Source organism: Macaca fascicularis, chromosome 7 (assembly GCF_037993035.2).
Source record: "Macaca fascicularis isolate 582-1 chromosome 7, T2T-MFA8v1.1".
In the NCBI taxonomy this organism is placed as follows: domain Eukaryota; kingdom Metazoa; phylum Chordata; class Mammalia; order Primates; family Cercopithecidae; genus Macaca; species Macaca fascicularis.
Genome location: NC_088381.1, coordinates 14,479,961 through 14,624,139, shown reverse-complemented (window position 1 = coordinate 14,624,139; position 144,179 = coordinate 14,479,961). Strand labels below are relative to the sequence as shown.

The following is a 144,179-nucleotide window of genomic DNA, read 5'->3' as shown; positions in this document are numbered from 1 at the left end:
TTTTAGTTTTCTTGCAGTGTACAGTGAGGCTTGTTGTTTGAGCAGATATATCAAATTCTGATGCTTCCTTTTAAATGGAGAATAATAATAATATAATTTTAAAAGAAACCTTCTACTTAGAATGATGTGACCTTGGGTTTCAAGGAAAAATGGAGAAAAAGCATATGCTACTTTTACATTTCTGAAATTAATTTGTATTCATGGCCTATGTATACCCATTTTTCCAAATATAAGGTGAATTTTTTTGTCTCTAAAATTACTTCCCAGAAAAAAAGGAAGTCACCTTTTGTAACACATCCTTATTTATTCATCTTTTGGTGCTCTCTTGATACCAAACTTGGAATAAAAAACTACTGTTACTGGAAGATGAATTGGGGGTGAAATGATCTAAGTTAATGTCTGTTGTGGATGCTTATGAAGATCATCTATTAGAACTAGTTAAAAAAAGAAGAAAAGAAATTTATCACTGATTTAGTAGTTATTCTTGAAGTTTTTAGCCCTGAAATGCAAGTGTTAGATATTTTTAAAAATAGTCCTTTTAGAGATCAAGTAAAACTGCAATTCAGTAAGTGATACAATATGGGGATTACAAATACAGTCGTACAGGAAATGAAAAAATGACTGCATGTGATGCAAATGGGTGTTGGTGACTTGGGATAACATTTCTAGTGACAGCATTGTGCTTGGACTCAGTGTTAAATCTCAAATAACTTGGAAGTGACGATGATGTGCCGGGAAAACTGTTGGATTAGTCACAAAATGACAGTGGTGAGGAATAACATTGTTTTACAAAATGAAAGCAGAAAAATATGGTATTTTAAAAATCAACAGATTATTTTTAAATATGATTTTAAATATGTATGCATAACTAGTTAACTAAACATTTTGAGTAGATACAATGTATGTGCCCATATCCCTACATGTGTATATTTTTGTGGCCAAATGGGAGACTTCCTAGGGTTGTCATGTATTTAGTCATATGAAGCGGGTAGATCAATCATAGAACTACAGATTCTTAGGAGATCATGTATTCAAGAGGCATCATGTGGCCAAAACGATACTTTCCCATTTTACAGATGAAGAACTAAATTATTAACTTAAGTTCACAAGGTTACTTGCCGTTTCCCCTATGCTCCCCCTCTCAGTGGAGTCTTTCTTTCAAGAAATGATCAAACCCTGGCAAACAGAGAAGAAAAATGAAGAAAAATGGTCTTAAGGTCCTAGTTTGTGGTAGAAGCTTTTACCTGTGAGAAGCTGCTGTAGTTCTCTACACACACACACACACACACACACTCTCTCTCTCACACACACTCACACTCACACACACACTCTCTCACACACACACATACATATGAGTGAATCCCTTCATTCAAGCCAGGTGCTACCAATTACTGACCTCCCTCTGCGAGACTCAATTTCACAAACTGGAATTGGCTCTAACACAACAGGAAATTTATAAAAGCTCCATGCCCGAGGCAGCTGCCTGCTCCAGTGGAATGTAGGGGTTATTCCCTTAAGAATTGCAGGTATTATGAAATGCATTCGCCCTCCCCGACTCCGCAGGCCGAAGACTCGTGTTTCCTAAAATCGCTCGTGGGACAGTTCTACAATGAATAAAGGATAGTCTCAAAACCATGGCATTGGCCCTTGGGTTATAAAGTCTCTACAAGATTTAACTCACAAAACAGGCGGGTGCTAAAAAGCAATGGGGGAGCCCAAATGAATATGAGAAAGAATCATCCCAAAAGGAAATGAGCCATTCCCTGGAGCTTTGGGTATGGTTGGATACTAATCAGTTGAATAATTGATATGGAAGTTCCAGAGTCCCACTCACACAGAGTGCTCCTAGTTTAGAGTGACTACAAAGGTCAAAGGATTCCTTACTGAAAGTTTTTCTCCTGCCAATAACATCCTGTTGCTACGAATCAAGGAGGTGAGAGTGGGAAATGGTTCAGGGATTCAAGGTAAGGACCTCGTGCTGGATGAATGGGAACAGGTCTGATAAGCTGGCGAGAAAACACACACGCACACACAGATGAACAGGCACAAGCTAGGTCATTGAGGGGGCCCAAATGCTGAAAGAAGGTGGGAGATGTAAGTGGCGATGGTTATTGTTGACTTCAGACAGAAGAAAGGGCTTCACAGTCAGCCAGGGTTTCAAAAAGCAGGGGGTGGTCAAATGGAGATTGTATTTAGCCAAAAATGCTTTTTCTGCAATTAGCTGGACTCTAAAGGCAATTTTACCTCTCCAGTACTTTTTTGGCATGTTCCTGTTACGTAGCCCACTTTTATGTGTCAGGAAAAATTTCTCTCTCAAATAAATTACACATCTCATCGTGCCAGTTTCTGTAACAATTCTCTTTCCTCAATGTTGGTTACTTCAATGTACTACCTCTCATGATTGATAACCATTGTTGAAGTAAGCATTTCTAAAACCTGTGTGTATCTGATAATTTGATACTTTTATCAACCAAAAGAGGCATTTTGAGGCAATATAAATTTGGAATGGAGCATCTGGAGAAAGCTACCCCAGTCAGTATTTCCCTCTTCCCTTTTCCATTTTGTCTTCTGTGACTCTTGACATTGACAAAAGCAAATCTCATTCAACCAACCAACTAGATTAAAAAGAAATCTTACCCCTCCCCTCGGGGGGAAAAACACTCACAAAAAAGTTAAGTTTAAGCGAAAACTATGTTAAGTATTCATTGTGGCTGAATATATTTCTAGTGTTTCTTATTCTGGGTTTGTTTCATGTGAAAAGCACTATTTGCCTACGTAGATAGAGTGTACCTTCTGGGAATTCCAGACACCTGCATTCTTAGTCTGTTCTTGATTTACCGAATTTCTAGGTAAATCGCCAAACTTCTTATTCTCCACTTTTTTGTACAAAAAAGAACCTGGGAAATTGTTATTCTCTTCTATCACTGGGTGAGAAATATGGGTGATTATAAAATGCTTCTCCAGTAGTTTCTTTGGGGAAGGAAAAATGCAATGATAACCAGTGGAAAGTCTTACTAGCATTGCTAAGAGCATTGAATTTGCAGAGGTACTGGCATTAGCATTCCTGGTAAAGCTTGTTTGCACTCATAAGTATGGAAATCAGGTGATTTCTGTTCTGTTCATTTACTTTCTTTTCATCTGCTGGCTAATGTGAAAGTAAGCTGCTGTGGTCTCTGGTTATCTTTGGACTTTTTATCTGTATAGGATTGCCAAAAAGTTCAAAGCAGGTGTTATGGAGCATGGCCAGGGACTAGATGGGGAAATAGTCTCAGGGACCCATGCATGGCCCTTGATTTTCAGGGGTCAGAACTCATATATGAGGGATGACTGAATAACAGGTGAGATGTTGACCCGATGTATCCCGGAGTTAATTGTTCCTTATATGCTTCCTGTGCTGGCCTTGAAACTAGCACCAGATGTTCCTCAAAAAGAACTTGTACACACATGTTCATAGCAACTTTATTCATAATAGCTCCAAACTGGAAACAACCCAAATGCTCCTCAACAGCTGACTGGGTAAATACATGGTGGTACATTTATGCAATAGAATACTATAGCAACAATACAAAGGAATGAACAACTTTTCTTAAAGCAAATCAGAGACCTTTGAAAATAGGACTCTGTGTTAGTTTTCTACCGTTGTATAACAAAATACCACAAATAGCAGCTTAAAACAACACTCATATATAACTCATGGTTCTGTAGGTCAAAAGCCCAAACATGGAATGGCTGTGTTCTTCACTCAGGCTTTTAGAAGGCTGAAATAAAGGTGTTGGGCTTTCCGAAGGACACAGAGAAGAATGTGCCTTCAGGCTCATACAGGTTGTAGGCAAATTCAGTTCCTGGCAATTATAGGTCCAAGGTACCTGTTTATTTGCTGTCAGCTGGAGGCCTATTCTCAGCTTCTAGAGCTGCCCACATCCACGGCCATGTGTCCCCCTCTATCTTCCAAGCCAGCAATGGAGCATCTCTCTTTCATCAAATCTGTCTCATGCTTCAAGTCTCTTTCTTCAGAATAGCCCTGTCTTTTTTTTTTTTTTTTTTTTTTTTGAGATGGAGTTTCACCCTTGTCACCCAGGCTGTAGTACAGTGGTTCGATCTCCACTCACTGCAACATCCGCCTTCCTGGTTCAAGTGATTCTCCTGGCTCAGCCTCCCGAGTAGCTGAGATTACAGGCACCTGCCATCACGCCTGGCTAATTTTTGTATTTTTCAGTAGAAACGGGGTTTCATCATGTTGGCCAGGCTGCTCTCGAACCCCTGGCCTAAGATGATCTGCCCACCTCAGCCTCCTAAAGTGCTGGGACTACAAGTGTGAGCCACCACGCCCGGCCAGCCCTGTCTTTTTTAATGGGTTCATTTGGTCAGGCCAGGCCTATTGAGGAAAATCTCCTTATCTTAAAGTCAACCGATTTGAGACCTTAATTATATCTGCAAAATTCTTTTACAGGAGCACCTGGATTTGCGTTTGATTGAATACCTGGGAGATGTGCGTACATCAGGGGCTGGGTATCCTGAGAACCATCTTAGAATTCTGCCTACCACACCTTAACTTCACTACTTTCTCTGCTCTGTTAAAACATAGACCATACAAAAAAAAAAAAAACTACTATCAAGGAATAGATCTCACCCACTGGGTCTAGTACCATCACTTTAATTATGGAACCAGAAGATGGCATAGAGGTGGATACAATTGTCAATATAATCTCATCTTTGGTGAAGGGGAGAAAATTTTATAAGGAACAATATATACATAAGTTGACTAGGGGAAAAAAAGGAATCATAATACTTAAAAATATTAATGTTGTTTAAAAAATATTTTCCAAATATTCTCCAATAAGCATGAGCTACTCTGGCAATCAGATACCAAATGTTATTTTTAAAGTACTCTTATAACTCTGTATCACAATTTTCATAGCTACCGATCATGGAATTATTAAGCTTGATTGTATCTAAACCATTGGTAAAATTACCCTTGAGTCTATCTAAGACATTGGTCTAAGAACCTTTTTTCCATAAAGGTGATTCAGAAAATAATGTTTATAAGCTGCATTTTAAAAACTTAACATAATATATTTTTATTACATGAAATGTATAACTGTATTGCCTTATACCTATAATTACCTTTTTTATTGACTACAAAAATATCAATGAGAAAATTTTGTACTTCCTTTTAGACGGAGTCTCTCTCTGTCACCTAGGCTGGAGTGCAGTGGGGCAATTCTCCTGCCTCAGCCTCCAGAAATAGAAATACAGAGCTAAGTTTCTTGTCATTCAACCTTCATTTGTAGAGCACGTTAAAGTTTCTATAATTCATGTCTATGTAACAATTCAACTTTACCTTTGAGGCTTGGTGTTGTGTTACCTGGCCAAAGACACAAAGTGACTTAGAGGCAGAAATGAGGTTAGAAACAATTCTGGTGCTGTGACATGATCCTCCCTCCCTACCTATTTTTAGGGTAGAGGACAAGTATAGTAGAGGCGGAGTATATCTATCTTGAATTGGGAAACCCAGGCAAGAACTTTAGGTCCTACCCATTCTTACTGTGGAAACCAAGCCTTGATAGAGCTATATACGAGATAAGTCAAAAACTTTCCTCTTTTTCTTATTTGATCTCGTATTGGAGACCCTCTATCAAAAAGGTGCTAGAATACACTGGAGTATATTTGACACTGAGTCTCACTCTGTCACCCAGGCTGGAGTGCAGCGGCATGATCTCAGCTCACTGCAAACTCTGCCTCCCAGGTTCAAGTGATTCTCCAGACTCAGCCTCCCAAGTAGCTGGGATTACAGGCGTTCGCCACCACGCCTGCCTAATTTTTGTATTTTTAGTAGAGACAGGGTTTCACCATGTTGGCCAGGCTGGTCTCAAACTCCTGACCTCAAATGATCTGCTCACCTCGGCCTCCCGAAGTGCTGGCATTACAGGCATGAGGCACCACACCTGGGCTTTTTTTTTTTCCCCCCAAAAAAGGAGGCGCTGAAAAAGAAGCTATTTCATGAGTGTTCAATGAATATGTTTGTTTTCACATACATACAAGGCAATACTGGTGAAGAATCACAAATCCCACTCTTCTCGTCTTCAGGTGCACCTCATTCTTTGATTCTGGGTGCAGGGGTTAATGTATGCTGCTGCCATTTTAATCCAATAATCCATGGTCAACCAAGCTAACCACATCTGCTTTGTCTATTTTGGCCATGATGTCAAGACCCTTGAAATTGCATGTCTTGATTTGGGACTGTGCCTGGTGGTGAAATCCTATACAGCTTTATTTCTTTTGTTTGCAGTTTATGATCTTTTCTAGGAGAGGCACTGGAACTGAGTGGGGGGAAGTTACATCAGATCCATGGTTTTCTTGATTAGATTATAGGTTCCAAAATAAACTGCCCCTTATGAAATATAGCTAAATACTGGCAGATAGTAGGTAGTCTTTCTTCTCCAATCTCTTGAAAAAGAAGAACTGAAATCTTTAGCAACCTTTATTTCCAGAGAGCACACATGGTACAAATTAAATTAAGCCATCCTTTAATTTATGTGAATAATCAAGAAATGGCAACTGACAGTGTTCATAGATCAATTTAAATCTGTTAACATATGTAAACTTTGGGCAACAAAAGTACATCTGCTTCATGAACATACTGTCATCCTCTTTCTGATTTCAAACCCTTCCAGGATTTTGCTCCCTATGTTGTAGTCAAACACGATCAAAAGTACATGGCCTGGAAGGCTTAGGATAATGGGGCAGGTAATGAAGTTTTCCTGAAAATACTCCATTCAACACAGTTAAGTTCAAGGAGGTGGAAATTACTTTAACTTGTAATAGCTCATTAAATTAACTCTCCAATTATAGCGGCCTCTGCAATGTGATTCTTAATTAAAGCTAGTGATTAATTCATGGTACTGATAGCAGAATGATGGCCCTTGTTTTCCTTTTCAATGAAGTAACAGATATATGTAATGGTACTTGTTTATAACCATCTTGGGGAGGATTTCTGGGCAAGGTGGTCACTATATTTGGCAACAAATGAAGTGACTTCGGATCTTGATACTCTGTAAAATCTCAAAGTAACTTTCCTTTTAGAAGTCTAGTAGTATAACACTGATGGAAAATCAAAAGCAGCCATTCTTATATCCTGTGGGAAAAAAATATATCTGCAGTAAGTCCCTCCTGAAAATAAAGATAACAATGATATTTACATCATAGAATTTGTGTGAAGATTAAGTGAGATAATTTTAAATGAGTTTAAATGATGAATTGAGATAAATGAGTTCCTATAAAGCAAGTTCTCCATTCATATTAGCTAATAAAAACAATCATAATAATAATATAAATATTAGCTAATGATTAATTATTCTTCTGAAGGAAGCTTAATCCAGAAGAGGAACTTAAATTCGGTCTTCAAGACTGGGTAGCTGAAAAGTATGTTAGCAAGCTCAGATGGTTCAAGTTCCAGATGTTCCTCTTATAAACTGTGTGTCCTTGATCAAGATGCTCAAACTTTCAGAGGCTCAGTTGTTTAAACTCAAACTAACCTCTTTCTGACTTCAAAGCTGGAATGTTTTCACTTGCTATATTAATAATATTTTAACCTTTTTTCAAGTTTAAGCTTTTTAGATAAAATCTTTTATTAAGAATAGATTTGTGGCTGGGCGAGGTGACTCACACCTGTAATTCCAGCACTTTGGGAGGCCAAGGCAGGCAGATCACGAAGTCAGGAGACAGAGACCATCCTTGCTAATACGGTGAAACCCCGTCTCTAGTAAAAATACAAAAAAAAAAAAAAAAAAAAAAAAAATTATTCGGGCGTGGTGGCGGCGCCTGTGGTCCCAGCTACTCGGGAGGCTAAGGCAGGAGAACGGCGTGAACCCGGGAGGCGGAGCTTGCAGTGAGCCGAGATCGCACCACCGCACTCCAGCCTGGGCGACAGAGCGAGACGCTGTCTCAGAAAAAAAAAAAAAAAAAGAATAGATTTGTTTCTTGAGTGATTAGCTCTGTCAGTTTCTAGCAGAAAACAGATGGCAGACGCAAAGTAAGATTCCAGGAGAGTTTGTTTACAAAAAGACTGTAAAGGTGTGTGTGCGGTGGGGGATACAGCATAATGGAATCACAAGATACCACGCAGCCACCTGAGGCTACGGGCTGTGGATGAAGTGTCCCTACACCTAGATCTGTAAGGATCAGAAGAGGGAGCAGTTCCTGGGCCTGAACAAAAAATTGTGTGGAGAAGGTCACCGGGAGAGGCACGTTGACCCTAGATGAAAGGATCTGTCCAACCCAGGGCCACCTCACAGGGAGGAGGCCAGAAGAGTGCACACCTTATCTCTCTCTCGTCCCACCCTCTGATCTCCCGCCAAGGCTCTCACTGGCTAAAACCCAGTGGGCGGCCAGAGGGCGGGGTAGTCTTGTTTGTGTGGTCCTCCTAGGTCAGCCCAGCAAGGCACAGAGAACCATGGAGACTGGATCTGGAAGGCCAAGTAGAAGGCATCCAGCACAACACACATGAAAAATGCACTGACGGTAATTACAGACAGTCGGCTTTTTCTGCAAATAGAGATGTAATTTAGGAACACAGTTTCTCTTCAGATGTGAAGAAAGTGACTTCAAATTTGGCTTTCTTGGACCTCTCTGTGACCACTGTGTGGCATTGAGCCTGCCTTTGGCAACTGCATCTGTTGCTGCTAGTGGAAGAGCTGTGCTCCTGCAGCAAGTCTTAGCAGGGATCCGGCAGTCGGTCGCCTCTTAGAAGCAAGGTCCTTCTTACACCCTGATGAAAAAGGCAGCTTCCTTGCAAGGTCACTGGGGAAACACTTACCTATTCTCAGCTTTTCCAGGGAAAAGGCAGGTATCCATACCTTTGGAGAGGTGCCATGGGAGTTTGCTATAAAGGATTTCTTGGTATCTTTCAAAACAAAATAAACAAGAAAACTAAAAGAAAGTGAAAGGAGGAATATCAACCTGTGAATATTGAAGGGTCCTGGAAGGGTGTGGGGTAGGAGAAAGAAGAAGAAAGAAAAGAAAAGGAAAGGAACAAAACTCAAAACTTGCTAGTGTTCAGATTGATTATCCAGATTTTAGTACATTTTGGAAGATATTGGCATACCATATACAGTATTTATAATTTCATATATTTACAAATATTTTTCTCCCACTAAATAGCTATAAACCATTCCTGATAATAAATCAATTATATTTTAGTTTCTTATAAATGTACAGTGTTCCAGATTGAATTGTTTCTTCCTGTCTCTTTTTCTTCTTTTGATAGTATGCATTAATACTGTGTTAAGTTATATTCTGAACTCTTCTTTATTGATACATGATAATTGTACAAATTTCTGGGGTTATATGTGATACTTTGATACATGCATACAATGTGCAACAATCAAATCAAGGTAATTGGGATATCTATTACCTCGAACATTTATTATTTATTTGCATTGGGAGCTTTCCAAATCCTAGCTATTTTGAAATACACAATAAATTATTGTTGACTATAGACATCTTTCTGTGCTGTCAAACACTAGAACTTATTTCTTCTAACTGTATTTTTGAAATCTATTAACCAACTTCTTTTCATTCCACTACGCCCCCAACCATTTCCACACCATTTTACCCTCCCCCTCCATGAGATCAACATTTTTTTCAGTCCCACAATGAATGAGAGCATGTGATATTTATCTCTCTATGCCTGGCTTATTTCACTTAACATAATGTCCTCCAGTTCCATCGACGTTGCTGCAAATGACAGGATTTCATTATTTTATATGGATGAATAATATTTCATTGTGTATATATATATTTTTTTCTTTCTATGTTTTCTTTATCCATTCATGTGTTGATAGATACTTAAGTTGATTCCATATCCTGGCTATTGTGAATAGTGCTGCAATAGACATAGGAGTGCAAATACTCTACTCTGAACTCTTACGTAGGTACAAACTTCAGCATATTTGCTGTCCCAGAGAATCTTTGATACTGCGTTCACTTTCTCTCTTTCTAAAAGTTCATTATCATGGTCTTTGTAGTTATAGTCCACCTACCTGCTTTTAGTTTCAGTTGTTTTTTTTTTTTAATTTTTAGTCAGGTTGATACACAAATCTTCTGTATACAGTATTCAGAAACCAGGTATTGTAGAATCTGCTAATTCCTTGAGCTGAGGCTAATTGTTGTGCCTGGGAGTTCCACTATAAAGAAGAAAGGGCAGTCCTGTTATATTGAATTCACAAACTATGGGTAGGAACTTGAATGTGAGGCAGTATAAGTGACTCATCCTAATTATAGATCAAGTTCAAGGTCCAGCGAGGACCACAACCTGGAGTCTCAGCACAATGCTTTTTAAAAATTATTCTTTATATTTTTCTTAGCATATTTTTCACCTAAGTGGTGAAATTGATGATAACCAAGTTATAGTTTCCTTGCATGAGTCTTCTGTTCTTGCCAAATTCATTTCTCATTCCCCATGCCTTCTCTATGTTTTCTATATTCTCACCTGGAATTCCCTTCTCTCAAAAGTTTTGCAAATTCTGTGAAATTTAAGTCCTACGTGTTTAGTGAAACCTGCCTTCACTTTCTTGGTGAAGGAGATTTTTCTCAATTTTGAATACTTGCAGTGGTTAGCTATATATCACTTCCTTTCACTTAATCATATATAGTACCAAATTAGGACTTCATGATATTTTTAAAATTTGTACTAAGTTGTTTAAGGATTTTCTAATGCACATGTATAGGGGAACTATATATATTATGCCTTCTTGCATTTCTTATTATCCCCTGGCATATACTCATACTGAGGGAATATTGGTCAAGTACATTAACAAAGCATGGCGGAAAGAGGACTAAGGGATCTGCAGTCAACATGGTGGATGAAACACATGAGTCATCTCATGCAAGTCAACTAAATTGACAGTAAAGAAGTGACAAAGATTTAAACTCATTCAACGACAAACAAGATTTGAAGTGTAAAAGAGAGATTTCATCGAAATTTAAAAGACATTATGACTTAGTAAAGGAGGGAAGGCCAAAAATGAAAGTGCACCTGTAGGACGTGGGATGAAAGGAAACAAGTGGATTCTTGCTGATGTACTTAAGAAAAACTCAGGAATTGGAGGCAAGATACTCCGGAAGTGGGTATGAGTGGAGCTGAAAATTGGGTTCTATAAAGGAAGAATTAGATCTCCTGATTCCTCCTCAAATCAGTTCAGCTGTGACTCCTCCATCTCCTCTGGCAGAAGGTTGAAATAAAGCATATCTTTTAAAGAGGTTTAACCAGCAGGGTTTTGGATTAAAGAACACAAGAAGCATATGAGAATATGTGTGAGAAACAGTATTGAAAATTGAGGGATTAGGCCGGGCATGGTGGCTCATGCCTGTAATCCTAGCACTTTGGGAGGCAGAGGTGGGCGGATCACGAGGTCAGGAGATCAAGACCATCCTGGCTAACACGTGAAACCCCGTCTCTACTAAAAATACAAAAATATTTAGCTGGTTGTGGTAGTGGGCACCTGTGGTCCCAGCAACTCGGGAGGCTGAGGCAGGAGAATGGCGTGAACCCGGGAGGCGGAGCTTGCAGTGAGCTGCGATCGCACCACTGCACTCCAGCCTGGCTTACAGAGTCAGACTCTGTCTCAAAAAAAAAAAAAAAATAGAGGTATTAATGACAATCTGCTGCCTGAGGAATGTGAACCTCGGCTTCCTTTCCTTACATGGCATATAGAACACTTGCAGCCAGGCAGGCGATAGAGGGATTTATCTGGAAAATCTGACTGGCTTAGGAAAAAAAAAAACCTACAGTCACTAACAGTTGGTATACCCAGTAAATATTCCTGGTCATACTACAGTAAGGCCAACCAGTTATCAAACTCTAACCAAACATATGAATTACCCCAAATGCTTTTTATCAGCTCTTGGGTGCTTTGTTTAAATACAAACAGACAATAAAGGCTTACCAGATTCTTCTAATATAAAAAAGAGACTAAATCGAACAAATATTTTTTAAAAAGATAATTTAGCAAGTAGAAAATTTCAGGAAAAAAATATCGTCAGAAAAATAAAGAAGAAATTGCATTATGAGACCTGTAAGGCACAAGGAAACTTGTTTGTAAGTTAAAATATTAGAGCAGAAGTAAAAGCATTCAGCATAAGGATTGGAAGATACCTAAAGGTGAAGAAACCTAAAAGAAGTGAAGAAAAATGAGAAGGAAAAGAGAAAATGATTAGAGTATTCATCCACAAGATCTAGCCTCAACCAAAATAAATGTCACAAGAAGAGAACAGAAAATGAAGAAGGGATTATCAAAGAAATAATAAGAGAACTTTCCAAAACTGAAAGATACAAATCTCTAGTTTGAAAGGGTCTAACAAGTTCCCAGAACAGTAAATTTTTTCCAACGTTTTTATTTTTAAAATTTATTATTTTTATTATTTTATTTTACTTTAAGTTCTGGGATACAAGTGCAGAATATGTAGGTTTGTTACATAGATATATGTGTGCCATGGTGGTTTGCTGCACCTATCAACCAGTCATCTAGGTTTTAAGCCCCGTATGCATTAGGTATTTGTCGTAATGCTCTTCCTCCCCTCGCCCCTGACCCACCGACTGGCCCTGGTGTGTGATCTGCCCCGTGTTCACGTGTTCCCATTGTTCAGTTCCCACTTATGAGTGAGAACACGTGGTGTTTGGTTTTCTGTTCCTGTGTTAGTTTGCTGAGGATGATGGCTTCCAGCTTCATCCATGTCCCTGCAAAGGAAATGATCTCATTCCTTTTTATGGCTGCATAGTATTCCATGGGGTATATGTACTACATTTTCTTAATCCAGTCTGTCATTGATGGGCATTTGGGTTGGTTCCATGTCTTTGCTATTGTAAATAGTGCTGCAATAAACATGCATGTGCATGTGTCTTTATAGTAGAATGATTTATATTCCTTTGGGTACATAACTAGTAAGGAGTTTGTTGCATCAAATGGTATTTCTGGTTCTAGATCCTTGAGGAATTGCTGCACTGTCTTCCACAGTGGTTGAACTAATTTACATCCCCACCAACCATGTAAAAGCGTTCCTGTTTCTCCACAGCCTTGCCAGTATCTATTGTTTTCTGCCTTTTTAATAATTGTCACTCTGACTGGGGTGAGATGGTATCTCATTGTGGTTTTGATTCGCATTTCTCTAATGATCAGTGGTGGTGAGCTTTTTTTCTTGTTTGTTGGCCTAATAAATGTCTTAGTTTTAGAACTGTCCATATCCTTTGCCCACTTTTTGATGGTGCTTTTTTTCTTGTAAATTTATTTAAGTTCCTTGTAAATTCCGGATATTAGACCTTTGTCAGATGTGTAAATTGCAAAAAATTTTCTCCCATTCTGTAGGTTGCCTGTTCACTCTGATGATAGTTTCTTTTGTTGTGCAAAAGCTCTTCAGTTTAATTAGGTCCCATTTGTCAATTTGACTTTTGTTGCAATTGCTTTTGACATTTTCATCATGAAGTCTTTGTCCATGCCTATGTCCTGCACGGTATTGCCTAGGTTTTCTTCTAGAGTTTTTATGGTTTAAAGTCTTATGTTTAAGTCTTTAATCCATGTTGAGTTAATTTTTGTATGTGATGTAAGGAAGGGGTCCAGTTTCAGTTTTCTGCATATAGCTAGCCAGTTTTCCCAGCACCGTTTATTAATAGGGAATCCTTTCCCCATTGCTTGTTTTTGTCCAGCTTGTCAAAGATCACATTATTGTAGATGTGTGGTATTAGTTCTGAGGTCTTTGTTCTGTGCCATTGGTCTCTATGTCTGTTTTGATACCAGTACTATGCTGTTTTGGTTACTCTGGCCTTGTAGTATACTTTGAAGTCAGGTAGCATGACGCCTCCAGCTTTGTTCTTTTTGCTTAGGATTGTCTTGGCTGTAGGGGCTCTTTTTTGGTTCCCTGTGAAATTTAAAGTAGGTTTTTCTAATTCTGTGAATAATATCTTGATGAGAATAGCATTGAATCTATAAATTACTTTGGGCAGTATGGCCATTTTCAAGATATTGATTCTTCTTATTCATGAGGATGGAATGTTTAACATTTGTTTGTGTTTTCTTTCATTTCCTTGAGCAGTGGTTTGTAGTTCTCCTTGAAGAGGTCCTTAACATCCCTTGTTAGCTGTATTCCTAGGTGTTTTATTCTCTTTGTAGCAACTGTGAATGAGAGTTCATTCATGATTTGACTCTCTGTTTGTCTACTACTGGTGTAGGGAAATACTTGTGATTTTTGCACATTGATTTTGTATATTGAGACTTTGTTGAAGTTGTTTATCAGCTTAAGGAGTTCTGGGGCTGAGATGATGGGGTTTTCTAAGTATACAATCATGTCGTCTGCAATCAGAGACAATTTGGCTTGCTCTCTTCCTATTTGAATACGCTTTATTTCCTTCTCTTGCCTGATTGCCCTGGCCAGAACTTCCAGTACTATGTTGAATAGGAGTGGTGAGAGAGAGCATCCTTGTCTTGCACCAGTTTTCAAAGGGAATGCTTCCAGTTTTTCCCCATTTAGTATGCTATTGGCTGTGGGTGTGTCATAAATAGCTCTTATTATTTTGAGATATGTTCCATGAGTACCTACTTTATTGAGAATTTTTAACATAAAGGGATGTTGATTTATCAGAGGCCTTTTCAACATCTATTGAGATGATCATGTGGTTTTTGTCATTGGTTCTGTTATGTGATGGATTACATTTATTGATTTGTATATGTTGAACCAGCCTTGCATCCCAGGGGTGATGCTGACTTAATCATGGTGGATAAGCTTTTTGATGTGTTACTGAATTTGGTTTGCCAGTATTTTATTGAGGATGTTTGCATAGATGTTCATCAGGGATATTGGCCTGAAGTTTTCTTTTTTTGTGTGTCTCTGCCAGGTTTTGGTGTCAGGATGATGCTGGTCTCATAAAATGAGTTAGGAAGGAGTCCCTCCTTTTCAATTGTTTGGAATAATTTCACAAGGAATGGTACCAGCGACTCTTTGTATCTTTGGTAGAATTCAGCAGTGAATCTGTTTGGTCCTGGGCTCTTTTTGTTGGTAGACTATTACTGCCTCAATTTCAGAACTTGTTATTGGTCTATTCAGGGATTCAACTTCTTCCTGGTTCAGTCTTGGGAGGGTGTATGTGTCCAGGAATTTATGCATTTCTTCTAGGTTTTCTAGTTTATTTGTGTAGAGGTGTTTATGGTATTCTCTGATGGTAGTTGGTATTTCTGTGGGGTCAGTAGTGACCCCTTTATTATTTTTTACTGTGTCTATTTGATTCTTCTCTCTTTTCTTCTTTATTAATCTAACTAGCACAGTCTATCTATTTTGTTAACCTTTTCAAAAAACCAGCTCCTGGATTCATTGATTTTTTGTTTGTTTGTTTTTTAGATGGAGTCTCACTCTGTCACCAGGCTGGAGTGCAGTGGCACGATCTCAGCTCACTGCAACCTCCAACTCCCTGGTTTAAGCAATTCTCCTGTTTCAATCTCCCAAGTAGCTGGGATTACAGGCGTGCACCACCACGCCCAGCTAATTTTTGTATTTTTAGTAGAGATGGGGTTTTACCATGTTGGCCAGGATTGTCTCGATCTCCTGACCTCATGATCTGCCTGCTTCTGCCTCCCAAAGTGCTGGGATTACAGGTGTGAGCCACAGCACCCGGCCCCAAACTCTTCTTACACATCAGAATCAGGCCAGATTCATTGATTTCTTGCATGCTTTTTCATGTCTCTATCTCCTTCAGTTATGCTCTGATATTAGTTATTTCTTGTCTTCTCCTAGCTTTTGGATTTGTTTGCACTTTCTTCTCTAGGTCTTTTAATTGTGCTGTTAGGGTGTCAGTTTGAAATCTTTCTAGCTTTATTTAGTGCTATAAATTTCCCTCTGAACACTGCTGTAGCTGTGTCCTGGAGATTCTGGTACATTGCCTCTCTGTTCTCACTGGTTTCAAAAAACTTCTTGATTTCTGCCTTAATTTCATTATTTACCCAGAAGTCATTGCAGGTTGTTCAATTTCCATGTAGTTGTGTGGTTTTGAGTGAGTTTCTTAATCCTGAGTTCTAATTTGATTGCACTGTTGTCTGAGAGACTGTTTGTTATGATTTCTGTTCTTTTGCATTGGCTGAGGAGTGTTTTTCTTTCAATTATGTGGTCAATTTTAGAATAAGTGCCATGTAGCTACTGAGAAGAATGTATATTCTGTTGAAGGTATATTCTATTGTGGAGAGTTCTATAGATGTCTGTTAGATCCACTTGATCCAGAGGTGAGTTTAAGTCCTAAATATCCTTGTTAATTTTCTGTCTCGTTGATCTGTCTAATATTGACAGTGGGGTGGTAAAGTCTCCCACTATTATTGTGTGGGATTCTAAACCTTTTTGTAGGTCTGTAAGAACTTGTTTTATGAGTCTTGGTGCTCCTGTATTGAGTGCATATATATTTAGGATAGTTAACTCTTCTTGTTTAATTGATCCCTTTACCATTATGTAATGCCCTTCTTTGTCTTTTTTTTTTTTTTTTTTTTTTTTATCTTTTTTGGTTTAAAGTCTCTTTTTTCAGATACTAGGATTGCAACCACTGCTTTTTTTTTCTTTTTGCTTTCCATTTACTTGGTAAGTTTTTTTTTTTTTTCCATCCCTTTATTTTGAGTTTTGAGTTTAAATTTTTTTTAGTTTAAATACAGCACACTGATGGGTCTTGATTCTTTATCCAGTTTGCCAGTCTGTGTCTTTTAATTGGGGCATTTAGCCCAATTTAAGGTTAATATTGTTATGTGTGAATTTGATCTTGTCATCATGATGCTATCTGGTTATTTTGCACACTAGTTGATGCAGTTTCTTCGTGGTGTCATTGGTCTTTATATTTTGGTGTGTTTTTGCAGTGGCTGGTACCAGTTTTTCTTTCCATATTTAGTGCTTCTTTCACGGGCTCTTGCAAGGCAGGTTTGGTGGTGACAAAATCCCTCTGCATTTGCTTGTCTGGAAAGGATTTTATTTCTCCTTCACTTATGAAGCTTAGTTTGGCTGGATATAAAATTCTGGGTTGAAAATTCTTTTCTTTAAGAATGTTGAATATTAGCCTCCACTGTCTTCTGGCTTGTAAGGTTTCTGCTTAGAGGTCCACTGTTAGTCTGATGGGCTTCCCTTGGTAGGTGATCTGGCCCTTCTCTGTGGCTGCCCTTACCATTTTTCCCTTCCTTTCAACTTTGGAGAATCTGACAATTATGTGTCTTAGAGTTGATCTTCTCATGGAGTACCTTAGTGGTGTTCTCTGTGTTTCCTGAATTTGAATGTTGGCCTATCTTGCTAGGTTGGAGATGTTCTGCTGGATAATATCCTGAAGTGTGTTATCCAACTTGGTTCCATTCTCCCTATCTCTTTCAGGTACTCCATTCAATCATAGGTTTGATCTTTTTACATAGTCCCATATTTCTCGAAGGTTTTAGAACTGTAAAATTTTTTTAAAACCCGTATCATTGTGACATTTCTGAACTTTAGTGTCAAAGAGGAAATCTAGACTTTCCAGTGAAAAGGGAACAAAAGTTACAGAAAGGATTGAAAGTTAGATTATTTTAAGACTTCTCAATAACAACATTGTAAACAGAAATCAATGGTGCAATCCTTTCAAATGTCTGCATAAAAACCTTTTCCAGATTAGATGTCTATACCCAGCCAAACTATCAATCAAGTATGTAGATAGAGAAAAACATTTTAGAACCTGCATGTGTCATTTACCTCCCATGCAACCTCTCTGAGAAATGGGAGAAAGGCTCCATTAAAAATAGGTAATACAACTAAGAAAAAGAACACATGGGATTCTGGAAAAAACATTGGGATTCAACACAGAAGAAAAGTAAAGTGTATTTTCAGAATGATGGTGATGGAAAGTCTCAGGATGGCAGTTTTGCAGCAGGCCTCGAGAGAAAATGGTTCAGATTGGAGCTAGAGGGAAGAGGGCTTCATAAAGGGTTGATTCAAGGGGGAAGGAGGAAGGAATTTATGGACTGTGTGATGGTTAATACTGAGTGTCAACTTGATTGGATTGAAAGATGCAAACCATTGATCCTGGATGTGTCTGTGAGGTTGTCGCCAAAGGAAATTAATATTTGAGTCAGTGGGCTGGGGAAGGCAGACCCAACCTTAATCTGGTGGGCACAATCTAATTAGCTGCCAGCAAATATAAACAGCAGAAAAACATAAAAAGGCAAGATGGGCCTAGCCTCCCAGCCTACATCTTTCACCCGTGCTGGATGCTTCCTGCCTTCCTGAGACTTGGACTGGCTCTCCTTGCTCCTTAAGCTTGTAGACAGCCTATTGTGGGACCTTGTGATCATGTAAATTAATACTTAATATAAAATATATATATGTGTGTGTATGTGTGTGTGTGTGTATAAATATATATAAATTCTGTCCCTCTAGGGAACCCTATTTAATACAGACTACATGGTGTATTTGATTAATTGAAAAAGTTTCGTAACTGGTAGAAAGTTGGGCATGGATTAGTGTGATAGGTACACAGAAAATCAAAGTAATGACAATCATTAGCTCAAGAAAAAACACAAGTTTTATATGAAAGAAAATGCAATCAAAGTACATTATGTGTCTTATCTATGAATTATATTCATATAGTTAGAATAACATAAATACTGACAAGTGATTTAATAAAAAGCTCAATATTGGGAAAATGGGAAATATGTGTATGTACTTGGTGAGGAGTTTATGTAAGAGAATTAAATTCTATGTTGTCCCATAGGAAGGCAGTAGATCAAGTACAAAGGAGAAAAACTAAACTAAGAAATAACAGTATAAGAGGGCTGGGCATGGTGGCTCAAATGCTTGTAATCCCAGCAATTTGGGAGGCCAAAGTGGATGGATCACTTGAGGTCACGAGTTTGAAACCAGCCTGACCAACCTAGTGAAACCCTGTCTCTACTAAAAATACAAAAACTAGCTGGGTGTGGTGGCACATGCCTATAATCCCAGGGAGGCTGAGGCAGGAGAATCACTTGAACCCGGAGATGGAGTTTGCAGTGAGCCAAGATAGTGCCACTGCACTCCATCCTGGGTGACGGAGCAAGACTCCATCTCAAAAGAAAGAAAGAAAGAAAGAAAAATAACAGTATAAGAGAATTATCTAGAAATATGAGGTAAGAAACAGAAGACATAGTTAAAAGGATAGAAAGTGGTTATCTCTGGACAGAAATGAGACAAGAGACTGCTGTCCTGAATTATAAGACTTTTGGTGCCACTTTATCTTTTATATGACCTCATACATGCACACATATTTTTTAGAAAATGGAATTTGAATTTTTAATCAAAGTTTTAAAAAGAAAAATATGAAGAAGGGTGGCAGTACAGGCACACACACACACACACACACACGCGCACACACACACACACACAGTCTGTAAGGAGTGGGAAAGAAACCAGAGGGCAGTTTTAGTGGATGACTGAAGGCAAAGTATGAATCTCCTCTCCTTCCAGTGCATTGTCACAAGTTCAAGTTCATTGGTGTGTACCAGTTCATCAGAGTTTAAGAATACTGGATCCCTCTCTGACGTAAACTGCAGCATAAGGAAAGTGAGCATAGGGAAGTCTGAATGGAAAAGGGGAGGTTCTTACTGAAAGGCTTATTCATTTTCATACTCAGGCTTTGGCACTAGGTAGGGTTGCGGTTAAATGGCATCTCCCGGGAACATGATAACAATGCTGGTTGCTGCTATGAATCAGATTTCATGTGATGGGTGTGTGGCAAAAATGTAAAAGATAATAATGATAATAGTCTAACTGCTATAAACTACAGAGTAAAAATCACCCTCCTGCTCATTTTTCCAGACTTGCTGAGTCTCCAAATGACCCCTGAATGCAATTAGAAGCTATAACAGTTTTTCATCTTCTAGATATTGCTTTACTGCTTCTGAAGCTATTAAAATTCTATATTATTTCTGCTCAAGCTGAAAAACTCCATCAGAGTTTGTCATGAGGGGCCTAGTCCTGAGATGGGATTGCAATATGAATGGCACACCTTTGATAGAATCTTACTCATTTTTTATATTTAAACTTACCACATTTTTCAGAATTGGAATTCTTCTGTTAAGTAATTTTGGGATATGATTGGCTAGTATGTATGTGTATGTATGTATACGTATTTATGTATACATACACAGAGAGAGAGAAAGAGGGAGAGAGAAAATCTGATTGGCTATTAATTTTTCTTTCTTTTATATGACATTGGTAATTTACCATTTAAAGAATATAAACGGCTGGGCACGGTGGCTCACGACTGTAATCCCAGAACTTTGGGAGGCTGAGGTGGGCGGATCATGAGGCCAGGAGATCGAGACCATCCTGGCTAACACAGTGAAACCCCGTCTCTACTAAAAATGCAAAAAAAATTGGCCGAGTGTGGTGGAGGGCGCCTATAGTCCCAGCTACTCGGGAGCCTGAGGCAGGAGAATCGCTTGAACCCGCGAGGCAGAGGTTGCGGTGAGCCGAGTTCGCACCACTGAACTCCTGCCTGGGCAACAGAGCCAGACTCCGTCTCAAAAAAAAAAAAAAAAAAAAAAAAAAAAAGAAAGAATATAAACAAGTCCTCTAAGGAAAACCACACAGCATGCTACACAGGCTTATTGGTATAGGATTTTTTTTTCTTTCTTTTTGAGATGGAGTCTTGCTCTGTCCCCCAGGCTGGAGTACAATGGTGCGATCTTGGCTCACTGCAAGCTCCACCTCCCGCGTTCAAACGATTCTCCTGCCTCAGCCTCCCAAGTAGCTGGGACTACAGGCGCCCCCCCACCACACCCAGCTAATTTTTGTATTTTTAGTAGAGACGGGGTTTCACCGTGTTAGCGAGGATGGTCTCGATCTCCTGACCTCGTGATCCACCCACTTTGGCCTCCCAAAGTACTGGGATTACAGGCGTGAGCCACCGCGCCAGGCCCTGGTATAGGATTCTTAATGAGGGATTATCACTTGGGCAATAAACCAGTGCTAGAGATTCTGGGTTCTAGTCCTACTATTGAGAAAATTTGAGATGGAGTCTTGCTTTGTCACCCAGACTGGAGTGCAGTGGCATGATCTCAGCTCACTGCAACCTCTGCCTTCCTGCCATAGCAGGTTTCAAATGATTCTCCTGCCTCACTCTCTCGAGTGGCTGGGATTACATGTGTGCACCACCATGCCCGGCTAATTTTTGTAATTTTAGTAGAGACGGGGTTTCATCATGTTGGCCAGGCTATTCTTGGACTCCTGACCTCAAGCCTCAAGTGATCCGCCTGCCTTGGCCTCCCAGAGTGCTGGTATTACAGGCATGAGCCACTGTGCCTGGCCCTCTTGTCCTTTCAATGGTTAAATTACTTTTTATTAAAGATAAAGTTTATAATTATTTAGTTCTGTTTATGTCACATAGTGATTGTAAAGGATCAATGATAAATGTGAAAAATACTTTGAGATCATGAGGAAAATTTATAATTAAATTGAATAAAAAGTAAGTTTAATGAACAAATGTTTAAAATTTTTCAGGCATCTGTCTTTCTCTTTCTCTCTCTTCTTTTTCCTTTTTTTGAGACGGAGTCATGCACTGTTGCCCAGGCTGGAGTGCAGTGGTGCGATCTTGGCTCACTGCAAGCTCCGCCTCCTGGGTTCACACCATTCTCCTGTCTCAGCCTCCCGAGTAGCTGGGACTACAGGCATGAGCCACCACGCCTGGCTAATTTTTTGTACTTTTAGTAGAGACGGGGTTTCACCGTGTTAGCCAGGATGGTCTCGATCTCCTGACCTTGTGATCCACCCGCCTCGGCCTCCCAAAGTGTTGGGATTTCAGGTGTGAGCCACCACGTCCGGCCTTTTTTGCACATTTCATTCAACTGAGGAAAAGAAGGAAAAACATACATTCATTGGTCGCTTATTATGTGCCAGGCATGTGTGCTCAATATGTTGTATACATTACAATGGAACATATAACCAGCCTTGCTTTTTCTTGGTAATCATAGTATTTCTTTGGGTCAGAGGCCATTTGTAAGATAATATTTCTAGTGGTGAAATTCCCTAATTGACTTTTGTAAGTATCTTCAATAGCAAAGTATTGAAGTATTGAAAATGTATTCAAAGTATTGAAAACATATTCAAGAAAAGAAAGTATGGTTGGCCTGGTGGATGTCACACTTCCCTGATTTATTATCAGTCTTGCAAAATAGGAACCCACTTTCCTTTTAGAGCGGAAACTGGTGATAGAGATATCTTCTTTCCTATCTGATTGATCCAGCCCGGTTCAAAAGCCATAGTCAGCAGTTCTAATGGGAAAGGATGTGATGTCTAAGGTGTGGCTGGTCTGCTGAGCAACTGCTTTTTGATAGTGTTGGTGGTGGTGGTCAAAAGCTTATTGATTTCCATCAGAGGAAATGAGTTAGCAGGCTTCAAGATGCTCTCTTTCTATGTTTAATGCTCTTCCACTATCACTCTTGCATGAATTCCCAGAGCAGAGCTTAATAAGGCCTAGGGCACTATCATGGGGATTATTTTGAATGCACGTTGGAATTTAAGTGACACAAAAAAATGCCCCATTTAGCAGGAGTATGTCTGAATGCCCTGGAGGTTAATTTTGTTGGTGAATATAAGGTAAATTAATTCACTTTAAATATTCCAATTCCTTTAGAGACTTCCATAATTGGCACCCAAACAGTTTAAAAGAGTGAATAAAGCTACCAACGGCAAGCAATTTACCCCATGAATTCTAATCTCCAGAGTTCCAGAGCACTAAGTACAAAACCAAACAAGATGTAGACCTGGCTGATCTCTGCATTGAATAAATATTTCTCCAAACGGCACCGCGCAGGTCAGCTGGCCCTTTTTCTACATAGTTGTCATGACAGTAGATGTTAAAACCTCAGAAGAATTAGAACGTCAGAGCTGGAAAGGGCCTTAGAGTTTGGCATAGGGCAAGGAAAGCCCCAAAGCAGTGGAGAAGGGAGTAAAGTTACTCATTGCTAGTTGTGGAGCCTGAGAGTCTCCTGAACCTTCTCAGTCTAGCAGACCAAAAAAAAAAAAAAAATTCTTTTCAGTGTTTATATGTATATATTTGTTTTTTCCCCCAAGAAAGAGCACTAAAGGATATTTGATAAGTTCTCATGTTCGTGGAAAACAACTAGGGAAAGAATTCCCAAAGGTTTAGGCTAATAGTTTTTCCATTTGTCAATTTGTTGACTTTTACATTTAAAAAATATTTTTCAGTAAGAGGGATAATTAATGTTTTCCCAGCCAAAAGGACTCTCTTTTCTAGGCGACTTGCCTCCTCCCCTCTGGGAGTGGAGCGCAAGAAGTTGATGTTTGTAGTATAAGACCCTGACTCTATGTACCTCAATTGACTCAGAGACAGAGCTCACCCAGGATGGGCCGATCCAGTTGTCTTTTGGAAACTTGTCACTGAAATTCTGGTCAGACTGTGCTGATTGAGAGGTGGTCTTTTGAAGCTTGTACTGGGAGAAGCAAGAAAGTGCTTCTATTGAGAGATAAAAGGAGGCAAAGCCTCAGAAACAGAGAAGGGAGGGACAGGGAGGGAGAGATAGAAACACACAGGGAAAGAGAGACAGAAGGAAGGAGGGGTGAGAGAGAGAGAGAGAGAGAGAAAGAAAATGAATTACTGCCTTTGTTCTGGAGAACTTTCTACTGTGTCGCTCTACTCCTTCTAGGCCTGTTCTCCCTGCTCTTGGGATCCATGAGATTGCCTTAATAACCCCTCTTTTCGCTAAGATGGCTCAAGTAGGCTCCTGTTAATTGCAACCAACGAGACTTGTTAAAACAAAAACTGCTGTAAGATATTTGTTAACTTCCTAGCAGACAGTTCAAGGTTACAGTTTTTAAGGGTACCAGAATTTCAAATGAATTTTACTCTGAGGCTTTGGTCAGCATGTGGATTTCTAATAAATGACTGTAGCTTTTCTTGGTGAAAGGATGTAAGATTCATCTTTTAGATCTCAGACTGGAATTTTAATGTCTGGAATCATTAACTTTCAGCTTTTCGGTGATGAATTTCATAAAAAATGTGATTAGCCTTTCAGACTATTATCTTTTCACTCTATGGAAGATTATTTAGGTTAGTCTGACCCCATGTCTGATTGTTTTAAACCAAAACATTTGCTTCGTAACAATGTCTTTGTAGTTCACTTTTAGGGGTGGTATTTGGCTTTTGTAATAGTGATGCTACTTCCGGTTTTGGTGACAACAAAAACATTGGGCGATTGGGTTAGGGTATATGAGTAGGTCAATATTAACAGTGGAGTTCATTTTCAATTAGAGGGGCTCAGAAATTGCTATTTTTTAGGTATCCTAGAGAAAGTAAAGTGATCATTCAGATGAAGGCAAACCATTTGCTGTATCATGGACTCTAAAGAGTATTTGAGGGTAGATATTTCCTTGTTTTCTGAGGCTACTGTCATTATGTTTTCCATGTTGGTTTCCAAGATTTTCATCAGAAAAACAGAGCTGGCTATTCTAGGTCAGGTAAACTAGCCACAAGTGTCCTGTCCACAAGGGCAAAATGAAGGTTGTTAGTTCTTAGCATTCCAGACTTAAAATATCATTCTGAGGAGAGAAGCTTATGGAAGTTAGCATTCCTCTGGGTTTCAAGAGTCAATACTGTGTTAAAAACAAAGAGGTGATGGAATGCATAGTTTTCCTCTCTTGCCTTACTTTGGCAAGACCAACCTAATAAGTGGAATTTCAAATGACCTACTGGGAAGGTTCTCTAAGATTTTTAGCAAATCTTTCACAAAGTTTTGAACAGGACAGCAAGCCCAATGTTAGGTGAGATATTACTCGCTGGTGTATTTGGGGGAAACCCAGGAAGACTCCCTCCTTCCAAAATATCTTCCTGACCAGCAATGTAGCTGTAGTTATATAATTAGAGATTCAGTTTTGTTGTTGTTGTCGTCTTGTTTTGTTTTTGTTTTTGTTTTTTTTGAGATGGCTTCTCACTCTGTTGCCCATGCTGGAGTGCAATTCTCCTGCCTCAACCTCCCAAGTTGCTGGGACTACAAGTGCGCAACACCACGCTCAGCTAATTTTTATATTTTTAGTAGAAACGGGGTTTCACCATGTAGGCCAGAGTGGTCTTGATCTCTTGACCTCGTGATCTGCCCACTTCAGCCTCCCAAAGTGCTGAGATTACATGTGTGAGCCACAGGGCCCAGCCAAGATTCAGTTTTGGTTTAAAAAATTGCCCCATTGACATACAAATCCCCTGGGAAATTGACAATGAAATTAATAGATAGCTTATCAAAAGACTCTCAAAAGAAGTCACTCAAAGACTACGTATCAAAATTGAGGATCTTTCAAACTACATGCTTCATCCTCCTTAAAATTCTGAAACAGTCCCCCTTTTCTCCCCCTTTTCTCCTCCTTTTCCCCACTATTCTATGTGTCTTAGCTCCCAGGCATGCTGGTTTGGGACAAGATGGAGAACTACTGATGTAATCCTTGGTGTGATTTTCTGGAATTGCATTCTTTAATTACAGCTAAATAGGATTGAAATATTAAGGCACTAAACATTTGGATGGGGAAAGGAGGAAGAAGGTATAATTTTGATGCTGGGTGCAGCAAGTTTGAATAGCTTTGTTTTTGTTTTTTTTAGACAGTGTCTCACTTTGTTGCCCAGGTTGGAGTGCAGTGGCGTGATCTCAGCTCCCGGCAACCTCTGCCTCGTAGGTTTAAGTGATTCTCCCTTCTCAGACTCCCGAGTAGCTGGGATCACAGGCATATGCCACTATGCCCCGCTAATTTTTTATATATTTTTTAGTAGAGATGGGTTTTCACCATGTTGGCCAGACTGGTCTTGAACTCCCGACCTCATGTGATCCGCCTGCTTGAATAAATTTGAAGAATCTTCATGGTAGGCAGTCATGGGAGGGTGCTACAGAATTCCTGCACCTGTCCAATGTCAATTTTGGGTACTCCAGGGCACAGACATGGAGTTTGGTTTCCAGCATAACACCTGGCAGTAAGAGGATGAGAAAGGTTTGGAAAGTGGAGATTAGGAAGACCTGAACACAAGTTTAAGGTACTTAACAATTATGCCTGGGGCTCTTCTTGCTTTTAGGTGAATGAAAAGGATAAGACTATTATAATGCTGACACAGATTTGTTTTGCTCTTGGATATTATTTTCCATCCTGGATGCTAACAGGGCATATTGATCTCTAAAGAGGGAACAAGCAGGACCCTTTTAGACAAATGGTTTTGATATTTGCTAATTGAATTCACCCATGCAAACCGTATTGCTTTTCTCAGTATCATCTTCCTGGATCTGGCCACGCTGCTGCTGAATCAGTGTGGGGAACTGTGGACCTGTTGGTGCGATGGATTTGAGAAGCCTCTGTGTTGCAGAGCTCCATGGCTGGTCCTGGTAGACTGGTGCTACCCCAAGGATGACCCATCCTGAATGCACATATATTCTGAAGCAAGACTTCTAAGGAAGCTACAGAAAACAGTGAACCTGAGAGAATCACAGGGTCAATGACCAAATGTTTAAGCAGTCACTTAACGACTACTAAACTGATAGACACTAGCAACCAGTTCTCTACAGTGTTTCCTAATTTAGGCTGACCAGATTCATCTGTGAAACTTAAAAAATACAAAAATATTAAAGGAAGGCCTGCTTATGGTAAACACAAGTATAAAAGTTCATAAATGTAACAGTTTCTCTCCTCTCTCCCACCCCCAAATATCTTGATCCCTAAATGTAACTATCAAAAATCAAAGTTCCTTTAGAAATTTGCTGTTAATAAACAAAGCAGATAGACAGATACACGTCTAGGTAAAATGATATCATGCTCTTCATATTATTCTGCAACTTGTTTTTCACTTTATCAATTTTTATCTGGTGGTCTGAATCCATGGACGCTCACATGGCTGTGACTGTCTTTTCCTGCTGGAAATGTGTGGGAGAGATAAAGGCATAGAAGCCACTGGTCCTCTAAGTTTACCTGGAGGGCCTGTTCAAGTGAGATTACTACTCACATCCTCCCCATTCCACCCAAAGTTCCTGATTTTAGAAACCTGCCAATGGAGAAGTTTTAAACAAGACCTATACCTTTTATTTTACACATGTTTCCAGGAAAGCATCACTGTGATGCACTATAAACAAGCTGAAACTGCAGTGGGCAGTTTTCCATGGTGGGATATAGAAACACGTTCTCTGCAATGTAATTCTTCCTATGTCTTCTCTTTCTTACAGTTGGTTCTAAGCAAGAACAGATCTACTGAATGGTGAGAAAACGGACAGGGATTCTTCAAACTTCCTCCTTGTCTGTGCTCCTAACCTCTTTCCGTTTCCTTTTGCAATCCCTTCAGTAGTTTCTCCATGTGACTACATTTTACTGCTTGCGTCTTTCTTACCAATCGTTCCTCTTGCTACCAAACTCTTCCTCCTCCTCACTTTAAAGAAGGCACTCTTAAAAAGTCGAACTTTCTAGTCCACCCAGAAACAAATTGAGATAAGCTTTTTGAGAGGCTGCTTTATAGGCTGTTTCAGTTCAGAGAGATTAAACAGGATGACCTCACTGAAAAAGAAACCACACTTAATAGCTCTAAATGGGACTGCTCTTAACTGGGTCACCCTGAACCATTGCACACACTTCTTGTTTCAAGTGAATGTGGTGGTTTGGGCCAGAATGAGTTGTCAGCGAGATAGTTTAAATGCCTTTGCTTTCAGAGATGAGCCAACACCTTATAATGTAAGCAGAGGGAGGGAATACGTAGGTTTGTCTGATATTCAATCCCAAAGCCTGAATTCTATTCCTGAGACATCTTGGGAAATTGACATTCTCTTTCTCTGCTTCTCTCAATGAGAAATGTGTGGAACACAAGTTCTTCAGAATAGAGACTCCATCCATGTCTCACCCACGTTTATTCTAAATTAGGGATTTCAGATGAATACAGTTTAAGGTAACAGTAAAGAGCATCTCCTTTAAATCAGAAGGACCAGATCTCCACTCCCAGCTTCACTATCAGGACTGTTGTTGGGGTCAAATAAGAAGTTCATACAAGAGCTTATCACAATACTTTGAACATAGTAAACATTTAATACATTTTAATTATTTGTTAGTTTTTATCTTGAAATGGAAGCTACTTCTATCAACAGCCAACATAAAGAACTCTGGGCTGTGTCCCAAAATATGTGGCCCAAATTTTAACTAACCCAAGACTTCTAGAAAGTTTTTCCTAAATCTCTGTGACTTTGTGAGGGATACTCACTTTTAGTAGCTTCTCTCTTAGTCTTCTAAAGGGGAAACAGATTTTGCCAACATTAGGAAGTCTTCATTATTAATAGACACTGCTTTGAGTTCCCCCTGGCCAAGTTGCTGACTCAATACTTCTTGTTTCAGAAAAAGGAAGTAGCTGAAAGGCACCTGTTAATGAGACTAAAGTACCACAGTATCTGTCTGTGTGTGTGGGTGGGTGTGTGCATGCACGCGTGCACACGTGCGAGAGAGGTGGGGAAAGAGAGAGAGAGAGAAAGAGAAGGCAGTTAAATCCCATCCTTGCAGTGAATATGAAAACCATCATATAGAAAGATGAGGTTCACGGTATATCAGTTTTCTTGAAATGTCTAACTTTTGTTTTCCCTTAAATATGCTTTTAAATTTTTGCCCTTAAGAAGTGTGCAGTAGGTAAGTGAATTGTGACTGTAATGGAAAGATTTTATCTCCTATAGCTTTCTTGATAAATAAAATTAATAAATTGGAATTGTCATCAACTTGGTTATAGAGTTCTGCAGCACTACATCAAGTTATGTATTAAAGAAATTTAAAGAGGGTTTTGTAAGATGAGTGAAGGATGTGCTTCATTCTAACTCAGACCTATTTCTTAGAACAGCCTTTTCTAATACAGCAGGACAAGACCTGTGGCCTTAAAGAGAGGTTTCAGACAAGGCAGGTTACTTTACTCTTTTATTAGTTGATTCAAGCTTATTATGAAAACCATTTATTACATGTCTCCTATATGCAAAGATTAGTGCTAGGGGTTGAAGATACAAGCTAGGGAAAAGCAAACATAAAGAGGTAGAACATTGAGACATACAAATTCTGTTGAAAAGAAAATAAAAAAGTAAGAGGTAGAACAGGATAAATTCTCCAGTAGAGGTAAGAACAGAGAGCTGTAGGGATAGAGGAAGCAATGACTAATTGCCTGTGGTCAAGGAAGGCTCAACCAGAGGAACTGACTCCATACCATGTAAAAACAGTACATTTTGTGGTATAACACCAGCCAGCTTCCTGCATTTTGATTTCTGACCGACCCAACTTTTGCTTTTGATCATTTCCTTTGGTTGGTCGGTCTGCCTGAAGCTCATATTCTCCTCATATTCTATTTTTCTATATATTTCTAGAATCTAGACAGGATTATGTGTTTGGCGTATAATAGGTGCCTAATCCATGTCCAGCTGAAACGATGATGACTCGTGGCTTTAATAAGCTTCCCTCCTCATTCCTTTATGCATAGAATGGATCTTCCTTTTTGTATTTAATCCCACATTTCTCCTCAATTTTAACTTTCATGATAAATTATTTGTTGGAGCTTTTGATTCCCCACTTCCAGCGAGAGTTCTGAACATAATCAATTGGTGCTGGTCTCCTGCGGCCTGTTGTCTCCTTATGATATCTGGCATAGTGCCAGAGGACCTTCATTGCCCTGAGGCTGTCGGTTTATCCCTTAAGATGCCAAGTATGTCCTTAGAATATCATTGCAATGTCCAGGGATTTTCAGACTACTTCAGAATTATAATAGATATCTGTTGACTTACCTCCAAAGTGACAGTAAAAAAGACCTGCTGAATTTTAGGGCCCTGGATGTGTAATCTTATACTGTGAGAATTTGCCTAGGTGGAGTTTTCAGCTAAAGGCTGATCACATTACTTTATGAGCTAATCATTTCAAACAGCTGCAGAGACAAGAGTAGGAATACTCCTGCTGAACCCTCATCTGGCTTAATAATGAGACTCTCCATTGAAAACCAAGGTTGAAGGCATATGGCAGGGAAAGGGGGATGAAGTTCCCTAAAGGAGTAAAAATAATCACTGAGGTATTCAGGGTTTTCTTTTTCTAGTCTCACTTTTTTTCAGTTGAGGCAGGGTCTTGCTATGTTGCCCCAGCTAGTTTTGAACTCCTGACCTAAAGTGATCCTCCTGCCTCACCCTTCCAATTGTGTTGAGATTAGAGGTGTGAATCACCATGCCCAGCCATGAGTTTTTAAAATATATACTGTGTATCTAGCCGGGTGCGGTGGCTCACGCCTGTAATCCCAGCACTTTGGGAGGCCAAGGAGGGCGGATCATCTGAGGTCAGGAGTTCGAGACCAGACAGGCCAACATGGTGAAACCCTGTCTCTACTAAAAATACAAAAATTACCTGGGCGTGGTCGCAGGCACCTATAATCCCAGCTACTCGGGAGGCTGAGGCAGGAGAATTGCTTGAACCTGGGAGGCAGAGGTTGCAGTGAGTCGAGATCGTACCATTGTACTCCAGCCTGGGTAACAAAAGCAAAACTGCATCTCAAAATAAATAAATAAATAAATAAATAAATAAAATATATACAATGTGTCATGCACTGTGCTATTTTCTAATCGTATTTCCTTTAATCTTGACCAATCAAAAGTAAGAATTTCACAAGATGTATTCAATAGAAGAAATTTCTCAGTAGGCCCACAAGTTCAGTATAAAAGCCCTAATATTGTCCAGGTTTCCTTAACATTTGATGTGTTTACCATTCTTTCTGAAGTTTCCTTTTCTGTCTACCAGAACATGAGTTTCTTGAAGGCAGGGAAGGCCTTAGTCACTTACTGTTATCAATGGTCAGCATCTAAAAAAGAACCAAGTATACACAGGTGCTCAATAAATACTTGTGTATTGTGTATCTGCCTGCTAAATTGCTGATCTTAGAAATCCGAAATTCTTTATTTCTCCAAAGATAATAAACTCAATTTGATTGAAGATGTCTTGAATAGATGATGAGGAGTATAGTGATAAAGGTGAAGTTAGTTGAATTTACTAAGTTAGTTTACTAGTTTATCACAGCGGTACAAAGGAGTGACTCCCAGTGAGTTGTGAACTTGTATCTACAGCTTGTGTAGTGTACTCTTAGAGTCATGCAGAGCTTGACCATGTGACTTGCTTTGCCAAACAGGACATCAGTAAACATGATGCAAGCAGAAGCCTGACAAAGCTCCTATGCTTTGTCTTCTTGGAATACTGCTACTGGTGAACAAGTCCAGGCTAACCTCCTTTAGAAGGAGGTACCACATATATATAAAGAGAGAGCATTTGGAAAATACAAAGAGGCCATTCAGCCATTCTGACCTTTCCAGCTATCCCACCTGAGTCACCAGATATGTGAATAAAGCCATTCAGGACCATCCTGGCCCAGCCAACATGTCAAAAGACTATAATCACATGAGTGAGTCCAGTCATTGCCATCTGGAGACAAACAAGCAAACAAAAAAACAAACAAAAACACCTACCCAGATGAGCCCAGCCCTAATCACCAATCCACAGAATCATGAGCAAATAAATGGTTGTTGCTTTACGCCACTAAGTTTTAGAGTGACTTGCCATGCAATAAGTAACTGATGCAGTTACTATGTTTGAGGGACTGAGATAATTAATTTATTGTCTCGTTTTACTCACAAGATAGCACTTTAAGGTGTGTACCATTATTATTGCTACCTTACAGAGAGGGAATCTAACATTTAGAAAGGTTAAATAACTTGCCCAAGCTGGCAAAGCTGGTAACAATGGGGGAAGGATGCAAACCCAGGTTTGCCTGATTCCGAAGTCTGGTTCTCAACCATTGGTCTATATTGCTTTTGTGATGAACTTTGCCAATCTGACCACATCTGGGGTCTATCATCTTTTGTTTCTTTAGATGGACCTAGCCTACACTTGATGCTTTATGGGGTTTTGCTTACTGCAATAAAAAATTATCAATCTTTGATACTTCGGGGGTCGTTTTTGTATAGATCAAACTGAGATGAAGTATTTATCTTAGAAAAGACCCCAGGATAGTGCCAGAGGGGGAACAAAGAATTTAGTTTTCTCTTATTTTTGTAGTATTTTCTAAAATTGTTCTTAGCAGGTAATATGTATGAAATACCAGAGGCAAATGAAATATTATAAAGTAAATTGAATCATAACAAAACAAATGACAGATTTTACAATTCAGCAAAATATGAAATATTTCTGTCTTAATGTTTTCAATGTGCCTATTAGCAACATAAATTGTGGTCTAAAACGGCCGTGCAGTCTTGCAACATTTGTTTGCTATCAGCATCTTAGAGGAAGTAAAGAAGCTGGGATTGTTCATCTTTCTGAAATGTATTGGGGGTAGGTTGGTATTCTATCAGCACAAAAATTTTATTTTGAAAACCAGGATGTTGTTTCAAGGACTATGTGGGGGCATATCACCGGCTTCCTTATCAGGGAGGCACATAAATTCTTCTAAGACTCTTACTAATCTTCGAAATAAGATAAGTGTAGTATTTAATTTCAAAATATGGCCTCTTTCAGTGATAAAAGCAAAGCCATCATTTCTAAAACTGTGAAGGCAATGGAAATCTTTGTAAAACTATCTCTCAGCAGGGACGTATAGATCAATAGAAGCAGTTTAGTCCTTGAAAGCTATTATTTGGGGACTTTCTCAAATGTGGGAAAGGCAAGGTTTCTGGAAGCCATTGGGAAAGGTTTTGGCTTTGGCGATGATTATTAAGAAGAAATAATTATATATGTACTCATTTTCACCCAACTTTTTTTTTTTTTTTTTGAGTCAAATCTTGCTCTGTCATCCAGGCTGGAATGCAGTGGCACAATCTCTGCTCACTGCAGCCTCTGCCTCCCAGGTTCAAGCGATCCTCTCACCTCAGCCTCCCAAATAGCTGGGCTTACAAGCTTGTACCACCACACTTGGCTAACTTTTGTATGTATAGTAGAGACGGGGTTTTACCGTGTTGTTGACCTCAGGTGATTTGCCTGCCTTAGCCTCCAAAGTGCTGGGATTACAGGCACAAGCCACCCTTTAATAAGAACGCAGGTTTTTCAGAGAATGACAACAGTGGAAGTCACCTTAAGGGCAACTAAGATTCATGTGATCCTTTGACAATCTGTGTGGGAAGTTGAACTCACATATTCTACCTTGCATTTTGGGTGTCAGGGAATCAGTAGCACCTTAAAAATAACTGCAACAGGATAAAGGATGAGAGGAAAAAATAAACACTGTTAACAAATAGTTTATTAAGGAAGGAAGTAAAATGAAGCACACTGAACTAGTCATGTGCAGAATAAATATAGACAAGCACAGTTCCAGAGATACACTAGGAAGAAAAACCCAAACCAAATACACTGAAAGGAGCCCAAGGGTAGAGATAATAGCTAAGCGGGCTAAGATATTGGCTATTGTTTAGGAGGAAGAACCTCACATAGAAGGATAAATGTTGAAAATAGAACTGAGCATTAGTTGGGGGAAGAAACCACTTTGACCAAAAAAAAAAAACAAACAAACATATATATATATATATAGAGCATTACACGAGGCTCTTAACATTCTAATGTGGTATGGGAAGGCAAACCATGCTTTTTAAAGATGAATTTTTAAAGAGCATTAGAAAAGGAGTCACTACTTCTTATTACAGCTGTTAGGAACAGACAATTTAAAAGTTTAAGAAACAATTGTTTATTTAAATAAGTTTGGAATTGCTCTTCTTTTTCTGGGTAAAGGTGCAGACATTCTTTGAGCCACAGGTCTGAAAGATTTTGTAATTGTTTATGTAATGTTTCCAACAGACTTCAGCCCTCATGCTTCTTTAGACCAGCTCCAGAGGACCTTTTCCATAAAGGGCCAGAGAGTAAATATTTTAGGCTTTGCAGGCCATATGGTTGTTGCAGCTCCTCAACTCTGTCATTGTAGCACAAAAGTGGCCATAGAGAATACATAAGTGAATGTGTGTGGCTGCATTCCAATAAAACTTTATTTACAAAAACAGGTGGAAAGATGCACTTAGCCCACGGCTGTAGTGTGCCAACCCCTGGCCCAGCCCATAGGTTGCTTCCAGGTGGTAAAATAATTGATACCTGCTTTCTATTCTGTCCATCTTTTTTCTTATGACCAATTTCATTAAATTTGGCCAAATTCCTTATGCTGTACTGATGTGATGAGTCACATTTGGGTTTTTTATGTTTTCAGAAATGGCAGAGTTGAAGGTTTCTTTGATAGGCTTCTTCTGTTCAGGAATGCTCTGTTTTAAGAAAACATAATATGGAAGACCGAAAATTTCAAAATAGTAAGTAAATAAAGGGAATAGTTATTCACCTAACAAGAATTTTTTTGCTTTGAAAAATAACTCCATGAAGGGTTTCTCTAAAATGTTTCTGTCCTTCCCTGACACCACACTATCTATTTACAGACAGTATCTTACTAAACAACATAGGAGGAAGCTGGGGAGAGAAAAATTGGCTAAATTATCAAAAAAGACTGTTAATTGAAGATCAACCTAATACAATGTATTTAAAGCAAAAAATGCAATGAAAAGGAAAGCAATATTTATGTACTTTTCAGACACACAATTACCATCTGAAAAAAGATATGATATTTTCAGCTCTCTGCTTCCACTCCAGATTCCATGGCCCCTTCGTTTATCAGTGCCAGTTTGGGTGCCGGTTCTGTGTGAAGTGAAATAATAAATATCTTGTATGTTAGCAACGACGGGCAGTCTACTGTTCACAGCAACAGGAAGCGTTCATTTTTAGATTGTAACATTATCTCTAAAAGATCAAGAATGGATAAAATAAGATTTGCTATTCAAGCTGACTAGACCCTGTATCCTGTAATTTCCTTTGACCACTAGAATTCAGTAGAAAGTTTCATATTTGAAAAGACTTGGGACATTTCATTGCAAAGGATTATTTCATTTTACTCTTGTCTTTTCCACTCAAACATCTGTTTTTCGGAAACCAGCATTAATTTTGATTAACTGAAGGAAAAAAAGCAACTAATTAGTGGAAAAAGTATTATTTCTAATAAGAAATATTTTCATTCTTTTGATTTTATCCATGTTTGGTGAACAGATGTACATTTGTGATAAACCAGTGAATTTTGAAAAAATAAATAATGTAAAATAAGTAAAAAGGAAATGTAACTAAAATCTCAAACACTTCAAAAAGAAAAGAAAAATATAATATTCTCCCTGGTAATGCTCCCCTTTTTCTTCATCAAATAACTTATGGCTAACTGGGTTTCTCTCGACGCAGTGATTTGCCGTGCATCTCTGTTTCTTACAACTTTGAGGTCATATCGTTTACGTAATGATCTTGAAGAAGAAAGAAAATGCAAAGGGAAGTATGAAATAGCTATAATCTGTTTCCTTTTAGAGTAGACAAAAATTCATAAATTCTAAATGATCTTTGTTATTTTTTAAAATTCCAGATTTACATAAGACAGGATCTAATGTCATCTAATACATCTAATGTCTTGCTAAAACCATGCAAGGTGAAAAGCTGGAAAAGATGAGCTCTTTATACAGGCAGAAACGTTTTGTTTGTGGTTGATAGGGTAAAAATTCCAAGAGGAAAAGCCTGTACTAGTTAAATATGTGCTGAATGCCATCCCCTTCCATCTTCCCTATCCTGTATCTTCAACTTCTACCTTGAAATCTTCCTGTCACACTACAGACATATTCATACCTCTCCTACTAGGGAAAATAGCCTCATGAATCCTGAATTCCAACTTAACCTGTTATCCTGCTGTCTTTTCTCTTTTCCTCTCAGCTAAGCTTCTTGAGAGAACAGTGTTTATTTCGTCTCCCTCACCTTACCTTCTCAATTCACTGCATCTTTCATCCCCTAGCCTACGAATTTTTTACTCAATTGCTAAATCTAGTGGGCCCTTTAAGTTTCCTTTTATGTTAAGATAGAGGCATGTGTTGCCTTTTTTATTAAAATTTTCATATTGCCAGGCTTGCTTCATTATTTGCATGTGTATCTCTTTCAGTAGGATGGGTGTCCCAGGAGGGCTGAGATGTTATTTAATTGGAAACCTTAAGATGATTGCAATGCCTGGCTTATGAAGGTTCTTAATAAATGTTTCTTAAACAGGTTTTTCCTAATTGGACTGCAATGATTTTTAGAAATGTGGAAGTAGCAGGGTATTTATACAAACTTGTATTCTTGTTGGTTTGTTTAAATGATGTGGCCTATCTTTCCACATGGTTTGGGTTTGAGGGACTTGTTTCCTGTTTCTTTTAAATGGTTTCTTGCTTTGAAACCATTTTGCTCTGAAACACCCCTGTGAGTTTAGTCCGCTCTCTCAGAGGAGGTCTGGGGCCCACAGCGGGCCTCCCAGTCAGGTCTGGTGATGATGCACGACATTGCATTGTTGGCTTAGCCGCCCGGGTGGTTGCCTGTTTGTGGGGAGAGGAAGTAGCTACATGAAAACCCTGGGGAAGCCAAATGCGGCCTCCACATCCAGGCAACTGGGGCTGGCTCCAGTGCAACAATGGCCGGCTACTTCTGAAAGAGCAGCTGTGACACAGCTTTCCTAGCTCACATTCTCATCAGATGTGTCCTTTAGGCGACTTATTTTATTTTTTTTTTACATCATTATAAAACAATATCATCATATTCTAAAATTTTGGAAGATTAAAGAAAAAAATCATTCCTATTATCTACACACATTGATACTTTGAGGTTGTCTTTGACAGTCCTTTTTGTCAGCATTTAAAAAAAATTGGTTGTCATTGTAGGGTCCACTTTTTTCACTTACTGGATCATAAGCAGTCTGTTGCTATGTGGTCGTATAATCATTTGAAATCAGGCCACTTTTAGGCTACATTTTGGAAGTAAGGGAATCTTGAGGCATATATACCATCCTGAACAATGTTCCTGAAGAATTGAATTCCACTGTTGTCCATGAAGCACGAAGTCCAGGGAATTCCCATGACTCCAGGTGATGCTGTTTCTCTGCAGCAGTTACTCCCTTTCTGTGGTCTTTCTACAAGTAGAGGTCAAGACTACCATACGGGTGCTTTTCTGGAGCAAAATTCACACAATTTTACTGAGTGATTCCAGTCTCCAGAGATAATTATATACGCAGAGAGAGATTTTATGTACCAGAATATTTATTTTAGTGCTTCTTTTTATATGTATGATTTTTAAAAATTAGTAACAATCTACAATGCCCAACAATCGAGGAATGATCAGATAAGAATGGGATAGGCTAGTCTGCGTCTGAAGTTAAGCAGAAGTCAAAAAAGAGAGAAGCTGACCAGCATTTCTACACAGGTCAGTCAATGAAAAAAGTGTGTGTCATATTAACTCCAGATGAGCTTTGAATTGCTCAGAAAACACCAAAACAAAGGCAAGTTCGTTTGGGAAATATTGAGGAGAGGTTAAGAATCATTTCCATAAGACACAGCTAGGCAAATCCAATGTGGGAGAAAATGACAATGTCAGTGATGTTTCCTGTCACTCCAGCATCTTTCCTACAGACTTTCTTAGTTCTGTGGTCAAAATTTGCTTTTGCTTTTATTTGCATATTTTCTGCTCCCTCCCACAATGATCTCCAAGTTGGGTATGCCAAAGGAGACCATTTTCCTTAAGAATTTATTTTCATTTTTTCTTCTTCTGGGATGGTGGAGCTCATAAGAAGCAAGAGAACACCTTTGTAGCCCAGTGCAGCCAGAAGCTCTTGTTGAATCTTGTGATGACATGCATGACTCCTGAGATTACACAGCCTTCCACATTAGAGCTGCTCTAAAGTCTCATGGACTAGCTATAAAATGGGAAGTTATAAAAAGTACTGCTATTCGCTATCCGTCGGAAGAAGAGCAGTGTTTATTGAGTGTGATGGTCATCACTAGGGCTGGTTACCATGCAGTTTTAGTCCACCTTGTCCCCTATTCTGGGCACAGGGCTGGAATTCATTTCCTGGACTTATATTGTAGTTGAGGTGGTATATTAGTTTTGGCTAATGAGTTATGGGGCAAAAGTCATGTGTGTCAATTATAGGCTGCACATTTTATTAGCAGTATAATTAACCACTGTCTTGTCCCCTCTGCCGTGACAACTAGCAAGGTTTGACAAAGTTGTTTACAGAGCATTGTTTAAAAGATAAAATCACAAGACTGCTCAGAACAGGGAGTGACTATGAATTCAAACTCTTGCTTTCTCAAAGGAGAGTTTCAGTGTGAAATTAGTAAGTCCTCACATGGCCTTTTTTTCTTTCCAAGTGGGGTAGGATGAGGCAGATTCACCCTCCTGTAGCCTTCAGGCATGCCACTGTAGCCCCTCCCTTGCTGAAACACAAAAACCTATGTCTTGGCTGGAGCTTTCTTGGCTTCCAAGTCTAGACCTCTGTGCCCAGTGTGTTCCCATGTATTTGTGCATCAAGATTCACCGAAGCCTTGTGTGAACGAGATCAAGACCAGGAGTCACATTGCTTGGCTTGGCCATTTAACATCTGTGTGACCTTGATAAAGTTAAAATTAACCCCTCTTAGCTTTGGTTTGTTTCCTGTAAAATGGGGTTAGTAATAGTATCTTCCTCATAGGCTATTGCGAGGATTCAATGAGGTAATGCATGTAAAGTGCTTAGTATGGTACTTGGTACGTGACGAGCACTCCTCTCTCTCTATCTGTGTGTATACTGATTCATTTTGTACATTTAGAAATAACCCATGCAAAGTAATCCTATCTCCATTTTAAGATTGTGAAGGTTTTTTCCTGCAAGACGAAAGAAGTCTTGGAGTAGCAAGTAACCAGTTTTTATTTTGTTGTATTTTTTTTAGCCACACCAAGGATGCAATACAGTCGGCCCTCTGTATCCATCAGTTCTGCATCCATGGACTCAACCAACCGCAGATAAAAAATATTCAGAAAATAAATTCCACAAAGTTCCAAAAAGCAAACCGTGAATTTGCCCCACACACAAAGTACTACATTGAATCCAGGAGAACTGAGTGATGTGTAGGCATTGTTTAAGGCATTGTAAGTAATTTAGAGACGAAGTAAAGGATAAGGGTGGATGTGCATAGGCTATATGCAAATATGTTGCGTTTTACGTAAGGGACTTCAGCACCCAAGGTTTGGGTTATGGGTGGGGGTGTGTCCTGGAACCAATCCCAACGGATACGGGGGAATGACTGTACTTTGAAGAGAGAGAGTAGCAATGTTCAAAATGCAGGAAGTGAAAGAAACACAGAGAGCATTCTTTGGAAAGATACTTGAAGGTTTTTTTTCTAATCCTCATTTCAAACCTGGGTTCCCACCCTTTTCCCACCAACTCAGAGACAACTTTTTCTGACACAAAGGGAGAAAAGAAAACATATTTTTGAACAACACTTTTTTCTTGGAGGTTTTCTTTTTGAAAATGATTTTTAAGTTTGTTTGAGGCAATTTTTACTGGGATGAACCAGCTTCTTTTGGAGGGTGGACAAGTCACTTCCCCTCTTAGATTTTATCTGTTTCTTATCTGTAAAATGAATGCATTAGGGTTGATAAGTCTTCCTATATCTGGTGTTCTTTGATTCTACCATTCCCTGTTTAAGCCAGAGCCTAGGAATGTAGATCTGGAGGCTGTTTCTGTTTTAGATTGTGGACTAGAAATTAAGCACACACTGCCCCAACTCCCCCAGCTGCCTGAGACTTAAGAAAAAGTGAGCCTGTAGCCCTTCGATTTGGCGTTAGAGCTCTCCGTGGCATTAACCTGTTGTTGGTCTAACGTGTGGGGCCGGAGGAAACGTGCTCGCAATCTGTGAACATGGTTGCTGCTGAACAAACGCGTTTTGCTTTCTTTTCCTTTTTTTCTTTTTCCCAGGAGTGAGGAGGGGGAGGAAAAAACCGGTCTTTGTTGTGAAGCCACGGTCCCAAACTTGAACCTAGAGGAATGTTACAGCTCTGAAAAAAAGTTAGGGAGCAGCCTTGCAATTAAGCACTCAGTCACAACAAGAGGGTAAGAACGTTCAAGGCACTGGATTGAAGAGACACAAAAGTCAGGAAATGACCCTTTCGTCGGGATTTCAGAGGCCGCAGAGGAGAAACAAAGTCCTCTCACAACTTGGGAAACTTCGGACCGTACCATCCCGAGGGGGCAGGGGTGGGGGAGGCCGGGAGAGGGCAGTGGAAATTGACATCTTCGCTCCCAACGAGCCGTGAGTAAACTGAGGATTTCCCGGCTGAAAGGACTCAGTGTCTGCCTGTCCCCGGCCCAGAAATGAAAGCGAGTTTCAGCCGATCCTCATTGTGGAGCCTGCTGAAAAAGCAGCCCGGGTCGCCCCGGCCAGCCCCGGCGTCCTGAATCGGATCCCTGTGCGCGCCAGGCCGGGCCGCGCGCCCGGGTTGCAGGATGGCGTGCCCAGGCCAGCCCATCTGCGGCCGCGGGCCGGCGGGGAGGAAGCGTCCCTGGGGATGAAAGGGGCTTTGTTCGTAGGCAGCCGCGGCTACCCTCTGCAGGCCCGGCCCGCACAACAGAGGCTGTATGCGACAGGAATGGAAATGAGCCTCAGGCCCTGCCCAAGGAGCCCCATCCCCTTCCCCGCGCAGGGCTGAGGAATGCTGGCCAGCCGGAAAGGAACCCTCGCTGGGAACGCCGCTCTCGCGCCTCTGAAACCCCATTGAGAAGAACCCTTTGATGCAATTAAAGCGTATTTCATTGCAGGCCTGGGAGGAGGGAACGACCGGCAAGCTTTTTTCTGTCTCGGACGTGTGTGTGCACCTTTGTGGGCCGGGTTACTTCGAGAGCAGGCAGGAACTTGAGCTCCCTCTCTCGCAGACGTTCTGTAACATCAGAAACGCGTACCCACAAGCAGATTGGTTTTCACCAGGGGTGGGATCCAATTTGGACACCATCCAGGCTGACCTGCAGGCCGGGGTTCCTACTTTGAAAGGCTCTTTGGTGCGCCTTACACCCACCTTCCCTGCTGTAAAGGTTTAGGCGGAAAAGAAATTGCGTTTGCAGGAGGAAGTTGTTTCTGAGGTTACCGCTCAGCATTTTCCATTTTCTCAGTGGTGGGGTGGGCTGTGTCGCATATCGAGAAGTGATGTCACAGCCAGACCTGCAAAGTGATGTAACCTGCAAGTGTTGAAGGACGACGAGGGGACAGCTATTTTGATACTCGTATTATTTTATAACATTTCCCTACTTTTTCCATTGAGACAACTGTGTGACCTCAGAAAATCCACACAGCCTCTCTGAGCTTCATATTTGTGGTATGTTAAAGTGAATATCACAAAGCCAGGGAACAAATGTCATGAAGTTCTGAGTGCTTGTGGAATTCTTTCCGAGTTGGAGGTGGACACGTTATATACCTGCACACGTGGAAGATACGTGGGACTGGAACTCCAGTAAACAAAGAGATCCCATTGGGGCCTCTGTTTGGTTGCCTTTGTGTCACTTTTTACTAGGGCTAATTGTCTAATGTGTCCTTCCACTAGTGTATGCCTCCTTGAGAACGTGAACCTTTAAACAACAACAGCAACAAAACAACAACAACAAACGAAGACAGAGTCCTGCACGCTCTTCCAGGCTAGAGTGTAGTGTGCAATCATCGCAGCCTGCAGTATGCCGGCCTCAAGCTATCCTGCCGCCCCACCTTGGCCTCCTGAAGGGCTCCAATTACAGGAGGGAGACACTGCACCCAGCCAAACCTGTCTTTTTTTCTGTATCTCCTGTGCCCAGAGCAGTCCCTGGCCCTGATAAGGGTTCAACAAATATGTCTAATGAATGAACGAATACATTCAGGAGTGTAGGGATTGATACTAACTTGCTGGCTGTTTTCTGTTCCTTATAAATCTAAATAAGAAATAGGGAGAGCATGGTAGGTCTTTGGGGTCCTCGGGCGAGGCATAAGTTCAGGAGAAGTTTGAAGGAAAGGGTTGGAAAACATTTCTGAGAGCGAAAACATGCTACAAGTGTTTCCTGAAATGACCCAAAGGAGAGCGCGGCACTCAGGTGGAGGAGTCACTTTTTCCAAGTGAGTGGATGGTTAATACTGGCAAACGTGAATCATGTTTTATATTCGTAAGAAGTGTGCCTAGTCAATCACTGATTCTTTAAACCCCCCAGGGAAGCAGGGAGGGAAGAGTAGTGGCCATGCATGATGGACATCATTGTTTCTTATACGTTGCCCTAATGTGTCTCCATGGTTCTTGTTATTTTGGGCCTGGTTTAGACTTCTATTTCATTGTTTTCCTCTGAGGTCTGGAATACACGAATATGTTTTCCACTGAGAAAATCCAACACACTTTTGCATCCCAATCAGGAAGTTGATAAACATGAGATATTAGAGTACTTGCTACCTTAAATATACCTCCACATGTCTGCAGGAAATACCACTCAAGTAATGCCTCGGTAAGCAAATGCATGCTCCTGTCTTCTCCCCTCACTCTTATATCAAACACACACACACACACACACACACACACACACACACAATCACACTGATCAGATGGTGAGTAATATAAAGTCTGTTTAAAGGTGGGACCCCCATGATTCCTTGTTTGTGTCAGGGGCAATATGCCAAACACGGCTGACCACAACTTTGTTTCTTGTCCTGTGGGTCGGTTTGGCTGTTATTCTAGTCATCATTTTGTCTTGATGTGGGCGTCATCCCTGAAAGTGGAGACTCTTTTTCAGACTGTCCCATGCTTGTCTATTTAACCAGGTGAATACAACCCACTTAAAACTCTCACATGGGAGGTGATTCCAGGGTAGAACAAAAGTTGTATAGTAGTAACAGTTGTGGTTCCCTCCCTGTACAGAACTAGTGAGTTTTCATCAAATCATTGAGTATTTCTGTTTCTTTCTGATTTACAATATGCTTTTGTAGAGCACCTTTATCCTCATTTCAGATTGGTCATTACTAGGCAGTGACTTGAGTCGATCTACCTGATGCTAGCAAATAATCAATGATTCAGAAGGGATTAGTGAAAGCAAGGATCAAAGGTTCTTGTCTGATTACCTTCATAAAGTCAAAAATCTCAAGTGATCATGTTTTAAAAATTTTGATTTACTTGTTTTTTTAAAAAGACTATACCTATTTATCTGGAAATACTCACAATTCATTAGCACCTTTTATCTTGAGATCCTAGAACTCCACATGCTTGGGAATTGTGGATGAGGAGAAAGTTTGCAGAGACAGGTCCCAGAAGAGAAAAAAACAAGGATTGTCATTCCATACTGCCAATTAAGAAATTACCTCAGAGAGGTAAAGCGGCTTGTCTGTTGTCACAAATGGTGGAATTAGAGTTGGATCTCTATTCTCCTGATTTCCAAGACTGTCCTCAAGGCCTCTAGTGCTTTAATGCCAGGGAACCCTGCTATGTAGATAGAGACCAGACTCTGGATCCCAAGGGACATAGGAAAGCTGCCTCGTCAGATTTGATAAGATTGAGATAGCTATATTGCATACTGCTTTTCCATTTTTAGAAGGTATACATTATTAGCTCAACTTCCCTTTTCTTCTGCCTTATTTGTCCAGAAGCCAGAAACGTGAAGAGAAGACCTCGCCTTGATTTGCCAGATGACCCATGGCCCTTTTAGTCAAGTTCCTGGAGAAGTTAGGGTGGAGACTTATTTATCCTGTGTTTGGGGCAATAAAAGGGGAGGGGCCGCCTCCTCCAGCCTGTCCTAAAAAACCAAAAAGCAAGGCTATTTACTCAGCCCTAGGCTACTAAGTGCTGGGGTGGCCCATGTTGACTTAAATGAGCCCTTGCAGTTAGGTGGGGCTCTCTGGAGCTGTTAGTCATGTGAGGTTGCCAGGGCAACTTAATGTCTTATGAGCTGGAATGCTTCAAGAAGTACAAAGAGGAGACTACAAGAGTGCATTGCAACTTACAGTCATATGTTCAATAACATGTCATCTTTCCTAATGGGGCTTTTATTTTTATTTTATTTTGTGGGATTGAAAGATCAGAAGCCGGAAATTATCTGGAGAGGATAAAGAAAAGGAAAAATTAAAGGAGGGGGCTATTTCTGTTCCTTATGTGGGCAATGATTAAACAAGGAGAACATCTGGTCCTGGAGCGGGTCTCTGCGGTGCTGCTTTTAATTACCCCGTCATTTGGTCTCATGCTAAATTAGTGACTGTGGGAGCAGCTCAGATCTCCAAACTGACAGCCCCGAAGAGCTCAACTTAGCCTGCCACATAGTCAGAGGGGAAACACGGAGCTTCCGGTTTCATATTTAAACCAGGGATTGACTCATAATTGTAGCTGTCAGGAGGGTGATGGAGACATTATGTAATCTGGTTCTTATGGCGATGTGTGTTTAAGGTTTCTGCTCTGTAAATTCCAGAGGAAATTTTGTGTCCATTGAGGGAGAGCTTGCTGGCTGCTCTGTGGTGTGCCCTGCAGGGTAATTACAGTGCTATTAAAGGTTCCTAAATCTGCCTGAATCCAAACATGAATGAATTTCCCCCTGAAAGGCCCTCCTGTTTTTCCATAGACTTTTAAATGTGGATGAGGTTAGGCGAAATCTGGCAAACTGCAAAGAGGCAGTATGCTGGCCCAATAGGGAAATGTAATAATGGCAAGCCATTCAGGTCCACAACTATTTTTTTTCTGGACCACATAGCTTCCCTTACTATTTCCCATCATTTCCAGTCTCAGAGATTCTGAAAGCGGACACCAGTTGCTTCTGGAAACAAAGCACTGGGGCTGTGGATCGTTAGTTCCATTTTCATGCTGCTTATTACTTGCCTCTCAGAGGTTTCAGGGCCTCTGTGGACTGGTGTAAGTTTGCTGGGCAGCCAAGGAATCTGCTTGAGGCAGATCCAGTGTTTGCTGCCATCAAAAAAAAAAAAAGAAAAGAAAAGAAAAAGTCAGATGAGGCTGTTTAAGTTTAAACTAAAAAGAATGTACTTTTAACTATTTTGCTGGACGGAGACTTGTGGTATTATGTGATTGTTCTCTGTACCCAAGTAATATAAGTTTTGGCTGCACGATAAGAAGGATTCATTCATAGAGAATAGTGCTGATATTAGAAGAATAACAGTAAAGATAAAATAGAACTTTAAAGGGTGAATGGGAGTTATGGTGGTGGGAGTGATGAGGACTGAAACCCTCAGACGCCCTCTGACTGCTGGTCTGGTTGACCCAGAGTTCCTGCATCTGTTTCTGTACCTTTCCTCCCTTTCTTAAAAAATCCCCAGTCCACTGGTACTTGGAGTGCTGTACTTGGCCTTTTCATGACATCACAGAAGACAATGGTATATAAAAAGTAGTTTTAGTCAAAATTAATAGCTACATGTGTAAAAATGCATCATCAAAATGCTGGATATCATGGTCATCAATCAATCATCATCATCATCATCTATATTGTAATTGATTGCAGTTGGGTGATCTCTGTTGTAATCTCTATTTTTCTAGAAAAATGAACAATTGGGAGAATTGGATATTTGCCCGTTGGTCTTTGAAACATGGTACTGGAAGTGAGCAATGTTCACTTAACAAGAAGATGGAAAAATCAGCACTTGCTTTCCTACCACGCCTGGGAAATTTTTATTTAAGGTCACCCCATAAGTAGAATGGCTTGTCTTACTATGGTGGACCACATTTGCATTTTAGCTTTGCTTACCTGGCTCCAAATATTCAACTGATATGAGAAAGTTATTTTAATGAAAATAATATATTTAATATGCTTGTGTATATTTAATATTCTTGTATACATAGAAATGTATATTTAAAGGAACCATGAAAAATTACCCCTATTCTTTCACAGTCTCAAGGTGTATAATCTTTATTAGGAAATAGTGACGGTATAAAAACTTGATTTATTTTCTCCCACGAGGCTGAAGTTTTATATGAATATTATACAGTCACTATAGCTTGGGACAGTATCATCTGACTGATGGATGATGCAGGGATGGATAATTTCATGAGTTGTCTAGCCAGAGTTTATTCATTTTTCTAGTCATTGAAATGAGAAGACTTGATATGACTCCTATTGAGATACTTTCAAAGGCAACCATCCTTGTAATGGATTTTCTCTGTCAGAAAATTAGGTACTGATTTGCCTATTATTTTTCCCTGTACCAGAACGTACAGATGGACTGGGGATTCCTCTTCCAATTAACCCATTTATGCCTGAGGTTACAATTTTTGGAATTTTTGGAATCAGACCTTGGTGATGACCTTGAGCAGTAGGATATAAATAATTCCCATGTGCTTAGCATTCCAATAATGGAACACTAGGCATAAATAGGTGAAGGGCCATTAGCTTATAGAAAACGATAATCGAAGACAACAAAACAGTATTATCCTGGGGGCTTAAAGAAATTAAAGTGAGCATTGGATGTGGTCATCAATAGGACATTTCCCTTTCTTGTCTTTTCTGATTTCTGTATCCAACCCCAGGCTTTCATCATTGAGAATGAAGTAGCCAGAAGGGACAGTTACCAGAGATAATAACTTATCTTTGATTTTAAAACATTAGGGAATTTTAATTAAGATTTATTAATAAATACATTGAATTTAGTTTGATTAGAATTACAGCTTTAGCTTGGCCTAAAAATGCTCCACCTTTCTGGGATCCTCCCTTCAGTGTTCTGACTCTTGGGCCACATGTGTATTTAGCTCCGTGACAAAGAGCCTTGGCTCCTTCAGGCACGATGCCCACATCATCAAGGTTAGAGGCGATTATAACTGATATGGGTTGCAGTCTGTCTCTGTCCTTGTAAATTCTGGATTGTACTTGCTCACTCCTACTTTATATCTTATCTTCTCTTCCTGCAGACCCATGCTGTGGACTTCAAGCTCCAGCATCGTGCACAAAGACAACAGCCTTACAAGGACTGCTTAACCAGCCCCCATTGTGTCAGGTCAAATTTCCATAAGAAAACCACTCCTCCTGATCAAAACACACACACACACACACTCTTCCTAATGGTTTTGCTTCTCTGATTGAATTAATATTACTAACATTAATCTTGTTATGCAGGTATCAAAGAACTAGGTAGGATTGTCTCAAATTCTATTCATTCCCTGTAGAAGTTCAAAGTCCTCCCTAAGTTTTCTCCAAATTCTGTGAAGTCCACATTTTCATGGTCACTTTTGGCATATCTAATTTACACAAAAGACCCTACAAAGCACTTGTGAGTATAATGTATTTATTAAAAATTTTGATGGCATGGGCAGACAGAAGTGCAGTTCATGTTGAAACAAAAATAATTTCAAATTTAACTTCACTCATCCTTATTTGTAAAATGTTTCTCCACTATCCCATCCTTAGATAATAGATACCCTTCTCTCATCCTATAAAATCCCCAGCTTCTTGGTGCCTCTCTCCTTCCGCTTTTTCCCTTCTGCTTTCTTTTTCTCCTAATACCCCCATCCTCTTGTTTTCAAGTGCAGACAAGCTTAACTATCTCTCTTTTCTTTTATGCTAAGATTATTGTGGACATATGTCCATGTCCTCAGGATCGAACCTTCTATTCCCGATGGCTATTTTTCCAAGCCAAGTACTGTTGCAATTGTTAAGAAAACAAAAATGTTACCTGGTTACAATGATAACAGGAGCCAGAAGCATACATTTAGTGCTTACTATGATCCAGACTCCAAGGGCTCTTTGTCTTGTCTCATGAGATTCCCACAAAAATTCAGTGAAGCCTGGCCTTATGAGTCCTTTTAACAATCTTGAGATCGGATCATAGAAAGTAAAAAATAAAATAATAAAAAAGCAATTACAAAACCTAATATTTATTGAGTTCTTATACATCAGACACTGTTTTAAGCCCTTAATGTGTTTTGTTTTGTTTTTACATTGACTCTTCACAAGTCTACTAGTTAAAAAAATTATCCCCATTTTACAGATAAAGAAATTGAGACAGAAAATTAGGCAATTTTCTCATAATACATAAGAAGTGGTGCCAGGAAAGAAATGGAAACCAGGCTGCTTGAATCTGGAACTCAGAATACTGTTTGAGAAGGTAAGAAGGTGTTTAAATGTTTCATGTAGTCAGTTTCCTAACTCAACTTCATGACACCTTTCCTGGCTGACCGAATATTTCAACCATCCTTACATTTTATATTTTTCATCCCTGTTTAATTTTTTCTCATGGTACTTAATACTGACACGTATTTTACTTATTCATTTTTTTTAATATTCTGTCCCCACTACTAAGATGTAAACTCCATGAGGGGAGGGACATTGCTGTCTGTTTTACTCACGATCTCACCTCCAGGGCTGATAGGAATGCCTCGCATGTAGTAGATGCTCAGTAAGTAGTTACAGAATGAATGAATAAATGAACATATGCATGTATGAAGACCTGCTTACACAGAGGACAGGGCCTTCTTGTTAGGTTTTGCAGATACGTCAGGAAAACCCCTTTTGAATGGAATTTGAAAAGGCTCTAAATTGGTGGGCTGTAAATGTGATCAGACTCATGTTGGGAGATCTTCAAATACTGGGCTCATTTTCAGTTCACCTCATGTTCCCTTCTGTTCTCCGCCTCCCCTAGGTGTATATGTTTAACTCTCTCCATCCCGGTTTAACTGCCTTCTCTGTGGGCCTATTCTCTAGGAAATTCTTTGGCCAGTTTACTTTTCCCATGTATAAGATGGAGATAATTTTACTTTTAACAACTTCAGCAGGATTTGGAAGAGATCATGGAGATGATAGGAAACAAAACAAAGTATTGAATCTTAGGAAGACTCTGGCTATGGAAACATAAATGAAAATTAAGATAAAATCCTTTTATCAGTCATCTACCTCTCCATAATTTGAAACTTTCATCTCAATGAAATAACACATAAGGCTTTGTAGAAATGATGACTTTTGTGACTCGTTGCTATTTTGACCTTTAAACAATTTTTAAAAATTATTGTTAGAAATTACCTAGCATGTATATTTAGAATTCTTTTTGTTTGATGAGGAAGTTACTTTTTCAGTTTGATTTTTCTATTTAGGCTGGTAAAATGTATTAAAATTGTATCGTGAGTTAACTACAAAGATAGTATCCACTTATTAGGTCAACAAACATTCTCAAACATTTTTTTATGGCAGACATCATTTTGGTAATTAAAACAGCAAAAATGTCAGTGAGAAAAACAGAACCCTGGGTTCTTGTATCATTCACAGAGAGATGTTTTTTAGAGATTGGTTATTGTATTAGCTTGTTAGGGTTGTCACAACAAAGTACCACAGACTGGGTGGCTTAAACAACAGACAGTTAATTTCTCACAATTTTAAAGACCAGCCATCTGAGATCAAGGTGTCATCAGGATTGGTTTCTCCCGAGGCTTTTCTCTTAGGCTCGTAGGCGGCCATCTTCTTTTTCTGTCTTAATGTGATCTTTCCTCCGTGCCCATCTGTGTCCAGATTTCCTCTTCTTATAAGTCATTGAATTAGAGCCTCACCTCAATGACTTCGTTTTAACTTCTTTGCCTCTTTAAAGCCCTATCTCTGAATACTGTCACATTCTGAGGTCCTGGTACTGGACATTAGGGCTTCACTATATGAATTTTTGTGAGGACACAGTTTAGCCCATAGCACTTCTTATATTGCCAGTCTCTTTGGGTTTCCTTTTACTTGTTTAAAATAACAGTGGTGCTTGCTATACCTGTTATTAACACATCACTTAGTGGTTTTCTTTCTTTATGAGTATTGCAACTAGGTGGAAATAAACCTCGCTTTGGGAGTGACAGTAATATCAGAGGTCATAGATGGACCAAACTTTGATCAGCATTGCACAAACCCACCTAAATGGACAAGGGAACTGTTTTCTAAGATTTAAGCTTTTTGGAAAGTATCACACAGCTGAGCATTTCTTAAAGGGACTACTAAAATTATTGAACCAGACTAGACTTTTGACTAGATGGAATTCAAAGTTAATTTTCCTCTGGCAACCAATGTGTAGAAACTTGGAAGACAAGTTTCAGGTAAAATAGAGGAGTTTAGATCCCATCACCATCATTATTATTGTCAACATCATTTTTACCATGTCACAGTGGATGCTTTTACACTCTTTTCTTCTCCTTGTTCTATTTTCTTCCCAACAAGTTTGTGAGCTGCTTGTGGGTAGGAAGTCATTTAAGACTGTTGTCCATGTCCATTTAGGCTTTGCATGATGCTGGGCACAGAGCTGGGGCTTGGAAAGCACTCATTGACCAACTGCAAACTGGTTGCTGAACATGACAGGCAGAGGGGAATGGTGGTGGAAGAAGGATAGTAGGGAAGGGAATAGTTGACTGGCATGGCATAGCGAAGAGTGAGTCCCCAGGTGATGATGGCACTCTTGCCCTTGATCCAGCTATTGATGGAAGTCGCTGTGGAGTTCTGATGAGAAGAAAGAGATGACTTTGTGGCTGCATGAAAAATGGGCTTCAGAGCAAGATTTCTCCAGTTTTATGAAATATAGACTTGTCATGATCTGCAAAAGAGGTGAATTATTAGTTTCTCCTCAGCTTTAATCCGTACTTCACCATAGAAAACGCAAATGGTGGCAAGTGGGTAGGGAGAGAAGTGGGATCAAAACCGAGTTTCCACTAACTTCCTCTGACAATGGTTATAGTAAAACATTCTGACTAGGAAAAGATTAATCTCCGTTTGCAAAATTAAAAAGAAAACAAAAAACATGTGGAAAATATTATGTTGATGCATGTTTTGCTGAACAGATGGTGACGGTCCACAAACTTCTCAAGGATTTCCCTTCGAGGATGAAAGGAGAACATTTTAATTTGGCTGAGTAACCTAGAGTCACTGAATCTGTTATGATCTTGTCTTGTCTCTTCTTACAGAAATCCTTTTTATTGCCAAATTGTGGATTTTTCTTCCAATAATTTTTAACAAATTACTTTAATCTGGAATACCCAATTAGCACACAAATGTGATGTTTCTTTTTCTGCTAGTTTAGTGTTTCTCCACAGGCAACACCTCATCTTTGTATTTTACATATTTATGATTCTTGTTTTGAGTCCCTGAAAGCACGTCAGATATAATGTGGACTGGCCACTTATTCAAATCTATGTTTTACAACTGGGGAAACCGAGGGCTGGAGGCTTCTGTGACCCTCCTCAACATTTCACAATGAGTCACAGCTGAAGAAACATTAGAAATGGATTTCTTGAGTCTGAAGTCATTGACCTTTCACTAGCCTTTTTAGAAACTGTGATTCTTGATGTACTTGAAACCTATTTACTTCTGTATTTTCTTTTTCTGTGCTCTCTCTCCTTTTTGAAGAGTCTAAAGAAGACATAGGGAAGAGATTTTCCCATAGAGATCCCCCGATTGTTGGTTTCCTTTGAAATGAAACCACAGCTTTTCAAGTAGAACTTCGCAGAGGTTTATAAGAGGAGCCTGCTACACAGCTGAAGGAGGAAGAGGAATGATTGGTTATTAATTTAGCACTTTCCTTATGTCATCAGTCATTTCTTCTATCAGGGGAAATTTTCTTTACTAGAAAAGAAAAAAAAAGTTAAAATTAAGGACAGCAAGCAGTGGCCAACTGTTTACCATTGACTGAGGTCTGGGGACAGGTGTTTAGGATTTTATTTACTCCGCTGCTCCCTAATGACTGCCCTCCTTTTTCTTCTTTTTCAGAAAAAACTTTTTTTCTTTTTCTTTTTTTTTTTTTTTCTGAGACCGGATCTCGTTCTGTCATCCAGTGCTGGAGTGCAGTGGTGTGATCACGGCTCACTACAGCCTTGCCCTCCTGGGCTCAAGCGATCTTCCCACCTTAGCCTCCTGAGTAGCTGGGACAAGAGGCACACACCACCACACCCATCTAATTTATTTTTATTTTAATTTTTTTGTAGAGATGGAGGTCGCACTGTGTTGCTCAGGCTGGTCTCAAACTCTTGGGCTCAAGCTATCCTCCTGCCTCGGCCTCCCAAAGTGCTGGGATTACAGGCATGAGCCACTGCACTGGGTCTGAAAAACAGAAACAAAAAACAAAAACAAAAACAAAATCTTAACATATCTGTCCTCTATCTAGACTCATCTAGAGTACCTCCATGAGATAGGCGGCCTTACAGAGATCCAAGTGAATCTGGGCCCATCTTGTTGATGCTGAGGTTTGGTACCTGGTGCTGATCAGGGAGGGATGACTTGAATCTGCATTGATTTGTAATTCCAATGTACTCCAAACCTCTGAATAGGCCTGGAGACTGTGACCTGGAGCTGCACTAGCTGGCTGATTCTTCTTTCCCTTATTTAATGATCCTTATGGATAATTGGAAGGTTGTCCTGATACGATGGCCACTCTTCAATTATTGTACACATCCCTTTGGTCTTTATTTTCCGTTTTTATTCCCTTCTCTCAAATATTCTTGCATACATTCACACTTTACTCCTATAGTCTCTACTGCAATTCCTATAGTCTCTACTGCAATTCATTGCTTAAAGCTTTCTAACACCAGGAGTAAAAGAAGAAAGAGATGTTCTGCTGCTATTAACATGAGTAGCTCAAAATAAATTTGGAGTGTGAGTGTTTTAAAATCCAAACACTCTTATGAATTTCTGTTTCCATCTCCAATTTAGAGTGAAATATCAGGAAGAAACAAGGAGAAAAGTAGTTGATTTATTATGTAGTTAAGAAATGCTAGATGGTTTGCACAGATCATCTCATTTAATCCTCACAACAACCCTGTGAACTGATTACTATTATTAGCCTCATTTTGTAGACGGAGGGACTATCAGCTTGGCAGCTCCACTGAGGCAGTACTCTCATCTTCGTATCCCCAGGGCCTGGCATGTGATCCTTAGCACAGCGTTTAATAAGTAATTAATGAATGTGAGTGGCTGAATTCTCCCCGAATTTATCCATTTTGACCCCTGGATCTTTATCACACCTAGCTTTTCTTTTCCATCTTGCCTTTGAAGTCTTTCCTTCCTCCTTGACTATTTTCCATTTCTCACCTCTTTCCAAAAAGAGCTTGAGGTGGTTCACAAATATATACATATGTATAAATACACATGTATTATTCAACACTATAAAAAAATAAATGAGGCAATCAGGGAGAGTTTGCACTTATTTTTTCTTCTCAGATTTATCTTCACTTGCCTTGACAAAGAAATACCACTCAAGGTTTTTACTGCGGATTTTCTTACATTTAAACTAAATATATAAGCTGGTTTTCAAAGGTGCTGGCCACATATACTGTTCCCTTGTGTTGATATTCCAATGTCTATGTCACCTGAGATGGCTTTAGTGAAACATTTGTCGCTGTCCTTCATACTACCCAGTTGTCAGTCAAAAATTAAGCAACTTATATGGGGTTAAAGTTTCAGGTAATTTACCCATCAGATAGTGGTGTATTTTCAAACTATGCTCCAAAGATCTCTGAAAGTTCCATAGAATTAAGTCGAGACAAACTTGGAGGATAAATGAAGCTCAGACAATGAATAGAGCTCTGGGTTCCTTGTCTTTGTTTCAACCAGAAAATCTTTACTTTTATACTTTTTGTATTTGGGTTCTCTTTTGAAAATTTATTTTCAAAATAAGGGTAAAAAGCCACAACTCTACCACTTTATTCCATTTTTATTCATGTCTATTTCTCATTAAATGTCCACATCATTAGCCTAAGTCCAACATCATGTATTACCTAGTTCTGTTTTCTTTAGAAGCTTTGAAAAATCCTTTTCATCCTCTTCCCTTTTATCCAGTATTCAAATATGTGCTGACTCTGTAATTTTTCTATGTCATCTTTTTAATGCCTGGCTTAAAAAAAGAAGATATGCAAGTGAAATCAAGAAATGACTCAGAGGCCAACATTTATTTAAGGAATTCCTGAGAATGGACTGTGTGGTCTGCAGAGACACATGCACATTATACATAATGCACTTGGGCTCTCTAAGGTAACTAGAGGTCTTAAAGGTGTAAAATCGAAATATCTTGAAATTAAAACAAAACTCCAGGGCTGCTCCACTTTTGGATATCAATGGCTCCTGTATGAAAGGAATTGAATTTGAGTGTTTTTGTGTTGGTCCTGAGGACGAAGGTATTGGTTTCTTAGAAAGTCCATCTATGGTAAAGTATCACCTCTCTCCCACAGGTCGACAGTCTTGTGTCTCAGTCCTCTTTGTCTCAGGTAGTGGATTAGGTTGTCAGTACTTTGCAAATATCTTGCTTAGCCCCAGACACCAATTGCTCTCCACTTGTTTCCTTCCATTTAATTCTCCTGTCTTACAACCAACATAGTTTAATTAACCTCACCTTGACTTGCGATGAACTATAAATAAGCTATATTTTCCATGGGTTCCTAGAATGTCCAGGGCAATAGGCTTAGGGACACCCCTGGGAATTTTATAGCAAGATAACATGGAACCCGTGAGGAGAAACATAAAACAAAAACAAAACTCCGTGGTGAAAATAACTAGATTCGGGGAAAACAAAAACAACAAAACAAAACTCCAGAGGGATATGAATTTGCAGGCTGTTTGGGCAACAGATTCCTAGTTATACATTTTTCAAAACTGTAAAAAGTAAGCAAGAAACTCCTCCCACATTGTGGAATATATACACTAGCAAAACCAGCTGTAAAAGCATTCTGAAACTTAGGCTTGGGGTGGAGAGACAGAAGTGCGTGTGTGTATACGTGAGCGTGTGTGCGGGTGTGCGTGTGAGCATGTGTGAGGTGGATTACAAGAGGAGTGAGAGAGAAGATGGTGATAACTTTTAAGAGGATGATTTGCAAAGTGGCCTGCATGTTGATTAATCTTTAGAAAAGTGCTGAGCCCTGGAAAGTCCCAGACAGTGGAATCTAGCTAAGTTTAGCAATTCAAAGGGCAGCCGTGAAAGGGAAAGGGGGTTCCCAAAGGTCAAAATGCAGGCTGAGGAATGTGGAGAAAAAGAACCGTCTCCGTTTGTTTTAGGGCTTGGGGAAGGATGAAATATTAAGGTCTATTTAAAATGTACAGATAGCAGCAGGACGCGGTGAGTCACACCTGTAATCCCAGCACTTTGGGAGGCTGACGCAGATGGATCACTTGAGGCCAGGAGCTCGAGACCAGCCTGGCCAACATGGTGAAACCCTGTCTGTACTAAAAATACAAAAATTAGCTCGGCGTGGTGGCACATGCCTGTAATCCCAGCTACTTGGGAGGCTAAGACACAAGAATTGCTTAAACTTGGGAAATCGAGGCTGCAGTGAGCCAAGATCATGCCACTGCACTCCAGCCTGGGCAACAAAGCAAGACTCTGTCTAAAAAGAAAAAAAAAAAGTACAGATACCCAGGTTGTGTTTAGCTCCTCTTGACTCTCTGGCCCTTTTGGTGACATTCCACTGGTATCTGCCTGTCTCTCTACCCCTCATCCCTGTGGTACTGGCTTCATAAAACATAAGGGGCATGGTTACCTCTCGATTCTTGTCTTAGGATGGGCAGCTTAGCCTATATGCCAGGCTTACTTGATCAGTAAGCCACAAATATTTGTTTAGCATATGTATTCATATGCCAGGCCCAGTACAGGAACTATGAAATGCAACCAGCCTCTGCTGCTGACTTTGGACTGATACTCTTTAAATATCTGTTTTAACTATTATTTAACCAGGGCCACTTCTTTAATTGCTTGTGTGATGGGCGGAATTCCAAGGTGGCTCCAAGACGCTTGCCCCCAGTATCACTGTGCTGGTTATATTGGTTTATGTGGCAAAAGAGGTTTTGCGGGTATAATTACGGTTATTAATCAGTGGACCATAGAAGAGATTATCGGGGTGGGTCTAATCTCACCATATTACCACTTAAAGTGTTCTCCAGCTGGTCGTGGGGAAAAAGTCAGAAATTTGAAGCAAAGGAAGGATGTGAATGCCACTGCTGGCTTTGAAGAGGAGAAAGGCCAATGCAAGGAGCAGAGATCAGCCTTTAGGACCTGTGACCAACTCCCCACTGAGAGCAAGGAAAGCAGGGACCTCAGTCCTGCCGATCATAAGGAACTAAACTCTGCCACCAACTTGAATGTGCTTGTAAGTGGATTCTTCCCCAGAGCCCAGCTTTGATTTTAACTTCCTGAGACCCTATCTACAGAAACCAGTAGAGGCCCTCTGGACTTTTGACTTACAGACTGTGAGATAGTAAATGAGTATTGTTTTAAGATGCTAACTCTGTGGTAGTTTGTTATGCAGCAATAGAAAATGAATGTAAGGTCGGATGTGGTGGCTCATACTTGCAATCCTAGAACTTTGGAGCCCAGTGTGGGCGGATCACCTGGGGCCAGATGTTGAAGACCAGCTTGGGCAACATGGCAAAACCTTGTCTCCAAAAAAAAAAAAAAAAAAAAAAGATACTAGCCATGGTGGTACATGCCTGTAGTCTCAGTCTCAGCTACTGGGGAGGCTGAGGTGGGAGGATCACTAGAGCCCAAGAGGTCAAGGCTGCAGTGAGCCAAGATTGTGCCACTGCACTCTAGCCTGGGCAACAGAGTGAGACCCTGTGTCAAAAAAAGACAGACAATCAGAAAGAAAGAAAGAGATAAAGAGAGAGGGAGAGTGGGAGAGAAGGAGAGAAAGAAAGGAAGGAAGGAAGGAAGGAAGGAAGGAAGGCAGGCAGGAAGGGAGGAAGGAAGGAAAGAAGGAAGAAAGGAAGGAAGGAAGGGAAGGAAGGTGAGTATAGCTCATTTCCAGAGTTTCAGTGCAGCCCGTAGTTGTACTGTGCAATTTGCAGTGTCATAAGAAAAGGTTTATGAGGAGACTTTATTTGTTTTTAGTTTAATTATTATTATTTTTTTTTTGGAGGCAAGATCTTGCTCTGTGACCCAGGCTGGAGTGCAGTGATGTGATCACAGCTCACTGCAGCCTCAATTTCCTGGGCTCAAGTGATCGTCCCACCTCTCAGCCTCTCGAGTAGCTGGGATAACAGGTGTGAGCCACCATGCCTGGCTAAGTTTTTGGTGTGTGTGTGTGTGTGTGTGTGTGTGTGTGAGAGAGAGAGAGAGAGAGAGGGAGGACGTTGTTTTGTCATGTTGCCCAGGCTGGTCTTGAACTCCTGGGATCAAGTGATCCTCCCGCCTCGTCCTCCCAAAGTGCTGGGATGAGAGGAGTGAGCCACCACGCCCAGCCTTAGCTTAAGTTTTAAAAATTCCATTTGGGCTCCTGTCAGTTTTGTTGGGGACAGTCTATGGCAGATACTGTTGACTGACTAATTATTCCTTGCTAAAGGGACCCTAATTTTTTTCCCCCAGTGCAGATCCTTTGATTCCATGGAAGGCATGCCCAAGTCTAAGGTGAGCAGGCTTATGATCCAATTCTGGCCAAAGAGATTTAAGTAAAAGGCTGTTGAGGGGCTTTGGGAAAAATTTTACTTCTTGATATAAGAGACAGAAGCTGAGAAGAAAAGCTCTGCATCGCACTGTCACCTGCTTCCTGCCTTCCAAGGTGATGTGATGATGTGCTGCAACCGTCTTGTGACTATGAGCAGGAGGCCTTGAGAATCACAGAAATGCTGACTGAGGGCCTTGATGCCTTGGAACCAATGCTACTACTCACACCTAGATTAGAGAATTATATTTATTTGTTTATAATCTATATAATTATAATTATATAGATTAGTTAGAGAAAAATATTTATTTGTTTCAACTGTAGTTCACTGAGTTTTAATGGTTTATAGCTGAAAGCCATACAGAATTTGGGTCCTGGAAGTGGAATACTACAGGAAACGCACTTTTTGATAGGTCAGAGTGGAGGTTGCAGACTCAACTCTCAGGCAGGAAAACCTTCAGTATAGCAAAATATTTAAGCAACCATTGGTTTTATCTGTCTTATGATGCAGACCACAGGTTGACTGAGGTTGGAGTGGCCTGGGAAATGAAAGGAAAAATTCAGGATGTTCCTTTGTGTTGGGTTATTTTAGTGGCTGTTAGCAAAAAAAGTCCTACTATGAGAGGACCAAGTTAGATAGGTAATCTCTAATCTGAGAGGAAAGAAAGTATGACTGCTTAGAAAGATGCTTTCTAAATGTGACCTACAGTCTGAATGAACAGAGTTCCATGCTTCGTAGGGCTGGAGAAGGTGTCTTTGATATCTCAAGTTAAAACAAGCAGAGGCAGCAAAGTGGCATCTTTAAGACCGATACAACTGGGTATTTTTTAGCACAAAAACCTGATTGTGTGAGTTAAACACCAGAGGATTTAGAAGAGTGCAGGATCTAGCTGCAGAGAGACAAGGATTCTTAGCCTCAAAGACTGTCTAGACGAGATCTTTAGCTGTGGTTACTAATGCAAGGAATTGACCAGACACAAATAGACGGAATCTACTAAGTTTCTGAGAGGACCTTTATTGCTAAAGAGACTCCAAGCCTCACCAATAACTCCATGTAATTATTGAACCCCAAAGGCAATCTTTAGCTGTCTGAATTTGTACGAACATGCAGGGGTTGCTAACATTCGAGAACTTTCTCTTGAATGCTCATTTCAGAAACAGGCATTAAAAATAGTGATTAAGGAATATCTTTCTAGAGGGAAGAACCAGAGGCTATGGAAGAAAAATCTGGAGATTTTCGTCAAGAATAGAACCAGGAATTGTCAGATTGACTAATCAAAGACTGTCTTCATTGAGAGGGCAGGCATTTCTCACTATGCCTTCCTAACAGAATGAAGTATATGCTGGCAAATATTAAAGATTTAGTCTTTTCCAACAATTGTATATTAGATGTGTTGGAAGCACATCTGATTTTTGGAGAAAATTTCCAGACCTAAAAGAACTTTATCTCTGGACCAAATGAAGATTGAACATTCCCTAGAGATACTACATTTGGAAGTGAATGTAGTAGTTAGAGGAATGCCGTAGTTTTCCTCCCTTGGGGAGAAGGGTAAGTACACCTAAAAACAGCATGTGTAGGAAGAAGGATGTGTGTGGATGTCAGATTGCTAAAGGGCTGGACTGTGGCAGGCACTGTGAGCTGGCTACCTAAAAGCACTATTTACCCAGCTTTCTTCCATATTAATGATCTTAGTCATCCACCTCCACACTCCCTGCTCACCACCCCAGCACTTTTTGCACAGAATTCCCTTGATTTCAGGAATAGTGAACTTAGTCATAAAACCTGTTGTGGGCATGTGATCCAAATCTAACCAATAATACAAAAGAAGATGCCTTCTAGAAGTTTCTGCAGGTAAATGGTCCCACTTTTGACATGTTATTAAATTGCTAAACTTAAACAGCAATCACCTAAGTCTAAATTTGTTATGTGAGATGAAAGAAATTCTTATTTAAGTCACTATTTTTGTTTATTTTTATTTCTTATAGGCAAACATTTCTGTTACAATTGAAAATTTATATTTTTGTCATTATGTAAATCAGGGAGTTGCCAAATTATAGTGTGTGCATCCAATCCAGTCCACTACCTGTTTTTGTAAATGGTTTTAGTAGAATATAGCCACTCCCATTCATCTATATAGTTGATGGCTGCTTTCACACTACCACTCAACAAGTTGAGTAGTTGCAACAGAAACCGCGCAGCCTGCAGAACCTAAACAAATTCCACCTGACCCATTATAGAAAAATTTGCCAACTCCTGCTCTAAAGAGTCATACGTAGAAGTCAGTTTAAGTGGAATAAAATATCACTTGTTTTAATAATATTTTAGTATCGTCTTTCCCAAACTTGCCAAGCATGTGAATCATCTGTAGCCTTGGTCATACTTACGTGTTTCAAGATCCTGATCTAAGTCTACTGAATCAAAATATTCAGTGGAGAAATCTGGGAATCTGTATTATTAACAGTTTCCCCACAAGAATCTTTTGACCAGGCAAGTTTGGAAAATGCTGTTGTAGATGAGTGTCGTGGGCAGCTGCTTATTTGGCCTACCATTGAATTTATAACTAGCTCCTGCCTGTAATTCACTGCAAGACTCCCAGTATGACCAGGAGACTGAATAAGATTCTCTGAGATCACAGAGACTTGCTTATGAAATGAAATACAGTGAATAGGAAGATTTTGATGTAGTAAAAGTTGCATCAGCTCTGGAAATGAGAAACCAGGGTTCAGGTTCTAAATCAGCCTCTAATTAATTATTTGATCTTGGGCAAGTTTCTCTCTAGAACCTAAGATTCTCAACTGTAAAAACCTCAGTAAGAGGGGATGTCTCCAAGTTGCCTTTTTGGAAATATGAATGTCAGACTCAGAAAGTAGGAAGTGCCTAAGGAAGAAAGACAAATATAGTTTCTCTGTTTCTTGAAATTCTTGTCTTCTTGATCAGGGTTCCTCAATCCTGGCTGAACATTAGAATCACCATAGAGCTTTAAAAACACCGGTGCTTTAGGTCTCACCCAGAGAGTCTAATTTCATCAGCCGGGAGGAAAGCCTAGCCATTAAAATATAAACTTTCTAGGTGATTCCGTGTGTTCAGTCAGATGGAGAAAACCATCTAGATGGTAATAGATTCTTTTTTTCTATTTTCTAGTCAAGGGTTATATATACATACTAGTTTCACCATTTGTGAAACACAATAAATAAGAAGAGAAAACAAGATCAGTAGTTCTCAAATACTGGTGAGTCAGGAAGGCTGCAAAAAATTATAAGGAGAGCCTGTTAAAAAATATAGCTCTGTAGGCTCCACCATCAGATTCTGCTATAGCAGCTCCAGGGCAGGAAATCTATATATTTTTTATTTCCTCAGGTCCTCCTAATACTCAACTGGTTTGGGAACCATCGGGCCCAGTGATCTCTGATGCTCCTTCCAACTTGTAGGATGTGAATTCCTGGGTTTAGTTATATAAGAGGTAAGTCACAATTTTAAGAATATTTTAAAAAGGCAATTGGTACTTCAAGATTAAGAGATTGTAAAAGGGATGTTATCAAGCAATAGGAATGGGCCTGAGTGAGGTACTAGTTGATAAAAATTTGCTTACCTGTTTTACTGTCACAGAAAGAGCCATAAGGATGTGTCCACGCAGTTCAATGATTTCCCCTCGGGAGTACTTGAAAAGGTTCTTCCTTTGGCCTCTTTATTTGCAACTGTTAAGTTCTAGTTGAAAAGAACGAAAACGCTTCTCTCAAACGGGTTAGATGTAGTTTATCAAACTATATATTATAGACAGCAGATTGCAAATGAAATAAAGTATGGCCACAATCTGGTCTTGTATTTACTACTAATCCCTTTAAATTCTGGCATTAATAATTCCCCGCACTCATTCATTCTTTTGTTCATTTATTCATTCACTCAATAATGAATTTAAAGTTCTAACTATGAGCCAGGAACTGCTCTAGGCCCTGGGGATACAGCAGCAAACATAAGTCTCCTTCCTTTCAAAGCTTACATTCTAGTTGGGGAAGTTGGTAATAAATAATTAAAGTATTACATGGTGTTAATTGTTAAGGAACATAAGACAATGTAAGGCGAGAGAAAGTGGCGGGAGCTGGAGGAAAGTGTTATTTTAGATAGGTAATCAGGGAACGCTGCTCTGTTATGGTAATATGTTAGCAGAGACCTAAAGAAAGTTAGAGAAAAGTCATGGTGATATCTGGGGAAAGTATTATACAGAGGAAACAGCCAGTGCAAAAGTCCTGTGGCAGGAAGGTACTGGGCAGGATCTGGGATCAGCAAGTGGCTACAGTGGCTTGCATGGAGTGAGTAAGGGTGGGATGTTGGAGATGGGTCAGAGAGTAGCAAGCCGTCATCATGGGGGCTTGACAGGCCAGTTTTAAAGTCTTTGTATTTAACTCTGAAAATCAAGGATGGATCCCGCATTTGAAGCTTATAATCCTGAGGCTTTCTATAAGTAAAATAATACAAAATTAGCTACAAACCTAATATTTATTTGGAATGAAAAAAATCACAATAATATCAGTTTTAAAAGATATACACACACCACAAAATCCAAAAAACAAAAACAAACCCAAACCATAATAATTTTACTGTGACACCTCTCTGTATTACTTTTTTCTCCTTTTTTTTTCTTTAAAGGTATAAACAAAGCTAATTGCATTACTTTTTCCCTCTTCATTAGTTTACACTAAAATATCTTAGATTATTCATATTATTTTCTAACATCATTTTCAATAGGAAGAACTGAAGATAATTCAGTCTTTCCTGTAGCTTGTTGGTACAAAATTTATCTTTTTATTGTTGATTTCATGGAAAAAATTTTCTTTAATTTTATAACTCATTATTGCTAATGATATGTATGTTTTTTAGAATTGTTGTCAATTTGAGAAAACTTTTCTCAACTTTCTTTCTTTATATGACCATAAGATTTGTAGGAATTTTCTGTGTACTAGCTTCTGGCTGCATGTATTTCAACCCCCTTTTTTCCTCTACTAGCCACATATTTCTGGTATGATGAAGACAAGTTCCTATCTTATAACCTCAGGCTATGAACTTTAATGTCACAACGTAGATTGGTACAGAGGATGACAGAAGTATTCCTGGAAGCCATTCCAACACCAGGAAAATTTTTACACTGAAGTAACTGTGAACCACAATAATACATCCTACTAACCCAAACTAAATGCTTCTCTAATTCAACTTCTCCTTCCCTGGGCCTGCGAGTGTCTATGTCTGTTCTCACACCACTTGACTTAAAGAGAAATGTGACAGAGGGAAATAAGAAATAAAGAGCTTTGGTAAAAATATCTCATGTTTGCAAAGTAAAAAAAAAAAACGACCACATGAGCACATGGCCAGAGCCCCTTCCAGGGCCTTGGAAGAGCTCTGTGCAATGAGGGACCCTGAATCTGCAGATTTATTAGCTTCGAGAACGATCAATGTCTGGTGAAATGTGAAGTCACTGGAGGGTTTTGAGCAAAGTATTAACGTGACCTAATTTCAGTGGTAAAAGGATAATTGTGTCTGGGGAGTAAAATATAGGGGAGCAAGCCCGAAAGCAGAGAGATCAGTCAGGAGCCTGAAGTTTAGGTTGCAAAAGAAAAACAAAAACGCAGACATAACTCATTCTGTGTGTTCTAGGAAAGCTGACTCCATTACTCATTAAGCTATTGATGTGTTTCCTAACAATTCGTGCCTGCCTGTGTCAGCATTGTTTCTTTTCCTAGCTATTGTTGAGTCAGCAATTGTAGAGCATTCTCTTGATCTTTTCTCTTCTCAATGTCTTTAAAGTTCAAGTTTTACCAACAATATTTTTGTTATTATGGCGATTTCTCTCCCTATTTGCTGCTGCATAGATGCCTACGGTGCTGGGTGGATGATAGGCCTTTACCTACACTATTTCAGTTCACAGTCTCAGTGCAATCTGTGTCTGGGTTGAGAACTTCCCAGGAGAACTCTTTCCTGTTATTTAGAAACCCTTTAGAACCTGGTAATTTATCACTTCATATTATCGTATATCCCTTTGCCTGATGAAGAACTATCCAACTCACATCTTCAAGGCCTTTAGAGTTTAATAATTTTATTACATTTTGGGGGAAGTTAACTTTACGTTGTGTTGCATTAGAACAGGGATTGGCAAACCTGTTTTGTAAAGGGCCATCCAGAAAATATTTTAGACTTTGTGCACCGTATGGTCTCTGTCAGAACTACTAAACAATGCTATCATAGCAGTAAAGTGACTATAGAAATTATGCAAACAAACGAGAGCATGGCTGTATTCAAGATACTTTTATTTACATAAACAGGCCTCAGGGCTGGATTTGGCTTGCAGGTTGCAGTTTGCTGACTTCTGCTTTAGAAATTTCCTCTAGCTGTTTCATGTTATGTGTCCCAAATCTTAATCTCACGTCACCCCATGAGTCTAGAGTCTCCATCTTTAAAATGAGGACCCTAATATATGTCCTGTGTATTACACAGCATTGTTATAAGGGTCAAATGAGACATTAGTTATAGAAATCTGCTAAAATTTTAAAGTGGCATATGTCTGTGTATTTCTTTTTTCTTTTCTTTTTTTTTTGAGACGGAGTCTCGCTCGGTCACCCAGGCTGGAGTGCAGTGGTGTGATCTCAGCTCACTACAAGCTCCGCCTCCTGGGTTCATGCCATTCTCCTGCCTCAGCCTGCCGAGTAGCTGGGACTACAGGCGCCCGCCACCACGCCCGGCTAATTTTTTGTATTTTTAGTAGAGACGGGGTTTCACTGTGGTCTTGATCTCCTGACCTCGTGATCTGCCCGCCTCGGCCTCCCAAAGTGCTGGGATTACAGGCGTGAGCCACCGTGCCCGGCCTGTCTGTGTATTTCTTTCTCTTCCCTACCACTCTACAACATATTTCCCTGCCTCCCACTCCACCTAAAACACATATATAAACATTCAATCACAGAGGAAAATTATGGCTTGTTATCTTATTCTTCTCCTGAGCTTTATGGTGAAAACTGGCTTCCCCAAACATCGCCAAACTACCTGTAATGGCACAAAGCTGAGTTTGTACTTACCACGGTAAGAGAGTCCGTAATCTAGATATAGTCTTAATGGAGCCTCAAAAGAGGGAAGGCAAAGTCAGGAAATTTATTGAAATTTTAGAGACTCACCTAGATGAAAGTGGGTCTTTCAATGCAGGGCTTGGTTGGAGTTGAATATGGATTATGATATAATGGGTCAGGGTTAATGGACACAATGAGGTGAGGATTCTGAGGAGGGGTTCAAAGAATCTTGGGGTATATATTATCATTTAATGCTTTCTATTGAAGAATTGATTGATATGTCAGGAAGTTGCTGGAATAAAAAATAAACTCATTTGTAACTTTTATTTTTACGAGCAAATTTCCTGGAATAGTAAAATCATATTTATGAACCCATTGAAGCAGTAAAGTCATGTTAATATAGTCAGTAAGCTGTGTGGATGTAGACGATTTTAATTCTGTCTTAAAAAGGATATTGGAGACCTTCTGTGAGAAAAAGACAAGGAAACATAGATGGGATTGCAGGTTTTACTTAGAAAAGAGCAGAGAATGACTAGTAGAAAAGAAGACAATGCTATAGAGAAGAGGGGAAGAGAGGTCCAGGATGTAAAGGGTTTCTCAGCCAAAGTTTAAAGAAAATTTTGAAACAGAAGAGAAACTTTGGGGAACTAGAAGCTAGGATGTAAGTTATGTCAATAATGTCAAAAGTCAGAAAAGAGAATACTAAAACCTATCAAATATAAATTGTTTTCAATTAATTGTTCTGGCTGCACAGTTTTATTTTCATGTGCAAGTCTGTGTGAAGACTGAAAAATATGTGGGCATGCTTTTGAGGAGTTTACTTTTTTATTAAAAGAATACATTTTCTTAGTAGAAAATTTTAAATGTGTACATAAATAACTAGAAGAAAGACAGATAACTCTTTTTTTTTTTTTTTTTTTTTTTTTTTTTTTTTTTTGGAGACGGAGTCTCGCTCTGTCGCCCAGGCTGGAGTGCAGTGGCCGGATCTCAGCTCACTGCAAGCTCCGCCTCCCGGGTCTACGCCATTCTCCTGCCTCAGCCTCCCGAGTAGCTGGGACTACAGGCGCCCGCCACCTCGCCCGGCTAGTTTTTTGTATTTTTTAGTAGAGACGGGGTTTCACTGTGTTAGCCAGGATGGTCTCGATCTCCTGACCTCGTGATCCGCCCGTCTCGGCCTCCCAAAGTGCTGGGATTACAGGCTTGAGCCACCGCGCCCGGCCAGATAACTCTTAATTGGGAGGTGAAACTCCAGTGAAAATGAATATTAGTAGTCAAAAGTCCAGAGAAGTAAGAAAACTGACCTTCATTAAAAGTAAATAATAATTTCTTGGTGGAAGAGGAGTGGAGTGCAGACATGGGAGAATGACAGAAGAGAAGGGAGAGGATAAATTAAGAGCATGTTTGGAGGCTGTTGGCTGTTTTGTGGGAAATTGTCAAAGGCCATTGCATTTTTAGGAAACAAAATATTGATCTTAAATCTTAATTTTTTTTAGTTGCTGTGATATTTCAGAGTTTAGGCCAACAACAAAGTAGAGGTTGTAGTACCCAGTACTGTTCTCACTTCTGATACCAGCTAAAAGTTCAGGGGGTTCCCAAAACCATCCTCAGTTTTGATAATTTGCAAGAATGACTCACAGAACTCACTAAAGGCTATTCTACTCATAGTTCTGGTTAATTACAAGGAAAGGATACAGATTAAATCAGCCAAGGGAAGAACACATATGGCAGAATCTAGGAGCAGTAACAAATATGGCGCTTCTGTTGTTTTCAGCCCATGAAGGGAGGACATATCACTCTGCAGGCACTGATGTGTGGCAATACCCATGGAGAATTGCCAACCAGAGACTGATGTGTGGCAATACCCATGGAGAATTGCCAACCAGAGAAGCCCATCTGAGCCTCAGTGACCAGAGTTATTACAGGGGCTCTATTTAGTAGACATGATTGAATGATTGCATACATATTTGATCTCAGTCTTCAGGTTGATTGTTACTGTGTTACCCCAAAGCCCCACTTTAATGTCACATTGTTGATCTATTGCCAGTCCTTATCCTAGGACCTTATGGTTGTGGTCACCTCCTGCCCTAAATCCCATTGCTAGACCATCCAGTATGACCTAAGGCCACCAGGCAAACAAACACCCTCCCATCAGGAGGGCCCATGGCATAGGCCAGATCTTTTCTTTGAGAAAAGCCAAATTCTTTGTTATACAAATACAAATCCCTTTTATTACCCCTCCTTCGATAGTGACTTCTTCACCCATACATAGAAAAAAATCATTCACAATCCCATCAATTTGACGGAAACACTTTGAGATGTTTTGGATTTGTGACCCCACCCAAGTCTCATGTCAAATTATAATCCCATATCAGAAGAGGGACCTGGTGGGAGGTGACTGGATCGTGGGGGTCGATTTTCCCCTTGCTGTTCTCATGATAGTGAGTTCTCATGAGATCTGGTTGTTTAAAAGTGTATAGCACCTCCCCCTTCCCTCTCTTCCTCCTGCTCCAGCCATGTAGGATGGCCTTCTTCCCTTTTGCCTTCCACCATGATTGTAAGTTTCCTAAGGCCTCCCCAACCATGCTTCCTGTACAACCTGTGGAACTGTGAGTCAATTAAACCTCTTTTCTTTATAAATTACCCAATCTCGGGTAGTTCTTTATAGCAGTGTAAGATCAGACTAATACACGCTTTAAATATTTTGGCATAGATTCTCCTAGATACATCTTAGGTAGTTTAGGTATAAAATGTTAACTCACCTTTTCTTTATTGCTCTGCAACTTATTGATAAAATGGATAGCTATTTACATGAGTTAGAAAATGAATCAGGAAAATACAATTGTCAAATAGGAGAGTTAGATGAGACCTTAGACTTCATCTAGTCTTTTGGAAAGGTGAAGTGGTTTGTTCAAGACCAATGGAGTCAGTGAGACAGAGCTGAATCAAAATTTCAGGTTCAGTGACTTTTCTCTTACAACAAAGGGACGCTCAAGAGACCTTGTTTTGGGACCAAAGGATGTTACTGAACGTTTTGAAAATAGGGTTGCTTTGTTGATAAATGGCAGGAAAACTCTAATGCCTTTTTGATTGATTTGATTTTACCCCAGAATTTAGGATGTTTTCCAGATCCATATGTTAAAGTTTGTCAAGGAGACAGCTACTCAACTGCTTGCATATTTTTCTGATTAGCTGAGTTACATATGCTGCTGAAATAGTCAACTAGATTTCATGTTGTTGATAGAAGCAGCATGGGATCTAAAATTAAACACTATCTGTACCTCTCTAGCACTTTGGAAAAATTTCCCTTCCGTTCGGTGCTTCCTTGTCCTTCTTAGAAAGCTATTAAATTTTATGTTTTTCAGATTCAAATCTGGAACCTAGTTTTCAGCTGCTTTCTTATTCCCCATCTCCAAAATTTCTAAACGCTTAATTGACTTCTTTTTATGTGGGTGTGTGTCAGGGTTGGAGATTGTTAATCAATGAAAAATGGTTTAAAAGGGGGCCAGGACTTACTCTTCTGTCACACAAGCCTGTGAGTTGCAAGGGGAAATAAGTGGATGCACTCATTTTCATGAGCCAGAGCAGCATTGTGAATAGACGTAGTAGGTAAAAGATTGCCAGGTCTCATCTCATCAGATGGAAATGACCTGCTGTTCCAAACCATTTCCACTCTATTGACTAGATTTGCCTTAGCTATGACATAAGCAATGAGCAAATCATTTCAGTTAACTGGTGATCTATTTTAAAAATGCAAAATGCAAGTATCCCTTAGGGGAATTTTTGTACCTTAGAGCACTCTCAGTTTGATTTTGTCTTTTGTATACTTAACTAAAGTCAGCTGCAGTGAAGAGATACAATTCTGATGAAATACACTTGGAACTTGACGTGGGGTCAGGCATAGGGTAGGACATGTCAGGTATTCAGGAATGCCAGAGAAACTGGAGATCAAGGAGGAGGGTTAGGGAAATGGAGATGAGGAGGCCCTTCGTTTCTTCATTTAGTGTAGTTCTGAAGTGTGAGCTTAATGGAGCATCAATATGGAGTATTTGCAGAGGGGTTGACACATGTCTTTTCAACTACTAAGAGGAAAAATGTTGTAAATATTGGTAAAGTGATAGAAAAGGCCAGAGAGAGAGAAATCAGCTATGTACATTATGATGTACAAGTTTTAATTTTATTGATTCTCTAAATGCATAGAAATAAACTTTAATCTAGAAATACAGAAAATACAAAGAAACTTCAATGGTAGAAATTTTCAATGGGAAATTTTGTGGTGCTAGAAATTTCGCTTTACCTCACTGGGGTGTTGGTTACAGGAACGTGTGCATCGTCAATAGTTACTGAAGTGGACCCTTAAGATATGTATTTTTCTCCATGGAAATTATTCCTCAATACAACTAGTTAACAGCAGCAACAATGACAAAGTAGTTGTGTCAGTCAGGATCTTGGCAGGAAACAGATATCCATTCAGTTGGGTAATTTGAAGAGTTTAATAAAAGGCCAATTTATAAAAGGGTCAGTAGGGTGTAGCACCTCAGGACTGGAGACCTGAGTTCCCAATAGGGAAGGGATCTGTCACCAGAATGCGAAGACAGAGAATACTGCATGAAGAAGACCATTTTGCAGAAGCTGGAACCTTTGGTCAGGGACTCAGCCAGTACCTAATAACCCTACGGTGAGAGAGCTGGAGGAATAAAAACCCTAACCTCAGACTCTTTCCTCCTTCATTCCTACCCATCTCCCCCTTAGATGAACCCAACTAGAAGCCTGAGAGCAAAGAGGCCCAAAGATATAGTCTATACAGATCAGCCTGGCAGGGCACAGAGCAGGGTGGAGAAGGAGATGGAGAGGAGATTAGAGGGACAATCAGAAGATATCCAGCAGAATGTTTTCCATTTTCCTGGAATCACTTCACTCCAAGTGTATATGGTAATTCTCCAAAGTGTAAATAATATAAGTAAGACAAGGTTGCAGTACTTAAAACATTATACTGAAAGTTTGAGGATAACAGGGTGTCCAATGAAGCAAAAGCAAATTTAAAGCCTCACAACAGCTATCAGAGATCCAGTAGCCATGCTTCATTCAGGGAGCTCCTCACTGCCTTCCTCTCTCTTCAGTCCCTAGTCATGTCATGGTGAAAGGGCCAGTCTACCTTACCAGTGGTAATTTTCTTGACCTCTTTTCCCAAGTCCAAAATCTGATCCACTGAATGGATCCCCAGTCAACTCCCCAACAGAGAGTGATTCTTTCCCTTTTTCCCACCTGCCTCTTTTTTTTTTTCCCCAGGATGATCAATAGTGGCAATATCCATTTCATTTGGGGAAACCACTATCTTCACTATAGGCAGTGGTCTAGCCATAGTATATATAGCTCTTATCGGCTGTAGCATGGTAGTGTCTTGAGGTCCAAATGAATTGGATCATAAGAAGTCATGTCAAGGTTGAGAACATCAAGAAAGCCAGGCAAGACTAGGGCCTAGAAGAAGGGAACATGGGCCAGGACTGTTATGCTAAAGGTCTTTGGGTAGGTATCCAGGGGCCTCTCAAAAGTCCCACATGGACTGAATTCCACTTGCCAGCTATGTGGCCTTGGGCAAGTGACTTAATTACTCTGAGCTGTAATTTGTCTCTCTTCCCTTCCTTTCTTCCCTCCCCTGCCCTCCCCTCCTTTCTTCCCTCCCTTCCCCTTCCCTCCCTCCCTTCCTTCCTTCCTTTTTCTTTAAAAATAGGGATATGAAATGTACATGAAAACACTTTGTAAAACTGTGTGGTCCAAATGAAAATAAGTTCTTCCTTTCTAGTAATTGTCCATCTTTTTCTGTTGTCACAACATTCACATGTATAATGCAATGTCATGCAATAATTTCCAAGGGCAAAGCAAGGATTGGGGATTTGGGAATATGTGCCCAGAGATATATTGTAAGTGGGAGCTTGGTTAGTTGAAAAAGCTTCTCATAGAGATTTTAATGAGGCTGCTCACCACATCACCCTCAACTGGGTCATATGGAGTTGAGAGTTGCTTTTGAGACAGGGGTTACAAACTCGTGTGGGTTGAAAGGTCCAGTAGATATAGCTTGTTTGGCTTTCATAGAATTGTAAAGTTGCTGAATTAGTTGTCAAAATTTTAAAATCAGAAGATTTCACATGTATAAAAACCTTATCATATTTCTGCCTTCTCTTGTAATACAGAATTTCTGGCAAAACCAAGTCTAGATTCTTCAATGCCAAAATTCTACTGGAGCTAAATAGTGGCTCTCCCTTTAGATGCAGCATGAATCCTCCAGCTGGTGTCACCTATTTGTGTCACGTGCCCTCTTGGTAATTGGGTTTGCCATCTTTGGTGTACACGATCATGCAATTGTTGATACTGGAACTGAAGGGGACTTCAGAGTGTCACAGGGCCCTGACTTTGCTTTTAGTCAGGTCGGGATTTAGTTTCTCTATTTAACAGCAAAAGCCTCCAGGCTTAAATGATCTCCCTGGCGGGGCTGAACGGGGACAAGCAGGCGGTGGAAGAAATGGATCAGATGGAGGTCAGTTTTCTCCCAGTGAAGGGCTTTTGCCTACCCTCATGTGTGCTCTCACCAGCAGATTATAATTTCTGAAGGCCCGCCGGTGGATCCATTGTGAGGAAAGGGAATCCCTAGATGAGAGAGGCTCCTGGAACCTCCCTGCAAGGTTCCACCAATGGAACACACACCAGTGCTCTCATGGGTGACCTTGAACCTGGACGCCCAGCCCTGCCCATCAAGCGCTAGCCTCACAGGAAGGACTGTGAGCTGGGAGCCTCCAGCGTCCTTGACCCCCTGGCAGGGATCCCAGGCTGAAGAAACCCTCTGTGTTTTGTTGTGGGATGGGGAAGAAAGATAAGGCTGGGGAAGGAGGGAAGAAAGGGAAGAAAAGCAGGGATAGAGAGAATACCTTTTTTCTTTTCCTCCAGAAGTTGAGTTTTTGTGTGTCTGTGCCACATGTGTGCAGTGAGATGTTCATTTTCTTTCTTGTTTTCCAGTTGTGGGATTGGTGTGTTGCCCTAATGCTGCTTGTTTTGGCTGCCAGAGGAAGTAGTGACAAAGGAAGTGGGAGAACAAACCATTTTGTAAGCAGTCCGCCTGAGAGGAACAATAAAGCAGAACTGGAGACAGGGTGTTGGGCTTGAGATTCTCTGAGACTCCCAGGCACCGGCATCCCTGAAGCTCTGGCCTGGGAGAAGGAGTGGGAACGTGGGGGTATTTTAGAGCTAGAAAAGGTTGCAGTGATCACTCGAGAGAGATGTGTCGAGCTATGCTTTGCGATTGTGACTGACCGGCTTTGGTTAGATGCCTTCTCTGGGCTCAGCTTCCCCCCTGCTCCTCCTCTCCCATCCTTCCACTGTGTCAAATACTGGGGCAACAGGCATTTTCCAATGAGGAGATAGTCTACACCAGCAAAATGTCTTTGTTTAGTGGGGGAGGTTAAAAATAAGATCAGGATATATGACTATGAAGAGGACCCCATAATGCGAATGTTCCAGAAACATTGGGTTTTATCCTTGGTCATACCTTTAGGAATTTGAAAAACATATTAGCACCCAAAGATTGTTAAAATTCCTAGTGATTGTTCAGTGGAATCTGAAAAGAATCCTATTTCACTTTACATTTTTCTCAAGACTAGCTAGGAGTGAAAGGAGACTTCGCATACATTCAAGGGATGGTGCCAAAGAGCTTGAGCTTGATTGAGAATGGTCACTGCACAGATAGTATCCTAGGGATGTGGTTGGAGAAACCCCCTTTGCCATAGATTTCTTAGAAATTGGGTCAAAGCATGTCAGAACTGGCTAAGGTGCAGTCCTTGCTCAAAACAGGACAGAATGGCTTACCCTTTCATTTTTCACCAAAGGGCTAAGAAGATGGATAAAGTCCCTAGTTTAGATGACTGCTGGGAGCCATGAAGCAGTAGGACCTTCACTTAAGCTTAACCTGCTCCCTGGGTCTCTGGGAATGAATGTGCCTAAAATGGTGATTTTTTTAAAAAGGATATTCTGCAGCTGAGAAAAAGGCCTATCTTTTTCTCTGGTGAAACCTTAGGAAGTCACCCAGATATTAGGTAACAGCACTGAATGAAAAGGTGTATTGTTATATTTGAAACCCTAGATTGCTTCGAGGGATATAATGCACTTTTATTTTTTTCCTGCTTCCATTAAGTGATAAGGGATGGGAACAGAGCAGGCACCAACTGGAACACTAAAGAAGTTACAGGAAATACCACTGCCTTGTAAAACTGTAGCACGTCTGCAGCAGTTAAATGACTCAGATATGTAAAGCCTCTGGTTAATTACTGTTTCTCAGGATAAAACCTTCTTTCCACGTGGGTCTGGGCAGTGGGGTGGATGGAAGTGCTAGGTAGGTTGGATGGAAAGGGAACTTATAAATGGGCATGCCAATCTATGTGTAAAATACATCTCTATACTAGTATCAGTTTAAATTTATCTGTAAACTGGTATTAGTAGGTGTCCTTGTCTGGCTAAGATTTCTGGCTATATTAGTTCTCTGGATCCCTGCTGAACCAGTATCTGGAGCTGTTGCCTATTACACTACACAGGAGAGGATAGCCTTAGTGCTGTCTGTTAAGCTTTCATATTCTAAAACACAGAGTAATTTTGGAAATTATTCTTTTATCAAACCATACCAGTACCTATTGAATATTTGAATTAATGAGGGAAAAAGAAGAGATCTTCATCAAAAAATGTGGAAATGGATTCCGGTCCATGTTATGGCAAAACTAAATTATTTTTGCTGGGCCGTTGGGAAAACCACTTGTCATCTATGTACAGTACCTGATTTTCACCTCTCCATGCCTGTACTGTGAAGGGATCTTATTGCAGCATAGATTTTCTGAGATGATCCCAATTTTGGATATTTATAGTTCTCACACATCATTTAAATGCCAGAGAAATGTGAATATTTCAATATTTTAGTATCTAAGAAATATGTTTTAGATTTAATTTTTTTCATGACAAAACTTGTGGGTCTTTTTTGTTTTTAAATAGAAAATATTTACTGAGATATGATTCACATGCCATAATAGTCACCCATTAAAAATTGTTAGTGTTTTCACAGAATTGTGCAACTATCACCACAATCTAAATATGGAACATTTTATTATCCCATAAAGAAAGCTCTTACCCATTAGCATTGTTCCCCACTTTTCCCTTCCCACAGCCCTGGGCAATCACTGTTCTACTTTCAGTCTGTAGATTTGCCTATTCTGGACATTTTGTATAAATGGAATCTTGCAAGCTGTGGTCCTTTGTGACTGGCTTCTTTCTTTTAGCATAATGTATTTGAGGTTCATCCATGTTGTTGCATGTCTCAGCATTCCATTTCTTTTTATTTCTGTTTAATGTTCAATTGTAAGGCTATACCACATTTTATTTCTCCATTCATCAGTTGACAAACATTTGGCTTGTTTCCACCTTTTGGCTATTATGAATAACACTGCTACGAACACCCACATACACGTTTTTGCGTGGACATATATTTTTACTTCTCTAGGGAATGTACCTAAGAGTAAACTTACTGGTTCATATGGCAACTCCCTTTGCTTGCAGAAGAATGGGACTGTGATTCCTAGAGAATGCCAGGACTTGCAGCCTGGTGACCTCTTCAGTGTCTATGGAGCCCTCATGATCAAGACAGCATTGTGGAAGTTGTAGCTGGGATAATAAGTATCCCCATTATCCCAGCCTCCTGATGTTTACTTCTTTGTCCTATCTCCTCCCTCTGACCTGGGTGGGAACTATAACTTGCTTCTGACCAGTTGAATATGACAATAGTGATGGGATGTCACTTTGCTGATTATGTTACATTGCATAGGGCTCTGGTAGGCTAGCGACTCTCCTTGTGTCTTGATGAAGTACACAGTTATGCTGGAGAAATACATGTGGCAAGGAACTGTAGGTGGCCCCTGGAACCCGAGGACAGTCAGTGAAGAGCTGAGGCTCCAGTCTTGTAGCTGCAAAGAGATGAATTCTATCAACAACTGGGATGAACTTGGAAGTGGATTTTTCCCTAGTTGAACCTTTGATGAGAATGTGGCCCAGCTAATGCCTTGATTGCAGCCTTTGAAGCTCTACGCAGAGGACCAGCTAATTCGTGCCCAGACTTCTGGCCCACGAAGACTGAGATAATAATATGTGGTGTTTGTGTAGCTAAGTTTGTGGCAATTTGTTATGCAACATAAGAACAGTCATCCAAAGTCGAGGATTTGGTTCCATTATATAATCTGGGCTGGATGCCACTGGGTTTACTTGTCAAGGCAAATATTCTCTTTACTTATCAGTGTGATTATCACAAAAGATAAATGGCCATAGAAGTTCAGGTATGTGCTTGGTTGCTATAGAGTAATCTATGCCTGTGGGGTATACTCTAGAATGGGAAAGTAAGGATGGCAGAAGTAAGAAACAAGAGTTCCACTCTGTCTGCTTGACTCATACAGGAATCTCTACAAATCCTGTTCCAAAAAGAGTCCCTAAAAGATCAGAACACAAGAGGAATAATAACTTATATAATGAGAGCTACTGTTTATTAGGGACTATGGGACTGAGAGGATATGCATGAAATTGAGGCTGCGCCCTGATATAGCTTATGTTATACTGTAGTTATCATTTACCTAGCTCGCTGTGAAGCTATAAGCTTGATCTTGACATTCGTTTTCTCTTATACTTCTTTAGCCAAATAATAGCAAAACAAGCCCAGCCTAGTGAACAACACTTCTGTTTTTGGAATTTAGTTAGGATGATTCCATTTTTCTTAGTCATCCTTTTCTATATTTAACAGCCCTACACTCAGAATTTTAACTTATAACTTATTTACATCTATTAAATTAAATCTATTATGTTAAAACCTGCATTTTTTCCACCTGTCTCTAGACAGATGGAAACAGCTGATGATGTGAATCTCTTAACTGTCCTTGTCATATCATTTCATCTTGTTACATTTAATTCCTGACTGACTTAAGTGAGGAGAGTAAGGTGGATCTTATCCTGTAGCACAGGGATACATGTGGAATTTCGTCCACTTCCTTGGTGATCTGACTTTAATTTCAAGCACTGTAGAGATGACTCAGTGTGCAGCAACTAATATGAAAAGTCGTGCTGCTTATCACGTACAGTGAGTAACTACCCAGACTCACCTCAGATGACTTGGAAGTCTCCTAGTTGGGAGAATGAAGCAATTTAAAATTGATGGGAAATGAATGTCTGAAACCCAGTAGAGTAAAAGTTTCAAGCATCACTGAAATTTTCATCTTCCGTATCTCATACCAGTAGACACATAACAAAGCAAAATTTTGTTCTACTGAGGACGGAATCAACTGTGGTTCCCCGTATATTTACAGCAGTGCCATCGTCCCATCATAGGAAACAGAGACGAAATGGATCGAGTAACATTTTATGTGATGTTCTTCATAGAACAGTTTTGCCAGGAAACAAGTAAAGATGACTTGGACACAGTAGGAAGAGACATTTCCATGAACAGGGTCTCGTCACTTTTTTTCTATATCTATAAAAGAAAATGTATAATTCCACTCTGATGGAGCAAATAGAATGGTGAGGAATGTTTATATTTACATAGTCGATTTCATTTACTTTTAACAATTATTATTATTTTTTTATTTTTATTATTTTTTTTGAGACGGAGTCTCACTCTGTTGCCCAGGGTGGAGTGTGATGGTGCTATCTCGGCTCATTGCAACCTCTGCCTTCCGGGTTCAAGCGATTCTTCTGCCTCAGCCTCCAGAGTAGCCTAAACTACAGGCGTGCGCCACCATGCCAGGCTAATTTTTGTATTTTTAGTAGAGATGGGGTTTCACCATATTGATCAGACTGGTCTTGAACTTCTAACCTCATGATCCGCCTGCCTTGGCCTCCCAAGGTGCTGGAATTACAGGCGTGAGACACCGTGCCTGGCCAATAATTATTTTTATTTACTGTTGTCAGTAAAGCATTTTCACCTCTCTATGATGTGGGACATTGTGTGGTGATGTTGCCCTACTTCTCCATTCCATTGCCCACATCTCTAGTTCTGCAATAGAAACCCTTGATTCTCTGCTTATTGGTCTGCACTTACTCCTCTTGGCTATTAGTAGGAATTTTCTGGATGGCAAGTACTATCTTGGTTGCTCTTCCTCTTGTCCAGGTCCTTGGCCCCCTTAACTTGGGAATATCACTCTACTTACCCTTGGTTCTACTATCATAATTCCAAATGCTTCACAGACCCTTTTCATAGAGACAATATATGCTTGTTAATTTGGACCCAAACAGAAACGAGCTAATTTTACATTACAGCTATCAATTGTAAAATGTTCTGTAGAGCAAGGCTTTAAATAAGTGTAAATGCATACATTGTCATTAAGATTAAACCAACATAGAGCAGATTCTGAGCATTTTGCTGTTTATTTCTTCCTCTTAGGCTGCACTAAGTCGTTTTCGTAGCATTAGCCCCACCTATTCCCAGTTCAGTCAGTGCTCTTACTCGTTTTTCATGTGTTAAATACCACATTAACACCTCGTTGGTATTTCCACAAGTAACATCAATGACTGAGCTGATTTTCAGTCTAATTTACTTCTCAGACTTTGACTCTGTTCAGCACTATTTACCTTTTGAATTCCCCCTTTTAAGTGTCTCTGCAAATGCCTCTTAAATGAGAGGTATGTTAGGAGGTACATGCCCCAGTTGTTCTTAGTTTTACTCAGAAGTGCTTATTCTTGCATTCCTTTAACAATCATGTCACCTCGTTTTGTGCCAACCACTGTGGTGGGTACCGAGAATACAAAGATGAATAAAACACTAGTCCCCGACCTGGAGGAGCTTCTAAGGATGGAGAGAGTCGTGCAAACACATAATTATACCATGATATAAGTCCTCTAGCAGGGATAGGAACACTGACTCAGCCTGCAGGAATAAGAAAAGGTGGTGTGTTCGTTGGGTCTTGACGGATCCATGAGGATTTATCAGATCGTTTAGGTACATATGAGGGGGTGGTGGCTGCAGAAATAATTTCTAGACTGAGAAACAACATGAACAACAGTATGGAGGCATGAAAGGAAATGGCTGGTTTGAGAATAGTGAGAAGTTGGGTGTGACTGAAGTGTAGTGTGTAGTGTGTGTGTGTGTGAGAGGGAGAGAGAGAGAGACAAAAACAGAGAGAAAGACTCTGGGTGATAAGCTTGGTGTGGGAGAAGTTTGGAAAGAGAGAGAAGGATGTTGTAGGCTGGGTGTGGAATTCTGACTTGATTTTGTACCAATAGGGAGTAGTGGAAGCCCTAAAACAGAATAGTTACATGATAAGAGATAGTACACGTAGCAGTGTATGGATGGGACTAGCATTGGAAGAGATGGAGCAGAGGGAGGCTCTATTAAAAGTCAGTTAAGGCTGCCTGCAGGAGACAGTTCCAAGAAATCCTCCACTAGTAGACCTGGGTATGAAGCTCTTGCAATTGAGCTGGAACTTAAACTAAGTCACTTGGAGGGGAATGCAGAGGAAGAGCTCTAGCTGAGAAACATTTCCCAGGTAGAATTGTCAAGAGTTTGTGACTGATTGGGTGATGGAGGGGAAGTGAGGCTGACTCCAGTATTCTCACCTTGGGAGACCCATTTGCTAGTCGCATTATTAATAAAAATTGAATACAGGAGAAGATAGAAGTTTGGCTGGGAGGGAGGAAGGGAAATAGGTGGTACATCAAACATATCTGGTGTCTGATTCATATTCTTTTGGCATCCTCTCTGTTTTTGACCATGGCTGGGGCAAACCATTCTAGGGCAGCTTCAATACACTTTGTTCTGAGAACATCTTGCCTCCTGTGAGTGCCCTGGTCTTCATGCCTTGGGGCTTTCTGAATCCAAGCAAATAAAGTTTGAGGGGGTTAACACTCCCAGTACAACCATCAATCAATAGAAGGAACTAAAGGATAAATGCTACCACTTCCATCCTTTGGGTGGTCAATCTCAAGGCATTCTGTACCTTTGCAGAAACTGGCAGAATCAAGCTCTCTTGCCCACAGTGGAACTTCCATAACACACTCTTATGTTGGCTTTTCTTCTTCCCTGTCTCAGCCTCTCCACTCATGCAGTTCTGCTCCCTAGAATCACCTCTCAAGTTAACTACTTGTGTGTAAGTTCTTATTTTAGGCTCTACTTTTCAAGCACCCTAAGCTAAGACAGGTGGGGAAGAAAAGATTGGTTTGGTTTGGGATATGTTAAGTCTGTGGTGTCCAGGATCTCTGCTTATAGTTTAGGCACTTGGTGAAATGGTACATACAGAGGCTCGCATCCTACATGTCTAAATATTAAAAAGTTATAAGTCAAGCCAACACATAGTTGAATAAAATGTTATATTCTCCCATGTACTTGCATATGTTTGAATGTGGAATTCTTGGGCTCCTCTGAGCTTCATGCAAGAATGCAGCTATGTGAAAATGCTCCGACCCATGGCCTATCCTCCTTTCCTTTTCATCTCTGTCTCTATCATGCACTATGTATTGATACTCCAGTCTGCAAGCTCTATCCACACTCCCAACAAAGACCCACTCTCACACCTTGGGATGTGTACAAGGTGGTGCAGCTTGCCCTTAGGAGAATCAACCAAGGAAGGAGGACTGTATAGGCTCTGGACGTGGATCCTGGGTACCTGGAACACGGTTTAGAAGTGGGACCATGGACTCTGGGTGGGCAGGTTCTTTTGTCCCATAAGATCCTCATTATGTGGGGAGGGTCACACCCAGAGGAGAGCCACATGGGGTCACTTTAAAGCATGGAGTCCAGAGGACCCTTTTGGTCATATTTAGGCATGGTGTATCCATTGGGTATCCTGGTGGAGCTGTCTGGCAGGCAATTGGTAACACAGATTTATGGCTTAAAGAAGTTGGAACTTCATATAAATATTTGGGAGTTGGTAGCATGTGGATTGTCATTGAATGATGGGAGTAGATGGATGTAACTGGGAAGATGAGTTGGAATGAATAGAGAAGGTCTAAGGACAGAACTCTGGAGGTGGTTGGGGAGGTGGAGCCAGGGAAAGAGGCTAAGGAGCATTAGCCTCTGGGAGTAAGTTAGAATGCATTGTCTTGATATTTTAAAGGAATGCTATTCTTTATAAGTTAATCCTTAAAGCAGCACAATGAAGCTTATGCATTTTCTCCTCTGCTCACTCAATGTCCCAGGTATACAAATTCTTATTATATAGCTGCTCACAAGCAGTCTGAGACTTTGAGGACAGGGATTTATTTTAGGACTCTGGTGCTCAATATCTTACCTGTTGCTGTGGCCTGAATGTGTCCCTTAAAATAAATATGTTGAAACTTAATTGGCAATGTGATATTAAGAGGTGGGGTCTTTAGGAGGTGATTATGTCATGAGGGTGGAGCTCTCATGAATGTGATTAGTGACTTTATAAAAGAGCTGGAGGGAACTAGACAGGCCATTTTTTGCCCTTCCATCTTTTCTGCCACCTAAGATCACAGTGTTTGTCCTCTGTGGAATATGCAGCAATAAGGCACTATCTCAGAAACAGAGAGCAACTTCCGCCAGACAGTGAATATGATGGTGCCTTCATCTTGGACTTTCAGACTTCAGAACTGTGAGAAATAAATTATCATTCTTTATAGTAATAAACTACTTAGTCTTGGGTATGCTGTTATATCAACATAAAATGGACTCAAACATGGAGGGGGACCAGGTGCGGTGGCTCATGCCTGTAATACCAGCACTTTGGAAGGCTGAGGTGGGTGGATCACTGAGGTCAGGAGTTCGAGACCAGCCTGGCCAACATGGTGAAACCCTGTCTCTACTAAAAATACAGAAATTTGCTGGGCGTGGTGGTGCACACCTGTAATCCCAGCTACTCAGGAGAATTGCTTGAAAAAGAGGCAGAGGTTGCAGTGAGCTGAGATTTCGCCACTGCACTCTAGCCTAGGTGACAGAGCAAGACTCTCTCTCTCTACAAAAAAAAGAAGAAAAAAACCCAAACAAACCAAACCAACCAACCAAACAAACAAAAACAGGCAAAAAAAAAAAAAAAAAAAAAACACACACACACACACACAAAACATGGAAGGATAAATATAGTGCCTTTTTGAAGCATGAATACAGTATTTAGAGAAAGGCTATTTTGTGATTAAGGAGGAAATATCTCAAATCTCAAATTCTCATATGTTTCTAGGTGTCCATTTCTTTAACTGCAATATGAGGTAAATTATATCAGCATTAGTTTATTTTGAGAATCAAGTAAAATAACAGAATAGCACTTAGACAAAATTAAATGTTCTATATAAATGTAATTAGAAAGGCTGATTCTAATGCTTTAATTTTGAAGAATTTTAAATAGAAGCTCAGTGCTCTGGAAGGGCTTTCATAATCATCTTATCTGACTCATTTTCCACCTAAGGAAAGAGAGAGTGCAGAAGGGTAAGAGACCAAATTTCACAGCAATTTTATGACAAAGATCGGCCAACTCAGTCTACTTCCACTATTACAGCTCTTTAAGCATACCACTGAGTGTCCTCAGAGAGAGAAGAGGGAGGAAAAAGATCCACAAAGCATACAAAATGTGTGGCAAAATAGTCCATTAGCGAAGTAAGACAGAATGAGTTTTGTGACGATATGGTTTCCTAACAGTGCTACCCTTAGTTTGCTGAGCAGTCCTCTGAGAATTACGGACATGGCCTCTGTTGTAGCCAGGTTCTGAATGAATTAATGCCTGGCTACCCACTGGGACACTCATGGAAACATCAAGGCATTGTCCCCATTGGATTTTATGTCAGTAGAAAAGACAGAAATTAACAAATAATTATAAATTACCAACTGCATGTTATTAAGTGTCTGATTAAGTATTAATAACTAAGTGAAGAATTACTCTAGATTATGAACTTTATGAGGGCAGAATAATGCCTGTTTTGCCCCTTTACGTAGCATAGCATTTGCCACACAGTTGGCATTCCACAGCTAGTTACTGAATGATATAGCAGATATAAAAAATGCCAGGAAGGAAAAAATGCCTGCTGTCCATGAAGTAGGTGAAAGATGACCTGATCTGGTGGGGCAGATGGAGAAATCTACTGAGGAAATGCTATTTATGCTGATAAGCAATTGTCTGCCGGGAGTGGTGACACATGCCTGTAATCCCAGCATTTTGGGAGGCCAAGGCAGGCAGATCACCTGAGGTCGGGAGTTTGAGACCAGACTGACCAACATGGAGAAACTCTGTCTCTACTAAAAATACAAAATTAGCCAGGTGTGGTGGTGCATGCCTGTAACCCCAGCTACTTGGGAAGCTGAGGCAGGAGAATTGCTTGAACCTGGGAAGCAGAGGTTGTGGTGACCCAAGATCACACCATTGCACTCCAGCCTGGGCGACAAGAGCAAAACTCCGTCTCAAAAAAAAAAAAGCAATTGTCATGATGAAGAAAGGCAAAGAAACAGCATGTGAGAAGGGACCCAAGCAAGAGGGAGCCTGGCATAGTTCTGGAATTGAGAAAAGCCTCACAAGGGGCAGTGGGCTATGGCAGGTCTAGAGTGCTATTTATTGCTGGATAATACGTTTCTCTAGAGCTCAGCAGCTTAAGACAGTAATCATCTATTATCTCATCATTTCTGGAGTCCGCTATCCTGGAGTGGCTTAGCTGGTGATTTTTTGGCTCAGGGTCTCTCATGGGGTTGCAACCAAAGTATTGGTTGGGGCTGTAGTAATTTGAAGGATTGACTGGGGTTGGAGGATCTGCTTCCACAAAGGTTCCTGTGTATGACTGTTGACCAGAGGCTTCAGTTCTTCACTGCTGTAGAGACTTTGCTTCCTCACCACATGGGTGTCTCCATAGGGTTGCTCATGACATAGCAGCTAACTTCCTGTAGAGTAAGCAGTACTCAAGAGAGAGAGGCAGAAGACATGATGGCTTTTATGACCTGAATGCAGGAGTCGTATGTCATCACTTCTACTATGTGCTGTTGGTCACACAGACTAATACTGATACAATGTGGGAGGGACAAAGATGTGAAGACCAGGAGGCTGGGGTCATTGGGGGCCATCTTGGAGGCTGGCTACCACAAGTGGTAATGGAACAGGGACCCAATGGAATTGAGTTTTTAGGTCATATTAAGGGATTTAGACTTTATTCTATGATTAGAGAGAAGACATGGAAGGATTTTAAACAGAGTCCATCCACAGGACTGGAGATTAGGCAGGACTACTGTCCCTGAAGAGTGCAACGGAAAGCAGAAAGATGGAGTCATGACTTCATTTCTAAAGCCTGGGTGTTTATGTGCTAATTCAACCAGTGTTTATGATGGAGCTTTGATACGGCAGGATATGTATTGGATGTGAGGATGCAGAGGTGATGAGATCTACTTACATATTTACCTTCTGGGGCTTACTGTCCAAGGACAGACAAAGGGAAGTAAGTGGGCAATTACAACCTCAGCACGATTTCCATCATAGGGTAAAGTACAGCTTTCTATGAGGTCATTTCAAAAGGCATATAACTCATTTTGGGCAATCAAAGGGCTCCTTGAAGAGGTGCCATGTAAACAGGGACCCAAAGGATGAGTGGGCTTATGTTCTCAGCATGAACCTAGGCCAAGAAGTGAGAAAGAGAAAGCCTTGTTTGGGGGAACTGCAAGTAGTTGAACGTTTCTGGAGTGTAGATTGGAGGTGGGTGTGGGCGGAGGGGTAAGCAGTACAAAGTCAGTGTGGTCATCAGGGTCACATCAGGTTGAGCCCTTTATTCTCGTTAAGGAGTCTGAACTTAATTTGGGGAGCAGGAGGAAGTTACTAAAGGACTTTAAGAAGAGGGTGGATCATTTAGAATGATGATTACTCTGGCTGCAGCACAGAGAATAATTTGAGAGCAGCCAACCTGGAGGCTGGGAGAGGAATTTAGAGGCTGTGATAATAAGACAGCTGTGAACTGATAATGGCTCAAACTGTGGTTAATAAGAATTGGATTCAAGTGAGGTTTAGGAATTAAGGTGAATAGAATCTGGTGATGATTCTCTTGGGAGATGAGGAAGTCTAGGGTAATGCCTAGGATCATGGCTTAATCTTTTTGAGTTCTGGACAGTGACCAGAACTGACACAAAATTTGTTAGACAGGGATAGAACGATCAAACTTGAGGTAAAAGGTCTGGGATGAATCTCTCTGATCCAGTTACTGGGAATCGCCTACAGGGCTAGGAGATCATCAGTAAGGTGGATTTTACTTTTAGTCTCCTGAAAGTTATGTCACAGACACTGGAAAGAAGGGAGCCTAAAATGTAAGACTCCTTTCCATGGAGGCTGGAGAACAGGAAATTAAACATTTCCTAAGACTTATGAATATTTTCTCTATCCGCAATAAGCCACAGTCTAGAAGGCAATGGAATGAATCTTATGAGGTTTTATGTGGTGGTGAAATAAGAGTGTATTATCAGTTGCGATTTCTTACCATAACCATTGTGCAACAGCAAGTTTGCTGCCAAAAAAACCCCAGTGCATCCTATTTAATGGTATGAAAGCCTCCTGTTTATAAGTGCACGCCATTTGTGCTATACTTTTTCTCTTCAAATTTCTCAGTTCTGAGAAAGTTGAATTAACAACATAATCCACTTTAAAATACTAATTTTGGTTGGGCATGGTGGCTCACACCTGTAGTCTCAGTACTTTGGGAAACCAAGGCAGGTGGATCACTTGAGCCCAGGAGTTTGAGGCAACATAGTGAGACCCTGCTTCTACAAAAATTTAAAAAATTAGCCAGGCATGGTAGTGCATGCCTGTGGTCCCAGCTATTCTGGAGCCTGAAGTGGGAGAATTGCTTGAGCCCAGAAGGTCGAGGTTGCAGTGAGCCATGTTTGTGCCACCGCATTTCAGCCTGGAAGACACAGAGACCCTGTCTCAAGATAAATAAAATAAAATACTGATTTTGTGGATTATGCTTCTTAGGATAATGAACTATCAGCAGTCAAACACAGTGTGTGTGTGTGTGTGTGTGTGTGCGCGCGGTATATGCATGCACACGTTTGTGTGAACATGTGCACGTGTATATGTGTGCCTGTATGTGTGAAAGTGTGTATGTGTGTGTGAGTGTATGTGTGCGTATGTGTGTGTGTGTGTAGACTGTATACTTAATAGCAGCCCTAAATGACACCCAACCAGCACTGGGGGTCAAGAGTTAAAATTATGTTAAACACAGAGAGCCAAATAACTTTCCATGTGCCTCTTTTTACTCTGCACTTTCTCCCAGATCGTCACTACTCCCACTGGCCTTTTTATACACCCAAGCTAGTCTGATTCATCTGCTTCTCTTTCCTCCTTGCCTCCTACAGAAACTGCTAAAATTATTTTCTATTGAGTTATAACAGCATCTCTCTAGAATCCCAAGCTCCATCTTTAGGTTCCATTGAGTATAGACTCAAAGTTGGGTCTTCATTTTAGATGATTTTTTCTGACTTTCTTGTTTTCCTTTTTTGTTTGTTTCAATGAGGTCCTTTTTGGTCCTTTCTATGATCTCAAGGAAGTAGTTTTTAGAGTCCAGCAGGGCTCACTATTTTGCACCAAGTGCACTGGAGATCCTTTGCAAGCATACACGGTGTTACCTTGAGCTGCTTGCTGCCCTGTCCTCTGCCCCTTACCTACTACCATTGCTGCTTTTCAGACACCATCTGCCCTTGATTGTTAATGCTTGACTCCATGTCCTTTTGGAGGAAGCCCTTTATGCAATTACAATTATCTTGACTTCTTTTTTTCTTTCAAAAGTCACCCTGGAAACAGACCCTGTGCTGCATCCTTTCAAAATATTTGTGTTTGAGACATTTCATGGAGAAATTAATCTGTGAGCAAAAAGTGAGTTGGCACAGGTAGATGCATTTGCTGAGAATGATTGAATGGAACATCAGCACCAACTGTGCCAGTCATCTAAGGCAGATTCTTATCTCAGGGGCAACTGCCATATAATGAGTCTTGAGATCAGCGGAATTAATGTGGAGCTAGTAACTTACATCTGCACTCTTGAGGTCACTTGCACAGTCTGTCTCCTATGAAACTGGTCACTTGAGCCATCTTTAACAAAGACACAGACAAAACCAATTCTGTTAAACACCACATGGTCATAATCACCACCAATCTCAAATATATTTTACGTTGTCTACATATGATCACGTTTTATTCCCATGTTACTGATGAAGAAAGTGAAAACGGGGCTAAGTGACTTCATCTAGTTACTACTATGTTATAATAAGGAGCTGAGCTAGGACAAACCAATTTTCTTAATTTGTGGTTTCATATTGTGTCCTCTTAAAACACTCCAAATGTAAAATTTCTCTTTCTTCAACAGCACATGTTTATTAAGTACCTATTATATGCAAGACACCATGTGTATTAGTCTGTTTTCGTGCTGCTAATAAAGACATACCCAAGACTGGGTACTTTATAAAGAAAAAGATGCTTAATGTACTTACAGTTCCACATGTCTGGGGAGGCCTCACAATTATGGTGGAAGGTGAGGATGAGCAAAGGCACATCTTACATGGCAGTAGACAGGAGAGAAATGAAAACCAAGCAAAGAGGGAAACTCCTTCTGAGCCCCCACAAACTGTTCTAACCCCTGCCTATTATCTAGTACCAAAGTCACTTCCACATTTTTGGGTATCTTTTCAGCAGCACTCCACCCTACCAGTGCCAGTTTAGTGTATTAGTCCGTTTTCATGCTGCTAATAAAGACATACCCAAGACTGGGTAATTTATAAGTAAAAGAGGCTTAATGGACTTACAGTTCCCTATGGCTGCAGAGGCCTCACAATCATGGTGGAAGGTAAAGGAAGAGCAAAAGTATGTCTTATGTGGCAGTAGGCAAGAGAGAAATGAAAACCAAGCAGAGGGAAACCCCTTATAAAACCATCAGATCTGGTGAGAACTCACTCACTATCATGACAAGAGTATGGGGGAAACTGCTCCCATGATTCAATTATTTCCACCTGGTCCTGCCCTTGACCCATGGATATTATTAAAATTCAAGGTGAGATTTGGGGGGGGGACACAGAGCCAAACCATATCATTCTGCCCCTGGCCCTCCCAAGTCTCATGTCCTTACATTTCAAAACACAATCACGCCCTTTGAACAGTCCCCCAAAGTATTAACTCATTCCAGCATTAACCCAAAAGTACAAGTCCAAAGTCTTCTCTGAGACAAGGCAAGTCTATGAGATTGTAAAATCAAAAGCAAGTTAGTTACTTCCTAGATACAATGGGGATACAGGTATTGGGTAAATACGCCCATTCCAAATGGGAGAAATTGGCCAAAATTAAGAGGTTACATGTCCCATGCAAGTCGGAAATTCAGTGGGGCAGTCAAATCTTAAAGGTTCAAAATGATCTCCTTTGACTCCAGGTCTCACATCCAGGTCACGCTGATGCAGGAGGTGGGCTCCCATGGTCTTGGGCAGCTCCGCCCCTGTGACTTTGCAGGGTATAGCCTCCCTCCTGGCTGCTTTCCTGGGCTGGCATTGAGTGTCTGCAGTTTTTCCAGGCAATTGGTGCAAGCTGTCAGTGGATCTACCACTCTGGGGTCTGGAGGACGGTGGCCTTCTTCTCACAGCTCCACTAGGTGGTGCCCCAGGAGGGACTCTGTGTGGGGGATCTGACTCCACATTTCCCTTCCTTGCTGCCCTAGTAGAGGTTCTCCATGAACTCCCCACTCCTGCAGCAAACGTCTGCCTGGGCATCCAAGTGTTTCCATATATCTAAAATGTAGGCAGAGGTTCCCAAACCCCAATTCTTGACTTCTGTGCACCCGTAGACTCAACACCACATGGAAGCTGTCAAGGCTTGGAGCTTGATACCCTCTGAAGCCACAGCCTGAGCTCTATGTTGGCCTCTTTCAGCCATGGCTGGAGCAGCTGGGATGCAGGGCACCAAGTCCCTAGGCTGCACACAGCATGGGGACCCTGGGCCTGGCCCATGAAACCATTTTTCTCTCAGGCCTCCAGGCCTGTGATGGCAGAGGCTGTTGTGAAGATCTCTGACATGCCCTAGAGACATTTTCTCCATTGTCTTGGAGATGAACATTTGGCTCCTCATTACTTATGCAAATTTATGAGGCCAGCTTGAATTTCTCCTCAGAAATGAGGTTTTCTTTTCTATCACATTGTCAGGCTGCAAATTTTTCAAACTTTTATGCTCTGCTTCCCTTATAAAACTGAATGCCTTTAACAGCACCCAAGTCACATCTTGAATGCTTTGCTGCTTAGAAATTTCTTCTTCCAGATACCCTAAATCATCTCTCTCAAGTTCAAAGTTCCACAAATCTCTAGGTCAGGGGCAAAGTGCTGCCAGTCTCTTTGCTAAATCATGACTAGAGTCACCTTTGCTTCCAGTCCCCAACAAGTCCCTCATTTCCATTTGAGACCACCTCGGCCTGGACCTTATTGTCCATATCACTATCAGGCTTTTGGTCAAAGCCATTCAACAAATCTCTAGGAAGTTCCAAACTTTCCCATATTTTCCTTTCTTCTGAACCCTTCGAGGGCTCCAGACTGTTCTGGACTTCCAGCCTCTGCCTGTCATCAAGTTTCAAAGTCTTTTCCATATTTTTGGGTATCTTTTTAGCAATACCCTGCTCTACTGGTACCAGTTTACTGACTGTATTAGTCCATTTTCATGCTGCTGATAAAGACATACCCAAGACTGGGAAGAAAAAGAGGTTCAATTGGACTTACAGTTCCGCATGGCTGGGGAGGCCTCAGAATCATGGTGGAAGCGAAAGACAGATCTTACATGGCAGTGGCAAGAGAAAATGAGAAAGATGCAAAAGCAGAAACCCCTGATAAAACCATCAGATCTCATGAGACTTATTCACTACCATAAGAACAGTATGGGGGAACCACCCCCATGATTCAAATTGTTTTCCACTGGGTCCCTCCCACAACACGTGGAAATTATGGGAATATAATTAAAGATGAGATTGGGATGGGGACATGTGGAAACTATGGGAGTACAATGAGTTTGGGGTGGGGACACAGAGCCAAACCATATCAGGGCCCTAACCCAAGACTGAGAGATTAGGAAAAACTTCCTGAAGTAACTTATGATTGAAATAAGTCTTTCCAAAAACATGTATTTTATCTGATTTTAAAAAAATACATATTTTAAATATTAAACTGTTGCCAGGATGATAGAGTAGTTGTATTTTCCCTATTCCTCCTGCTAAGTAAAATTTAAAACTCTAGATAATATATATAAACATAAAAATACCTTGAAAGATGGAGAGAAGAAGGCATACTATGAATTTAGGGAATGATATGGTGGTGAGGGCCCAGAGTTATCTTTGTGTACCTTTTTGGAGCTGTAGAAGCCATCGACTTGAAAGCACCAATGGGCGCTGTCAAAAAAGACCCAACAAAAGGTTACTCTCACTAGCCAAAAAACCACGAAAGGGGTAATCTATTATAATAAGAGAGAAACCATCTAGACAATACATTTTCTGCTTCCACCAAACACCACAGAAACACACACACACACACACACACACACACACACACACACCCCAAAAAACTGTGGCCCTACCTCCACTTCCACCAGAAAAGTCCAAGAAGGGAACCACCTAAACTTACACCCTTGCCAGGATATAATGAGGCAGCCTGCCTTAGTCTGTTCAGGTGGCCCATAACAAACTATCATAAACTATGTGGCTTATGAACAACAGACATTTATTTCTTACAGTTTGTGAGGCTGGGAAGTCCAAGATCAAGGTGCCAGTAGGTTCAGTGTCTGGTGAAGGTCCACTTCCCATTTCATAGCTGGCTTTACCTGGCAGGCCTCATGAAGAAAAGCTGTCCTTCCCACACTAGGCTTGGTGCACGGCCTGTGCATTGCAGTGTCTGAAGGGGGTTGCATTCAATGACTCAGGGGCCCTGGCCGGTCATGTTCTTTCACATATTTACATTCCTAGTCCAGGTGCCTTCATTCTTAGGTCTCTCTATGTGAGGCCTTGGGCTGAAGTGCTCTTCACCTTCTCCTTAAGGGGGAAAGAGGGGAAACATTGAAGACATTTTTCCCCCCTCTGACTCAATAACTAGTACTCTTCCCTTAGCCTTTGCCTTCCCTCTGGCCTCAGGATCCATAAATCTGCTGAAATCTTTTGTTTGGGGCTCCCTGAACAGTGAAACAACCCCAACATCTATGCTGATTCACCTGATTCTCCACCAGGGTACTATTCAATGGGGGAAAATGGAACAGGGTGAGTCAACATTTTCTCTGCTTTTAGTCTCTTGCTTACACCATCACAGGGAGTGATTACAGATTCAACTCTTGTTTTTTGCATGTTACTTTAATTAGCTACTCCAACACCTGACAGTTCAGCTCTCTCTTCTAACTCAGCTGAACTCTTGACACATCCAGCACTGAACTGACTGCCATGATGGGGGACATCAGAACAGGTACAACAGCACCAGTCCTTTCTTCTCATCCCTTTTCCTCTTCCTGGAGAAGCTCAGTGGCAGCATAGTGTGTGGCAGTAGAAGAAGTGGAAAGGCAAGAAAGAGGAAACTAAAACAAGAGACCATTGTCCTTTCTCTCCAGCTGATCAGGCCCAAGCTTGGAAAGCAGAAAAGTTGTACATTAGGATGTGAGATTCAAGTTTTGAATTTGATGAGATTGTGGTGTTGAATATCTGAAAATTGACACACTCTTTCCACAGGAGTTCCCATGTCCTAATGTCTGAAAAAGACTGGAAAAGCTCTGAGATCTTTCTGGAGTAGAATACAGAATTGGGAATGGTGATCTGGCAGAACCACTTTGAAGAGTGATAATATGAGGGAACAGAGCTATTTCACTATTTTATATTATGTAGTCCTTTAAACATACTAAATCCTTTTCTGTAAGTTATTTTTTTGTTCACTTTTACTTTAAAAAGTTAACCCAGGTGATAGTTATATTTGTGTATGGTGTGAGGTAGGGATCAATCTTTTTCTCTCCTTCATTCGCCAAATGCTTTGCCAGTTGTCACGTTGCATTCTCCTATGTAGTAAATTAATACAAACTCTTTGCTACTCCTCCCATTGAGAGGTGGGACTTAATTCCTCTCCACTTAAATCTGATTGGCCATAGTGGTCTGCTTGACCATTGAAAGGTGTCAGAAATGACTGAGGCTAGGTCATAAAATGCCTTCAACTTTATCCCAGTCCTCTTAGAATGTTTACCTTTAAAACATTCTTGGATCCCTGATCAGCATGTAACAGGTCAAACTACTCTGAGGTTGCTATGCTAAAAAGATCATGTAAGAAAACATATTGAGAGGTCTTAAGACTAACAAAGAGAGAGATGTCTGGCCAGCTCTACTTGTTAGAGCCCCCAGGGCTCATATGGAGCAGAGACTAGTCATCTCTGCTAAGATTGCAGATTCAGGAGTGAAATATTCTTGTATTTTAAGCTACTGTGTTGTAGGGTGATTTATCACTAACTGACACTGCATATGTCTGCTTCTGGACTCTATTTCATATCATGATCAATTTGTCTATTTTTGTTACAGTGCCACACTACTTCAATTACTGTTGTAAAGTTTGAGATGTAAAGATTTTGTTTCCCAAATTTTTCTTATTATTTTTGCACATTACATTTCCAGATGATCTTTAGACTCAGGTTTCAAACAGCATCAACAAAAGCCACTGGGATTTTTATTGGGATTGCATGGAACTTTTACAATAATTTCAAATGAATTGGTTCCTTTATACAATGGAGTGTTTTCAAGAGGAAATAGAATAATTATATTATTCAAATCTATTTGTATCTAATATAGTTTCATACTTTCTTTTATTGATTTTACATATTATTTGTTATTTATTTCTAAAATATCATAGTTATTTTATTAAAGACTTTAAAAGAACAGTATTACATTTACAACAAAGAGGAAGGTATAGAGATTTCCCATAGACCCCTGCCTCCACATATGCATAAACTCCCCCATTATCAACATCTCCCACCAAAGTGATACATTTGTTACAATTGATGAACTACATTGACACATCATTATCACCCAAACCCCATAAAACTATGGATTTACATTAGGGTTCACTCTTGGTGTTGTACATTCTATGGGTCTGGACAAATGTATAATGACATGTAGCCACCACTATAGTATCATATAGCGTCTTTTCAGTGCCCTAAAAATCCTCTGTGCTCTGCCTAGTCCTCTCTTCTCCCCCTCAAACCCCTGGCAACTACTGAGATTTTTACTTTTTCCATAGTTTTATATTTTCCAGAATGTCATGTAGTTGGAATCATATCATATATAGCCTTTTCAAATTGGCTCCTTTCACTTAGTGATGTACATTTAGGTTTCCTCCATATCTTTTCATGGCTTGCATTTCTTCTTTGCATTGAATAATATTCCACTCTCTGGCTGTGCCAGAGTTTATCCATTTACCTACTGAAGGCCATCTTCGTTGCTTCCAAATTTTGGCAATTAAAAATAAATTCATATGCAGGTTTTTGTGTGGACATCGTTTTCAGCTCCTTTGGGTAAATACTAAGAAATACGACTGCTGAATGGTATAAGAGTATGATTAGTTTTGTAAGAAACTGGCCGGGCGCAGTGGCTCACGCCTGTAATCCCAGCACTTTGAGAGGCTGAGGTGGGTGGATCATGAGGTCAGGAGATTGAGACCATCCTGGCCAACATGGTGAAACCCTGTCTCTACTAAAAACACAAAAAAATTAGCTAAGCGTGGTGGCGCTTGCCTCTAGTTCCAGCTACTCAGGAGGCTGAGGCAGGAGAATCGCTTGAACCCAGGAGGTGGAGGTAGCAGTGAGCCTCTGCACTCCAGCCTGGTGACAGGATGAGACTCCATCTCAAAAAAAAAAAAAAAAAAAAAAAAGAAACTGTCAAACTGCCTTCCAAAGATGTTATAGTTTTTTGCTACATTGAATTAAAAAGTTAATATTATATATTCTAATTGAGTAATCTGTAATAAAACACAATTGATTTTTAAATTTTATCTTTTTAGATTTTTATACTGGTAAGCATTTGGATATTTCAAGTGGTTCTTGTGTGGAACACTGCTATTGTCAATCAAAACCTAGTCTCTCTTTCCTTCTGGACAAATAGCTAAAACATATTACTAAACACCCTGACTATTAGCTCTGGCCATGTGACCAAGTCCAATAATAGATTAAGAACACAAGCAATGGGGGTCACTTCTAAAAAATCCCCCACATACACCCTGCTATGCATATGATATTAAGTCCCCAGGGAATAATGGAGCCACAAGGTGGAAACATGCTGAGTTTCTGAGTTACGTCATGGAGAGCTGCACGCAGACTTGGAGCACTTTATCTAAATGAAAATAAACTTATTTTTAAGCAACTGGAAACTTAGTGCTCATTTGTTATAATGGTTTAGCCTACCTTAATGAATGCTTTGGATTTTCTAGGAAGGATGATCATATCATCTGCAAACAGACATATTTTCCATTTATTATGATTTCTAAAACAATGCTGAATCAGGCATCTTAGTCTGTCCTTATTTTAATAGTAGTGTCCCATTAAAAAGTGCTGTTCTGGTAACTACTTAGTTGCTTTGGGTTTCTGATAAGTAGGAAGCATCCATTGTTTTATTGTTTACAAATACATTTTTAAATACCCAGAATGCAAATTTGTCCAACACATTTTTGTTATCCACCTAATCATGTATTTTGTATTTTTTAATCTAGTAAACAACGTGAATACATTAACAGATTTCCTATTGCTGATCCATCCACAGTTTCCTGAAACCAACCTTACTAAATTAAACCAACAAAGTTTACTTTAAAATTGTATTTCTCTTAAACCAAAGAGCAATACTATGATTATATTATTTTTGTTTCTTCAGAATTTACTAGTTAACTTATTTTTATTTATTAATTTATTTTTATTTAAACTTTCCCTCAGCTTTATTGAGGTATAATTGACAAATAAAATTATATATATTTAAGATGTTTAATGTGATGCTTTGGTACACATATAAATTGTGCAATGATTACCATAATCAAGCTAATTAGCATATTCAGCACAAAATTATTTTGAATTTGCTTGGCTTATTACGTATCCATTGCTATCTTTTGCAAGTCCAGCTGTCTGTAGTAGTCTCAATCACTGCCCTTTTTCCCACCTTACCTCTTAGCTCCCCTTGGGTGGTACCAAGTGCTTCTGAGTTGCAGATACTTCAGCGGGCTTGCTTCTTTTCAGGACTGGCTTCTACAGTGGTACTTACATTGTATATTTCTCTTCTTTCCCAAGTCCGTAACCGTACTTTCCTATATTTTCTTCCAAGGGTTCATTGAATTTTTCTCTATGAAGTTATTTCTTTCCTCCCCTCTCCCTATTCTTTTACCTCACAGTTTTTCCCTTTAAAAATACTTCCTGTGTTTTGATTGAAATTTAGAAAGAGAGGAGAACAATCTATTATTTAAAACTGAAGCTCTCAAGACCAGACTGGGCAACATAGGGAGACTCCATCTCTACAAAAAATATTAAAAAATTGAAAAAATATATTAGCCAAGCATGGTGGTGCGTCTGTAGTCCAACCTACTCCAGAGGTTGAGGTGGGAGGATCACTTGATCTCAGGAGTTTGAGGCTGCAGTGAGTGATGACTGTGTCACTGCACTCCAAACTGGGTGACAGAGCAAGATCCTGTCTCTAAAAAAAAGAATTTAAAAATTAAATTCAATTTATAAAAAAAAAAAACCTCAGATGTTGTACATGTCATTATACATTTGTCCAAATCCATAGAACTACAGCTGAGCCATAGTGGCTCAAACCTGTAATGCTAGTGCTTGGGGAGACAAAGCCTAGAGGATTGCTTGAAGCCAGGAATCCAAGACCAGCCTGGGTAACAAATCAAGACCCCATCTCTATGAAATAATAATAATAATAAAAATTAGCCAGGCATGGTGGCACTGCCTGTAGTCCCAGCTACTCAGGAGGGTGAGGTGAAGGACCACTTGAGTCCAGGAGTTCGAGGCTGCAGTGAGCTATTATTTTACCACTGCACTCCAGCCTGGGTGACAGAGTGAGACCCTGTCTCTTAAAAAAATAGTGAACTCTAGTGTAATATACCACTCTAGTGGGGGATACTTACTGTGGGGGAGGTTATGAATGTGAAGGGGTAGGAGGTATATGTGACTTCTTCATACTTTCAACTCAATTTTGATACAAACCTAAACCTGTTCTAAAATGTGAACTCTATTTTTTTTTTAAAAAAAAACCAAAATTGAAACTTCTGATAAACTGACCCATATTTTCCTTAGAAGAATTAACCAGAATTTGTATTATCCCATCTATACAAGATAAATATTCTAGGTAGATTTTACTTCCTTTTTCCTTGTTACTTGAGCTTGAAATTACTAGGAATTTTAGTTCCAGATTGCTTCAGTTTTAGAAGTATTATTAACTTCTATTTTAGTCATCTTCTTCCTAACAGCGCCATTAAGTTTCACAATATTATCTGCAATCATTCTGACTCAAAGATTTTACTGATTTCTTTGCCCGCTACTATTTTGTTGGTTTAGTTTCACATCTTCCTCTTTCTTGAATTCTTCACTATGATTTATTTTTCATTTTACAGAAGTCATTCTGGGGCTCTTTTATTTCTCTCTGAAAATATATAGGTCGTATATGATCTGTGTCATTACACATCTGAAAATATTCTTTACCTCCATACTTAGTGATAATTTTGATTGCATATAGAATTTAAGGTTTAAACTACTTTTCCACAGAACTTCATCAACAGAGCTCCATTGTCTTTTAACATCTAGTGTTGTATGTAAGAAGTTCCATGCCCATCTAATTTTCATTTCTTATGCATAAATTGTTGTGTTTCTCTGGAAAATTAAAATATTTTAATTTTAATCCTGGATTTTGAATTTTTAGTAGAGACGGGGTTTCACCATGTTGGTCAGGCTGGCCTCGAACTCCTGACCTCGAGTGAGCCACCTGCTTTGGCCTCCCAAAGTGCTGAGATTACTGGCGCGAGCCACCGCGCCCGGCAGGATTTTGAAATCTGTATTTAAAAAAATTGATATTCCTGCTCTTCACTTACTGAACCCTTTTAATCTGAAGATAGAAAACTTTAGGTCAGGGAAATTTTCTTTTATTATTTCTTTGATTATTGCTTTCATTCATTTTCTCTGTTTTTTCCCTTCTTCATCTCCTATTACTAGATGTGGAATTTTTTAGACCTATCTTCCATATAATTTATCTTTAATCATTTACATCTCTTTTTTTTTTTCCAGTTGTGTAGAATTCTATTACTTGTTTTTACAAGCCAACAATTTTTATTAATCTATTTTCATTCTACTATTTTGCCTCCCACCGAAATTTTACCTTTATAATCATATTTTTAATGTCTAGAATGCACTAGTCCTCCAATGGCTTTCTTTTTTGAATCTGATTTCTTCATTTTACTAAATCATGGCCACTGAACTCTCTCTGAGGACAATAATTAAAAAAAATTTCTTAAAGTTGTCTCCTATTTCTTGCTTTAACACTCTTTACTTAGCAGTTAAGTCTTCAGCTTAGTTATGTTGGTGCCCTTCTCTTAGCCTGTTGACTTTCTTCTTTGTTGTCTATAACTGTTTACCAGTAAAGACTTGCATTGATTAACAATGGTATCAAGTGTGGGTTTCTTCAGAATTTGTGAATGTCACTGATACACACCCCTAAGCAGGTATATTAGTCCATTTTCGCACTGGTGTAAATAACTACCTGAGACTGGGTAACTTATGAAGAAAAGAGGTTTGACTTATAGTTCTGCATGGCTGGGGAGGCCTCACGAAACTTACAGTTGTGGCAAAAGGCAAAGGGGAAGCAAGGCACATCTTCCCATGGCAGAGCAAGAGAGAGAGAGAGTGAAGGGGGAAGTGCCACACACTTTCAAACAACCAGATCTCATGGAGCTCACTCACAGTCACAAGAACAGCAAGGGGGAAGTCCACTCCCATGATTCAATCACCTCCCGCCAGGCCCTGCCACCAACACACAGGGATTACAATTGGAGATAAGATTTGGGTGTGGACACAGAGACAAACCATACTTGCAGGCCTCCTTGCTTTTCGGATGACTGCCTACAGTGCCCTCTGAGTACCCTTACCCAGATGCAGTCAGTAGGTGGGCACTTCTAAAAGCTGTGTTTTCCTCTAGGATGTTTTGATGGTGAGCAGACTGACAGAATAGGAGCCCCTCAACTGAGGAAGCAGGAACTTCTTATGATGAAGACAATGCTTTAAAAGCCTTTCCTGTTGCACTGAGTGTTTTTTTCCTTTTCCTTTTCTTCCATTATACCGATCTAAATTTGAACAAGGCACAGCCATTTCTCTGGCTCCTCTGGCAGGCAGATTCCCATTTTTGTTATTGAGTTGCTTTGCTAACTGCAGTCAGGGGAGAGGCCATAGCCAGGCTTGAGAATGCACAGAGCAGGATTCTGGCCCAGCTCCTGCCATATTTCTAAGACCCCACCCACTCCCATGCTTCCATGACCCACTCCTGCTTCTTGGAGCTTAAACTTTTCTGAACTCTATTAGGAAACCAAACTATGTACTCCTCCATCACTCCTCCTTCTTTACTTCTATTAGAAGGCAGAAGTTTTGGCAATTAACTTAAAAATTAATTTCATTCTATATGCTTTTATAATATCCAGAAATTCCTCAAGTTTCTGGTCATTTGCAGAAGCTTTCTTTGCTTTCACAGGTGCTGTATATTTATTAGTATTTTTTTTTATGTCAGTGAAATTTTAGTGGAAGCAATGCAAAGAAAAAAACATGAACTCAGTCCACTATCTTCAGTGGAAGACCCTTGGCCATATAAATACAGTCATATCTTCATTCTGTCTGTCTGTCTCTCAGTCTCTCCTTCTGTGTCTCTTTCTTACACTCTGTCTTAATGATCCAGGGTTCACAATCTGTTCCTTAGAGGTTTAAATAGTTGGAAAAAAAAAAAAAACCTAGGTCAAGGTATCTAACTCCTATGGTATGACAACAACAGCAACAACAAACTTTATTCTTTTATCCTACAGGTAGTCATGGGTGTGTGAATAAACCCAGATAAACTTTTTGATGGTGTTAAGGCAAGGGGCAGAGAACAGGGTGGTCAGAAAGGGAAGATTATAGGGTGATATTTCCAAAAATTTAAAGCAGGAATGTTCAATAATTTCCATTATAACTTAGGCCTTATTATATACCTTTCCTTTGTACTTGGGGGCTAGACTTTTTCCAGGCTGAAAGTATAGCTGACCACTGCTTATTTCTGCAGCCCTGGAAGTTCGCATAGGTGCTTGATCTTGAGGTGGCTCATGTATTCACTGGTATTTGAACAGAGATTGCACTTCTTTGCCACTTAGTCTTGCACCATCAGCACCCCTCAAATCATCCATCTTTTCGGACTACTGGATTATCTGTCTTAGGCTGGTTAATTTACTTTCAAGTCACCTTGGGAGTTCATGAGGAGTCCCCATTGTCCACAGAGCCTGATGCAGTGGCTACACTGACAGGTTTTCCATCACTCACAAATGGCACATCTATTCTTACTGGTCTTAATCTTCACTTTTAACTGTTATTGGCAATGGGCTAATAAAAATTCCTTTTTCATTTCTTCATAATCCCATTAAAAAATAGACTTTATTTTTTAGAGCAGTTTTAGGTTCACAGCAACACTGAGCAGAAGGTGCAGAGATTTGCCATATAACCCCTGCCTCCATATACACATAGCCTCCCCCATTATCAACACGCCTCACCATAGGGGTGCATTTGTTACAATTGATGAACCTACATGGACATCTCAGTATCATCTGAAGTCCGTAGTTTACATTTGGGTTAACCCTTGGTGTTGTACATTCTATGGGTTTGGATGAATATATAATGACATACATCTCCTGTTATAGTATCATGCAGAATCATTTCACTGCCCTAAAAATCCTCTATGCTCTGCCTATTCATTCCTTCCTTCCCCCAACCCTGGGCAGCCACTGATGCTTTTACTGTCTTCATAGTTTTGCTTTTTCTAGAATGTCATATACTTGAAATCATATAGTATATAGCCCTTTCAGTCAGGCTTCTTGCACTTAGTAATATATGTTTAAGATTCATCCATGTCTTTTTATGTCTTGATAGCTCATTTATTTTTGTCACTGAATAATAAATATTCCATTGTCTGGATGTACCATAGTTTATTTATACATTTACCTACCGAAGGCCATCTTGGTTGCTTCCAAGCTTTGGCTGTTAAGAATAATGCTGTGACAAACATCTATGTGAAAACAGCTTTTGCATGGACATAAGTGTTCGAATTTTTGAGTAAATACCAAAGAATATGATTTCTACATTGTATGATTAGGGTATGTTTAGTTTTGTAAGAAACTGCCAAAGTGTCTTCCAGAATAGCTATACCATTTTGCATTCCCACCAGCAATGAATACAGTTCCTGTTGTTCTACATCTTTCAGCGCTTGGTGTTGTCAGCGTTTTGAGTTTTGGCAATTTTAATGGTATTAATTTAATATCATTAAATGGTACTTAGTGGGTATTGGTATCTTATTGTTTCCTAGTTACTTTTGACTTTCTGTCCTCTAATTGAGAAGTGTCTGTGATGGTTAATACTGTCAACTTGATTGGATTGAAGGATGCAACGCATTGATCCTGGGTGTGTCTATGAGGGTGTTGCCAAAAGAGATTAACATTTGAGTCAGTGAGCTGGGGAAGGCAGATCCACCCTTAATCTGGTGGGCACAATCTAATCAGCTGCCAGCAAATATAAAGCAAGCAGAAAAACATGAAAAGGAGAGACGGGCCTAGCCTCCCAGCCTACATCTTTCTCTCGTACTGTGATGCTTCCTGTCCTCAAACATCGGACTCCAAGTTCTTCAGTTTTGGGACTTGGACTGACTGGCTTTCCTTGCTCCTCAGCTTGCAGATGGCCTATTGTGGGACCTTGCAGTTGTGTAAGTTAATACTTCATAAATTCATATATATATATATCTCCTATTAGTTCTGTCCCTCTAAGAGAACCTTGACTAATACAGTGTCTTTTCCTTTAGGATCTTTACGTGACTTAGAATTAATTATGCATTCCACTTTCTCTCCTGCCATATACTGAGAGGCAGAAGGAGAGTAAAGGGAACATGGAAGGAAAGGGAAATACATTAAACAATTTTAGTCTTGTGGGGTAGAACTTGCAGGGTAGAACATGTGTGCACGCACACACTGAATGCCGTTTTCACCTCTCTCCATCAATTCAGAAATCCCTCTAACTCTTGGAAGACAACTGAAGTGGGTGCAGGGAGGTTGGTATACCTAATGGCTTGCAGAAAGCTTATGTCATTAGGTCTAGGAAATTCATAAGCTAAAGTATTTCTATTTTATTTTTAAAGAAATTAGACGGAGGGTTAAAATTGAGGAAACAAAATTTTCTTGAAATTAAGAATGGGGAGCTGAAGGGAAATCAAGTGTTCGTAATCTATGGTGTCTTGGTGTCTTGAAAGCCAGGGTCAGAGCAGGTAGGTTTTGAGATTCTTTTAAGTAAGAAAATATACACAAAGCAAAACTAGGTGATATCCAAAAGACTTTAATTTTAGGAAGGAGTGTATGATAGAAAGAATAATGGCCTCCCAAAGATATCTATGCCTTAATATCCAGAACCTATGAATATATTACCTTACATGGCACAAAATATTTTGCAGCTATGATTAAATTAACAATCTTGAGGTGGGGGAATTTTTCTAGATGATCCTCATGGACCAAATGTAATTGCAGCAGTCCTTCTTAGAGGGAGGCAAAATGAACAAAGTCAGATAATGTGAGGACAGAAGCAGGAGTCAGAGAGCAGAGAAGATGATACACTGCTAGCTTTGGAGATGAAAGAAGGAGCCATGAGCCAAGAAATGCAGTTCACCTCTAGAAGCTAAAAAGAGAAACGAATTTCTTCCCTAGAGACTGCAGAAGGAATGCAGCCCAGCAGACCCATTTTAGATTTCTGACCTCCAGAGCTGTAGGAAAATAAATTTGTATATAGTTTTAAGCCACTAAAGTTATGATAATTTGCTATAGTAACAGTATAAATTGAATCCAGATTATCTTACTTAGTGATTGGTATGAGGAAAAATAAAATAGAAAAAATTATTTGCTATTTTAAATTATTACATGTTGAAGTAATAGAGTGGCTCATTGGGTCTATCAAACTCAAAATATTCCATAGATTGGATTAAGAAAAGTGAAGCAATACTAAGGTGTGACGCGGGGAATCATCTGTTTAAAAAGTCCCTAGGTGCTAGCACATTAGCAGAGCTGAGATTAGAGCTCATGTCACATCACTGATGACAGGAGTGTGCCTGTTATTGAATTATTGTCTCTCAGCTCCAAATCCACCCTTTAACGTTGTGCTTGATAGCCAAGATGGATCTCGTAAACATTTCTTCTTTACCTCTTGGCAGCACGTCAAGTTTTGTCAGTAGACGGCAATAGAGGAACACTAGACGGGGAAGGGACTTCTTTTCCTGCTTTAGCTGTCCCTTTCCCTCCTTCCCGTGGTGCTTGGCTGGCCTATGCAGGATACCCGGTTGAGATGACCCCTGGCGAGTCTGAATGGTATGAGCCACAGGCAGCTTCCTAAAAAGGTGGCTTCTTTGTGATCTTAGCAACATCTTTGTGGGTGGCTTCTGGGTGAGTTCTGTAGGGAACTTCTGACAGCCTTCAGTGAATTCATCAGCAGCCTCTGCTGACAGCTTCCTCGGGAGTTTCATTGGCACCCAATAGTGGTTCTCTGCCTGCCACCCTTGGCCTGCAAACTATAGGCCAACTGTGGCTTTTCTGCTATCCTATAGGCTGAAGCCACAGTCCCTTTATTGTGATCTGTATCCCAGTCCTGAGGAAGAGGCCCCCTTCCAAGTTTGTTCCATCTTTGAGTTCTCTCATTCAGACCTCGGGTAATCTTTAGATTTCTCTATTATCCCCTCTTGGTAGCTAATCCCCTATAAATGATTAATAATTCTTTACATTAACATTTCCTCTTAAAATTACTGTGTTCTTTCTGTCTCCTGACTGTTCTTTGACTGATACTACGAGAGGAAGCCAAAGAAAGAATTAGTGTGCTGCATGGGACCAAGCTCACACATGAACATCCCTTCTCATCACCCTCCTCATAACAATTTTATGATTCTTTTGGATATTGTTTTTGTTCTGGCATGGATTTTGATGTTGCTTACAAACATTTCCTGAGTACATATTGTGTATTTGAGGACTAATGATAGCATCTAAAAGCAGTGCATAATGAACAACGCACATATACATGTGTGTACACACACACACACAACTACTCCTATTAGGAGTTGCTTCAACATCAATAGGCTTCAACATCAACTGTCCTTAACTAGCACCGAGAATATCAGAGAGAAAGCTCTCTGAGCTTTTCTTTTTGAGACTTGATTAGATAAATTGAAGATATTTTGTGGTTCAAAAATCTATAATATTTGATTTGAGTGGTGTGAATGTCAAATAGCAAAACGTTAGTGAAACGAAAGGACAGTTTTGAAGGCTAGCCATGGATTGTGGGGCTGGTGAGAGGCATGGTGAGAGACATATGGAGTGACCATTGAGAACTAGAAAAGATGTTCTGGGCTGGAAGTTGTTCTCCTTGTGCCAAATGCAGGGAAATCTACAAAAACCCTCTCACTATATAGAAGCAGCCATTTTTTTTTCTTTTTTCTTTTCTTTTTTTTTTTTCTGAGATGGAGTCTCGTTCTGTAGCCCAGGCTGGAGTGCAGTGGTGTGATCTCAGCTCATTGCAAGCTCTGCCTCCCAGGTTCATGCCATTCTCATGCCTCAACCTCCTGAGTAGCTGGGACTACAGGCACCCCACCACCACACTCGGCTAATTTTTTGTATTTTTAGTAGAGACAGGGTTTCACCGTGTTATCCAGGATGGTCTCGATCTCCTGACCTTGTGGTCTGCCTCCCTTGGCCTCCCAAAGTGCTGGGATTACAGGCATGAGCCACCATGCCTGGCCAGAAGAAGCCATTCTTAGACACTACGTAGCAGACATATTTTTCAGAGCAGAAGAAGATACACAGAAACACATGGAAGCAGATGTAAAACCATAAATCTACATAGACATGGTAGATTTTTACTTTAAAGTCTGAATTTTGGGCATTTGCAGATTGAATGACTGGGAACTTTTTCTATTAACAGTCTTGCATTCTGTAATAAACAGACCAATGTGAATTAGATTAGGTTAGCATTCAAAAAAAGTCAGCCGGTGATAAAGAGCCAGGGCAGCTGTCAAACGAAAAGACTTTGTGCAGGTAACTATTCTGGATAGTTAATGTCCTTAGACCTAGTGACTCACTTCTAACAAAGACACTGCAGCAAAAGTGATGGGCTGTCATTTCTGAGATTGTTTAAAAAGGTGTTGACTTCCACCAACACTCTCTCTCTCTCTCTCTCTCTCTCTCTCTCTCTCTCTCTCGATCACTGTCATGCTCATTCTGATGAAGTCAGCTGCTGTGTTGTAAGCTATTGTATGAAGGGTCACGTGTGACAAGAAACTGAGAGTAGCTTCTGTCCACACTCAGCAAGATTTGAGGCCCTCAGTCTACTATTATGCAGAACTGAATCTTCCTTAGTTCCTTCTTCACTCAAGCCTTGAGATGAGACCACAGCCTCTGCCAATATCTTGATTCCAACCTTGTGAGACACCTTGAGGCACAGACACCAAACTAAGCTGTGCCCAGGCTCCTGACCCACAGATACTGTGGGATAACACATTTGCTGTTTAAGTAACTAAGTTTTGTTACACTGCAATAATCAGTGCAAATACATAAAAGATGCTGGGTGCAGTGGCTCACACCTGTAATCCCAGCGCTTTGGGAGGATGAGATGGGCAGATCACTTAAGGCCAGGAGTTTGAGACCAGCCTGGCTGACAAGGCGAAACCCTGTCTCTACAAAAATAAAAAAATTAGCTGGACATGGTGGCACATGCCTGTAATCCCAGCTACTTGGGAGGCTGAGGCACAAGAATCACGTGAACCCGGGAGATGGAGGTTGCAGTGAGCCAAGATTGAGCCACTTCACTCTAGCGTGGGTGGCAGAGCCAGACTCTGTCTCAAAAATAAATAAGTAAATAAATAAATAAATAGTATTGTTACACTGGTTTTCTGTGGCCGCTGTAACAAACTACCACAAAGTTGGTGAGTTAAAACCACAGAAATTTATTTTCTCATGGTTATGGAGGCCAGATGTCCAAAATCAGTATCACTAGGCTGAAATCACGGTGTTAGCAGGACCACACTCCCTCTGAAGGTTCCCCCTGCCAGCTGCTGACATTCCTTGCCTTGTGATAGCATCACTGTAGCCTTTGTGAATGGCACTTATAAATCTCTGTCTACCCCCATCTTCACATGGCCCCTTCGTGTGTGTGTGTGTGTGTGTGTGTGTGTGTGTGTGCGTGTGTGTGATCTCCCTCTGCCTCCCTCTTATAAAGATACCTGCAATTGCATTTAGGGTCCACTCTGTTAATGATCCAGATCATCTCTTCATCTCAAGATCCTTACCTTCATCACATCTGCAGAGGTGCTTGTTCTACATAAGGTGACATTTACAGAGTCCAGGAGTTAGGACATGAATACTTTTGGTGGTGGGGGGCGGCGGGCATTCTCAGCCTACCATACATACCTACTGTTTTAAAGCTCAGTATGCTCCAGATACAATGCTAAACACATATATGCATTTTCACTTATGTGCATTTCACTTACATATGTTACCATGCTTCATTTTTACATATGGAAATGGAGTCTCAGAGAGCTTGAGTGACTTGACTCAAGTCACACAGCTATTTAGTGGTGAAGCCAGGGTGAACCCAGGCAATCTGACCTCCGAGTTTGAATATCTAACTGCTCTGCTGTGTTGCTTTCCCATTATATGCTTAAGCTAACTAATTAGCAAAGGGCATATCTATTTTCCTGGATATAATATATTTGGTGAGTTCTTACTAATGGTGTGACTTTTGGTATCTTTATAGTTTCCAAATTGAAAGGTCTTTTTAAGGAGAGGCACTTGAACTGGGAGGACCTTATCTAACATTTAGAATAAAAATTACTGTTGCCTAGAGAAGATAGACCAAGTAAATAACATTTCTCACATAATGGATCCTAGACAAGCACATCACATTTACATAAACCCAATCTCTGTTGTTGAGGGTCTAAAGAACTAGAATAGGCAAGCTGTGCTCTTTTGTGCAAAGCTCTTCAGGGGAACTGATTGCTTTGAGCACTTAGAGGCACTTCTCTATAATTAGTTTTGGATGGATTTATTTGGCTTTCCTGGGAAAAGTAGATCTAGAGGTGAAATCCGAATGAGGTTAGAGAAGAGGTGATTCTTGTGTTGATCAAAGTTCAAAATGAGAAGATACATAATGGATTCCAGATTAGGATCTGTTCAGCATTTGCTATGCTATTCCTTTAACAGCTTGCTGATTTTCCACATATGACCTGGTAGTCTAAAAATTCAGATCACACAGAAACTTCAGTCTTGTTTAGATTTCGGCTTTAGGCTTATGAATCTCTTTTTCCATATGTTTCTTCTTGGGGGCAGATTCTAAATTTAGGAAAGTAATGGTGTCGGAGGCCTAAGAGTGATTTCTTGAGCTTTTGTTTTTATTGCTGTTGCATTATGATGGCATGGCCATCCCTTCCTCAATGTGACATGCCTGCACAGGTGTGCAGGTGGCTAAAGGATTCAAGAGATGGGACTTGGATGGCAGATGGTCATGCCTTGTCCTGATTCCAACCACACTTTGAACATTCTGTCCCTCCTCTGACATGCCTCACTTCAGATGGCAACCTCATTTGGAGGTAAATTGTTTTTCACTGTGCTTTTCGTGTTGGAGTTGACCTCGTGCCTGGCACTGTGTGAAATGAATTGGCCTACTTTCTGCCCCACGGATATCAGAGGCTTACTGGTATTTAGTGAATGCTTTGTCATTTTGATCCTAGAAAATAGAGCCTGAAGAGATCTTCTAATTTTACTAAGATCATCCCATCTACCTTATTGCAGTATCTCCCTAAAGACAGATGCTTTATGAATGAAGGAGTTCTAGAGTCAACTAAGTTGGGATGCTTCACAGAAAGAAGTGTTTTGAGGCCAAATGACTTTAGAAAATGTTGATTTTCCCCTTCCTTCTATCATCCCTGTAGCTGAAATATTGACAACCACACCTTATCTCTTTAGCTCCCCTCTGAGTACCATGGTAGGTATTTCTTGCATTTTTATAGTTTCTCACTTTCATCCAGGTTCTTTTCTTCTTTGCCTGAGGAATTTCTTCAGCAATCTGGGAGAGTCTGTTCTCCTGCTGGTAAAACCTGAAAGTGTGGGTGAGTTTAGCCGGGCGCGGTGGCTCACGCCTGTAATCCCAGCACTTTGGGAGGCCGAGGCGGGCAGATCACGAGGTCCGGAGATCGAGACCGTCCTGGCTAACACCGTGAAACCCTGTCTCTACTAAAAATACAAAAAATTAGCCGGGCGTGGTGGCGGGCACCTGTAGTCCCAGCTACTCGGGAGGCTGAGGCAGGAGAATGGCATGAACCTCGGAGGCAGAGCTTGCCGTGAGCCAAGACTGCAGCACTGCACTCCAGCCTGGGTGACAGAGCGAGACTCCATCTGGAAAAAAAAAAGAAAGAAAGTATGGGTGAGTTTACACCCTCAGAGCAACCCTCAATCATGGAAAAATTGGACTTGATAGATAAATGCCTAGGCCTCCCCACCCTCTGTGAAACAATTCCAAAGCCATGTCATAGTTTCTTAGACAGTTTCCAGCAGAACTGAGCTCTACTTACTCATGGCACTAACTTGTTCATTAACGCAATCTTACTGTTTCCTCATTTCCCTATCAATCTTCCCTGTCTCATTTGTGTCTCTTATTTTTGCCTTTGACATTAACTACCTGCACCCAAGTCTTTGTCTAAGAGTGTGTTTTAGGGGACGTTCTCCACTTCTTTGGATAATCCTAATTTATAGTAGCTTTGAGAAGTACAGAAATGTCTCTTATCCTGTTTCCTAAACATCCTCCCACAGACCTTTTTTAACTTTAACATTCTGTGCATCTGATGTTTTTCACACTGTAGTTCCTGAATTGCTGTGGTTCCTGGAGATATTTCAGGTAGAAGTATTCTAAAGAGCTTCCCATAAAAGAGAGCCTACAGCCCATTTTTGTGTTTGACTATCCTTTGCAAAAACCTCAAGGCCACAGGTCCACAAGGGACCTTATAGTGTATTTATCTCATTTTATTAATGGAGAAATAAAGACCTGGAGTGTTGAACTCTCATTTGGCTCAATCATCTGAGATTATATAGGAAGTGTACATACAAATTCTTTAGCCCAAGGGTCAGTAAACTATGGTTCATGGGCAAAACTCAGCCTGCTGTCTTTGTATATAGCCCACAAGCTAAGAATAGTTATGGCATTTTTTAATGATTGAAAAGAAATTTTAAAATAATATTTTATGACATATGAAAATTAATACGAAACTTAAATTTTAGCATTGCTGAATAGTTTTAGTGGGACATGGCCACACCCATTTTTTTAATCCATTGTCTACAGCTGCTTTAGTGCTAAAATGGCAGATTTGAGTTGTGACAGAGACTGTATGACTTGCAAATATTTACTAGGTGATTTGCTACAAAAACATAAATATAAATATAAATATTAGTATTAATAGAAAATATTTACTAGGTGATTTTTTACAAAAAAATTTGCTAATCCCCACTTTAGATTTCCAATACATGATGAATGGAATTGCATTATCTGCATAAGTCAATATAGTGTAGCCAAGAGATCATAGAATTGGGAATAGTGCATAGGGATTTTATTTTATGCAGCGCTGCTAGCAAGCTTCATTGGATTTTGGACAAATGAGGTCACATCTTTAAATATCAACTTACTTATTTGTAAAATGAAGTGACTGGACTGAATGCTTCTCAGTGTTCACTCATGTTCTATGTTTTCTTCGATTCTGTATTTGTCTATTTGGCATTCATTAATCACAGGGCCAAACCAGTGGGTAAAGTTGTTTACATATCCCCTGTGAACAAAATCCTATTACAAATTCTCCAACCAATCCTGAGTCCATAAGCTCAACCACCTCATTTCTCTAACTCCCACACACCATTTCAATACTTCCCCTACTCTAAATCATACCAGGCAACTAGACACCACTCCTATGCTATATCAGAGCCCACAGACATTATTCCAAATAGCCAATACTAAGCTGTTTCTCCTCTCCTGCCTTGCCTCTCACGAAGAAAATACCATAAAGGCTCTAGACCATGCTCCTTCCTGCTTCTGCCTCCTGATCTACTCTGCTGCTTCCCCATGTGGCCTCACATGGTGTGCTGGGCCTCTTGTTTCTAGGGGAACTGTGAGTAACAACAAATTGTTCTTTCAATGGCCTTGACCTCTTCATATCATCACTCACTCCCCTGCAATAAATTAAGACTGGACACAAATCACTTAAGTGCAAATAATTTATCATTCTGTGCAGTTATCTCAGATTTAACATACATAATACTGGAATGGGGTTTGTTCCTAATGTTCAGCCTAAGCCAAACCTCCGTTATTGCTGTTCAGTTCCTTCGGTCTTCATCCATGAACTGTGAGAAAGAAAGTACTTAAGGCTGCATCCCTGCTGCACAGGGAGACTTTGCCTATTTCTAAAGTTCATATGACCTGTAAAGAAGACTCCTTGTTTGCCTTCTTATAAATCAAAAACTGAGATTCAGGAAAACTTTTTCATCATACAGTTTTTCAATTGTCTTTTTTCTTCACACTGCTCTAAATCACCGAACTACTTGTACTTTCTACTTAGTCCAATATGCGCTGTACAGTATTAACTTTTCTCCAAGTTGTTTCCTTTTTAAATTTTTTTATTTTTTAATTAATTAATTAATTAATTTTTAGAGACAGGGTCTTACTCTGTCACCCAGGCTAGAGTGCAGTGATGTGATCATAGCTCAAACTACAGCCTCAAATTCCTGGGCTCGAGGGATCCTCCCCTGACTCCTGTCTCAGCCTCCTAAATAACTTGGACTACAGGTGTGCACCACCATGCCTAGCTTTTTTTTTTTTTTTTTTTTTTTTTGGTAGAAATGGGGTCTTGCTCTGGTACTCAGGCTATTCTCAAACACCTAGGCTCAGCTTTTCAAAGAACTGGGATTATAGGAATAAGCCATTGCGCCCAGTCTGGTGTTTCCTTTTTTTTTTTTTTCCTGTCAAGTACAACTATACTTTTTTTCCAAAAGTTTTCTGTCTTTCGGCACCTCCCCACACAATTGGCACTGTCATTTGCCTTTTAAGGATCCCCTCTCTAGGTGCCCTTAGGAATAAAGGTTGATTAGGACCTACAGGGGCATACTGGTGGCACAAATGAGTGAAATAGACTGGGCATAATGCAGTAGGGGTGATGGAAGCCATTGTAAAGAAACAGACCTATACTCTGGTAATAGCTGTTATTTCTGTTTGAGCAATTATTGTCACATGAGAATTCTGTCCAATGTTGACAAATCTTTTAACTTTTCAACAGAAGGGAGAGCAAGATGGCCAAATAGAAGCCTCCAGCAATTATACCCCCCACAGGAACAACAAATTAAGCAACACAAACAAGAAAATCACCTTCATAAAATTGAGAAATCAGGTGAGCAATCACAATACCTGGCTTTAACTTCATATCACTGGAAGAGGTCCTGAAGAGTGTAGGAAAGACAGCTTTGAATTGCCTGCCTCACTTCTTCCTTAACCCATGTGGCTCAGAGAGAATCTGTGCACTTTGGAGAGGGTGAATGCGGTAACCGTGGAATTTTGCATATGACCTCAGGGCTGCCCTATCACAGTGGAAAGCAACAGAGGGCAGAAACTCAGATGGCACCCGCAGAGGGAGCATTTAGTCCAGCCCTACCCAGAGGAGAATCACTTATCCCGGCTGTTGGAACCTGAGTTCCAGCAAGCCTCACCACTACCACTGTTGGCTAAAGTGCTGTGGGGTTCAAAATAAACTTGAAAGGCAGTCTAAGCCACAAGCACTGCAATTCCTGGGCAAATCTCAGTGCTGTGCTTGGCTCAGAGCCAGTGGACTTGGGGCACACATGACCCAGTGAGCCACCAGCTGGGATGGCCAGGGGAGTGTCACCTCTCCCCCAACCCCAGGCAGCACAGAAAGAAACTTCTTCCTTCTGCTTGAGGAGAGGAGAGGGAAGAGTAAAGAGGACTTTGTCTTGGAACTTGGATATCCACTCAGCAACAGTAGAATGGGGCACAAGGCAGAGTCCTGAGGCCTCTTTTCTAGGCCCTAGCTCCCAGATGACTTTTCTAGACACACTCTGGGCTAAAAGGAAACCTGCTGTCTTGAAGGGAAGGACTCAGTCCTGGAAGAATTTTTCACCTACTGATTAAGGAATCCTTGGGTCCTGAATAATCAGCAGTAGCAACCAAGCAGTATTCACCTTGGGCCTTGGATGAGTCTCAGAGCCATGCTGGCTTCATGTGTGACCCAGCACATTCCCAGCTGTGGGTCTTACAAAAGAGACTTCTTTTGCTTAAGGAAAGAAGAGGTAAGAAGAGTAAGGGGACTCTTTTGAAGCTTGGGTACCACCAGCTCTACCCAGCGATGTAGACTACCAAGTGGGCTCCCGGGGTTCCTGATTCCAGGCTTTGGCTCCTGGACAGCATTTCTCGATCCTTCCTGTGCCATAGAGGAGCCTACTTCCATGAAAAGAGAATCCCAGGCTTGGTAGCATGCACACAAGCTGACTGAAGAGCCCTTGGGCCTTGAGTGAACATGGCGGTAGCCAGGTAGTGCTTACTGTGGGCCTGGGGCAGTGGTGGCCATGGGGAGAGACTCATCTGCTTGAGAAAAGGGGAGGGAAGAGTGAGAAGGACTTTGTCTTAAGGCTTGGGTGCCAGCCCAGCAGTAGTAGAACAAAGCAGCGAGTAGATCCCTAAGGTTCTTGACTCCAGGTCCTGGCTCCTGGATGACATCTCTGGACCCACACCCACTATGGGCCAAGAAGAACTCACTGCACTAAAAGGAAGGACGTGAGCTTGGCTGTATTTGCCACATGCTGGTTATAGAGGCCTTGATGAACATAGGTGATAGCCAAGCAGTGGTAACTGCGGGCCTTGAGTGAGACCCCAGTGCTGGCTTTGGGTCTGACCCAGCACAGTCCCAGTTGTGGTGGCCACAGGAGTGCTTCAGTCACTCCTCCCTTAGCTTCAAGTGGAGACAGAGAGATGGAGAGAGAGACAGACAGAGAGAGAGAGAGAGAGAGAGACTGTTTGTTTGGGAGAAAGTCAGGGAAGAGAACAAGGGTCTCTGCTGGATAATCCAGATAATTCTCTCAGGTCTTACTCAAGACATCAAGGAAGTACTTCTACAAGCCTGCAAGAGCCATGGCATCATTGGGCTTAGGGTGCCCCCTAATGCACATACAACTGCAGTGACCAAAGACATAGATCACAGTGCCCAAATCTCTTTGAAAAGGGACTCGGAAAGCCTTCCCAAGAAGGATGGGCACAGACAAGCTCAGACTGAGAAGACTATAATAAATACCTAACTCTTCAACACCCAGAAACTCACAAACATCTACAAGCATCAAGACTACCCAGAAAATGGCTTCAACAAATGAATGAAATAAGCACCTGTGGCCAGTACCAAAGAGACAGAGATATGTGAACTTTCAGACAGAAAACACAAAATAACTGTTTTGAGGAAGCTCAACAAAATTTGAGATAACACAGAGAAAGAATTCAGAATCCTGTCAGATGAAATTAATGAAGAGATTGAAATAATTAAAAAAAAATCAAGCAGAAATTCTGGAGCTGAAAAATACAATTGCCATACTAAAGAACACATCAGAGCCTCTTAACAGTAGACTTGATCAAGCAGAAGAATTAGTGAGCTTGAAGACAGTCTATTTGAAAATACACAGCCAGAGGAGAAAAAAGAGAAAAAGAATAAAAAAGAATGAAGCATAAATGTAAGATCTAGAAAATAGCCTCGAAAGGGCAAACCTAAAGTTATTGGCCTTAAAGAGGAGGGAGAGAGAGAGCGAGAGAGAGAGAGAGAGAGAGGTCAGGGTGGAAAGTATATTTAAAGAGAAAATAACAGAGAACTTCCCAAACCTAGGGAAAGATATCAATATTTAAGTACAAGAAGGTGATAGGACACCAAGCAGATATAATCCAACTGAGACTACCTCAAGACATTTAATAATCAAGCTCTCAAAGGTCAATGATAAAGCAGCAAGAGAAAAGAAATAAAAACATGCGGAAGGAAAAAAAAAAAAAAAACTTTTATCCTAAATTAGCATATCCTGTGAAAATATCCTTCAAACATGAAGGAGAAATAGACTTTCCCAGACAAACAAAAGTTGAGGGGTTTCATCAATACTAGACCTGTCCTACAAGAAATTCTAAAGCCAATTCTTTGGTCTGAAAGAAAAGGACATTGGTGAGCATTAGGAAATCATCTGAAGGTACAAAACTCACTAGTAATAGTGGGTACACAGAAAGACACAGAAAATTATAACACTATAATTGTGGTGTGTAAACTACTCATATCTTGAGTACAAATACTAAAAGATGAACCTATCAAAAATAGTAACTACAACAATTTTTCAAAACATAGACAATATAATAAAATTGGAACAACAAAAAGTTAAAAAGTGGGGGATGAATTTAAAGTGTAGAGTTTGTATGAGTGTTCTCTTTGCTTGCTTGTTAGTTTGTTTAAGCAATCAGTGTTAAGTTGCACTTAGTCTAAAATAAGGAGTTATAAGATATTATTTGTAAGCTTCATGGTAACCTCAAATCAAAAAACATGCAACAGATATACACAAAATAAAAAGCAAGAAATTGAAACATACCACCAGAGAAAATTGCCTTCATGAAAAGGAAGACAGGAAAGAAGGAAGAGAAGACCACAAAACAATCAGGATACAAATTTTAAAATGACAGGAGTAAGTCTTTACTTATCAATAATAACATTGAATGTAAATGGACTAAAGTCTCCAACCAAATGACGTAGAGTGGCTAATTCATTAAAAAAAAATCCAATGATCTCTTGCCTATAAAAAATGCTCATCACCTATAAAGTGATGTAGACTGAACATAAAGGGATGGACAATTATATTCCATGCAAATGGAAATGAAATGAGCAGGAGTAGCCATACTTATATCATACAAAATAGATTTCAAGACAAAAACTATGAGAAGAGACAAAGAAGGTCACTATATATTGATGAAGGGGTCAGTGCAGCAAGAGGATATATAAGAAGTTTAAATGTATTTAAATTTAATACACTGGGGCACCCAGATATATATATATAACAAATATCATTAGAGCTAAAGAGAGAGATAGACCCCAATACAATAATAGCCAGAGACTTCAACATCCAACTTTCAACATTGGGCATATCTCCTAGACAGAAAATCAACAAAGAAATATCTGACTTAATTTGCACTATAGACCAAGTGCACCTAATAGATATTTACAGAACATTTCATCCAATGGCTACAGAATACACATTCTTTTACTCAGCATATGACTTATTTTCAAGGATCGGCCATATGTTAGGCCACAGAATGTCTTAAAAATTAAAAAAAATTGAAGTAATATCAAGTATCTTATCTAACTACAATGGAATAAAACTAGAAAACAATAACAAAAGGAATGTTGGAAACTTTACAAACACTGGTAAACAATATGCTCCTGAATGACCAGCGAGTCAATGAAGAAATTAAGAAGGAAACTGAAAGATTTCTTGAAACATATGATAATGGAAACACAACATAAAACTTTTGGGATACAGCAAAAGCAGTACTAAGAGGAAAGGATATGACAATAGGCACCTTCATCAGAAAAGTAGAAAAACTTCAAATAAATAACACAATTATACATCTTAAAGAACTGGAAAAACAAGAGCAAATCAAATTCAAAATTAGTATAAGAAAAGAAGTAATAAAAATCTTAACAGAAACTAATGAAATTTAAATAAAAATACACATAAGATCAATGAAATGAAAAGTTTGTTTTTTGAAAAGTTAAACAAAACCAAGAATCTTATAGCCAGACTAAGAAAAAAAGAGAGAAGACCCTAATAAAAAAAATTCTGAGATGAAAAAGGACACATTACAACCAATACCACAGAAATTCAAAGGATAATTACAGGCTACCATGAGCAACTTTATGCCAATAAATTGGAAAACCTAGAAGAAATGGGTAAATTCTTAGACAAATACAACCTACCCAGATTGAATCATGAAGAAATTCAAAACCTGAACAGACCAATAACAAGTAACAAGATCAAAACCATAATCAAAAATCTTCCAGCAAAGAAAAGTCTTGGACCTGATGCCATCATTGCTGAATTCTACCAAGCATTTAAAACCAATTCTACTCAAACTATTCTGAAAAATTGAGGAGGTGGGAATACTTCCAAAATCATTCTACAAGGCCAGTATTACCCTGATACCAAAATCAAAGACACATCAAAAAAAGAAAACTACAGGCCAATATCATTGATGAACAGTGATGTAAAAATCCTCAGCAAAATAGTAGCCAACCAAATTCAATAATACATTAGACAGATCATTCATTACGACCAAGTGGGATTTATCCCAGGGATGCAAAGATGATTCAACATATGCAAATCAATCAGCATGATACATTATATCAACAGAATGAAGGACAAAGTCATGATCATTTCAATTGATGCTGAAAAAGCATTTGATAAAATTCAACATCCCTTTATGAAAAAGACCTTAAAAAAAACTGGGTATAGAAGAAAATACCTCAACACAATAAAAGCTGTATGTGATAGATCCACAGCTAGTATAACACTGAATGAGGAAAAACTGAAATCTTCCTCTAAGATCTGGAACATGACAAGGATGTCGCATTCACTATTGTTATTCAACATAGTACTAGAAGTTCCTAGTTAGAGCCATCAGACAAGAGAAAGAAAGAAAAGGGCCTGCAAATTCGAAGGAAGAAGTCAAATTCTGCTTGTTTGTGGATGATGTAATCTCATATTTGGAAAAACCTAAAAAATCTATTAGAACTGGAACAAATTCATTAAAAGTACAGACTACAAAATCAACATACAAGAATCAGTAACATCTCTATATGCCAACAGTGAACAATCTGAAAAGGAAATCAAGAAAACAATCCCATTTACAATAGCTATAAATAAAATACCTAAATATAAACTTAACCACAGAAGTGAAAGATCTTAATAATGAAAACTATACAATACTGATTGGGTTGGGCATGGTGGCTCATGTGTGTAATTCCAGCACTTTGCGAGGCCGAGGCAGGCAGATCACTTGAGGTCAAGACCAGCCTGACCAACATGGAGAAACCCTGTCTCTACTAAAAATACAAAATTAGCTGGGCGTGGTGGTGCATGCCTGTAATTCCAGGTACTAGGGAGCTTGAGACAGGAGAATCACTTGAACCTAGTAGGTGGAGGTTGCGGTGAGCTGAGATCACACCATTGCACTCCAGTCTGGGCAACAACAGCAAAACTCCATCTAAAAAAAAACACACACACAAAAAAACAAAAAACTGTACAATACTGATTAAATTGAAGAGGACACAAAAAAATAGAAAGGTATTCCATGTTCATGGATTGGAAGAATCAATATTGTTAAAATGTCCATACTACCTAAAGCAATCTACAGATTGAATGCAATCTCTATCAAAATACCAATGACATTCACCACAGGAAAAAAAAAAAAAATCCTAAAATTTGTATGGAACCACAAAAGACCCAGAATGGTCAAAGCCATCCTGAGCAAAAAGAACAAAACTGGAGGAATCCGATTGCTTGACTTCAAATTAGAGCTATAGTAACCAAAACTGTATGATACTGGCATAAAAACAGACACACAGAGCAATGGAACCAAATAGAGAACCCAGAAATATATCCATACCTCTACAGTGAACTCATTTTTGACAAAGGTGCCAAGAACATACACGGGGGAAGAGACAGTCTTTTCATAAATGGTGCTGGAAAAACTGGATATCCATATTCAGAAGAATAAAACTAGATCCCTATCTCTTGCTATATGCAAAAATCAAATCAAAATGGATTAAATCTTAAATCTAAAACCCCAAACTATGAAACTACTAAAAGAAAACATTAGGGAACTCTCCAGGACATTTGTCTGGGCAAAAATTTCTTGAGTAATATCTCACAAGCACATGCAACTAAAGCAAAAGTGGACAAATGGGATCACATCAAGTTAAAAAGCTTCTACAGAGCAAAGGAAAAATTCAACAAAGTGAAGAGACAACCCACAGAATGGGGGAAAACATTTGCAAACTACTCATGTGACAAGCGATTAACAGCTGGAATATATAAGGAGCTCAAACAACTCTATAGGAAAACATTTTAACAATCCAATTAAAAATGGGCAAAATATATGAATAAACATTTCTTAAAAGAAGACGTACAAATGGCAAACAGGCATATGAAAATGTACTCAACATAACTGATCATCAGAGAACTGCAAATCAAAACTACAATGAAATATAATCTCACCCCTGTTATCCAAATGACAGACAATAACAAATGCTGGCGACGATATGGAGAAAAAAGAACCCTTGTACACTGTTGGTGGGAATGTATATTAGTATATCCACTATGGAGAACAGTTTGGAAGTTTCTCAAAACACTAAAAATAGAATTACCATATGATCCAGTAATCCCACTGCTAGGTATATACCAAAAAGAAAAGGAATGAGTGTATTGAAGAAATGTCTACACTCTTATGTTTATTGAACACTATTCACAATAGCCAAGATTTGGAAGCAGCCTAGGTGTCCATCCACAGACAAACTGATAAAGAAAGTGTGATACATATATACTATGGAGTACTATTCAGCCATTAAAAGAATGAGATCCTGTCATTTTTAACAACATGGGTGAAACTCAAAGACATTAAGTGAAATAAGACAAATAGAGAAAGACAACCATATTTTCACTTATTTTGGGAGTTAAAAATTAAACCAATCGAACTTATAGGAAAAAAACCTTTTGACTTTTTAAAGAGAAGCCCTATATCTGGGCTTTAAATGACATTTTCAGAATTTAAAATATTTGCAACAACTGCACATCAAAACAGAAAACACGGTGTGAGCCAAAGTGAGTGCGTCTGTAAATTTTTTTGAACATGTGAATCATCATTTTTATGTCTGATCTGTGATAAATAGAAAAGTCCTTTCAAACTCATTGTTGCCATCTCCCAGGTCATTTTTCTCCCAGAACTTATGACTGTCAAACTGTTTGTTCTTTGTTGACATTTAGTTCTCCTACATGCCATCTCCTCACGTTCCACCTCCTTGTTATTCTGATAAATGAGCGAATCTAATGAATTCATTCATCCTAATAAGAATTTTTTCCTTCAGTCGTTTCTTCCTTCTCAGTTAGAATGTATACTTTACGATAGAAGTTATAGAAATAATATTCTTAGCAGCTGGTCTAAAGTTGGAGGGTTTAAACATGTAAAAGCGTCAAAAGTACATGGCAGGCCAGAGGGGGATGTTTGGGTGTAACGGTAAGTGGTGCCTTGTGCTAGTTCCCAAATCACAGGTGTCATCAAGCTGCCAGTGTCCAGGGCCAGATCTGAAGACATTTTGGACCCATATCACTGCTCATGGCTATCATTGTTATTAGTATCAGCTTCAGGTAAGGGCTTGCTTGGAGCCATTAAAGAGCTTCAGTTGGTTCTCCCTTTCTAAAGTTGAGAGTCCTTTTTGGTTTTGACAGGTTTCAGGCTTTTAAAAATTGTTTGTTTATACACCTGGTAATTGGTTCCATTTGGCATCTTAATGTTACCTAAGCACTATTTAGCATGCCTAACAAGATTACCCTGAGCTTTTAAAACATTTAAGTGAAAGATTTAAATTCCATAAAAAGAAGAGGCGGCTGGTGAAACTTGGTCATTAGACAGGTGGAGAGCATAATTTTGAGTGGAGAAGCCCAAAACAGACTTCCTAGTTTTCTTTGCCCATTAGCCTGGAAGCCGCCCACGTTGAATCCACTTTTTTCATTCAGTGACCCCAGTGAAATGTCTGGTGCTCCCATCTTCTTTCATTCCCAGCAGCACTTATTAGAACCCAATGAGGAGCCTTAGACTGCTGGTTGACTAGCGCTCCCCCACACACTCCCAAGTCACTCAGCTCCCTCTGAGGCATAGTAAGGGTCTGTACCAAGATTGCATACATCCAAAAGCCCAGCATGAATCACTCTTACGCCCCAGGGTTGCTAAAATGATTGAATCAGTGAGTTGAAAAGAACAGTGATTTTGTTCTGTTTTATCTCCCTGGGAAGTGGGGTGGGGAAGGGGATTAGGATGAACCCATCTATTTTAGGTGCTTACTTACAGAATTAACGTCCCCCTAGAAAAGTGATGCCTTGGCTACAGTATACAGCTTTGCCATTAATGAGAGGAAAGGGGAACTGTTTTCATTTTTCTTGCAAGACTGAGAAGGGCAATTTTTTTGAGGCTAGCACCATCGTGTGGATAAAGTGAATACAGGTCTTTTTTCTTTTTTGGAGGGGATTGCATAACAGGCCACTATAATATACCTCTGGAAACACAATTTTGTTATCTTCTCATCTATGTCTTATATATTTTCTGAGTCATCACAGAGCAGCCAGAGATAAAAATATTTTTTGCAGCAGTGCCATATACTGCTGGGATCCTAAGGATCATGTGCTTCTACAAAATGACTGACTGAACTGCAGGAACATGATGGTGGGAAATTCACAGAGCAGTTTTGGATCAGACAGAGCATAAATTAGAGAGCACATTTGGGATTAGCCACTGGGCTCTTCAGTGGAAGTTACCAATTTGGACTTTGTGAGAAATGCCAAGGCTTGTTACTGAGGCAACTTTCTAACCATTATTGTCCAAGAAATGAAAGCTAAATCAGAGGAAACGAGGAGAAATAGAAATCTGATTGCAGGATGCAGAAGAATTTTACCAAACTGCATGGTTCATCTCCTGTGGAGTGAGAAGGTGATGTGGAGTTTCTCTGATTATTTTGGAATCCGAATGAAAAGGGAAAAAGAACAATGTGGAGAAGCTCTGTTGACTTGTGGCTTTAAGTCTTAAGAGCATGATGGGGGAGTGGATGGCAAAGTTAGGAGAAAGATTTTTTTTTACCTCTGTAGTGGCCTTTCCTTTGTAGCTGGCACCAAGGTCCCTAAAGAGGGGCTGAGTCTGCTTCTCCTCTTTTGTAGTGTTTTTCCTCATTTCCAGATTGGCTGGTATGTGGGCGTTGGGAGGGCACAAATAGGTGGAGGTAGGGAGAGCTGTTGCTTATAAAGATGTAGCACCATTGAACACCTAACAAATCACTCTTCCAGTATTATTCTTTCCTTTGCACATTTCCCTAGCCCCAAGGGAAAAGGTTTTACCAGGACTTAAAACAAGAATCTGTAATTGTAGAAATTTGGGGTAGTCAAAACCAAATCAAGAAGTGCTGACGTTTGCTCTCTTTGATGAGCTACTAAAGTGATAGGAACATATACAGAACGGTCCTCCCCACCCACCACTCACTCTTGTCTTCACACATTCCCTTCCTTCCTTCCTTCCCAGAACTGGGCTGGCTTGTACAGCTGTAGATATTAATATATCTGGAGTTTCAGATTGAAAGACCTTCTTGTGATTGAATACGGGCTGATGACGATCTGGAGGGAGTTTTTAGGCACATGTGAAGCTTTCCTCTGTAGGCAGCCATTTATGGAACTGAAGTGTGACAGCAAGCTGTGTGGACCGGCTGACACTATAAGTGCAGATGTAGGATCCCAGAGATTATCAAGCAGCTAGAATGAGAGGTTGAATCAAGAGCGCAACTAATTGCAATGACTATCAAGTCGTATATTTAGTATCCTTTTAGCATAATCTTTTAAAACTCTTTCCTTACATCCATATCTGAGGGTAGGGGCACCAGGTAAAAAGCCATGAGAATAGTGAGACTCCAGCTCAGGGAATATTTGAGCCTTGTTTCCTACTAGCCACTGGAAAATCTTGTCATGCTTCTCCTTCTCTAGCTCCTTACTCCCTTAGCCGAGTCTTGCATTATCCTTTTTAACTGAACACTGTTTTAATTTGGAAGCCTGTTAATGGTGGCCTGGGAGCCTCTTGGGCTCTTTTCTCTGGGGTCACTACTCTTTCACTGTAGACTTCTCCCTCTCTGTCACTGTATTACTTCCCTCACCTTCCAGCTGGGCCACAGGGACACCCACAGTGGATCCTATGCTCTGCAGAGGAAGACTCAATGGAGGAGAGGTTAAAATTCTTTTTTTGGGTTAGGGTTGGTTCCCCAGTTTTATAAAACTGAATTATGTTGAGGATTCTGGGAAGATGGTAGAGCAGGAAGCACCAGGAATCTGTCTTCCTACCCAGACAACAACTGCACTGGCAAAACCTATCTGATCTAACTTCTGGAGCTTTAGAATCTATTTGAAGGCTTACAACTTCCAGGGGAAGGTTTGGATGACAAACTGTGGGTAAGTTCAGCTTTTAGCAGAGAAGCAGCTACCCATCTTCCACGCTCCACCCCAAGGGCAGGCAACACCTCCATACCCATTGTGGGAGCCAGGTAAGCCTCAAAGCCCTGCCCTTCATAAATTGAGGATCTATGATCTGATCCATGATTGCTATTTTCGATCTTGGAGATGCAGACACATACGTAGGCAGCCATTGTTACACCCTCCCCACTCCATTGCAAGACTCTCCCTCAAAGATGAATCAACTTTCAGAGGATTTAAAGGGTCAACAATCTTTTGATATTCTACCCTCAATGTGCTGTCCCTTCATTGTAATCTGGTTTGGGGAGCCAGATATTTAAAATCTGAGACATTCAAAAGTAACCACATATACAGAGAAATTCAGAGAGTTACTGTCATGCCTAGGGACAGGTGCAGGCTCAAAAGACCTGAGAAAACGCTAACACCTCAGGCTCATCCCTCGCAGACAGTCTATAACAATCAAAAATAAAATAATAATAATAAAAAAAAACCAAATTAGCAAACCCTGGGAAAGGAGGAGAAACTTCTTTTCAGAATTACTTCATTATAATCCAGATGTTCATTTTTCAACAAAAAACATCACCAAGCATATTAAAAAATGGGAAAATGTAGCTCCTATTTTTAAAAAAAAGAAACCCCAAGAAAATCCAGATGGTGAACTTGCTAGACAAATACTTTAAAGCAACTCTGATAAAGATGCTCAAGGACTTAAAAGAAGATCTAGGAAAAGTAAACACAACAATGTATGAACAGAATGAAAATATTGATAAATAGAAAATGTAAAACAAAAACTAAAAAATTTTGGAGCTAAAAAGTATCGTAGCTGAAATGTAAATACTTTAATTCTTAAAACACTTCTATTTTAGGTTCAGGGGCACATGTACAAGTTTGTTATATAGGTAAATTCGTCTCATTGTGGTTTGTTGTACAGATTATTTTATCACCCAGGTAATAAACCTAGTACAAAATGGTTATTTTTTTCTGCTCCTCTCCCTCTTCCCATCCTCCATTCTCAGGTAGTCCCCAGTGTCTGATGTTCCCCTCTTTTGTGTCTATCTGTTCTCATAATTTAGCTCCCACTTATAAGTGAGAACAATCAATATCTGGGTTTCTGTTCTTATGTTAGTTTGCCAAGGATAATGGCCTCTAACTCCATCCATGTTCCTCCGAAGAACATGGCCTAGTTCTTTTTTATGGCTGCATAATATTCCACAGTGTTTATATACCACATCTTAAAAATCTAATCTACCATTGATAGGCATTTAGATTGATTCCATGTCTTTGCTATTGTGAATAGTACTGCAGTGAACATATACGTGCATGTGTCTTTATGATAGAATGATTTATATTTCTTTGGGTATATACCCAGTAATGGGATTTCTGGGTCAAATGATAGTTTTGTTTTTAGTTCTTTGAGGAATCACCACTCTGATTTCCACAATGGCTGAACTAATTTACACTCCCACCACTAGTGTATAAGTTCCTTTTCCTTTACAACCTCTGCAGCATCTGTTATTTTTTGACTTTTAATAATAACCATTCTGACTGGTGTGAGATGGTACTTTACTGTGGTTTTGATTTGCATTTCTCTAATGATCAGTGATAATGAACTTTTAAAAAATATACTTGTTGGCCGCATGTATGTCTTCTTTAAAAAAGTATCTGTTCATGTCCTTTGCCCACTTTTTAATGAAGTTGTTTTTTTCTTGTAAATTTGTTTAAGTTCTTCATAGATGCTGGATATTAGACCTTTGTCAGATGCATAGTTTGCAAATAATTTCTCCCATTCTGTAGGCTGTCTGTTTATTGATAGTTTTTTTTGATGTGCAGAAACTCTTTACTTAAATCCCATTTGTCAAGTTTTGCTTTTGCTGCAATGGCTTTTGGAGTCTTCATCATGAAATCTTTGCCAGTTCCTATGGCCAAAATACTATTGCCTAGGTTGTTTTCCAGGTTTGTTTATATATATATATATATATATATATATATATTTGGGTTTTACATTTAAGTCTTTAATCCATCTTAAGTTGGTTTTTGTACATGGTATAAGCAAGGGGTTCAGTTTCAATCTTCTGCATATGGCTAGCCAGTTATCCCAGCACCATTTATTGAATAGGGAGTCCTTTCCCCATTGCTTGTTTTTTGTCAGGTTTGTCAAAGATTGGATGAAATAAAAAATGTATTGAAGGGATTCAAAAACAGATTTGAGCAAGCCTAAGAAATAATCAAGGAACTTGAAGATAAGACTATTGGAAGAAAAGTGAAAAGGTCCTAAGGGATCTGTGGGACACCATCAGACCAGCATACATGTTGTGGAAGTCCTAGAAGGAGAGAAAGATAAGCAGAGAATATTCAGAGAAAGAATAGCTGAAAACTTTCCAAATTTGATAAAAGACATAAATGTAAACATTTATCAAGCTCAAAAATGTTACTAGTAGAACTCAAAGAGACCCACACTGAGACACATTATAATCAAACCATGAGAAGCCAAAGTCCTTCAGAAACATTTAAAACTGTTCTTCAAAAGTGAGAGAGAAATGAAGATGTTTCCAGATAAACAAAAGCTGAGAGAATTCATTACCACTAGACATGTCCCACAAGAAAAACTAAAAGGAGTCCTGCAGGTTGAAATGAAATGTTCCATGTGCACTTGAGAATATTCAAGACAGTAACTGGAAGCTGTACGGAGAAACAAAGATCTCAGTAAAGGTAAATATCTGGGCAATTATAAAAGTTAGTATTATCTTAACTTTGGTTTGTAACTCTACTTTTTGTTTTCTACATGATTTAAGAGACTAACATTTTAAAAAATTACTAGTCTAAAAGTTAGTGTTATGGAAACTTTGATTTGTAGTTCCACATTTTGTTTTTTATGTAGTTTATAAAATTGATGCATAAAACAATTATACTTTTGGACACACAATGTATAAAGATATAATTGCATCAATACATTTATTCATCAATACAGTTATTCAGTGCATCAGTAACTGAAAGGATGTGAGGATGGAGCTGTATAGGAGCAGAGGTTTTGTATGTTAGTAAAGTTAGGCTGATATAAATTGAAATGAGAGCATTATAACTTGAGGATGTTAAATGTAATCCCCACAGCAATCATAAAAATGGCTATAGAATATATACAAAAGGAAATTAGAAGGAAATTACAGCATTTCAATATAAAAATCAACTAGACACAAAAGAAGACAGTAATGCAGGAAATGAGGGTGAAAAAAGCTATAAGGTATATAGAAAAATATAGCAAAATGACTAAAATCAGTTTATTGTTATCAGTAAGTGCTTTAAATATAAATAGATTAAATTATCCAATGAAAAGACAGAGATTGGCAGAATAAATTTTAAAAAAACCCACACATGATCCAACTATATGCTATCATCAAGTGATTCACTTTAGATCCAGAGATATGAATACGTTAACAGTAAAATGATGGGAAAAGATAGTCCATGCAACTTGTGACCACAAGAGAGCAGGAGTGGCTATACTTATATCTGGCAAAATTGACTTCAGATTAAAACAATTACAAGGAACAAAGAAGGACATTATATTTTAATAGAAATTTCTATACAGCAAAAAGATACAATAATTTTACACCTACTAACAGACCATCAAAATATATGAAACAAAAACAGAATTGGAGGGAGAAGTAGATTTACAATAATGGTTGAAGACTTTAATAGCTCACTGTCAATAATGGATAGAACAACCAGATAGAAGATGAATAAGAAAATAGAAGACTTGAACAACACAATTAGCAACCAGATCTAACAGACATATACAGAGCACTTTATTCAACAACAGCAGAATTAACCTTCTTCTCAGGTTCATATGGAACATTCTTCAGGAGAAACCTATGATAGATCAGAAATTAAGTCTCAATAGATTTAGAAATAGAGATATAATATAAAGTATCTTCTATGGTCTGAATATGTTCTCCAAATTTATGTGTTAGGAACTTGTGGCCGTGTTGAGAAGTGGGGCTTTTGGGAGAACTCTCCCCTCATGCCGTTACAAAATGCTGTTACAAAAATGGCACGTAGGAGTGGGTTTTCTTCTGCTCTTACGCCATGTGAGGACAGTGTTCATCCACCTTTTGTGCTTCCCTCTTCCACAATGTTAGAATGTAGCAAGAAGACATTCATAAGATTCTGGCACCTGATATTGGACTTCCCACCTTCCAAAACCGTTCTTTGTAAATTACCCAGTCTGTGGTATTCTGTTATAGCAGCATGAATGTGTTAAGAGAGCCTCTTTCCTAACTATAGTGGGATGAAGGAAGAAATAAATAACAGAGAGAAAAATTGGAAAATTCATGAATTTGTGGAAAAACACACTTAACCAATGCATCCAAGAAGAAATTACAAGGGAAATTAGAAAATATCTTGAGACAAATGAAAATGAAAACACAACATACCAAAACTTATTGAATGCAGCAAAAACAGTGCTGAGGGGGAAATTTGTAGATATAAACACTTACATTTGAGAAAAATCTCAAATAAACAATTTAAATCTATAATAATTTAAGAAAGTAAGAAAATAACACACTGAACCCAAAGCTAGCAGGAAGAAACAAATAATAAAGATTAGAGCAGAAAATTTTTTTAATAATAGAGAAAATTAGCATAACCAAAAGTTGGTTCTTCAAAAGTATCAACAAACTGACAAACCTTTGGCTAGATAAACTAAGAAAAAGAAGACTCAAATTACTAAAATCAGAAATTAAAGGATTATTATTGATGTTACAGAAATTAAAAGGATTATAAGAGAGTACTATGAATAATTTTAACACATTAAATAACCTGGAAGAAATTTATAAATTCTTAGAAACACAAAACCTACCAAGACTGAAGCATGAAGAATTAGAAAACCCGAATATGCCTATAACTAGTAAGAAGACTGCAATAAAAAATCCCAATAAAGAAAACCCTGGGCCTGATGGCATCACTGGGGAAATGTACCAAACATTTAGAGAAGAAGTAATACCAATTCTCAAACTTTTGAAAAATATCGTATAGGAGGAATTACATCCTAACTAATTCTATGAGGCCAGCATTGTCCTGATACAAAAGCCAGACAAAAACACTGCAAGAAAAGAAAACTACAAAGCAATATCCTTTATGAACATCGATGCAAAATCTTTAACAAAATACTAGCAAACTAAATTTAACAGCATACTAAAGAGATTATACACCATGATCAAATGGAATTTATTCCTGGAATGCAAGGATGGTCCAACATGTGAAAATTGATCAATGTAATATACCACATTAACAGAATAAAGGAAAAATTACATAGTTATCTCAATTGACGCAGAAAGGGCCTTTAACAAAATTTAACACCATTTGTGATTTTAAAAACAATCAACAAACTAGAAATACAACAAAACTACCTCAACATAATAAAAATCATACTTGAAAAAACTCACAGCAAACATCATACTCAATGGTGAAAGACTAAAAGCTTTTCCTCTTAGATCAGAAACAAGGAAAGGATGCCTATGTTTGCCATTTCTATTCAACATAGTACTGGAAGTTCTAGCCAGAGCAATAAGGCAAGAAAAAGAAGTAAAAAGACATTTAAATTGGAAAGGAAGAAGTAAAAGTATCTCTGTTTACAGATGGCATGATTTTATACGTGGAAAACTCGAAAGATTTCACCTAATAAAATTGTTAAAATAAGAAATGAATTCAGCAAAGTAGCAGGAAACAAAATAAACAAAAATCACTTGCATTTCTACACACTAACAATAAACAATCTGAAGAGGAAATTAATAAAATTTCATTTACAATAGCTTCAAAAATTATAAAATGCTTAAGTATTAACCTAGGAAGTAAAAGAGAGAGAAAATTATGAAACATTGCTGAAATAAATTAAAGAATAAATAAATAGAAAGACATTTTACATTCATGGATTAAAAGACTTAAAATTGATAAGATGTCAATGTTACCCAAAGTGGTATACGAATTCAATACAATCCCTATCAAAATCCCAATGACTTTTTTTTGGGCAGAAAGAGAAAAGCTTATCCTAAAATTTACATGGAATCTTAAGAGATGATAAATAGCTAAAATAATCTTTAAAAAGAAAGTGGGAGGCTTATACTTCCTGATTTCAAAACTTACTAAAAAGCCATAGTAATCAAACCAGAGTGGTGCTGGCATAAAGACAGACATATAGACCAATGGAACAGAATAGAAAGCCCAGAAATAAATCCTCACATATATGGTCAAATGACTTTTGATAAGGGTGCCAAGACAATTCAATGGGGGAAAGGTTAGTATTTTCAACATAGAGTCCTGGGAAAACTATATGACTACAAAACACTGTATGCAAAAATTAACTCAAAATGGATCAAAAGCCTAAACATAAAAGATGACACAGGACAAAGTCTTTATAACACTGAGTTTGGCAGTTTTTTAGATATAACGCCAAAGGCCTAAGCAACAAAACAAAAACAACAGCAAATTGATCTTCATAAAAATTAAAAACTTTTGGCCTCAAAAGACTTAATTAACAGAGGAAAAAGGCAACCCACAAAACGAGAGAAAATATTTGCAAAGTATATGTCTGATAAGGGATTAATATCCTGAATATAGAGAGAACTCAACAATAACAACAAACAACTTGATTAAAAATAGGCAAATTACTTTAACAGACATTGCTCCAAAGACGATACAAACAAATGGTCAGTAAGCACATGAAAGGATGCCAAACATCATTAATTATTAGAAAAGTGAAAATAAAAAACATAGTGAGATATCACCTTACACCCATTAGGATGACTACTATCAAAAATACAAAAAACATACGTTGATGAAGGTGTGGAGATATTGGAACTCTTGTGCACTATTGGTCAAAATGTAAAGTGGGGCAGGTACCGTGTGGAAAACAGTGTGGTAGTTCCTTAAAAAATTCAAAACAGAATTATCATGTGATTCAACAATTCTCCTTCTGGATATTTAGCCAGAATTCAACGCAAAATCTTGAAGAGATATCTGTACCCTCACGTTCATAGCAGCATTATTCACAATAGCTAAAATGTGGAATTAATAGATGAATCATTCAGTCTTAAAAAGAAAGGGAATCTTGTTGTATGCTGCAATGTGGATGAACCTTGAAGACATATAAAGTGAAATAAGCCAATCATGAAAAGACCAATACTGTGTAATTCCATTTATCTGAGGTACCTAAAGTAGTCAAATTCATAGACAGAAAGTTGATTAGTGTTTTCCAGGGACTGGGAGAAAGGGAAATGGGGTGTTATTGTTTAATGGGTACAGAGTTTCAGCTTTGCAAGATAAAAAGAGTTCTGGAGATGGATGGCAGTGATGGTTACACAAAAGTGTGAATGTACTTAATGCTGCTGAGCTGCACACTTAAAAATGATTAAGACGAAAAATTTTGTATGCGTTTTTTACCACAATAAAAAATGTTTTATTTACACACACACACACACACACACACACACACACACACACACACACCCTATTCCTTACCCCCTTGGCTCTTTTTTTGCTTCTATCAGAAAGATTTTTATTCAGTTATATTTCAAATTTAGAAAATGCTTTTATTGGGAGTTTTCCTTATGGCTTCTAAGCAGAAGCTGAGTAATTACAAGGCTGGTCAGTATGTCCATTTCTACATTCATTTAATTTCTATTTGTTAGATGTTCACTATGTTCAAGCCTCTCTTTAAAAATGTATTTGAGAGACTGGACTGCCCTTCAAAATCTCATAAACCCAAGTTTCTATGATACTGTGTGTTCTGCCTTCTATTACTAGTTGTCTGTGTAACCCAAGGTAAGTCACTTAACTTCTCTAGAACTCAATTGTCTCAGTTGTTTTTTCTAGTTCCAAAATTCTACAGATTTTCAAAGCATAAGGATGATAATGGCATATTACTTTCTTCACTGGACCATTTATTTCTTGAGTGGAAAGGTTCCAACCAAGATATTAACTCTACAGAGAATATGGTACAAGTTCATTTTTAAAAAGCGAATATGAATTAGTAAGAAATTGAGTTTCAGAATTTTTTAAAAATAAATACAATCTCAAGAACGTAACTTGATTTTAGAAAAGATAACAGAGTGTTTTCAATTAACAGCTAGGAATGACCAAGGCAAAACTTCCATCTACTTGCATCAGAATGGAGACGCAGATGCAGATGACGAATTAAAGGGACTCAAGGAAGGTCCCTATTCTGCCTTGAATTTGTTTTCATGGTTCTCCGAGAAGTGTCTAGAGGTGAGAAAGTCAATTTAACTGATTATTTTCTAAAAATAGAATAAACAGAAAATTTTGTTTAAAAAATATTTTCTTAGCATAGTGAAGTACAACATTTTCTATAGTTATCCACAGTACTTTAAGAAATTTACAATGTACTGCTAGAACTTTGAGTGAAACTTAGGAATTTTATGTGCTTTGGATGAAAGATGACAGCAAAAAATTATACAATTTTAGTTCATTTGCATTAAAATATTCTTACAACAGAGCATGGAATCCAATAATAAAACCCAGGGAAAATCATTCTAATTTTAGGAGAAAAATTAACACCTACCTACCCTACAACCTCACAATTAAAATCTGGTGGAATTCTATAACCTTCCACATGGTTTGCCTCTTGTGTGGTGGGAAAGTTATTGACTCCTTTGAGAGAATGAAGAGGAAAGAAGACAACACTGTTGAAGAATCTTCTATAATCTAGATGTCAGCAGAAGCCACCCACTCTTTGATTCTAAGATTGCCTTTCTTCATCCCCCATTCTGTGTTCTGTTCTGTTGGTTTTTTTTCCCCCGAAAATTTCTACAAATACCTTCTCCTAGTATTTGTTGAATACTTCATTCTGTAACTAATGGCTATTTATCTCTGATCCAGCGCTGACCTAAAGTTCAGACATGACTCTTTCTTTCTTCCAAAATTCACTTGTAAGAGTATCTTAGTCCATTTCTCCTGCTATAACAAAATACCATAGACAGGGTAAGTTATGAACAACAGAAATGTCTCACAGTTCTGAAGGGTGGGGAATCCAAGATCAATGTGCTGGCAAATTTGATGTCTGGTGAGAGCTGCTTTCTGCTTCCAAGAGGGTACCTTGTTGCTGTGTCCTCACAAGGTGGAAGAGCAGAAGGGCAAAAAAAAAAAAGAAAAAGAAAAAAAAAAAAAGACAAATGTTCTCTGCAGCCTCTTTTTTAAGGATATTAATCACCTCCCAAAGACCCTGCCTTCTAATTCCATTGTCTTGGTGATAGGTTTCAATATATGAAATTTGAAAGTACACATGCATTCAAACCATAACAACGAGACAAGAAGCAACTTGCACAAGCAAATATCTACAACTATGTGTGGTAGATTTTACTGGATATTGAAGTAATCATGTGCTCATGTTGCAGCGCTGTTTAGAAAATATTCTAACTTTAGTACTAGCTTTTCTGGTCCTCTGAAAGTCCCTTCTCCATTTCCACCAACTTAGATTTCAGAGTCTCATGACATTGTTCAGCTTTCTCTCCTGCTGCTTCTCTGTCTCCCAGTTGTGATAAAAAAAAATCCTGATATTATTATGAAGAGCATTTTAGCTCTAGCACTTACCACCTCCTCCCTCATTCACACTTTACACAGCTTAAGATTTATTAATGTGCTCTGCTAAAAAAAGCTTCATGTATTTCAAGTGTTATCCTTTCTTCTCTACCCTGCCCCCCTTACTTTCTCCAGAAGCAGGGAGAGGAATATGAAGTTTTATTTCCCCAGAGGCAACACTTAGAATACATAAGACTTAGAAGACTTAGATGAGCAACATGTATCCTCTCATGACCTCAGAAGACATAAGTGTAGTTGACAATCCCAGCACTTTGGGAGACCAAGGTGGGCGGATCACCTGAGGTCAGGAGTTCGAGACCAGCCTGACCAACATGGTGAAACCCCGTCTCTACTAAAAGTACAAAAATTAGCTGGATGTAGGTGGCACATGCCTGTAATCCCAGCTACTTGGGAGGCTGAGGCACGAGAATCGTCTGAACCTGGGAAGCGGAAGTTGCAGTGGGCCAAGATCATGCCATTGCACTCCAGCCTGGCAACAAGAGCAAAACTCTGTCTCAAAAAAAAAAAAAAAAAAAAAAAAAAAAGAGGAAAAAAAGGACTCACAAGACTGGGTTCTTATTCTAGTTTTGTCACTAATTAATTGTGTTGTCTTGGGAAAGTACCTCATGGTACCTGAGAAACATTCTCTAAATTTATTGCCAATTCTATGAGTCTGTGATTTGAGAGTCCCTCTGGTACCTGGTTCTTCTATAAATGTAGTCAAGGTTGGGATTTCTCCTTTCACAGGTAGGTGAACTTTCCCCTACCCTGGGCTGTGCCCCAACATCTCCCTCGCTAGCCATCTGCTCAATGCCTGTTGTCAGAAGAAATAGAGGTTTTACAGACAGGCCAAGCTTTGGGGCCAGACACAGGCATATATCCTATTTTTTTCAACTCAGAACGTAGGTTGTGCTGTTTACTCTTAGAAGCTGTCTTATTTGTGAACTGAAACTGAGCATAATGATATCTACCTTAGAAGATTGTATAAAACAATGATGCACATGAAGCACTAAAGTGAAGTGCCTAGCACATCGTAAGTGCCCATAAATGGATCATTATCATGTCTATATAAGGGGGAGAGGTGAATGTCATGGCAAGCACATGACATGCTCTTTCTGGATCTGCTGACACACTTGCATGTACATGGTAGAATGAACTCAGCTTACTGTACAGATAGCTCCTAAACTTTAGTTTTACTCAGTAGAAAACATAAGAGAGAGAGCTGAATGGTTCTAGGCAGCATTTTTTTTTTAGGCTGTGATGAGGAAGGGAAAGGTAGATTGACTAAAGAGATGGGAAGAGAAAGGACTATGAATAGAAAAAATAAACATGTCCAAGGGGATGATTCAGTTTCTGCAGTATGATGACTGACAGGCATCCTTTGCCTTTGTTCTCATGAATCATATAGATACACATATATATATATATACACTCACATATATGTGAAATATAATACCTATTATATATGTCTGTTATATAATATAACCCAATATATTTATATATTGTATATTTATATATTATTTAAATATCATATTTATATATTATAGATACTTATATAATTATATTTATATATCATATAACATATGTGTTAATATATTATATTTGATATATAAGATATCATCTACTATATATATTATATATCAGATATAATATATAATTATTTTATGTTATATAATAGTATATATAATATACAATATATGAAAATATATATATCATAAAAATATATATCTATTATATAGAGATAATATATAATACATAAAATATTATATAATGGATGTCATATATATGTATATAATTGTAATATATAAGATATAGAATTATAAAGACATAAGATTATTGTAACCTAATATATGTGACATTGTGGAGTGAGAGCTATCTCTGGCACTTGTCAAAGTGTGAAGTCCTGCTTCAATGTGGGCATAGGTATGAGGACACATACTTCATAAAGAAATTCACTCAGGATGCATATTCTGAAGATTTCAGGTGGATTAAAATTGTAGGCAGTGACTCAGCCCTTGGGATTGATACTCAAATACTTTATCATCCACATCTATGTTTTCCACACCTATTCTCTTGATGCTCAAATCTGGCTAGAGCCTATGAACCTGTGAAAAATGGGACAAGTTTGCTGTTATCTTGGACGTTGGTCCATCTGTTCCGCATCTAGCAGGAATATAATTTGCTGACATGAATGACTAGCTGCTGAAGAGATCCCACGAGTGTCATGGAATAGTGGCCACTACTGTTCATGAGGGAAACAGGCTACCGTGGTCAAATCGTAAGGGAATACACTGCTTCAAAGGCCCATGCAGGCTGCTCAGTTGTCTGTAATGATTAGGACACTGTTGGGAAGGCCAGCCGCTGGCATCTATAGCCAGTCTCTGCTGTAAATATTCATCAGGAGAAGCAAGCTAGCCAGCCAACAGCTGTTTATCTCCCCTACAATAGTTTCTAGTCAGGCTGTGACCTCATGCTACATAAAAATGTCACCTTCCCAGGTCTGCACTGTAAACACAGAAAAGCAGCTATTAGTTTTGCTTCTTATCAGAAATGTATTTTGTTTTTTATATTTTCAGAGACAGGGTGCGGCCATGCTTCCCTGGCTAGCCTTGAACTCCTGGGCTCAAGTGATCCTCCCACCCCAGTCTCCTGAGTAGCTGGGACTACATGCGCTTGTCACTGTGCCCAGCTAGAAAGGTATTTTTAAAGCAATGATTTTAACCATTGGATGTTGCCTTTAAGACCTGAGTTTCTGAGTATTATAAAATCAAAAACTTTAAATCATTTTAAGGAAGCACAGTTAATAGGTGCAGTAAAATAAAAGCACATAAAGTGGCAGCTGTTCATTGTCAAAAGTTTATACTGGCAAGGAATCTTTCTCTCTTCCTTTCTTCCTTATCTTTTAAAATAAAACCATTTAAAATACCAGTGAATCTCCTTCTACAGTAATACTGTTACATGGCAAAACTATTTTGCTGGCTTGCTCTGCCTTCTGGGGCCAGTTTTTTTTTTTTTTTTTTTTTTTTTTTTTTTTTTTTTTGTGCTGGCTTTCTTTACCTCCTGAGCAAACATTTGTACATTGTATTCTCACCCTCAGCAACTATATTCTGGGTATGATTCCAAAGAATGCAGTCAACATTTACCTTTACTTTAAACAACAAAAGGGAAAATTTTGTAGATTTTAAGCTGCCAGTGGAGATTTGAATCCTCTACAATAACTTTTGAACTGTTTTCTCAGCACTATTCTGCTTAGCTACAGCAGAGAAAATAGAGTGATGAATAATGAAATATTCATGAAAGAAAAATTTTAAAAAAAGTTTTCTTAAAATAAATTGATTCTAAAACCACAATGTGTGAAAGTACTTTTTTATGATGCCAACTTTCAGATTCATGGGTTTAGAGGGTGTGGATTTGTTGCACTATCACGCGGTGGGGTGATGGTAAATGGGAGCCTACCACATTTTGCCAAGAATGAAGTCCAGTTTGATGTAGCATTGGCCACCCAGTGGGAACAAACTGCCAGGTCCCACTGAATCTTAGAGTTCCACTGCCATTCAGTGTAGAGAGAAACTAGATTTTTTTTTTTTTTTTTTTTTTTTGCCAAGATGGCTGACTAGAAGCAGCTGGTGTGCGCCGCTCTCACAGAGAGGAGAAAGAGTGGCGAATAAACGTTAGCTCTTCAACTGGATCGTCCAGGTGGACAAGTTGGGATGCATCCGAGAAGCAACACAGCTCATGGAGAAGGGAGAAGAGAGAGACCGGACAGCTACCCCCCCAGGATCGGCACGGAGCCAGGAGAGGCTCCCCACTGCCGGGAACGGGCCTCCAGACTGACATGAAGAGCTGCTTAGAGCCTGGGCAGAGCCACCACTCAGGCGCACATGGCTTCCTGAGGCCCTTAGACCCCTGGGCACCCTGGCACCAGCTATGGCAGCTCTGGTGATGGGGGAAGCAAGACTCCGTCACACGTCTGTGGGGTAGAGGCCGAACTGACAGGGCTGGGGCCTGGACGGACTGCAGGCCTTACCTCCACTGTACCCCACCAGACTAGGCCCACTGGCCTAGGACCCTAGTGCAGCCCCCAGTGCCGCCTGAGCTCTCTGGCTTCTGCCCTTCCCTGGGATGGAGCTCCCAGTGGTGGCAGGCAGGCCCCTTAGTTTTCCTGCTCTGCAGCTCCCAGCTCCCGCTGCCCTCAGGCTCAGGAGGCCGCAAAGCGATTCAAGACTAACACAGCCCCCAGCACAGCGCAGCTGTCTTATGAAAAAGTGGCCAGACTGTTTTCCACGTGGGTCACTGCCCCCACTTACCCTCAGTGGGCAGGGCCTCCCAACATGGGACCCCAGCCCCTCGCCCCTCCTGGGGTGCTGGTAGCAGCTCTGGACTGCTCTGCGAGGGAGCTCCCAGTGGTGGCAGACAGGCCTGCCATTTTTGCTGCTCTGGAGCGCCTGTCCTTGCTGCCCTCAGGCTTGGGAGACAGTGAAAAGATGAAGGACTAATGCAGCCCTCCACCGAGCACAGCCCCCTTAAAGAAAAGTAGCCACTCTGTTTTCCTCATGGTTCTCTGTCCCTGCTACTCTTATTGGAAAGGGCCTCATAACCTGGGTCCCCACCCACCCCCGCTTGGGTTTAAACCCACAATGTGTGAAAGTACTTTTTTATGATGCCAATTTTCAGATTCATAGGTTTAGAGGGTGTGGATTTCTTGATCTGTTGTGTGGCAGGGTGCTGGTAAATGGGAGCCTACCACATTCTGCCAAGAATGAAGTCCAGTTTCATGTAGCATTGGCAGCCCTGCGCTGCCCTGGGACAGAACTCCCAGCAATAGTGGGCAAACCTGCTATTTTTGTTCTCTACAACTCCTGCTCCTGCTGCCCTCAGGCTTGGGAGGGAGCAAAGCGACTAAAGACTAAGGACTAAGAAGGACCTCCAGCACAGCACCGCTGCCGTATGGAAAAGCAACCAGACTGTGTTCCGGGCAGGTCCTGTCACTCCTCACTGGGCAGGGCCTTTGACATAGTTAGGATCTGTGTCCCTGCCCAAATCTTATGTTAAATTGTAATCCCCAGTATTGGAGGTGGGGCCTGGTGGGAGGAGATTGGATCATGGGGGTGGATTTTCCCGTTGGTACTCTGTCATGATAGTGAGTTCTCACTAGATCTGGTTTTTAAAAAGTGTGTGGCACTGTCCCCCCACCCACCTTGGTCCTGCTCCTGCCATTAAGATGCCTGCTCCTGCTTTGCCTTCCACCGTGACTCAAAGCTCCCTGAAGCCTCCCCAGAAGCAGATGCTGCCATGCTTCCTGTACGGCCGGCAGAATCGTGACCCAATTAACCCTCTTTTCTTTCTAAATTACCCACTCTCAGGTATTTCTTTATAGCAGTACAAGAATAGACGAATACAGCCTCTCAAACAGGTCACCCAGCACAACCACCTTGCCTCTACCTGAACACGTCAGCCGGTGGTGGCTCTGCATTTCCCTGGAAAGGAAATCCCAGCGACAACCCTCAGACCCTCTCGCATTGCGGCGGCAGTGGTACCACCCTTACTACACTTGGGCAGGGGGAGGAACAAAGGGCCTGGTCCCATTGCTGGCACCTCCAGCATGTCACAGCCACCCTATGGAGAGGAGCTCAGTTTCTCTTTCCTGTGAGCCCCCACCCCCTAGTCTTCACCAGGCAGGTCCTCGGCTGGGGACCACAGAGCAGCTGCCCCACCCCCGACTGAGTGCTCCCACTGGTAGTGGCTCTGTGTTTCCCTAGGATCGAGCTCCAAGTGGCAACTGACAATCTCTGTGCCATTGCCATTGCAGCAGTTTTGCCCTTGTTCCTCTTGGACTGGGGAAGGAACAGAGTCTGAGGGCTTTATTTGTGCCCCAGCACACCACACTTACCATAAGGAAAGGAGCTCATTCTCTCTTCCCTGTGAGCCCTGACACCCTGCTCTTTATCAAGGAGGGCCCCTGGCTCAGGCCCCCAGTATAGTTGTCCCAATCCCTGGCTTAACATTCCCGTTGGCAGTGGCTGTGTTTCTCTGGGGTGGAACTCCCAGAGACAACTGAGAGCACCTCTGCCACTGCTACTGCCGCTGTAGGGGTACTGCCCTCGCTGACTTCAGACTGAGAAGGAGCAAAGACTCTGAGTGCCTTATACCTCTAGCATGCTGCAGCCGCCATAAGGAGAAGAGGCCAGTCTGTCTACCCCATGAGCTCCCTGCCCCCACTATTTGTTGCCAGACGGGGCCCCCAGGTTGAGCCCACACAGCTGCCCCACTCCAGGCCAATCACCCAGATTGGTAAGGGCCCTGCATTTCTCTAAAGGTAGAGCCATAAGAGAAAAGTGAAAGATCCTTTGCCATTGCCACTGCTGAGATCCCTGCCCCCAAGCCAGGCAGGCAACCTAAAGGCTGAGCTTGCCCCAGGGCTGTGGTGTGCAACCCAGGAGTGCCAAACTGAAGTCTGTAGCCAACACTTGAGTGGGAGAAGAGCCCGCACTCTCAAAGCACTGAGATGGAGCATGGCTGCAAACACAAGGAAATACAGAGGAGCCACGTGGATGAGCAAGAACCTATCTACTGGCCATTACACTTAAGTACTGTCTACCAACCCAAAACTTCAACACCAAAAATACTTTGCTAATATACACACCATGAAACCAAGGACAAGAATTCAGCTACGAGAGACCCTGCACGAAGCCTCGGCCTGCTGAAAATATCCAGAAATGAAGACAACAGACTATACTCAGATTACACCACAGTTAAAGGAACACTATCCCACACAAATAAGAACCAGCACAAGAATTCTGGCAGCTCAAAATGCCAGAGTATGTTCTTACCTCCAAACAACTGCACTAGTTCCCCAACAATGGTTCTACACCAGGTTGAAATAGCTGAAATGACATAAATAGAATTCAGAATATGGATAGGAACAAAGATCATCAATTTTCAGGAGGAAGTTGAAACCCAATCCAAGGAATCTAAGGAATACAATGAAATGATAGAGGAGATAAAAGGCAAAATGGCAATTTTAAGAAAGAACCAGGCTGGATGCGGTGGCTCATGCCTGTAAGCCCAGCACTTTGGGAGGCCAAGGTGGGCAGGTCACTTTAAGACAGGAGTCTGAGACCAGCCTGGTCAACGTGGTGAAACCCTGTTTCTATTAAAAATGTGCAAGGTGGCAGGCACTGTAATCCCAGCTACTCGAGAGGCTGAGGCAGAAGAATCATTTGAACCTGGGAGGTGGAGGTTGTAATGAGCCGAGATTGTGCCATTGCCTGGGTGACAGAGTAAGACTCTGTCAAAAAAAAAAAAAAAAAAGAAAGAAAGAACCAAACTGATCTGATAGAGCTGAAAAACTCACTTCAAGAATTTCATAGTACAATTACAAGTATTAACAGCAGAATCAACCAAGCTGAGGAAAGAATCTCAGAGCTCAAAAACCAGTTCTCTAAAGTAACTCAATCAGACGAAAGTAAAGAAGAAACAAAAAAGAATTGACAAAACTTCTGAGATACGTGGGATTATGAAAAGAGACTAAACCTATGACTCATTGGCTAGTCTGAAAGAGGGAGAGAAAGCAAGCAACTGGGAAAACATAGTTACGGACATCATCCAGGAAAATTTCCCTAACCTTGTTAGAGAGGCCAACCTTCAAATTCAAGAAATGCAGAGAACCCCTGTGTGATACGGTACAAGATGACTATCCCCAAGACACACAGTAATCAGATTTCCAAGTCTGAAATGAAAGACAAAATGTTAAAGGCATCTAGAAAGAAGGAGCAGATCACTAAAAAGGGAAATGCACCAGACTAACGTGAAGGAAAAATAAGATTTTTTTTTTTCCAAGATGGAGTCTTGCTCTGTCACCCAGGCTGGAGTGCAGTGATGCGATCTCGGCTCACCGCAACTTCCACCTCCCAGGTTCAAGCGATTATCCTGCCTCAACTTCCTGAGTAGCTGGGATTACAGGCATGTGCCACCATGCCTGGCTAATTTTTGTATTATTGATAGACACAGGATTTCACCATGTTGGCCAGGCTAGTCTCAAACTCCTGACCTCAAGTGATCCACCCGCCTTGGTCTCCCAAAGTGCTGGGATTACAGGCGTGAGCCCCCATGCCTGACCAAGATCTTTTTCAGACAGCAAATGCTACTGGAATTCTTACCAGTAGACTGTCTTACAAGAGGTCCTTAAGGGAGTGCTAAATATGGAAAGGAAAGACTAATATTGGCCACCACAAAAACACACTTAAGTACATAGACCATTAACACTATAAAGCAATCAAGCCATCAAGTCTGAATAATAACCAGCTAACAACATGATGACAAAATCAAACCTCAACTGATCAATATTAACCTTGAATGTAAATTGGCTAAATGCTTCAATTAAAAGGCAAAGAATGGCAAGTGGAATAAAGAAAGCAAGACCCAACTCTATGCTGTCTTCAAGAGAATCATCTGACATGTAATAACACCCATAGACTTAAAGTAAAGAGATGGAGAAAAATCTACCAAGTAAATGGAAAACAGGAAAAAGCAGGGGTTGCTGTTCTAATTTCAGACAAAACAGACTTTAAACCAATGGTAATCAAAAAAGACACAGAAGGACATTATATAATGGCAAAGATTTTAATTCAACAAGAAGATCTGACTGTCCTAAATATATATGCATGCAACATAGGAACACCCAGATTTATAAAGCAATTTCTTAAAAACATACAAAGAGACTTAGATAACCAAACAGTAATAGGGGGAGACTTCAACACCCCACTGACAGTATTAGATAATTGAGGCAGAAAACTAATGAAGATATTTGGGACCTGAACTCAACATTTGACAAAATGGGTCTAACATACACCTACAGAACTCTCTATCCAAAAACAACAGAATATACATTTTCCTCCTTTACGTGGGCACATACACAAAAATTGACCACACAATTGGCCATAAAATAATCCTCAGCAAATTAAAAAACCCAAATTATACCAAACACACTCTTGGATACAGTACAATAAAAATAGAAATCAATACTAAGAAAACTGCTCAAAAGCACACAGTTACATGGAAATTAAACAATCTGCTCCTAAGTAACTTTTGCATAAGCAATGAAACTAAGGTAGACATCAAGAAATACTTTGAAACTAATGAGAACAAAGGTACAACATACCAGAATATCTGGGACACAGCTATAGCTGTGTTAAGAGAAAAGTTTATAGCATTAAATGCCCACATCAAATAGAAAGATCTTAAATTAGCAACTAACATATCACCTAGAGGAACTGGAGAAACAAGAGCAAACCAACCCCAGAGCTAGCAGAAGACAAGAAATAACCAAAATCAGAGGCAAACTGAAGGACATTGAGATGTGAAAAACCATACAAAAGATCAACACATCAGGAGTTGGTTTTTTGAAAGAATAAATAAGATGAGTAGATCACTAGCTAGACAAATAAAGAAAAAAAAGAGAGAAGATCCAAATAAAAACAATCAGAAATAACAAAGAGGACATTACCACCAACCCACAGAAATAAAAAAAATGCTCAGAGACTACTACTAATACCTTTACGCACAAAAAACTAGAAAACCTAGAATAAATGGATAAATTCTTGGAAACCTACACCTCCTAAGATTGAACCAGGAAGAAATGGAATCCCTGGACAAACCAATAATGAGTTCTGAAATTGAATCAGTAATCAAAAGTCTACCAATCATAAAAAGCCCAGGATCAGATGAAGTCACAACTAAATTCTATCACATGTATAAAGGAAAGCTGGTACCATCCCTATTGAAACTATTTCAAAAAATTGAGGAGGAGGGACTCCTCCTTAACTCATTCTGTGAGTCCAGCATCTTCCTGATACCAAAACCTGGCACAGACAGAACAAAAGGAAAGCCTCAGGACAATCTTCTTGATAAATATAGATGCAAAATTCCTCAACGAAATACCAGCAAACAAAATCCAGCAAGACATCAAAAAATTAATCCACCACAATCAAGTAGGATTTATCTCTGGGATACAAGGTTTGTTCAACATACATGAATCAATAAATGTGATTCATCACATAAACAGAACTAAAACCAAAACCACATGATCATCTCAATAGACACAGAAAAGGCCTTTGGTAAAATGAAAAATCTTTTCATGTTAAAAAGGAGCATACCTCAAAGTAATCAGAGCCATATGTAACAAACCCACGCCAACATCACACTGAATGGGCAAAAACTTGAAACATTTGAGAACTGGAACAAGACAAGGATGCCCACTTTCACCACTCACATTCAACATTGTACTGGATATTCTAGCCAGAGCAATCAGGCAAGAGAAAGAAACTAAAGACATCCAAATAGGAAAAGAGGAAGTCAAACTATCTCCGTTTGTAGACAACATAATTCTCTATCTGGAAAACCCCATGGTCTCAGCCCAGAAGCTCCTTCAGTTGATAAACAACTTCAGCAAAGTTTCAGGATACAAATCAATGCACAGAAATCACTGGCATTTCTATACACCAACAATAGCCAAGTCGAGAGCCAAATGAGGAATGAATCACATTCACAAGTGCCAGGAAAGAAATAAAATACCTGGGAATATGTCTAACCAAGGAGGTGAAAAATTTCTACAATGAGAATTACAAAACCCTGCTCAAATAAATCAGAGATGACACAAAGATTCAATGTTTATGGATAGGAAGAATCAATATTGTTAAAATGGCCATACTGGCCAAAGAAATTTATAGATTAAATGCTATTCCTATAAACTATCAATGGCATTCTTCACATAATTATAAAAAACTATTTTAAAATTCATGTGGAAGCAAAACAAGTGCCAATAGCAAAAGCAATACTAAGCACAAAGAACAAAGCTGGAGACAACACATTACCTGACTTCAAACTATTCTACAAGGTTATGGTAACCTAAACAGCATGGTACCAAAAAAAAAAAAAAAAAAAAAAAAAAAAAAAAAAAAAAGGAAAAAAACCCACATAGATTGATGGAACAGAATAGAGAGCCCAGAAATAAAACCACACATCTACAACAGTCTGATCTTTGACAAAGTCAACAAAGCAGGCAATGGGGAAAGGACCCCCTATTCAATAAATGGAACTGGAATAACTGGTTAGCCCTATGAAGAAGATTAAAATTGAACTCCTTCCTTACACCATATACAAAAATCAATGCAAGCTAGGTTAGAGACTTATATGTAAAACCTACAACTATAAAAACCCAGAAGACAACCTAAAAAATGTTACTGTAGACATACATTCTGGCAAAGATTTCATGATGAAGCTGCCAAAGACAATTGCAATAAAACCCAAAAATTGTCAAATGGAATCTGATTATACTGAAGATCTTCTGCACAGCAAAAGAAATTATCAACAGAGTAAACAGCCTACAGAATGGGAGAAGATATATGCAAGCTATATATCCAATAAATGTTGAATATCCAGAATCTATAAGGAACTTAAACAAATTTACAAGAAAAAAACAAAACCCCATTAAAACGTGCACAAAGAATATGAACAGACACTTTTCAAAAGAAGATATACATGTGCTCAAGAAGCATATGAAAAAATGCTCAACATCACTAATCATCACAGAAATGCAAATCAAAACCACAATGAGATAACATCTCACAGCACTCGGAATGGCTATTATTAAAAACTCAAAAAGTAATAAATGCTGACCAACTTGTAGAGAAAAGAAAATGCATATACATTGTTGGTGGGATGGTGATATGGTTTGACTGTGTCCTCACCCAAATCTTATCTTGAATTCCCACGTGTTGTGGGAGGGACCTGGTGGGAGGTAATTGAATCATGGGGGCAGGTCTTTTCCATGCTGTACTCATGATAGTGAGTAAGTCTCACGAGATGGTTTTAAAAATGGGAGTTTCCCTGAACAAGCTCTCTTCTCTTGTCTGCTGCCATGTGAGATGTGCCTTTTGGCTTCTGCCATAATTATGAGGCCTCCCCAGTTTATTGGACTGAAAGTCCAATAAACGTCTTTCTTTTGTAATTGTCCAGTCTCAGCTATGTCTTCATCAACAGTGTGAAAACAGACTAATACAGTAATTTGGTACCAGTAGAGTGGGGCGCTGCTGAAAAGATACTCAAAAATGTAGAAGCAACTTTGGAACTTGGTAACAGGCAGAGGTTGGAACAGTTTGGAGAGCTCAGAAAAAGACAGGAAAATGTGGGGAAGTTTGGAATTCTCTAGAGACTTGTTAAATGGCTTTGACCAAAATGCTGCTAATGATATGAACAATGAAATCCAGGCTGAGGTGGTCTCAGATGGAGATGAGGAACTTGTTGGGAAGTGGAGCAAAAGTAACTCTTGTTACATTTTAGCAAAGAGACTGGCAGCATTTTGCCCCTGCCCTAGAGACTTGTGGAACTTTGAACTTGAGAGAGAGGATTTAGGGTATCTGGTGGAAGCTTAGGCAGCAAAGCGTTAAAGATATGACTTGGGTGCTGTTAAAAACATTGTTTTAAAAAGGAAACAGCATAAAAGTTGGGAAAATTTGCAGCCTGACAATGTAATAGAAAAGCAAATCCCATTTTCTGAGGAGAAATTCAAGGCAGCTGCAGAAATTTGCATAAGTAATGAGGAGCTGAATGTTAATCCCCAAGACAATGGGGAAAATGTCTCCAGGGCATGTCAGAGGTCTTCGTGGCAGCCCCTCCCATCACAACCTGGAGGCTTAGAAGGAAAAGTGGTTGTGTGGGCTGGGCCCAGAGTCTCTTTGCTGTGTGCAGTCTAGCGACTTGGTGCCTTGTGTTCCATCCACTCTAGCTGTGACTAAAAGGGGCCAAGGTGCAGCTCAGGCTGTTGCTTCAGAGGGTGGAAGCCCCAAGCCCTGTCAGCTTCCACATGGTGTTGAGCCTACAGGTGCAGAGAAGTCAAGAATTGAGGTTTGAGATTGTCTGCCTAGATTTCAGAGGATGTATGGAAATGCCTGGATGCCCAGGCAGAAGTTTGCTGCAGAAGAACCTCTGCTAGGGCAGTATGAAAGGGAAATGTGGGGTCAGAGCCCCGACATGGAGTCCCTCCTGGGGCACTGCCTAGTGGAGCTGTGAGAAGCAGGCAACTATCATCCAGACCCCAGAATGGTAGATCCACCAACAGCTTGCACAAAGTGCCTGGAAAAGTCACAGGCACTCAATGCCAGGCCATGACAGCACCCAGGAGGGGGCTATATCCTGCAAAACCACAGGGGCAGAGCTGCCGAAGACCATGGGAACCCACCTCTTGCATCAGCATGACCTGGATGTGAGACATGGAGTCAAAGGAGATCATTTTGGAGCTTTAAAATTTGACTGCCCTGCTGGATTTTGGACTTTCAGGGGGACTGTAGCCCCTTCGTTTTGGTTAATTTCTCCATTTGAAATGTCCATATTTACCCAATACCTGTACCCCCGTTGTCTCTAGGAAGTAACCAAATTGCTTTTGATTTACAGTCTCATAGGCAGAAGGGACTTGCCTTGTCTCCAATGAGACTTTGGACTGTGGACTTTTGAGTTAATGCAGAAATGAGTTAAGACTTCGAGAGACTATAGGAAAGGCATGATTGGTTTTAAAATGTGAGGAAATAAGATTTGGGAGGGGCCAGAGGCAGAATGATGTGGTTTGGCTGTGTCCCCATCCAAATCTCATCTTGAATTCCCATGTGTTGTGGGAGGGACCTGGTGGGAGATAATTGAATTGTGGGGGCAGGTCTTTCTTGTGCTGTTCTTGTGATAGTGAATAAGTCTTATGAGAGCTGATGGTTTTAAAAATGGGAGTTTTCCTACACAAGCTCTCTTGTCTGCCACCATATGAGACATGCCTTTCACCTTCCATTATGATGGTGAGGCCTCCCTAGCCATGTGGAACTGTAAGTCCAATAAGCCTCTTTCTTTTGTAAATTGCCCAGTCTCGGGTATATCTTTATCAGCAGTGTGAAAACAGAATAACACAGACTGTAAATTAGTTCAGTCATAGGAGAAAGCAGTGTGGCAATTTCTCAAAGAACTTAAAACAGAATTACCATTCAACCCAGCAGTCCCATGATTGGGTGTATACCCAAAGGAATATGAGCCATTCGACTATAAAGACACATACATGCATATACTCATCATAGCACTATTCACAATAGCAAAGACATGGAATCAACCTCCTAAATGCCCATCAATAGTAGACTGGATAAATAAAATGTGGTATATATACACTATGGAATACTACGCAACCATAAAAAAGAACAAGATTATGTCCTTTGCAGCAACATGAATGGAGTTTGAGGCCATTATCATAGGCAAACTAATTCAGGAACAGAAAACCAAATACTGCATGTTCTTGCTTATAAATGGGAGCAAACATTGACTACACATGAACACATGTGTACTTGAGGGTGGAAGGTAGAGGAGGGAGAGGACCTAAAAACCACCTATTGGATAGTAAGATTATTACCTAGGTGATGAGATAATCTGTACAACGAACCCCTGTGACATGCGATTTACCTATATAACACACCAGCACATGTACCCCTGAACCTAAAAGAAAAGTTTTATAAAAAGCTGTACACAAAATGCAGACCTTATTGGAAACCCTCAAGGCAGTGACATCGTGTTGGGTATTCCCATTTAGGGTGATGGGGTCTTGAGTAAATATCTCAGCGTTACTTGTATTATCAGAATGTGGGTATTTGTGCATTACTCTAATAATTGCCAGTAGAAGAGGATTTGGTTTTCCCTGAAGGCTGGTATTATAA

At 39.9% G+C, this 144,179-nt stretch overlaps 2 long non-coding RNA genes across 3 annotated transcripts; both read left to right on the top strand.

Annotated features, from left to right (window-relative positions):
- The first annotated feature begins 40,109 nt into the window (after nt 1-40,109).
- Nucleotides 40,110-47,949, top strand: LOC135971777 (uncharacterized). Its single transcript, XR_010588021.2, has 3 exons — nt 40,110-41,989; nt 46,749-46,834; nt 47,825-47,949. It is a non-coding gene; the product is annotated as an uncharacterized lncRNA (long non-coding RNA).
- Nucleotides 47,950-60,531: 12,582 nt separating this feature from the next.
- LOC135971776 (uncharacterized) lies at nt 60,532-137,228 on the top strand. 2 transcript variants are annotated; one of them, XR_010588020.2, is made up of 4 exons: nt 60,532-60,667; nt 108,840-108,950; nt 127,973-128,112; nt 132,018-137,228. It is a non-coding gene; the product is annotated as an uncharacterized lncRNA (long non-coding RNA). The 2 variants fall into 2 exon arrangements; XR_012414776.1 differs by lacking the exon at nt 108,840-108,950 and having other exon boundaries at nt 60,566-60,667.
- Nucleotides 137,229-144,179: the final 6,951 nt, after the last annotated feature.